Source organism: Podarcis erhardii, assembly GCF_964252035.2.
Source record: "Podarcis erhardii genome assembly, chromosome: 1".
Taxonomy (NCBI): domain Eukaryota; kingdom Metazoa; phylum Chordata; class Lepidosauria; order Squamata; family Lacertidae; genus Podarcis; species Podarcis erhardii.
In genome coordinates, this window is record NC_138497.1 from 83755052 (window position 1) to 83884077 (window position 129026).

General features: G+C 45.8%; 7 protein-coding genes and 1 long non-coding RNA gene across 22 annotated transcripts in view; 4 read left to right on the top strand and 4 right to left on the bottom strand.

Moving 5' to 3' along the window:
• The first annotated feature begins 285 nt into the window (after positions 1-285).
• Positions 286-11289, top strand: LOC309351056 (uncharacterized protein). 2 transcript variants are annotated; one of them, XM_081878379.1, is made up of 5 exons: positions 286-335; positions 3222-3388; positions 5216-5299; positions 7029-7190; positions 8050-11289. In XM_081878379.1, exons 1-5 carry the CDS (start codon positions 326-328, stop codon positions 8191-8193), a joined length of 567 nt encoding a protein of 188 aa, XP_081734505.1. In that variant the 5' UTR covers positions 286-325; the 3' UTR covers positions 8194-11289. The 2 variants fall into 2 exon arrangements, with proteins under 2 accessions (XP_081734505.1, XP_081734504.1); XM_081878378.1 differs by lacking the exon at positions 286-335 and having other exon boundaries at positions 3148-3388.
• Positions 11061-29861, bottom strand: SERPING1 (serpin family G member 1). 7 transcript variants are annotated; one of them, XM_081877480.1, is made up of 11 exons: positions 29634-29861; positions 25932-26036; positions 25708-25812; positions 24781-24885; positions 22244-22351; positions 19796-20282; positions 19032-19169; positions 16827-17030; positions 15402-15544; positions 13349-13568; positions 11061-11763 (listed from the first exon to the last, which is right to left on the bottom strand). In XM_081877480.1, exons 1-11 carry the CDS (start codon positions 29691-29693, stop codon positions 11513-11515), a joined length of 1926 nt encoding a protein of 641 aa, XP_081733606.1. In that variant the 5' UTR covers positions 29694-29861; the 3' UTR covers positions 11061-11512. The 7 variants fall into 7 exon arrangements, with proteins under 7 accessions (XP_081733606.1, XP_081733608.1, XP_081733607.1 ...); XM_081877482.1 differs by lacking the exon at positions 25932-26036 and having other exon boundaries at positions 29634-29860; XM_081877481.1 differs by lacking the exon at positions 25708-25812 and having other exon boundaries at positions 29634-29859.
• A 9647-nt stretch (positions 29862-39508) lies between these two features.
• Positions 39509-42669, top strand: UBE2L6 (ubiquitin conjugating enzyme E2 L6). The gene is made up of 4 exons (XM_081878400.1): positions 39509-39795; positions 41600-41695; positions 42015-42201; positions 42360-42669. Exons 1-4 carry the CDS (start codon positions 39766-39768, stop codon positions 42512-42514), a joined length of 468 nt encoding a protein of 155 aa, XP_081734526.1. The 5' UTR covers positions 39509-39765; the 3' UTR covers positions 42515-42669.
• On the top strand, positions 41459-75385 carry TIMM10 (translocase of inner mitochondrial membrane 10). 4 transcript variants are annotated; one of them, XM_081878442.1, is made up of 3 exons: positions 41459-41462; positions 68986-69086; positions 75055-75385. In XM_081878442.1, the coding sequence occupies exons 2-3, from the start codon at positions 69016-69018 to the stop codon at positions 75254-75256; spliced, it is 273 nt and encodes a 90-aa protein (XP_081734568.1). In that variant the 5' UTR covers positions 41459-41462; positions 68986-69015; the 3' UTR covers positions 75257-75385. The 4 variants fall into 4 exon arrangements, with proteins under 4 accessions (XP_081734568.1, XP_081734565.1, XP_081734567.1 ...); XM_081878439.1 differs by lacking the exon at positions 41459-41462 and adding an exon at positions 68262-68296; XM_081878441.1 differs by lacking the exon at positions 41459-41462 and adding an exon at positions 68262-68296 and having other exon boundaries at positions 68989-69086.
• SMTNL1 (smoothelin like 1) lies at positions 44376-61890 on the bottom strand. The gene is made up of 9 exons (XM_081877625.1): positions 61730-61890; positions 55024-55483; positions 53637-53772; positions 52564-52618; positions 51543-51710; positions 49377-49479; positions 47471-47622; positions 45722-45929; positions 44376-44781 (listed from the first exon to the last, which is right to left on the bottom strand). The coding sequence occupies exons 2-8, from the start codon at positions 55417-55419 to the stop codon at positions 45785-45787; spliced, it is 1155 nt and encodes a 384-aa protein (XP_081733751.1). The 5' UTR covers positions 55420-55483; positions 61730-61890; the 3' UTR covers positions 44376-44781; positions 45722-45784.
• A 7381-nt stretch (positions 75386-82766) lies between the features above and the next one.
• On the top strand, positions 82767-107350 carry SLC43A1 (solute carrier family 43 member 1). Its single transcript, XM_081877528.1, has 16 exons — positions 82767-82990; positions 87078-87205; positions 88788-88965; positions 91107-91299; positions 92084-92139; positions 92569-92645; positions 98042-98134; positions 98941-99074; positions 99859-100028; positions 101149-101295; positions 101543-101578; positions 102892-103030; positions 103155-103296; positions 103419-103492; positions 104435-104558; positions 105957-107350. The coding sequence occupies exons 3-16, from the start codon at positions 88812-88814 to the stop codon at positions 106149-106151; spliced, it is 1734 nt and encodes a 577-aa protein (XP_081733654.1). The 5' UTR covers positions 82767-82990; positions 87078-87205; positions 88788-88811; the 3' UTR covers positions 106152-107350.
• LOC309351105 lies at positions 92659-97232 on the bottom strand. The gene is made up of 3 exons (XR_014160692.1): positions 96411-97232; positions 95221-95395; positions 92659-93245 (listed from the first exon to the last, which is right to left on the bottom strand). It is a non-coding gene; the product is annotated as an uncharacterized lncRNA (long non-coding RNA).
• A 13497-nt stretch (positions 107351-120847) lies between the features above and the next one.
• The window catches only part of LOC309350633 (immunoglobulin lambda-1 light chain-like), a 13474-nt gene continuing 5295 nt past the window's right edge, over positions 120848-129026 (bottom strand). For all 5 annotated transcript variants that reach the window (XM_081877664.1, XM_081877665.1, XM_081877667.1 and 2 more), the window contains 4 exons: positions 126507-126567; positions 123750-124085; positions 122197-122322; positions 120848-121111 (listed from right to left, as the gene is read on the bottom strand). In XM_081877664.1, coding sequence (XP_081733790.1) covers positions 121104-121111; positions 122197-122322; positions 123750-124085; positions 126507-126567 — 531 coding nt within the window. In that variant the 3' untranslated portion in view covers positions 120848-121103. The remainder of the gene's footprint in view (positions 121112-122196; positions 122323-123749; positions 124086-126506; positions 126568-129026) is intronic.

Sequence of the window (129026 nt, forward strand, 5' to 3'; positions counted from 1 at the left end):
TGACACACAGGGTCCCTTCCAACCCTACAATTCTATGATTCCAGATTCTATGATCCTTGCCACCAGACCCAGCTTCTCACGCAGGACACCTCCATAGATTGCCCTGCCCTGCCCTGCTCAGAAGTGTCCAATGAGTTCATTCTACACAGCTGAATTACATTACCCACATCCTGTTCATTCACAGAATTTCACAGCCTGCTTTTCTCTAGAAGTGATGTCAGACTAGGGGTGTGATCAGCAGTAAACAGGTGAGATATAAGGACCCGGGGAAAGCAGTAGGTAGAGGGACAATTAAGGAGTGGAAAGGCATCTAACTTGAAGCAGGATGAGGCAGCGTAAGTAGTAGAGGCTGCTGGAGGGCACTCTGTTGCATGCATGTTTCCTTGGAAGACAGTGTGGAGAGATGGGCTGATTGGCTGAGAAGTTTATCTGGGCTGAGCTAGTGGAGGGAAAGTCTTCTTCAATAAGCTGGTCTGTGGTGTGTGTGTGTGTGTGTTATGAGTGGGACAAAATGTTGAGGCAAGTGTTTGGGGAGATGGGAGGTAGGGCAGGTTCTGGATGTTTCCTAGAGAAAAGCCAGCAAGGTAAAGTTGTACAGTGGATTGTAACTCTTCCAGTGCTGAGTTCTCTCGGTGGTGGGAGCAGAGTTGCCAACACATCTGTGATTTGTCATACTGGGCAGCACTGGCGATGTGGATTCTTGTTTGGGTGCTCGAGTAGAAGCAGAGATGTTTTTATTTTTTAAAAAAATCTACCCAAGGTGAGATGTCATTGCTGGATTCCTGGATTCTTCTGTTGCTATGCAAGATTTTTCTTTGAACCTCTGGGGCATAGTCGACCTGTGTATAAACAAGGGGCAAGGGTGTTTATCATGCTTTGCCCACTGTGATGAGTTAAACAAAAAACAAAAAAAAGGTTGAGAATGCCTGAGGGCCTGCTAGGATGTCAACAAGGCTGTGCATGCTTAGAGCAGGGGAGCCCTGGCTTCCAGCAACAGAAGGCTGAGCATTTAAAGCACATTCCTCTCACCCCCCCAAGGAGTCCTGGGAACTGTAGCTTGTTAAGGGTGCTGGGAATTGTAGCTTGGTAGCCCTGAGCTTTAAATGTGCATTAAATGTGCATGGTTGCAGGGCTTGTGTGACTGTCTGATGAGTAGCAATTAAACAGGTGGTGCTTTCTTGGTGTGGAAATGTAAAAGCAGAGGAACTCTGCCATGGGGGGTGGGGGTGGGGAATGGAAGTGAGGATTTTGTTTTCCTCCTGGCAAGACTCCCATGCTACTACATATTTTTTGTTAGCAGGAGTTCTGGACTTGGGACAGGACTGAGCAGCTCTAGGGAATTTTGGTGTTTGTAATTTAGGGTGTCATTACGGCTTTGGGTCCCCCACCCAAACATGAAGTGCATTACTGTTTTGAAACCCAGGTCTGCACCCCCACCCCATTTCTTGCATTTGTGGTTTTGTAAGCTGATGATCTGACCCACTCACATCTCCCTAGGATGATGAGAGCTGTGGGGATTTTATGGTCGCTTACACAACGTATCTTTAAAGCACGTGGCTCACCCCTCCCCTCAAGATGTAATTTGTTAATGGTGCTGAGAACTGTAACTCTTAGGGGGAAACTACAGTTCTCAGGAATCTTGGGCAAGGGAAGAATATGTTATAAATGTGCTTTAAATGTATGGTGTGTGTATAGCCTTTTGTACATGGTGATAGCTTGCCTAGAATACCAAGGAAATGCAGGCCAGCCCTATCATGAGGCGGCCACCTCAGGCAGCAGGTGCTGAGGGTCAAGGGGCAGTGTTGAAGTGTTGGAGATTGAAGCTGTGTGTGCCACTCAGCCTGTCCTGCGCTCCTTAAGGTAGAGGACACCACCCCATGGACCAGACTGCCCATTTGGCTACTGTACATGAAGTGTATGTCTGTGTGTGCACCATCTTGTCCTTTGCCTCAGGCAGCAAAATGTCTTGGATCAGCCCCAGAGATGCCAAGTTGCTCCCAAGATCGAGGGGGCCCAGCGCATGCCATGTGCACATGACATCACATGTGCAACACGTGTGTGTGTGATGTCACATGCATCACACACATGCATGTGACATCCCGCACGCAGTGCAATGCGACATCACATCATCTGGAGGAGGCCGAGCGCTCTGGAGGAGCCAGCCACCAAAGCTGTGCTATACTTGGCTCCACACTCAGCCTTCTCCAGACTGAGGGGAGCCGAAGGGGCATGAGTTGGTATGATGGGGAGCTCAGTTGATGAAGTATTCAGAGATTTCGGCCAGGAAACTTCATGTGACACTGCATGTGACAAGGTAGGCAGCCTTGACTTGAACTTCACCACAGCTCTGACCTCACTAAGGTATTTGGCCTTAGCTACTCCTAGTAAAAGTTGGTGCTGGAATTCCACTGTTCCTTCTTGCCTGGCGGAGGGGGAAAGTCCCTCTTGACTGTCTCTGCTTCTGGGCACAAATAAGCAAAGTAGCTTCACATGTCTTGTGACAGCTACCCCTCAGGAAGGGAAATGTTGTCACTCTGTTACTCTGCCTGGTCCCATTTGATGCATGGCAGGTTGCAGCCACATTACCTGACTTACATTCCTAGGACTGGTGTGTGTGTGTGTGTGTGTGTGTGTGTGTGTGTGTGTGTGACACCCACCCTTACCTGTTGCTACCAGGAATCTGTCTCTTTGGTTTCTCATGTGAGGGGTGCTGGGGGAGTGTCTGTTGGGTGATTGGAGGGAAAATGGCAGGAAATAACCCATAAGTGCAGCCTCGCAACATATTTATCAATTTTTCTTCTCACAGCTGCATTCTTTTCTCTTTCAAAACAGCCCCCCCTTTAAAACAAATATGTTTTGATAATCTGTCTGTATGGTGCTACTGGCAAAGCGCTATGTACAGTGCATGTGCAGCCTCACTACGTACGGTGCATGCATCGTAAGTAGCAATGCCGCACATGCACCCTACATAGCGACGTCCCGCCCCGGGTGTCACAATGCCTTCATTCGCCCCTGCCTTGGATTCTACCTTTACTATTTCCATGTTGGCCTTCTTGTGTGGAGATTAAGGCCATTAAAGCACCCATCCTATGGATACGCTCTTGAGAGTAAACTCCAGTGAATGCCATGTGACTTCCTTTTGAAGAAGTGTGAAATAGCATTTCACTGCACAATTTGTCTCAATGTAAAGTCTGATGACGCAATCCTTATGTTTATTACAGGACGGCACACATTTGTATCAGTGGTGTCACTGATGACTGTGCTTTGCAGTTTGAGTCAGGGATGCCCCACTGAGGCCGGACCGACATGTGCAGAGGAACTGCCCAATGCCATCTCCATTATCAGTCGCTTGAAGAAATGCCTGAGGGATCTTTACAAGACCTTAGTGGTATGTAAAAGAATGAATCACCTGCTTTCTGTGTCACTTCCTTCCTTTGTCTCTAAAGGACCTTTCCTTCCACTCGGCTAAGAGTAATAATAATAATAATAATAATAATAATAATAATAATTTATTATTTATACCCCGCCCATCTGGCTGGGCCTCCCCAGCCACTCTGGGCGGCTTCCATAGAAACCAAAAATACAGTAAAATCACACGTTAAAAACTTCCCTGAACAGGGCTGCCTTAAGATGTCTTCTGAATGTCAGGTAGTTGTTTATCGCTTTGACATCTGCTGGAAGGGCGTTCCACAGGGCGGGCGCCACTACCGAGAAGGCCCTCTGCCTGGCAATGAGGGAACCGCCAGAAGGCCCTCGGCTATAATTCAGTAGAATTTAGTAGAGCCATTCCAGATGTTGAAAATTGTGGGGCCTGCAAAGAAATGTGCTTTGGTAAACTGGACCAGCTCAGCCATGAGTTACTGGCATTGTTGGCAGATGTTGAGGGCTAGAGTGTCAGCTGAAAGAGATCCAAATATTTTGGTTCGACTGGAATCGCTGACTAAAATTATGTAAAATCTAATATTTAGTTGGCTTAATGCTGCTGGCCATGCACTCCTGTGTTTCCGAGCAGCAGGCAGTATCCTGTGTGGTGCACGTGACTTCCAGGGCAGGATCAGTACCAATTTGTCCTACATTTCAGCAGCAGCAGCAGCATCTAGATACTAAGAATGATCTCAGGTTTTTGAGTCATCATGCATAAGTAGCCAAAACATCCACGCACAAGAGGGAGGTATCAACAGCCCCATGTTTTGCAGAAGCAAAACTAATAATATTTCGGGGAGTAAATTAAGGGGGTTTAACCTTCCTCCAAATTGCTAAGTGAGGACTGAACATGCTCAGTTAGTATGGAATCCTGGCTATTGAGTTGGGGGGGGTACAAAATACTTAGTGGGAATAGGAATGGCTTGGAGTGGTTGGAACCTTGAACAGAAGCATGTCACACAGCAACATTTTGTTGTAGGTCTCCCTTGTACCTGATTTCCAGTATACAAAGTTCTTCTTATTCCCACATTCTGCAGTCATTAGGACATCAGCAATGGAAGGTCAGGCATGATCTGAAGCATGTGGGACTTGCTTTCAAGTGAATGTGTTCAGGATTGGACTGACAGCCTTTAAGCTTTGTACCTCGAACTTCCCACTACAATCTTGTGTGATGGGCCATTATTTTCCCACTCTTACAATTCATAGCCTTGGAAGGAAACAAGAGGTTATTGGGTTCAGTCCTCTTTCACAACTCCCATCTGTTTCCACCTCCAGCCTATCAATCTGTAGAATCTACAGTGAGTTATTTTGGAGAACAAATAGCTCCACTTCAGATGATTCAAAAGAAAAACACAAACCACAAGCTGCAAAGGATGGCAGTTCTGCTACCCTAGTAAACATTCCTTCTTGACTCTACTAGAGATGATGAATCAGATCCTAAATATAAGTAAAGTCCCTTCACCCTTATTGCATTTGTGGGATGGTGACTCCTTTAACACCCTTATTGGTCTACAGGTGAATTGTTGAGTCCAGACCACAGGCAACTCTGCTGACAGGACTGCACTGGCTCTCAACATTTTACTAAAGTTTGTGTGTGGGGGTATAGGAATACTAAGTTGTAATAAAATCTTTCAGCTGTTTCAGCAGAGGAGGGGAAGCACACCAAATTTCATAATAGTAGAAATAGTTTCAAATGCTTGAAAGACAAATAATATATAACTTATTTTTCACAATTAAAATTGGTTTGGCCAGTTCCGGAATCCAAGTTTTGTTTTGTTTTTCAAATTTGCAGGACGATGGTTATGGAGGCAGAGAGCTCAGAGGACCTGTGTGCATCATGAGAAACAATGGCATTATGGCCCAGCCCACCGACCTGGTAAGGAGCAAGTGTGTGTAGGGCAGGAATGGGCAAATCTGTCAATTTTGGTTTTTCCTACTTTTTCATTATATTATTTCAGTATTATGTTCCGTTCTCCACATTTCCACATCAATTTGCAATTTCTTTTTAAACAACTTTGCCTAATATACTTTTTTTTTGCAAAGCAGAACAGTGGTACCTCAGGTTACATATGCTTCAGGTTACATACGCTTCAGGTTACAGACTCCGCTAACCCAGAAATAGTACCTTGGGTTAAGAACTTTGCTTCAGGATAAGAACAAAAATCGTGCTCTGGCGGCGTGGTAGCAGCAGGAGGCTCCATTAGCTAAAGTGGTGCTTCAAGTTAAGAACAGTTTCTGGTTAAGAACAGACCTCTGGAACGAATTAAGTACTTAACCCGAGGTACCACTGTATATATTTCAAAGCAGATGGAGAAAAGTTTTCCTCCCTTTCTCATAGCACTAGAATGCACTGACATCCAAATAAGCTGAATGTTGGAAGATTTAGGAGAGATAAAATAAAGTAATTCTTCATAAAGCATATAGTTAAATTTTGGAACTTCCTCACCCGGGAGGCAGTGATGGCCCCCCAATCTGGATGGTTTTAAGAGAGGATAAGGCAGATTCATGGAGGTTAAGGCTATCAATGATGGCTCTGCTCTGCCTCCTCAGTTGGAGGTAGCAATACTTCTGAATACCGGGGGAAATGCTCTTGCACTCAGAGGCTGCTTGTAGGTTTCCCACAGGCATCTAGTTGGCCACTGTGAGAGCAGGATGCTAGACTAGATGGGCTCAGGACAAAGTTTAGGGATACCAGTTTCAACAGGAGGTAAGAATTTGGTAGTTTCATAGAAAAGAGTATCTGAATGGGTGTTGCATGTTTTGTCCTGTTGTGGAGGCAAAAAACATACAGTCGTACCTTGGATCCCGAACGCCTTGATACTCAGACGTTTTGGCTCCTGAACACCGCAAACCCAGAAGTGACTGTTCTGGTTTGTGAATGTTCTTTGGAACCCAAATGTCTGATGTCCATGGCTTCTGATTGACTGCAGAAGCTTCCTGCAGCCAATCGGAAGCCGTGCTTTGGTTTCCGAACATTTTGGAAGTCGAACGGACTTCCGGAACAGATTGCCTTCAACCTCCAAGGTACGACTCAACTTTCCAAAACTCTGTCTTCTACACCCCGGTTAACAGCACGGTACCTCAGCCCTGTCCTGAATCTGAGAGTTCTAACAAACCATGAACACTGCACTTAACATTTCTGAAATATACTCAGAGTCGCAAAGTGATTTCATGCTCTTTATTCAGCTCATAGTGGTGAGGAGGAATGAATGAAAGTCCCCTCAAAGTATCTGCTTTATATACATTATTTACACAATGGGCTGCACATGATTGGCTAATTCCGGGATTCTACTGTAAGCCAATCAGGTTGTGGATTCACTTCTATCTGGAGCATGATTGGGTGGTTCCTGCCAACCAATCATACTGCTGCATTGTTCTGGGACCAATCAGACTGCTGCGTTCTGAATCCTATTGTTCTAGGACCAATCAGACTGCTGCCTTTTGGATCCTATTGTTCTAGGACCATTCAGACTGCTGTGGTTTGGATCCTATTCGACTCAGTACATAACAATTTCCAGAATGCAATCTGGCCATCTTTGCACGTTTTACACAGAGCTGCTTAAATAGACTACTCAGTAAAGGTGTTTATCTTTCTTGTATGACAGGGCACCATTGACACGAGACTGTGTCAGTACACAAAGTGCTTCCAGCATTATGCAGGCATCATCAGACCAATTGCCGGCAGACTGAGACCCAACATCCATAGGCAAACTGAATATTGCCAGAAGTACCTCAACCAGCTGGAAAACACTGTCAAGAAAATGAAGGTAAAAGAGCCGCTCCTTCGGGGCTTGCTTGTAAAACAAGCATTCCACAGTTGTTATATGATGCTCCCAGGATAACAACCTGTAGTTACATTAAACATCCCATTCCAAGGTGTTTCTTCCACAGATAGATGCGGATGATCAAGAGTTGGGCAGGCTTCCTATGTTTCTCTGTGGGACTGGGAATGCCACCCCGTTGTGTTGCAACTCCCCCCCCCCCCTTTTCCTGGCAAATGTGACAGGAGTATCTTTCCCCAGCAAGAATACAAAGTAATGGACGAAATGCCTACTGAATTTCTGCCTTTTAGCTGTTAATTGGACTAGAGTTCTGCCTGAGAAATGATGGGCACCCCCATTTGCCCATTACCGTCATCCTGAAAAGAGAAACCTTACTTTTGGGTCCTAACTGATTCTTTAAACTTGTAAATGTTACAGGTGCACATAATGGAAATCTTCAATATTCAGATTTTTTATGTTAATTTTTTAAAAAAAGAATCATGTGGGAAGAATCTCAAATAGATTTCCTAGTTTATTAATCTGATTGCGAGACCCAACAGTCCCATATGTGGAGCATAGGAGCCAACTCCTAGCAACTGAGGTCCCTTTGCTCCCCCAATAAAATATTTGAGGGGTTTCCCCCAAAAAGTTAATGAACATTACCATTCAAATGGTGCACCGTGTCTTGTGATCAATTATGCTGGGCGGGGCTTACATGGACCCCCCCCCATTTATTTAAGTTGGCATTCCTGATGTGGAATGCTCTCCTCCTTCAGTTGCATGTGCCATTGCATACTGAACATGCTGCATTTGTATGGTTGTGCTTCAACATTTGACTCAGGTTCTTCATGCCTTTTATTTCCAGCTGCTGCCCACAGCCCCATGTTCTGCTGATTCCTGCAGAATCTCCTGGACTTTCACTGATCAATGGGACGAGCTCACTAAAGGAACCCGCCTCGCCCAGGAGCTGCTGGAGTATTTGGAGCACCTCAAATTTTCCTGCAGCTGAGATGACAAGTGCACATTCATGTGCCTACTCCGAACCATGGACTGAGTAGGTACATCATGATTGCCTCAGCCTCCATATGTATGATTTGACCTTCGCTCAGAAGGTGGGATGTAGAGATGCCGCGAGGCTCTTCGCAAGAAGAGGGAAAGTGCCTACGTGTGTGTGCAGGAGGCGTTCTATGTACAAGCACTACTCTATACAAAACTGGGTCTCAAAGTGCGTGTCTGTGTACGGGAGGCAGCAGTGCAGTCATGCATCTTGAAGTGCAGAAACTCATCATTGCAGCCCCAATATCTATAGCCTGCAAGAAGAGTCCACATACGCACATACCCAAAGGTCATCAGTACCCAACAGTAGTTTAGTGGTCCCTTTTGAAGCACAGTCAGTCTTCATGGTCACTCCCTATAGAACTCCCTAAAGAACAAACATGAATTTTTGACCAGATGTTACAGCTTCAATACAAAGCCAGCTTTTTCCTCATTCCCCCCTCCTCCTGTTTCATTGTGGAATCAAACACTGGCTCACAATTTTGTGACATTTTGATTGGCAATAGCAAAACGACTCTGGAAATATATTTTTTTAGGTTGCAGTTAAAGCCTTAGCCATGCATATTCATTTTGCAACCCACCTCTTCCTTTGCTTATTTGGTGGGTTTCTCCTTGAGAAAAACTTATTTATTTGGAATGTGAGGGACTGGCAAATAGCACCCCAGGAGATATCATCATCTCTGCTGGGGCACCTGTTTTGCTAAGCATTTTCAGAGGGTTAATTAGATTCACTGTTGGTCATTTGTTGTTAATATTCTTAGCTTACCATTTAATGATGCTTTAATGATTTGATTGTATACTACTGTACTATGATTTTTTAATGAGCTGGTGTCATATAATTATATTGCACACCACTATTATAGATATATATGTATATTTATGAGTTATAGATATTTTTATAAATAAAATAAAGTAGAATTTCTTAGTCATAAAGCTGAGATGTTAAATGTTAAAAGCGGTGGAGATTTCAAGCAATGGATTTGAAGTAACCGATTTCAAGCCACAGATTTGCTTAACAGATTTCATGTAACAATCTTCAGCCACCAACTTCTACTGCCAATAGACAATGAGGACATTATACATTTGGTATGTGTCAACAAATGATTGGTTAATTAAGGCCACGGTATGCTGCAATTGGCTATGTTACCCTCATGAATCCGGTGCATGGCCCTATTGGCTACGAACTGGTTAACCTATTTATGTATGATGATAATAAATTAATAATAATAATATTAATAATGTATTATATTTTTATTGTAATATCTTGTATAATATGAAGTTGAACATTGTGTAATATCAGTTTTTTAAAAACAAATAAATAAATAAATCAACTGAAGTATGTTTAAAGAGATATCCAGCTGTGATGTCGGGAGTCTGAAATTTTTTAATAAGCTCAAATGCTTTTCTATGTGTCTGACTCCAGGAATATAACACTTTTTCCATTAGAAAATGATATGTGCTCCCTTCATTCTGGGGTCATTTGTCCACCTTTGGTCTCCACCTTACACTCAGCTCTCACCTGTGGCTCCTAGAAGCTGTCACCATGTGACACTGGCCACACACTGGGAATCCCTTTGACTGGCCGGCTAAACCAGATGAAAGTAGTTGATGGGTTTCAAACCCTTGGTGAGTTAGGGACTTGCCCTGCCTGCAAAGACAAGCTCCAGGTAGATTGAGCGGATGAGACCAATAGCAGGTTCAACAGTCAAGAAGGCAGGTTTTTTGAAGTGAGGGTCAGGTCAGGTCAGGTAGCCAGCCCATCTAGGAGAAGGAAAACTCTAATCCTCAGCCTCAGCTGCCTCGCGGGATATCTTCAGGAGAAGAAAAGGCTTAGGTATAAAGCCTACACAAATCAGGAGCAGAGTCCCTAAGATGGTTGGATGGTGCCTTGTACACTTCTTTCCAGCAACTCCTGCAGCCAAACTGGTGCCAAACGTATTGCTCTGCTTTCCTTTGGATCACATCAGTAAGGCCAAGGCTTGTTGTCTGGGCAGCCAAGGCCCCCCATATACACTGCCCAGGCTTGCTCTTTGTGGAGGTCACTTTGGTGCTGCTAACACTGCAGTTTGACTTCGCCGTTGGAGGCACACTCCATTTTCTCTTGAGATAGATGGATGCCAATGACAACTCATCTAATTCTGAGATGAATTGGGGGGATGCAGGAAGATTTCTAAATTAGCATCCTTAACAAGGGATGGCCTATGAAAGATAGGCTAAAGAAGCCTCCCTGCATTTTCACAACCCTTTCTAGAGCAAGTGGCTCACTAGTCATGCTCTCCACTCCAGGAGTCCTCATCAGAGGAGGAAATAGCAATCGTGGAAGGGAACTATATGGAGCAAGAGGTGGAGTTAGGTAGCAGCAAGGCCAAACCAGGCCAGTCAAGCCTTACAGCATTCCAGCTGCCACCATATCTGATAGACTGATAGCTGAGCCACTTCCAAGCCTGAAAGACCACAGGCACATGAGGCTACAAGACCTGGCAGTGCTCTTGACCATAGACTGTGGACCTTGGACCTTGGTTTCTGGTCCATCCCGTATGTGTGCTCTGACTCCTGACATCCTTGTGTCCTGAAGCAAGGAAAAGTGTAAGGGGCTCTCCCCCCCCCCATTTTTGGCTCTGGGTTGTCCTTTTTTGCCCCAGCTCTGCCCATTATGGGCATGCAGGCCATGACACAATCCGCTGAGGGCATGTAGCTAGTGGTGGTAGGTTCCCTTCCTTGGTCTGGAGAATCATTTAATTGGCTGAGCCTCCACTTGCAGCCTAAGGCAACACAACACAGGCACACTTCTGCCTCAGACATGGCAGTAACACAGTCCCATGAGCCAATATAGTTTCGCTTTATTCCTTATGAAGGCGAAATGGAAGAGGCTGAATGGTTTGTTGTAGTGGTTACATGGGGAAAAGGAGGAGGAGGAGGAGGAGGAGGAGGACCTCTTGACAGAGGAGATCTCTTTTCCAGCCTTCTGCATAAATGGGAACAGGTGGATTGCTCAGTGATGCAAAGGAAGGACAAAAAAACAAAAACAAAACAAAACAAAAAAAAACAACAACAGAAAAATGACAAGGGGGAGGGAAACCAGCTTTTTTTTTTAAAAAAAAGGCATAGGAATGGGAGGATAAAATTATAACGCAAAAGAATAAAACGGGAGGAAATACCAAAGGAACATGTTACAGCCACTTGCACAAGGCTTCATGTGTAAACAGTGAGGGTTGAACCGGGGCAATCCTGTGGGTGTCTGGCAGAAGCTGACAGGAGCAAGGAGGAGAATGTTATGCTGCCTGTGGGTTGTTGATGCGCCCCATGAAGACTGGGAACCCATTATCCCTCATGACTGCAACAAGGAAGGGCTGAGACACTTCAAAGATATTGGCTGTGCGTGCCAGGGAGACAACTGTGGCAGCCGCCGCTTCCACTCCTTCCTCGCTGATTTCCAGCACAGCCCTGTGGTGAGCACTGGACACGGCCACTTCTTTATCCGTGGAGATCTCACACAGATCGGCATCATAGAAAAAGCCAAAATCTGAAAGAGAAGGTTGGATTAAATGCATAAAGATAATATCGGATGAAACCTGAACTCTCTTCTCCTTTGGCTGGAAATGGGCTTCAAAGCAGAGCTAGGTTGGCCTCAGTCCAGTATATCAGAAGGAGCGTCTCCACCCCCATTGTTCTACCCGGACACTGATGTCCAGCACTGAGGGCCTTCTGGTGGTTCCCTCACTGCGAGAAGCCAAGTTACAGGGAACCAGGCAGAGGGCCTTCTCGGTAGTGCCGCCTTCCCTGTGGAACACCCTCCCATCAGATGTCAAAGAGAACAACAACTACCAGACTTTTAGAAGACATCTGAAGGCAGCCCTGTTTAGGGAAGCTTTTAATGTTTGATGTATTATGGTATTTTAATATTTTGTTGGAAGCCGCCCAGAATGGCTGGGGAAGCCCAGCCAGATGGGAGGGTATAAATAAATTGTTGTTGTTGTTGTTGTTGTTGTTGAAGAGATCCCGGTACATGCCTGCAAACATTGTAGTACTTCCAAGGCAACGCTTTCCCACAATTAGCTAGAGGTAGAATTAAAATGGAGGTGCCATATAGCATTCAATAGTGTTATATTAACCATATTAACCAGCAGTGCCCTTCCCCAAGGAAAAGATATTCTTATAATGTTGACTTAGAAGTATTTTCCAGTCAGCAAAAGTCTCCAGCAACATTAATTTAAAGCTTCCCTTTTGCAGGTTTAGCCCAATTTATTTCTTCTTGTTTTAGCATGGGTAGGGAATTAGCCGCTCTGAGCCCGGCCTTGGCTGGGGAGGGCGGGGTATAAATAAAAAATTGTTATTATTATTATAGGGAATTAGTGATGCATGTCTCCTGAATTAGCCAGATTCTGTTCGTGTGTGTGTGTGTGTGTGCATGTGAGAGAGAACTGGTTTCCTTCAGTTATTACTTTCCCCTCTTATTTCTTTATTAGCACCACATCACTATTTCACACACACAAACACAGAACACGCCAAGAGGAAAAGACGTTGGCTAATCTAGAAGCAGACACAAGAATCTTTAAAAGGCATCGTGCTTTGCTTAGCCACACCGGATAGGTTGGCACGGCAATTCTTTTACAGCAAATAAATGGTAGCAAATCAGGCCTGTGGGGAGAAGAAAGGACAGAAGGACAATACTGTTAATACATTGAAGTTGGTAGCTTCCAGCTGAGGCATTTATTGTGCAATAACTATGCCCTGTGAACTCATGTTTAATGGAGGGCTCAAATGACATGGTTATTGTCCTGTAACCACCACCCATGTTTTCCCAGTGCTGCTTCCATCTGTTTTTCTTATCCCAAGAAATCTAGTTTGGGGAGAAGGAATGGAGTAGAAGCACTATCTCTCTGCAGTTGAGGACACTTAAAGCCGTGCAGCCAGTCCTGCTCTGTGAACAATGGTGTGAAATCAGCTTCTTCCTGGGCTTGAGTCAATTAAATATACTGGTGACAGGGTGGTGGAGTGTGGGGGTTAGCGTTTCTTTCTATCACTGACATAACCTATCCTTCATGCTAAGGAGCAATGCTTCTTTGCCTTTAGCTCATTTCTCCTCTCTCCAGCTTTATTTTTCTTACCCATCTCCCCAATTATGTTCATGAGGTTTTGGGAAGTGTCCGCCTTGAATCTGGGTAGGTACACCACGGTAGGCTTGAAATGGGTGCTCTCCAGCTTGGTCATCACTGACTTGAAGACAACTGCACTGAGGCGCTCCTCCACCTCGGTGAGATTTTGAGTTATGGAGCGGGGCATGATGATGACCAGGCTCATGTTGTTAGACAGCTGCAGTCGGCCAACCTAGCAAATTAAACACCATCAGTCTCCTGCCTTTCTCCCATATTCTCATGCACCCTGCTATAGAGGAGCACCCCATTTTTCCAATGCTGTATTGGTCGAAACACAAGATTCCCCACACCGTTCAAACGAGATCTATTTGAAACTATATCTACATACTGTAAGTATCTGGTATGGTCCAGTGCTTTTTACAATCTAAAAAAACCCACACAAAACCAGATGCAGCTTCTGAACTCATCTCACAATGAACAACTCACTGGGCAATCAGCACCACTTGTTGAGAAGGTTGTGAGATCCTTTTACAAAAATGGCTGAATTTAACAGCCAGATGCACTGACCCATTGCACCACCTGGAGAGTAAGCCATCTATGTGGTTTCCATACATATATATATATGGTATATAGTTGTTGTTGCTGTTTAGTCATTTAGTCGTGTCCGACTCTTCGTGACCCCATGGACCCAAGATCCAGGCTTGGGGCAACTCCCCCACAGATATTTAAAATCACAAAATATGAAGCAAAATAAAGCATGGGAATATAGGCTGCTGGACCTTTAAAATATGCCCCTCCAAATGAGTTCCAAAATGTACTCTTAAAAGTTTCTTCCCAAAGTTCCCCCTTTCCCCCCAGCAGAGGAAAAGACCACATGTTTGGCAGGGTAAAAAAATTTCTTTACTTACAAACTCTCCAAAGGTCAGATTCATGAGCTTCAGAAAAGTCGCACAGGCAGTAAAGCTTAGCTTAGTTACAAAGTGGTGAAAGTTCCTAAATTATTGGTATAGAAACTCAAGAGTGGCTTGGCTAGTGAGAGCCATGCAGCTAAGCTGGAGCAACCAGCTCAAACCTCTTCAGATGTGGCAGAGACAATAGACTTGCTTACTGATTTCCTCCCAAGGCAAGGGGAAATGACCTAGAAGAAACATGGTAGGACTCCTTCCACCATGGCATTAAACCCTTCATGCATTGACTTAAGCATGTTGCTTAGGTTTTATACAAACCAGAATTGGGGAGAAACTGTGGCTTATATTCAGACCAATATGGTATAGCTCTAATTTGCTGCTTTCCATTTTTCTTCCTCCTCCCCCCTCTCCCTTTTTATATTTGGAAAAGAAGAAAGGGTTTTGTGTGGGCTCAACAGAGTAAAGTTAGCACACACACAAAAATCATAAAACGGTTAGTTATATAAGGAACACTAAGCCTGTTTGGTGTTCATTCTCCTGTTGGATATGGGGTGCATGTTTTGTGTGGTGGTGGCTTTTTGGATGACTGCAATATATTTGTTCTGTATTGTTTTAATTGTTATTTAATTGAACTGTATTTTTGTGTTTTATTTTCTGTTCTACAAATTGCTATGGGACTTCCACCAGCTGTGAGAAGCAATTGACAAATCAAACTAGCCTACGTCTTTACAGATGCGACCCAGTTCAACAGCAGGAGCAACTGTTCAAGGAGAAACCCAAGACAGGCACAAGATAGTCAATCTCGTGGGACCACCAAAGAACAGGAATGCCTTAGGAGCTGAGGGTATAAGATCATCCCTGCACTGCAAGTTTCAGCAAGTGTGAAACCAGTTTAAGAAACCTGGAAACTGTAGTTTTGCTAGAAACAAAAGCAATTCTTACCACCTTAGAACTGCAGTTCCCAAGGTTCTTGAATGGGAGTGCTAAACATTAAGCCAAGCTGATACTAGTTTTTGCTTCTATAGGTATGTTCATTGCATTAATAATTATTTTTTTAATATATTGCTTTCTTTGTTGCAAGCCATCCTTACTAGAGTGTATCAACCAGGTCTTAGAAATTGAAAATGTAAGCCTCTCCCAATCCTCATAGGCATTACCTTAGCCTGCAGGCTGTGGTCAATGAAGGAGGCCATTGGGTATTTCTTACTCATCATCATTTGAACATTGATGGGAGCTAAGCCTGGGCGGTAGAATTTTGCCTTCTTTGTGTCTTTTACTACAAACATTTCCTTCCACTTGGCTGAAAAGATGAAGAGCTTGGATCAGCTTATTGAGGCATAAACACCAGAAGAGCTCTGCTTGAATCCAACTAAAAAGTACACATTACACATTGGCCAACCATAGGCCTCCAGGAAGCCTTGCAAGCACGACATAAAGACATTATGCCTAGTGGCTATCACCACCACCAGCACCATTTATATGCTGCTTTTCCCCAGACAGAGGTTTACAGTTAAAACTACAAAAACACAAATATTCCATCCCCATGTCTTGTCGCAGTGAGTTCCACAGCTTAACTATGTGCTTTTTGTCTTTCCCAAGTTTCCTGCTAAGAAGTTTTGTTGGATGACCACATGTCTAGTATCATGAGAATCCACCCTATCATCAGGTTGCAGAGTAAGTTATGTATTTTTGAAGACTGAAAGAAAAAGACACCATATCTCATATTTAATTAATCCACAATCTAAACTTGCACCTGTAAGGGTGATGCTAAAGAAAGTCCCTGAAGTTTCCTACTCACTCCTCTTTATATGTTTCGCAACCTGGCATTGATGAAGCACAGTTCTGTCCCTACTAGAGTCACAGCTTGCCTGTCCCAGCCAAATACTGGCTGCTTCCAGAATGGATTTGTGCTCTCCAAGCACCATTGTTACTAATTGTTATGGAGCAGGAAGGATCTACACTACTCCCCCCCATATATATATATATATATATATATATATATATATATATATATATAATTTTATTTTCCTCTCCAGCTAGTATTTTTGTTTGGGTATGCATACAGTGAGGATTCTGGCTGCAGGAGTGTCAAGAGCCCAGCATGTCTACATCCATTGTGTGGGATAAGGGCGAATAAGTCATTTGCCCTGCATCAACCATCATATTCCTGTTGCTGGCTTCACTGCCTTCCACTTGTAGGGAGACCTTTCTACCAGTGGAGGCTCCCTGTGCAGTTAAGAATCATAGAAGATGGGGGCTATATGTAGCCCATCTTCTTTCCCATCAGTCACACTTGTATTGCGTGTGGGCTTTGTATTTCTACATCATATATATCGATTTTTGTTGAGACAAGTCAACCAATGGGAGGTCTCTTGAAATTTAAAGTGATATAAAAGCTCAATAATGGTCGAACCTCGAGACATGCCATGGTGTGGGGAAAGGGGGGCTAACTGGAATCTGCCTGGGGACCAGTGTTTCAGGAATTGAGTGCCAAAGGGTAGGGAAGCCAAACTGGCTTTGGGTGAGCAGTCTCTCTGGATCAGACATTGGGGGACAGAAGGCCCTAGAACCTTCCTACTTACAGTAGAAGTAGACAGCATTAAGGAGTATCATCTTGGCATCAGAATCCAGCTCATTCACAATCTTCTTGATCTTCTTGTTAGTACTTTGGCTCACCCAACTATTGATGTCCGCCACATCCTGGTTGCTGTTATTAGTAAGGTGAGCCAGTTTGGTTTTATAGAACATCCTTGTCAGGTTGCGGAAATCGTTTTCCAAGGGGAGAGCTGCTCATGAAGAAAAAACCAGAGACAGAAAAATACTCCCTTGAGACATACTTCTTGCTCTTGTGGGTTATCTTGAGAGGACTTCTTAACCCATGCTAAACACCAGATGGCTCTCATGGCTGTGGAACACTTGAACATTTTCAGTAGTGGCAGATATGGTGGTATTGCAGAGCTGCCTTCCTGGCATTGCTGCTGCTGCTTATCTGGATGGGGTTTGTGCGCAGGGCAGTGGTGGGGTCAAGGGTGCAAGGTTGCACCTGCAGGACCGCTAATCCAGCAGCTTCGCTGTTGCACCTGCATTGTCACAACCTTCAATGGTCATGCTGGTGCACATGTGTTGCCCCAATCTTGCTACCCTACCTCACCCTGCTAAGTAGCGATCAGGGCTGCCTTAAGCATATGCGGTGCCAGGGTGCAAAAATCTGCCCGGCACCTCCCTGCCTTCTGGACGGAGCTGCTGCGGCCAGAGCTTAGTTGGATGCTGGGTATTGGTGACAGGGAGGGGGTTACAAATCAAATGAAATGGCCAGGGACTCCGCTGAGCCAATTTCTTTGTCGCCTGCATTGCCCTCCCTGCTCATATGTTGCCCTCCGTCTCCAGCAAGGCACCTAAAATTTGGGAGGCAGAGAAAGGGAAGGAGGGAAGTTAAGGCTGGTGGCCACTGGGCACCCAAGTGGCAAGCCTCTGCGGGCGGCTTGCGAAAGCCTGTCCGGGGACCCTGAGTGCCCGCTCACTTTGGTCTTGTGGCACCTTAAGACTTTGATGACGACTCTGCCGTCAGACGCTGGGCAGGAAGGTTGGGGGTTGGGGTGGAGAGCCGCCCGCAGCAGAAGACGGGTGGACTCTTCCCCGGACTCAACTCTCGGGCCCCGGACTCTTGACTTGGCACCCCTGATAGCCTGGCACCCGGGTGCCCCACACCCCTAGCACTTATGGGTAAGATGCCCTGGTAGCGATGCCAGTGCCAGGATAGCAGCTCTTCACTACCACACATGCCCCTCCTGAACATGTTCCCACCATGTTTTCACAGGTCAGTCAGCCATACATTTAAAAGACATAAATTGGTAGTTGACAACCATAACTAATTTAAACATGAAGTTCTATGCTCATGGATTTTTTTTAAAGGTTCGTGTGAGTGGGGGTGTTACATAGGAATTGGCTAGCCATATAATTTCCTGTAGCTAAAATCTGGTCAAGAGCAGCAGGTATTAACTAGGATCCTGCTCACAGATCCATCTGTTACAACCTTCTGGTCTCACGAATGTTCATTATTTCTGCTCTACTGTCACACTTCATATTGCAGGGTTGAGATGTGCACCAGGACAGACTCAAATCAAGCTTATTAGCACTGCAGTAGGGGGATGCTTTAGCCCGGAGACTGGTAACCACAAGAGATTGAATATCTAATGTAAACAGTTTGGGGAATTCAAACTGTTTAAAAAATGGGTAAAGGACCCCTGGACAGTTAAGCCCAGTCAAAGGCGACTATGGGATGCAGCGCTCATCTCTCTTTTCAGGCTGAGGGAGGTGGCGTTTCCAGGTCATGTGGCTAGCTTGACTAAACCACTTCCGGCACAACAGGACACCGTGACAAGTGCCAGAGCCCATGGAAACGCCATTTACCTTCCTGCTGCAGTGGTACCTATTTATCTATTTGCACTGGTGTGCTTTTGAACTGCTAGGTTGGCAGAAGCTGGGACAGAGCAATGGGAGCTAACCACTGTCAAGCAGATTCAAACCACCAACCTTCTGATCAGCAAGTCAAAGAGGCTCAGTGGTTTAGACCACAGCACCACCCGCATCCCTTTAATTCAGCTATAATCCATAAATGGAAATATGGAGAACATTTCAGTTATGTTCCACAGCTATAAAACCAATTTCCACAGATGTTTTCTGTTTTGAGACACACATCCGTTAGTGTGACTAAGATTTTACCTGAAAGAAGATGATGCATGGGAAAAGATGGTGTATGGGAATCTTGAACCTGATAGTTTACTCACCTGGTTGGAAAAACATTGCATTGGCGGAGGTCAAGGCCTCTGATTTCTGGAGACTCTCTAGTGCTCTATGGACACATGTGAATCCTTCAGGATAAAAGAGCAGCCTCTCAAGACGGTCCTTGGTTTGATTGCAGGTGCCTGGATGGCAAAGACAGGGTTGTGAGGAGCAGGTATCTGTCATTGCATAGGCCATGGCTTCCCTTAGTTTGGTGAGGAATTTATTAAGGAGTGAGTGACAACCTGCCCCACAACACCAACAGGACCAGGAAGAGAGCAGGGTGACTCAAGGGAAAGTGGGGTGCTGACCATTGGTTATGTGCCCTCTAGCCCTGACCTATCACTGACCCAAGGAAGCGTTTGCCAAGCTGTGCTGAGCTGAGGCATTCATTGTTGCTTTTTGTAATACACGCTGGCACTTTTGGTTTGAGTGATGGAGCACGTAAGGAGGAAAGTGGGGACAATGAATTGAATAAATAATAATATATGAGGGGCTGGAGGTCCACCAGGTGAAGCTGAGAAGGAAAGGACATGCTGAAGCTCTGGGAACACCATTTAGGGAAATAATAATAATATTAAATCACTTGGCTGGCATGTGCTGCAGTTGCTCCTTGCCAGAGGAGCAATCATGCTGTACTTTATACATCTTGATATATGCCCGTTTTTCTACACGGAGATTATTTCCATGCAGGAAAAAAAATTATCAGATGCAGAGGTCTTAAGACTGAAGTGATGATGTGCACACCTGAAGGTAGGTATGGCCTTACCCAGCAATAGGTTGGAGAGCATCACTGCGACACTGAAGGGTGAAAAGATCAAGTTAGAGCCAGGCTTCTCATGTAGGATTGCTGCTTTATAGAACTCCACAGAAAATTCAGTTAGAGCCTCAAACAACTTCTTTTCATCCTCTGTAGTGGCACGAGCGCACGTGGCCCATGGATTAATGCGTGGCTGGCACTGTTTGGATGTGCAAGGGGTACTTGCCGTTGCCTCTGCTGTTGTTGGTATTCTTGTGGCTGGCTCTGTTGTGTTTGTGGTCCCAGCAGGCATCTCTGGGTCATCCAGACATTCCTTGACACCAACCTCAGAGACTCTTGACTGTTTACATTCATTGCCCTCTGCTCCCCCATCTCTTTTGTTAGATGCAACTTCCAAATGAGTAGCTTCCTTTTGCTCATGGCTCCCTTCGTTTTCTCTCTCGCCTCCTTCTTCCAGCTTCACTGTAGCATTATCTTCATTCTCAACTGGAATCCCCTGTCAAATAGTGTTAGCAATATACCATAATAGATGATGATTTAAAAATGCCATTTCAAATACTGCTTGATATATAAAAATATGTCTAAGAGGTATACAGGAAGCTAAAACAACAACAAATGTGACAAAAATACACAATGCAATATTAATACAAATTACTAATAAATCTATTCTTCCCTTCTTTTGACACAGCTCCCCACCCAATGCCTCTCAGCTTCCTGACTCTTACCCAGGACTCCACCCATCCACCCTCACTCTCACCCAGGGCCCAAACAAACTCACAAATCACCCCCAAAATCTCCCCCCAAAGAGGGTTTATCACCCCCCTAGTTCCACCCTCTAAGGTTGCTTTTACTGGCAGGCACCAGGGTTGATGGAGCTGCCACACGCTGCCCACAGCTGTGTAGCTTGGTTCAACTCTGTACAAAATGTGTTCGAAATCACTATTGTACTGTTACACGCTATCTCAATCTCTGAGCGGAGGGCAATTCTAGGCATTCCAGGGTGGGTGCTTGCCCAGGTTTTGGTTTCCTTGGAATGAAGGCCAGCAGAGCCGAAGATGGGGCAGGAGGAGGGGCTCACAGCATTAACTCCCTAACTGATCTTGCTTCAACATTAGGTTCCCAGGTGAGCCCCAGAGCCCAGCACCAAGCAAACATGTATCTGAAACATGTCTCTGTCTCTCTACCTTCTTGCTCAGCTCACACACAACTACTCTTCCATTGTTCTTCTAACCACCAGCCAGGTGGAAAAGGGAAAGGCCCATCCATTTGCCCTAGGCAGTGAGCAGCTTCTTTGATAATACTAATGAGTGTACTTAAGCTAAGGCTTACAGTTGGCTAATTAGAACAGAACAGCTTGGACTACTGCAATGTGCTCTGTGTGGAGCTACCTTTGAAGGTGACCCGGAAACTGCAATTAATCCAGAATGTGGCAGCTAGACTGGGGAGTGGCATAACACCAGTCCTGAGAGATCTGCATTGGCTCCCAGAACGTATCCAAGCACAATTCAAAGTGTTGGTGCTGACCTTTAAAGCCCTAAACGGCCTTGGTCCTGTATACCTGAAGGAGCGTCTCCATCCCCATCATTCATCCCGGACACTGAGGTCCTGTGCCAAGGGCCTTCTGGCGGTTCCCTCACTGCGAAAAGCCAAGTTACAGGAATCCAGGCAGAAGGCCTTCTCGGTAGTGGCACGCCCTCCCACCAGATGTCAAAGAGAAAAACAACTACCAAACTTTTAGAAGACATATGAAGACAGAGCTGTTTAGGGAAGCTTTTAATGTTTGATGTATTTCTGTATTTTAATATTAGGCTGGAAGCCGCCCAGAGTGGCTGGGGAAGCCCAGCCAGATGGGCGGGTATAAATAATAAATTATTATTATTATTATTATTATTATTATTATTATTATTATTATAATATCAGAGCTAACCCTTAATGGATACAGGTCCCCAGGAGTTGGAAGGGACTAAAGGCATCATACACACACACACACACACACACACACACACACACACACACACACACACCAACTCACAACAGTACTTAGACCATAAATCAATGTTCTTTTGGGTGTTGCAACTAATAAATGTGCTTCGTATTCAAATAGAAATAGAGTCTGGATCAGCTCTAGCAGCCAGGGCACTCTTGTCTTTTGTTGGAGATTGTGGTGGTGGAATTGTATATCAGAGCTACCCCAGAGGTACCTTAATCATGCTCATGGCATTTAGATTAATTACTGAAAAGATATGTAAGAGTACAGCTGAGAGAGACTAGAAAGCTGAGTGTTAAAATTCAATAACTAAGGTACAAATCTCTAATGCAAAGCAAAAAATTAAAAATAAATCCCGATTAGCATTCTCAGACAACAACTAAAATCTAAACTAAACAGGGAGCAAAGGTGAAAGAAGTAATTCCCAGCAAAAGGCCACTTCCAAATATTCATAGGATTAATAGTCACACCTGAGAGTCCTGAAGGTTAAGGATCTTGCTGAGGGGGCGCCATGTTCCGGTTTCCTTGTTGTTGCTGCTTCTCGTGGTCTGGGTTGGCTCTTCCGTAACCTCAGGACCCTGAAACGAAGGACAATGTGCTTGAGGTTGCAGTGGATCACTTGATGAAGATGTCTGCCGAAAGTTCGGCAGCTGTGAAAAAGGGGGAAATTCCATGCTGGGGATCATTAGGAAATGAAATAAAAATAAAAATGTTTATAGCACAATGCCATTATAGAAATCTGTGGTTTGACTTCATTTGGAATACCATGTACAGTTCTGGTCCCCTCTCCTCGAAAAGGATACTGTTGACTTGGAAAAAGTTCAGAAAAGGGCAACTGAAATGATAAAGGAGATGGAGTGACTCCAGTCTGAAGAAACATTGCAGCTTCCAGGACTTTTTAGTTTGGAGAAAAGGTGAGTAAGAGGTAGCATGATAGAAGTTTATAATATTATTATGCATGGTATGGAGAAATATTTCTTTCTCTCTCTGGTAACACTAGAACTTGTAGACATATAACCAAGCTGAATGTTGGCAGATTCAGGGCAGATAAAAGAAAGTACTTTTTCATTACGGAATTTGCTCCTGCAGTGTCCTGGACTTCACTGCTAGATGATGAACTTGAACTTGGACTCAGAATGCATAAAACTGAGTGGAAGGAAAGCAAAGTTTAAAAAAACACAGCAGATGAATTACTTGGCTAAGAATGAGCTGAGATTATCCAAGAAGAGACACCCGTCCCCATCTTCTTTTTGAAAACAGGGTAAGCATAGCCCTTAGGGCGGAAAGCAGCACACATCTCAGGACTAGGCAAGCAAATGGGAATTCCTCCAAGTGAGTTGGACCTGTGAGGTTTGTTCATGCTGGCACTGGTGTCTCCATGTGCTGGGAGATGGAGGTGGAGTCAGTGCTGGCTCAGTATCCAACTTACTGTAAGGACCTCCCCAGAAGGCAGAGTTTTCTAACTGACAGGAGGAGGTGACGGTGGCTACACTTTAGGGAGTTCATGACTAGAGGTGTCTGAAAACACAGGGGTGTAACACCTCTCTGTCAACCTGCTTGGACTCTTCCCAGTATCCAGCTCCTGACTCCATTGATCACTGGCCCCCTCCTCTGGCTCAGATATTTTTTGGAGGCCCAATTTCACTTCCCCCAACCTTCTAGGATCCTCCTCTGAGCCATCAACCTCTCACTCTCTCCTCAGGATCTGACCATCCCTTCCATGACATCTCCATAGGGCTCTTGACACCCAGGAGCCAGTGATGGCCACCAGTTTGAATATTACTTACACCCTGCCTATCTGACTGGGATGCCCCATCCACTCGGGCCAGCTTCCAAAAGAATACAGAGGTACCTCGGGTTACAGACGCTTCAGGTTACAGACTCCGCTAACCCAGAAATAGTACCTCGGGTTAAGAACTTTGCTTCAGGATGAGAACAGAAATTGCACGACAGTGGCATGGTGGCAATGGGAGGCCCCATTAGCTAAAGTGGTACCTGGGGTTCAGAACAGTTTCAGGTTAAGGACGGACCTCCGGAATGAATTAAGTTCTTAACCCGAAGTACCACTGTATAAAAACACAGTGAAATATTGGACATTAAAACTCCCTTATAGAGGGCTACCTTCAAATATCTTCAAGAAAGTTGTATAGTTGTTTAATTCTTTGACATCTGATGGGGGGGGGGGCATTCCACAGAGAAGGCCCTCTGCCTGGTTCCCTGTAACTTCACTTCTTGCAGTGAGGGAACCACCAGAGGGCCCTTGGAGCTGGACCTCAAGCTGGTTCAGGCTAAATGATGGGGGCAGAGATGCCCCTTCAGGTATACAGGACAGGACAGTTTAGGGTATTAATGGTCAGCACCAACAATTTGAATTGTGCTTGGAAACATACTGGGAACCAATGCAGGTTTTTCAGAACCAGTGTTATACGGTCCTAGGGACCATTCCCAGTCACCAGTCTGGCAGCTGCATTCTGGATTGCTGTAGTTTCTGTGTCACCTTCAAAGGTAGCCCCCCACAGAGCACATTGCAGTAGTCAAAGTGGGAGATAACCAGAGCACGTACCACTTTGGCAAGATAGTGCGCAGGCAGGTCTCAGCTAGTGTAACACACGGAGCTCGTAAACAGGTACCTTGGACACAGATTTAACCTGCACTTCCATGAACAACTGTGATTCCAAAATGACTGCACACCAAGGCTGCACACCTGGTCCTTCAGGGGCACAGTTACCCCATTCAGGACCAGGGAGTCCCCCACACCCGCCCCATGTCCCCCCAAAATAATACTTCTGTCCTGTTGGGATTCATCCTCAATCCACTGATCGCCATCTGTCCTCCATCTGCTTCCAGACATTCACACAGGGCATTCACCCCCAAAACTAGTTCCAAGTTAAATGAGAGGTAGAGCATATTAAATGAGAGGTAGAGCATATACCCAGTCCAACCCCCCTGACAAGGGGTTAAAGAAAATGGACCTAATTCCCATTCTAATCCAGATTAACGAGCACACCTGTCTGAAGATATTCCTGAACCAATTCCATCCGCCATTGGTTGTGGGCTGAGTCAACTCAGGTCTGTCATTCTCAGCTTCTCTTATGCTGTCTCCTGGCACCTCCTTGTTGCAAGAAGTCACAGAGAAATAAATCCCCATTAGGAAAGTCTTCATTCTCTGGTTTATCATGACCAACAAATGTGCTTCTTTCTCTTAATCAGAAACTGTGTTGGGTTCTAGATCCCTACTGCAAACTGAGGTAAAGAGAGGTGAGGCAGTGGCAAGGTTAGCACAATCAAACATCCTGGTGGGGACACTGGATTGCCCTGGTGCATTTGCATCACACTGACCTCACCAGCGTCTCATCCCTTCTCCTCTCTGTCCCGTTATCCAGAAACATGACTGGAGCTCCCTCATTCTATTGCCCACAACATAATTTAAAAGGGGTTGGCAGCTAAAATTCAAATATGTCTACTTGGACTAGTAGTAGGATAAAGTAATTTCCATTCTAGTCCGTATTATTAACCACACCTTCTGCTCCTGCATTTTGCTCTCAGTTGTAAGTGCATAAGCCCCTATAGTACTTTGCAGCTCTCATTCTTCATTTTCATAATCCTGGAAGGGAAGAGGGATCCCAGAATCATTTATTCCTGCATTTGCAACCTCTGTGGCCAACACCCCCCCACAACATGGCACCCTCCAGATTCTTTGGAATACAACTTCCTTGTGTTTTTAAAATGTCATGGAGAAACCAATCTCCATTAGAGAAATTGTGGTTCTCCTGATTATCATAACCAATTAAAACACTTCTTTCTTCAACCAGAAACTGTTCAGCTATCAATAGCTTCTCTTTCTAAACGAATAATTCAATATTTACTGCTTTGGGGACACGGGGCTAAGGCTAAAGGACCTAATTCCCATTCTAATCCAGATTAACAAGCACACCTGTCTGAAGATATTCCTGAACCAATTCCATCCGCCATTGGTTGTGGGTTCAGTTGGCTCAGGTCCATCATTCTCAGCTTCTCTTATGCTCTTTTCTGGCACCCCCTTATTGCAAGAAGTCACGGAGAAATAAAACCCCATTAGGAAAGTCTTTGTTCTCTTGGGAACAAGGGGTTAAGGATAAAGGATCTAATTTTTATTCTAATCCATATTAACAAGCACACCTGTCTGAAGATATTCCTGAACCAATTCCATCCGCCATTGTTTGTGGGTTGAGTCGTCTCAGGTCCGTCATTCTCAGCTTCTCTTACGCTCTTTTCTGGCACCCCCTTGTTGCAAGAAGTCACGGAGAAATAAATCCCCATTAGGAAAGTCTTTGTTCTCTGGTTTATCATGACCAACAAATGTGCTTCATTCTTTTAATCAGAAACTGTGTTGGGTTCTAGAGCAGGTGGACAAATAATTGCACTGAAAAGGTGGGAGAAACTGGGTGACTTGAGGAAGGGCTCAGGTAGGGTGAGGAAGGTGAAACTGGAGCCTCAAGACGTGGCTGGGCTGACAGATGGGGGACAGTGATCAAGAGAGCCAGGAGCTGGATCCTGGGTAAGTTTCAAGTGGTTGTCAGAGTGGTGTCCTCCCCCTGAGATATTGGATACGTCTAGTCAGGCACCTCCTAAAGAGCTGCTGCCGCCAGCTTTTCCCGTCATTCCTGTCTGTAAAGACACTCCTCAGGGGAGATGATTGAGAGTACGTCAGATACTGAAACTGCACTCCTGCACCAAGGACATAGAGGTGCTGGTGCCAACATGAACAAATATCACAAGCCCAGCCCACTCACAGAAGTTCTTGTTTGTTTGCCCAGAGCAGAAAGGACTGTCGTTGTCTGTGCTAAGGTTTGGGCCTTCCCCAGTCTTCAAAAGGAAGAAGGAGGAGACACTGAGCTTGTTGGATTGATGGCTCAGCTCACACTTAGGAGCACTGGGCTGCATCTTTGCCATACCAGCCTCGCCACCACCTGCCCCCTTCCACTATCCCTTCTGGCATGTAGCAGTGATGTGGGAGACTGGAGCTCATGTGAGTGCCGCCATCCCATTCTGCTGCCCACAACTGAATTTAACAGAGATTGGCAGCTAAAATTCAAATGTGTTTATTTGGACTAGTAGTCCAAACATGTGGCATCATATATGATGTTGGATGTGGGGCAGGTAAAGACATGGCTGGGCCAAAAGGGGATTGTCACCTATTAACCCCGTGCAAAAGACCTGGATGCAGTGGAGTTTGTGATGTCAGGTGATGGACAGGTAGGCAGGCCCACTGGATAACTTGTTATTGACAAATATGACGAAGGAATTAAATATATTCAACATGTCATTGAACATGTCATTGAAAGCATGCAGCTATCTGAGATGGGGTAAGCCTAGGAGATGACAACCTACACAGCCTTCCTCTCTTTCTCATGTACACAGATGAGGCTCATACCACATCATAACATGCCCCCCCCAATCTTTCTCTCTCTCTTTCAATACTAAATGCAGGAGAATTAACAAGGAAGTAGTACTGCTGTCCTCATGTCCTACTTTTAAGGTTGCCAGATGGCTTTGGCTGTCCACAACCCCCCCCCCCACACACAGAGAGAGAGAGAGAGAGAGAGAGAGAGAGAGAGAGAGAGAGAGAGAGATAACATTGGACTAGACTGAGACAAGTGTCCAAGACTACAAAGCAAATACAAGGCAGAGGTTAGATCTGAGTCCTAAATACCAAACCACATATTTGACCCTGAATTTGATACTGCAACCCAAAAGCACCCATCCTATTTCACAGAAGGCAAACTGATGGTGCTTAGAGACAAATAGCCTGCCCAAGAACCTGAGTGCAAAGCAGAGGTTGGGTCAGAGACCCCAAAACACCCAACCACTCTTGAATCCTACATGTTTCTGCTGCAAGGGGACACCCAGGTCACAGAAGCACTGATGGTGCTTGGAGACAAGTAACCTTCCTGAGAGACTACAATGCAAAAAAAATGAGATCTGAGTACCCAAACACTCCTCTGACCACACATTTTCCTGCCTCAGCATAACACCCACACCACTGAAGGCAGGTCAGCTAACTTCCCATTCATATCAGTGCTACTTTAGTGAATTTACTTACCATCAATTACCCACCCTGATGACCCTTCAGGTGATTAATTTGCAATTAATTTCTGACCCCAATTCTGCCCTAGAGGAGCCCCTCTCTAATTAACCCTCAATGTCCTCCATTCCCCACTGCCTCAAAAGAAAGCAAAATCTGAATCTTGGGCTTATTTTCCTGCCCAGGCAACAGAGCCCAGTTCTCCTTGCCTCCTACTTGAAAGGAGAAACTTGGATGGGAGAAGGATCTTGGGAAGGCAGGTGCTGTCCACTCAGTGTTCCACCAGCCAGGCTGCCTTGTATTTCCTTCACATACGTTCCTCCTCATTGCAGCACTGAGGTTGCCAATGGAGCCTTAAAATAATACGGCTTTAAAAATAACCCCAAACCTGAGCATGTGCATGTTGATTTTTATAGAGTTTGGAGGGCCCTTTCAAGAGGCATAAAGGTGTCAAAACTCTGGGAGCAGGGCGTACCACCGGTTCTCCAGAAGCCACTGAAAGACTCCCATAGCTTTGCTGCTCTCGTTGGCTTCAGCATCCCATGTGTTAAAATAAGCAGGACAAGGAGGAGCCTGCTGGCAGATGGTTCAGCACTGCAGTCTGAATGTGGATCCTAAACTGTCCTGGGGCCCTGCTGGACACACCTGTAGCAGCGACAGATTCCCACAACAGGCTATAGGTTTTGAGAGTTAGTTGTTCCAAATGCAACTTGAAAACCAGGAAGTAACAATGGTAAGGTTAGGCAAGGTGTGAACCAGGAATCTCCCAGTCTGCATCTTGGCATGACTCCAGCTCTCCTTGGGACTGATATGTGTCCAGGTCAGAAGCCGTCTACAACCAGTACAAGGACTATAACCAAAACAAAGTAGTGCAGGCCAGGCAGGTGGGGGAGGCAAGGGCTGGGCAGAGTGCATTTCAAAGGTGCAGCTTTGTCCTGCATGTTAGATTTCTAAATGAGAACTAACAGTACTTCCCATTACCCTCCTCTTCCTGAACATATTTTCTCTAAAGCAAGTCCTCTGCACTCTGAGGGGAGTGAACTTTCAAATAAGCATGCTGTGGATCATTTAGGACAGGGGTGGACAATATTTTGTCAAGGGCCACATTACCTCAGGGAGTAAACTGTCTGGGGTTTCTACATGTCCGTGGTGGGTGGGACTGAAGCTGACAGTGGGCAGGATCAGAGCCCAAAGTGGGCATTCTATACCCTTTTAAAACATGGGGGTTGGGGTTGGGGGGGTTATTGGGCTGTTGTTTTTATTTTGATTATATATTTTGTGGTTTTACATTCTGATTTTGTTCTGTGAATCACCCTGAGACCTCGGGTATAGGGTGGTATATAAATTCAATAAATAAATTAAAATAAATAACACAGCCATTGCCTCTTCCTGGCTTGCTGTTGTCTTTTGTAGGGATCTTTCTGAAGCTGGGGAGGAGTATGTAATAACAGAACAGCAGAGCTGGAAAAAAGGTCAGCTGAAGATATTTGGCTGCTTGAAACCGAACAACGAATGTTGCCTCCTCTCCTCCCCAAGTCAAGCTGCATAAATAACTACCCAAGACTGGGCAAGTTGTTTTGGCACCTGAGGCAGAACATCCCACAAGGAGCCCTCCCTTTCCTGGCATCAAAAATGCACTAATAAGTTGTTAAATAAATAAGCCCTCTTCTGCTTTTCATGGCACTCCAAACCACTCTGCCTAATATTAGGGAGCAGGGCTGGCCCTGACTGGAAGGTAACCTAAGATGTCATCTAGTCTGATCCCTTTCTGTGTTGCTTACACCTCTGCTACTCACCTCTGAGAAGCTTGGTATCAGAGTTGCGGCCAGGCCTAGGAGGATCAGCCAGATCTTCATGGTGGCAGAAATCCTGCCAAAGGAAGACACTTGAATTTAATCCCCAAAGAAGATGAATGCACTTGCTCCCTGCATGGGACTAACACAGTTCCTCACTGGAGAAATTTCTGAAGAATATCTGCTCCAGTCAGCTGCTTCCTCTCCTTGCCCCCCTTCTCTGGCTGCTTGCAGACTCCTCTCTCCCATTTTTCGCAATCTCAGATCACGTGCCTAAAGAAAACATTAGATTCACGGACTTCAGGGGAATTCCAGTTCCCTAGTTTCCCTGGCTTGAGAGGAAATCATTAGAAGATGTGGTGAAATAAGAAAACTGTCAAGGGAGGGGAAGACCGAGGACAGAATTACTTCTCAAGTAGAAAAGAAATAGTTCAAGAAATTACCTTCTCTGTGGGGAATTCTTCAAGCGATATGGCCCAACTGTTGTGACATACCTTATCTACTTTCTGAGTGGATCATGGGGGAGGGAAAAGGGGGTTTATTTATACCTCATTGGTTGGCTGCAGGCAGTAGTTAGTTAAAAATTAAGGATTAATTCTCTAAAAAATGAGAATTCCTGTAAATCATGAGGCAGGAATGGGAGCAGGCCAGCCCGAGGACTAAGAGGATTTTATTCATTTATGGTGGGAGTGAGCTAAGATGAAGGAACAATCGGTCACGGCTGCCACCTGCCAATATTATTAGAGAAATGTTTTAGGACAGGAGTCTTTTTAGATTGCTTCTTGTTTCTGTTCAATTATTGGAAAAACAAAATCTATTCATCAGACCCAGTGTCTGTGTATTTAATAATGGTTAGGATGCTATATGCCAGAAAATGGAAAGATAATCATAAATCTAATGAATTCAATTTGATAAGGAAATTTCAGGAGCAATTAGGTATAAATAAAGTTGGCTGTAATGATAGAAGTATAGAAGTCTTAGATGGTTCAAAGTTGGTTAAATAACATATTAAGAAGATATTAGAAATTTCAGGGAAGGGAGTTGATTTTAGGTATATATGATTAACCAGCTTCCCCAAGATGGTGGTCTAGGTTGTAGTCAGCAAGGCTTGACTCCTGTAGTGTAGCCTTCCTCAAACTGGTATAAACAGGGTAGCTACTTCAAACAGCTCCAAAAAATAGGAACTTCACACCCCAAGTAAAAGGATAATATTTGTTTCAGATTTATATATACTAATTATATGAGGAAGGAAGGTTATTGGTTTGTTTTTGGTTTTGTTTTGTTATGTATTTTGTGTTTTCATTTTGCATTTTTATGTTGGGAACTACCCTGCAGCCTTCAGATGTAGGGCAGTATACAAATTTATAATAATAATAATAATAATAATAATAATAATAATAATAATAACAACAACAACAACAACAACAACAACAACAACAACAACAACAACAACAACAACAACAACTGGTGCCATCCTGACATTTTGTGTTGTCTGGATCTCATAGCAGCTGTAGAACCCAAAATGCCTGGAGAGCACCAAGTTGGAAAAGCTTGCTATACGAGAAAATTAGAGCTCTGCAAGTCACATACCCCACCTTTATGCCCAAGAGTACTTGAGGAAAGTTAGGCCAGTGCAGACTCATGAGAAGACTTTGCTAGAATAAAGATTTATTTGCAATGTTTGTAATAAGTGTATGTTTTGTGGATAGAATAATAGAATTATAGATCTCTGTACGCACAACAAACTTTTGCTTTCCTTGAGCTCTTTCTGTTCATACCTTCATCGATGGGCTTCCATGCACAGCACTATACAAATATGAGCTACCTCACCTCTTTGGTGATGGGAAACAGCTGTAGTTCAGTGGGAGAGCATCTGCTTAACGTGCTCCTCTGCTCCTTAAACACATGCACATCTGGTCTGCTCCTTTGCCTTTACTAGCAGAAACAAAGCAGAAGGTGTGTTGAAACTGAAAGTACATATTCATGCATTGTATAAAGTCCGGTCTCCTGGTTGCTGGAAATAGCATAGGTCTTTAGCTCCTGATTCCCCTGCCTGCCTGGAACACTCTGTGCTACTTACTTTGCCTTGTTGAGACTATGCTTCATGTTGGACCCTGCTCTATTTGGTAAGTATTTTGAGAAAACGGACTGAGATCCTAGCCCCTGAAGTCCCCCAGGAGCAATAGAGTATGTCCCCGCCCCATGGGCTGCAAAAAGAGCAACACTTGTTGCCATTAGCAACAAGATACCTCTGCCCAGGAGGGATGGCAACAACGGGAATACCAGCCTCAGCTGATGAATAGTACTTCATATTACAGGGGCCATTGGGCCTTTTATGGTAAAAACTGGATCTAACAGCAAGTCTGGCCCACCAAGGGGAGAGCAACTCTTTCCAGAAAGACTCTGAGACAGAGAGCAACTCTGTCCAGAAAGACTACATCAGACAAATCATTCACTGACAACACCTCCATCTTTTCTGGATTGAACATGAGTTTACTAGGCCTCATCCAGGCTCTAACTGAACCTAGGCACCAATTCAGCACTTCCACATGACTCCTCTGAATGTGGCAAAAAGGAGAAAAAGAGCTGAGTATCATCAACATACCAGCAACAACAGACAGACTCCAAATCAAGCTTTTAGCTCTTTCACAATATGTGATCTCATCTGTTTTTCTCCCCGCATTTGGCACAGAGGTATCATTTGGGGTGGTCAAAGAAACAGTTGTTGCTCACTCCTCCTCGCAGTGAGATGGCAGCATGGCCCAAGTTTGGTTTCCTTGGGTGGGGAGAGAGCACTGGAAACTGGTGCCATTTTTGCAATATTTGCTTTACCTACAAATAATCAAGTTGAAGAATACATGAAGGCAATTGGCATGTGCAGTGGAAACTACCCTACTTCAGATCCCAAGAGAGAGATCCTGCCCCTCCAAAATATTTCTACTGGTTCCCAGCTTTTTGTCGTTTCACTGTGTCCTCAGGGACTACATTGTTAATGTGAAGTCCCATTTGTCTGGTACTCGGCACATGCCCTGAAATTAAGTATCTATTTTGGCCCTGCTTTGAGAAGTGAGTGCAGCATTGTTGCAAATGAATCAGAGAAAGCAACATCAGAGAAAGTCAAGTCTCTTCTCACAGCAGAATCTGTGTGTGTTGTTTAGTCGTTTAGTCATGTCCGACTCTTCGTGACCCCATGGACCAGAGCATGCCAGGCACTCCTGTCTTCCACTGCCTCCCGCAGTTTGGTCAAACTCATGCTGGTAGCTTTGAGAACACTGTCCAACCATCTCATCCTCTGTCGTCCCCTTCTCCTTGTGCCCTCCATCTTTCCCAACATCAGGGTCTTTTCCAGGGAGTCTTCTCTTCTCATGAGGTGGCCAAAGTATTGGAGCCTCAGCTTCACGATCTGTCCTTCCAGTGAGCACTCAGGGCTGATTTCCTTCAGAATGGATAGGTTTGATCTTCTTGCAGTCTCAAGAAGAGTCCTGCCAAGAGAATCTGTGTAGTGAACTACAATTTAAATGCAAGCTGAATCAATCCCCGCTACCTTTGCCATAGCTAGTACAAGTGACACCCTAATATATCCCTTAGTTTTAATGAAATATGTTCTGTGGGAAGCATCTGCTGTTGGTTAGGCAGCTTGGTCGCTAGATGTGGGCCAGGAGGAGTCACCAGAGCTGAGACATGGCATCTCCTTTTCAGTGTTAGGACTGAACCTTTGCAGGAAGGGCACATGTAAGACACATTTCCCTCGCCAGAACCACAGACACTTCTCACACATCACAGTTTAGAGGAGACAGAGCTAATAAATTCAAGAATTTCCAGATTTCAGCTTCTGCAGAATTTTCTAGAGATTAACCACTTCACCTTCAAAATAATAATGCTAGTATCAAGGATGCTTCTTAAATGTGTGCTTAATATAGTATTAATATTGAGCACTCTTTTTTAAAAAGTATGCTTAACACCACCACTTTTATTTTGAAGGAAAAGCAGCCGTGGGTCCCCTGATCTGGCCTGAACTCTGGATTTGTATCTGGGTTTCCAACTGACTTTCTCCCCTTGTTTGCACACAAACACACACACCCCGCCAAAAAAGTGCTGTTTCAGCACTTTAATGCTAAAAAGGAGACTTCACCTCCTGAATAAGTTATGATGATGCTATGGGCTCACCCAGCTGCCAGCATTCCATCTTGAACTATGCAGGCAACCCAATGCACACTAGATACATAACGCAAGCTATTTCCATGGGCCATGCAAAAGGGGAAGTGACTGAGGTGGGCTCAGTGTGGACTACAAGTACTTGAGACGCTGAATGTAGGAATGCCATTCCTTCTCAGGCCAAGCTCCTTTGCCTTATACAGGTACAGGTTGGGCAAAATTTCAACAGGTCAGGCTCTTTCTTTTAATATTGTGTCAGCTCCATGGCAGGAAAAAAACTGCTTCTCTGGAGCGTGTGTGGGGTGTGTTGGGAGTGTGGGTGGAGGGGTGAGAAACACACACTAAACAGCAAAGGTTTCCATGCAAAATATTCTGCAAGCAAGGCCTCTCTGACTCACCTTGTAGCTCTCTCAGAAACATCTCAAAAATGCAACCCACCCTTTGTCTAGGTGTGCCTTAAAGAAGCAAGCACACTTCCTGCAAAGAGCTTCCTGTGGCTGATGATGGGTGCCATTGTGACATTTCAACTATTAGGATAGTTTGGAGCCCATCACAGCAGGTGATTAAGTTGGACTGGTGGTCAATTTGTCCAGTTTTCAAAACTTTGGCAGAATGTGTGGGATGCAGAACAGGACACTTGCGTTGCAAAGAATTGTTATCAAAAGCAGGCATTTAGTTCGGCGTCACTGTACTAATTGAAATATGAAGACAGAAGCCATTGTCAATGTGGCTGTACATATTTAGCACCAAGGTTGTGGTATTCTCTGCAAGCCCCTTGTTCTAGGTTGCCTTGCATAGGCACTGGGTACCTGGGGCCTTAGGTGTTCCAGCCCCTACAACATTCCCCATGAAGGGGCCAGGCACCCACAAATTTTTGTGCCAGCGCATGCGTGAGCACATGACGTGTGCATGCTGACATCAGGCATGCTGGCAGGCAGGCTGACATCAAATGCCTGCGTGTGTGCAGTGGGAGTACCCCTGGGAACATAGGGCTCCAGGGCCAAGCCAGTGGACCTGTTGCCCTGTACATTTTTTACATCCAGAAGACTGTCCTGCCTGAGTTTTCTGCCATAAAGTAATTGGATTCTATGTGAGGGGCAGCACTGCCCACCGTTCGGTGGACATAAAGGCTGTATACACACTCCTGTTTACTCTGCACTCAGTGAACTCCCTTGTGTGTACATATCTGTATGTGTTTTGTCACCTGAGGCGACAAGGGCATGTGCGTCTGTGGCTGAGGATGACGTATGGCTACTTGCCTCTCTAACAGAAACATCTGACTTATCCTTAGGGCAAATTGGAATGACTTACACAACCAAGAGACAGTATCTTTAGAAGGAACACCAGAGAAGTCCCATGACTTATCTGTAGAAGGAACACCAGAGAAGTCCCATGACTAAGGTCACGGTTGGGGACAGGTGGAGGTGTCTCCGCTGTGATTGTCCTTGCACAAAAGCATCTGGTGGGAAACAGGGATAGGGGCAGACAGACACACCAGTAAAGGAGGAAATGGAAGCACAAAAAGGGGAGAGCTTTTGACATGAGGTAATTGATCAGGTCAACTACAAGGATGGGAATGAAACCAATTTTTTTAGTCCCCGTTTTAGAACAAAATGTCAATGAGCAGAAAGAACATGCCCTTGACTTATAAGAAACTGGGATATCATCAGGCAGTCCCTCTATTCCCAATTAAATAAACTACAGTATAAGCTTACTTGCCCTGTCCTTATTTAACTTTGCTCTGCATTTCTGGGTCCAGGCTTTCCAGGTTTCATATCTGAGCATTTGTTTGTTTGTTTGTTTCCCTGTGAAGTACTGCACTTTACCGCTGAGTTGGAGCAAACATCAATCCATGGACCAAAATTGCCATTTGTTCTGATTCAGTGTTTAATAGCGGGTTTTCCTGGGGAAAGTGGTGGGGCAAAAAAGAAAGTGTTCAGACATGAACCAGGAAAATGAGGGCCTGCGCCTAGAAAGTGCAGGGCAAAATGTAAGTTTAGATGAGTCCTAGGCAGGAGTGGCAGTGACAGTAACAAGGTGGGAAACATATTGTCAGTGGTCTATGCTGCAGGGTGGGATAGTGGCCCCCACTGCCATACTTGTCTCCACTGCTCATGTCACTGCAGCATTTGTCAGTGAAGAAGGAATTGCTGTTCAGGACCGATTGGCTCTAAACAGTGATGTCTCAAGAAATATCAGTGTGACATGAAATATGCCGAGGCCTAGTGATGTTTTCCTTTTATTCTTGAGTGCTTGATAAAGTTGCACTAAAATGCAGAAGAAATTAATTTGCTGTTTGTAGGACTGAGGGGAAAATTGGATTCAGTTTACATTTAAAGGGGAAGCTCCCTGATCTGCACTTTCCAAAGCAATTCCACAGCTATCCTTCAAAGTTCACACTTTTCTGAATTTTGCAATGTAGCTCTCCAGCCAAGTAACATGTGCAAAAATGCATATCCCAGGGCAAAGTGTGCATAAAAATGTGTGTAGTCATGAAAACAACACACAAAAATGCATAATGTAAGGGAACATTGCTTTAGAATAAAGTGTGTATGTTAGGCAACATTGCATACAAATGTGTATGTATGCTGGGGGAAATTAACACTAAAATGCTGAGTAACTTTCCTTAGAACTTTTACACATGAATGTGAAGAACTGAAATTAAGACTGGAAAACGAGAAACTCAAATTGACAGATTCTCCCATCCCTACTTATTTGTCCCTATTCACTTTGGGGGGAAATGTTGCCTAGCCGTTTCCCTCCATTCTTTTTGTTGCGGATATAATCAAAAGCATGTTGAAAATTTCACAGTTATGCAGTGCATCCCTATGAATGCATACTCAGAAGCAAGTCCCTAGCAAGTGTGTTTAGCATTGCAACCGAAGGATCGCTGGACTGCAGTACACAGCTGCCTACTGCTACTAGTGGTTTGAGACTCTTAATCTCAGGGTCGTGGGTTTGAGCCCCATGTTGGGTGAAAGGTTCCTGGATTGAGGAGTTGAACTAGATTACTTTCGGGGTGCATTCCTTTTTTGCCAATTAAATAACTGGAGGGGGGCAATAAAGATTAACAAATCAGAGCAAATGACATCAAATTTAATACAATATTTCCAAAAAGTTGACTTCATCAGGCAAGGCCTTCCTCCACCTGCCTTGCTCCACCCTCTAGTCTCTGCTTCTCAGTTTGTATTGTATTATTTGATGTACTGTGGCTTGCCGTTGTTTTATTTATTGTAGTTTAGAAATTATTTATTGTAACTGTTAAGAGTGAATCTCTGTTTAACTTTTATATGCTGATATTATTATTTTATACTGTTCTAATGATTGTTGAATGTTTCTTTTTTGATGTAAGTTGCTTATTTTAAAATTATGTTTTATTATCACATTGTTGTATTGCATTAGATTGTTATAAGGTGTACATTTTCTGTTTCTTCAGCTTGTAAACAGCCTTGAGTATTGCAAGATAGAAAGATGGTATGCAAATTAAAATGATGATGATGATGATGATCCTAGATGCTGTTTCCCCCACTGCTGCTTGATGTTACATATTTATCTCTGGCTCACAATTCTTTCCTTATATTCAATTCCCTTTAGCCAATAGGTGTTGGTTCACCAATTCCTGCTCATACATTTATAAAACAATATTATATACCTTTAAAGAACAAAAGAAGCCACACACCCCCAGCTATCTATTTTATACCCTTGAGGTCCCTTACAACTCTATGATTCTATGATACACAGAACCTGGGTGACAAAAGCAACTTCTGGCAAGTATTTCAAGAGATACAAGCAGGTGCTGTTTGACTGGAATTGTGCAGCCTGTGAAAATTAGCAGGTCATCCTGCTCTGATGTCTCTAGTCCTGGGAACACTTGAACTGTCTGAAACCTGCCTAACTGGGTCCTTTGCCAGCCGCTGCCAGCCAAGTTATGGAAAAGTTCAAAATGGCTGTTGCCTAATAGTGACAGAGTTGCTTTCATATATAGAAGCCTATTTGAGACCTATGGAAAAGTCCAAAATGGCTGTTGCCTAATCATGACAGAGTTTGAAAATAAATATTTATTTTCAAACTCTGTCATGCTTAGGCAACAGCCATTTTGAACTTTTCCATAGGTCTCAAATAGGCTTCTATATGTGAAAGCAACACGGCTGAGTCCCCCCACCCCACCCCACTTCTGTGAGGTGTGGCATCCCTTTCTTGGAAACAGACACTGCCCATTCATTTCAGCTAAGACCAATTTGGTGGCTGCAGAATGTGGCAAACAGTGACTCAGGAGGCAGAGGCTTCAACCACCAAAATGTTTTGAAAGCAGAGAGGATGGTCCACAATGTTCTGAAGGGTGCCTACCTGAGTTATGTTTAGCACCCCTGCCCTACAGTTTCCCACCCTTCTTCGCCTATTCCCCTCTTTCCTAGTTAACTAGTTATTTTTGGTAGTTTGCTGTGTGAACTGAGGTACTTCAGTCATATTTCAGTCTCCTCTAGGTTGGCTCTGCATCCTATGAAGCAGATGGCAGTGAGGGGCAGATATCCAGCTGCCGTTAAGGATGACTGCTTCAACTGTGCCAGGCCCTGTCTTTTTATTGGGTACGCACTATACACCCAAAGCACATTCAAAGCACATTATTCACCTCAAAGGATTCTGGGTACTGTAGTTCATCCCTCACAGAGTTACAATTCGCAACAACTCTTAATAACACCCATAAGTCTTTGAGGGAACAAGAGTGCTTTAAATATATAGTATGTAAAGGTAAAGGGACCCCTGACCATTAGGTCCAGTCGTGGCCGACTCTGGGGTTGCGGCGATCATCTTGCTTTATTGGCCGAGGGAGCCGGCGTACAGCTTCAGGGTCATGTGGCCAGCATGACTAAGCTGCTTCTGGCGAACCAGAGCAGCGCACGGAAACACCGTTTACCTTCCCACCGGAGCGGTACCTATTGATCTATTTGCACTTTGACGTGCTTTCGAACTGCTAGGTTGGCAGGAACAGGGATCGAGCAATGGGAGCTCACCCCGTTGCGGGGATTCGAACCGCCGACCTCAAATGTAACTGCTTTTACACTCATGCTGCCATGCTGACTTTATTACATATGTTGAAGAGGGGGGAATGTTGTTTGAAGCATGTGTTGTTTGAAGCATCCTCACATTCAGGTAAGCTAAGTTTTGAATCCGCGTGTTACTTCTTCACAGCCATGTCTTTGAGTTTTTCTCCACAGCCATAAGGAGTAGAAACACACACTTTGTATATAAGGAAAGGGGGATGTTCTACGGGTTGGGGTTTTATTTTATTTTTTTAAGCCGCAAGCCGTTTGGTTGGGGATAAAATCCTGAGAGATGGCACCCTTGTATTATAGACAGCCACACAAAATCACCATCCATGCACAAGAGGGAAGTACTAGCAGGCTTGGAGGAGCCCCAAGGTTTGCAGAAGTACGAACTATTTTTAAGAGAAACGAAGAAAAAAACCCAAAGAGGAAAAAACCCTAAAACACCCCAATGAGGACTAAGGACAGTGGCACAGAATGCTGAGTGTCTGGGAGGAGGGGATCTAAGAACGGAGGGGCACCTTGAAAGCTCCAGTTTCCCTCTTTGCCCCTGGAAAGTAGCAACCCCATAGTCTGATGGTAATCTGAAATATAAAAAAAGAAAACAACCTTTTGTGCAACAGGTTGTTGCGGTTTTTTTGCATCCAGTTTGTGCATGTCGTACATGATGCAAATATGGTTCACTTTAGGAAGTGATTCCGATTAGCTGACGGGAGTTTATTTTGGAATCGGTGCTGCTCATGCATGCGGCGGGGAAATCTAGATCCTAACCCGGAGAGAGCTTTTGCCCGCTCTTCCGAAAGTAAAACCCTCTCCTTGCATCTCGCGGCTCTCTCTCCGAGGCGGAGCAATAGCGCAACTTGCAGCCAACCACCCGGCGCACCGAGAAGCAGCAGCAGCCGCAGCAGGAGCCTCGGAAGGCGCTTCAAGCGAAGATGGCGGCGGCGCCCCGCCGAGTGGCGAAGGTAGGCGGCGCGGCAGATCCCCGACCTTCTCGGTCCCGCGCAACTGCTCTTTCGCGGCCTCTGGAGATCCGCTGCTTAGGAAGTGCTGAGAGGCGGGCCAGGCGGGCTTGTGAAGGTGGGATCTTCGAGGGGAGGGAGGGACACTTGCCCCAGTCTTGCCGCCGCTTTATTGTAAGGGGGCGCTTCGATCCAGCCACGGTTCCCGTCTTAGGATCGGGTCGCCTCATTTCTGCCGGGGAAGGTTTCATGGACCCCCCACAGCTGGCCAGATGACGGGCGAAGCGTTTCTCGTCGCGGCACCGCTAGGCTGAGCCAAGGCCTGCCTCTCGGATGCCGGCCTGCCGCGCAGTTGCCCCGAGCACGGAAGACCACACCGGGGTGGGGAAGGTGGTGGTGATGTGCATACTTGAACATATAGAAATGCATGGGTAATAACGTGCTTTTGGGAGGGGGTGCAACTTGCCCATCTCTCAATCAAAATCCAAGTAAAAAATAAATAAATGGTGAGGTGGGCAACAGACAGCAAACCCTTAAGTACAACTTTCTTGGATAACATTCTCCATTAAGGGGCAGTTCTGAATTCACTGTGGAACAGATAAGCATATGTCAAAAACTACTTACAATTTGGTACCTTTAGTGAAGGTGCTGGGAATTGTGTATCTGAAGACTAAACTGTTGTTCCCAGGATGATGGTGATTATTATTATTATTATTATTATTATTATTTTAGCAGGGGGAATGTTGACTACAAATTTCAAACAGACTGAAGCTGAAATACTGGTTTGAAGGGGAAATGTCTGAAGGAGGGAGGCTGCGTAGCTGCCAATTCAGTTGCAATGGAAAAATAGCTTTCAGTTTCTGTTACTGTTAAGCTTGGAAAGAGCAAGGAAATTGCGCAAAAATATAATGCTGTTGGCAGCATGTCAGTTGTCCTGTGGATGAGAAAAGCCATAAAGTTTGAGAAAAGAGATATGCCTGCTGTTATGATCTCAACTTCTTGAGGAAGTTTCTGTCAATGAATTGAAACTTAGAGGCAAGAAAGAGAGGGCAGGCCAGCTGGGACCAAATTAGGAAAGATCTTTCTCACTTTTAGAAATGTACTGATAACCAAGATTAATATTTTGCTATCTTTTTTTGAAGGCAGCTTGTGACTTGTTTGAGTGAGGGGACGAGAGACAAAAATAAAGGTGGTGGATATAACTGATTTACAGGAGGTAAATGGCACAAACACAGATCCTGTGTCAAGCACTTGGGAAACTTGACATGTGGAAATGGAGAGTGAGGGTCTCACTTGTTCTTGCTGCCAAGTCCTCCATGGTATGGCAAGGCTATATTAGTAGACCAAAATGAAGGTGTTCAGTATGCAGACATTGGCAGCATTGAAATGTCACAAACCATGGTTTGCCCAGGAAGGAGAGATGAAAGAAATTGGTGGCAGAGGATCGGAGAGGGGAAAAATACTTTGAGACACATGAGGATGGGATATGAAAAATATAAAAGAAAAAGTTGTCTCCACTTAGTGCCTCTGGATCAGCAAGTTCTTCCTAGAAGTGAGAGGCTGTCAGAATACCTTGTGAGTAAATGTCAAAGATGGATTATATACCTGTAGAAAATGATGTCAGTAAATGCCAGCGGATTATGCTAAACTCTGCCTCCCTTTTGTGGCTGGTGGGCCTCAGTAATTTTCAGGCAAGTGGTCCTTGCTGGAGGTGAAAAGTTTGAGATCCCCTGGTCCAACAGGATGGCCATGCTTTGCTGGGCAATTGTCACCGCTAGGCCTGGAACCATCTTTTTTGCTTTTTCAGGAGCTGGATGGGATTAAGAAGTCCGGGTTCCGCTGCCTTCGGGATGTTGAAGTAGATGTGAACAATGTCCTGCTGTGGAAGGGACTTCTAGTGCCGGTGAGTTTAGGGAAGGCAAGGAAATGGCTGGGCCTGAATAGCCTCAAAGGCAACACCAATGGCTCATAGAGAGATGAACCTGGCCTTTGGGGTAGGGTGAAGTGACTGCCTCAGGCAATGTATTTGGGCATCGTTAAAAGGCAGCACCGTATCATTTTATTTTACAGAGGAGGGTCCAGATTTTCCATTCGCCTTGAGGTGGCAGAAAGGGTCTGCTTGAATCTGGGCTTCTATTCTTTTAGATCCCCACAGCCCGCATACAGGGAAGCACCATTTGCACTGTGAGGTGACTACTGCCTTTTCCTGTCCTTGTGCTCAGGACGACCCCCCGTACAACAAAGGCGCCTTCCGGATTGAGATCAGCTTTCCAAGCGAGTACCCCCTCAAGCCTCCCAAGGTCACTTTCAAGACTCCGATCTACCACCCCAACGTGGATGAGAAGGGCCAGGTGTGCTTGCCGATTGTCAGCAACGAGAACTGGAGACCTTCCACCAAGGCAGACCAAGGTAGGGCCAAGAAAGCTGTGTGTGTCAGTGCACAGGGAGAGCCAACTGGCTGTTGGATGGCCATGGCTCATCTGTCCATTCTGCTGCGCTCTCTCTCCTTGAAGTTATTACATACGTTATGCTCTTTTCTGACCCTCCTACCTTTTCCTGACCCACAGTGATTGCGGAACTGATAGTGCTGGTGAATAAACCTGACCCAGACCACCCATTGCGCGCTGACTTGGCCGACGAGTTTATCCAGGACCACGAGCGCTTTTTGTCCAAAGCTGAAGAGCAGACCAGCAAATTCAGTGAGAAGCGGCCATGCGAGTGACCTGCTGCCCTCCTGAACCACTGCCTGCCTCACTGGCTGGCTGGGGAACCTTCCCCATAGGCACAGTCCCAGTGGGATGAAATGCAAGTGGGACCACAGAAGCTGTCCCCACCATTGCATTCTCAATAAAGGAATGTACACGGTGGGATCCTGCATTGCTCTGGCTCGTGACACTAATTCTGCATCTGAGGGGGAGGAGACTTCAGCCCTGGGGAGGAGAGACTTTGCTTTGGACTCTGCTCTTGGAAGTGAAATGTTGCTCTTAGAATGTTGTGCTTACAGTTTTGCTTTTCACTTTAACACCGCCCCCTGCTCTAAACATTCCTGGGAAGAGGCACAAATGACTTTCTTTAGTTTGTCCAAGGCAGCTTTCTCATTGGGCATTTACCGTAGTACACTTTGTCATCCATTTTTTTTACAGGACATGTACATGCCATTTGTAATCAAAACGTCCTCCTCCCATGTTTTCCCTGTTCATCTTCCTTCCCTGCCTCCTTCTCCAAGCTAAAAAAAATAAATAAATCAACCTTTTTAAAAAACAACAATGATGGAGCAGCTCTACAATTTCCTCAGACGACCTGTTATGCAGGTGTTCTGCTCTGTTGCAGGCTGGTGAAGGGCTGTACAGTCTGTGCTGTAACCACTTCCTTCTTGATGGTTTGGATCTCAGAAATCAACTTGGCATTTTAATTCTTCCCTTTCCAAATAGAACTGCCTTACACATATTTCTTGTCTCTCTCTGACCCCAAATTGGAGGGAGGGGAGAAAACATTGTAATCATGAGTTCAGTGACAAAAGGGAATGAAAATCTCCCCCTACCTGCAACATTTGGGGTTGAGGAAAGGGGGTGGGGACTGCCTCTGTTTCCAGATTTCTAACATTCTCTGAGCAGCTACTCCACTTCCACCTTAAAACATAGCAGTAAGGACGGAGTGCTGCTAATTGTTCACGTCTGGAACTGGAAGCAGAGATGGCAAGTGGCCACTGGGACTCTTGGGACAGAAGGCAGAGGGAGCAGTAAGTGGAGCCAGAGCCTTTGATAGGCGAAGGCAGCTCATTTTAGTTTTGACTACATCCTCCTTCCTGCTGAGTCCTACAAGGGCAACAGTGAGTCTAAGAAGGGGGAAGCTGGCTGCTAGGAGCACTCCCTGGACTGGTTGTAAGAAGGCAGGCAGGTGGGAGAATGGTTGAGGGCAGACTGAAGTTGGTGGGGCAATGCCCCATTCTCCCTAATGGGCAACGTACCACTGCCTAGAAGCACCCTAACTTAGCTTGGAGATTTTGAAATACAGTAGGTAAGTAATGACGTGATAAGTGAGCTGGAAGGCTCTTCTGAGTAGAGCAGGGCAAATGTGGAGCTGGCAAACAATTGGCCTATGTTGCCAAAAATCTGAAGTTAGATTTTATTTTATTTTTAAATCACTTATACTGTTCTGTTCTAAGCAGAACATATTTAGAGGCAAGTTCTTGCTTCAGTGGAATCTTACACCCTAGGAAATGGGAATGCCTCGCACAGATATATGTGAGTAAATGCATTTTCTAATAAAAAAATGTTCTTCCTCCTGTTGTGGCAGCTGGTCTTTCTCATTCTCACTCTGCTGGACCTCTTACTGTTGGGGTTATCTGGCCATATTCCTCCCTGGCCACAGTCTCTCATGGGGCTTCCTTCCTAGTAAGCAGGCATCGGATGAGGTTGTGTTTTCCCTGTACGCTGCACAGCTCTAGTGTGCCTTGTGCTTAATATCTTCAAGGAGAGCTGTTCATACTATCTCCTTGGTAACCTCACCATTGATGGATGGGGCTTGAACTGTAGTTTGCTTTTGGGGAGGCGGGCGGGAATCACAGACACTGCCTAGTTGCCTTGGACTTCAAACAGATGTGCTTTAATGATGCTCGGTAGGGAGAAGTGAGCGAAGTTAAAGAGAAGTGCAGCACAGGTTGGAGGAGGACTTGCCAGCATTTGCAGCCAAGAGAATAGTATATGAAATGGGCAGTGGTAATTTTCTGGAGAGACTTCCTTGTTCCACGCCATGCCTGTTTATGACAGAGGCTTTTGGTTCCTTGGAGGCCAGATTGCTGAAGGTGACTAGAAGCACCTACAGGACAGAGTTAACGATCCCTTTCCCCACACATCTCAAAAGCACACAGGCAGAAAGTTTGTGTATAGCAGACTTAAATGCTAGAGCAAAAGCCACTTTGGTTTGATCCAGTGCAGCGCACAAGAAATGGCAGAATAGAGACCGGGGACATCCCATGTTGCCTTCTCTCTGAAAAGCAAAAGAAGAAAATCCTGAATCCACTTTAGCCTAAGAGAAGGTGTAATTTCCAGCGCAGACGAGGAGAATCCAAAAGGGTTGGAGGGACAGATACAGATGGACCACAGCCATAATCTGCATCATAAACCCCACTGGTTGGTTTGCCCTGGTTGGGTTGGAGAGGGAGACCAGTAGCAGGATTATGGTTAGCAATGTCCCTTGCTTCCACATGTTGCCTGCCACTAGCCTGTCACCAGTGCTGTCCACAATTGCCACTTCACACTCTTATGCTGGGCACCCACTTTCAGCTCATAACCTCCCATTTTAAGCCCTCTTCCCACTAGCCACTGCCAAACCTCCAAAAGCTTCTTACCGCTCTGCAAGCCACCTTGGGTGCTTCAAGTTGAAACTGTAAGGCATGGTATAAATGTTAAAATAAGGTTGCTTCCAGAGATGTGATAATAACTGAGCCAGTGTCCTGTCCCCCATTTCTACTAGCCATTATATATATATATAAAAGCTAAAGGACCCGGATGATTAAGTCCAGTCAAAGGTGATTATGGTGTTGCAGTGCCCATCTCGCTTTCAGGCAGAGAGAGACGGTGTTCATCCACAGACAGCTTTCCTTGTCATTTGGCCAGCACGACTAAACTGCTTCTGGTGCAACAGAACACCATGACAGAAGCCAGAGCACACAGAAATGCCATTTACCTTCCTGCTGCAGTGGTACCTGTTTATCTACTTGCACTTGCATGCTTTCGAACTGCTAGGTTGGCAGGAGTTGGAACAGAGCAACGGGAGCTCACCCTGTCAGGGGATTTGAATCGCCGACCTTCTGATCGGCAAGCCCAAGAGGCTCTGTGGTTTAGACCACAGCACCACCCGCACCCCCTACTGGCCATTATATTACGCTCTCACTTAGTGAAGAGGTCCTCCATGGAGCCCTTCTCACCTGTTCTGCCAAACCTTCCCTCCAGCTTCCAGTAAGCCTCAAACGCAAGCCTGCCTCCCGTTCTCATTTCTTCTTGGTCTTCACAAGCCCTTTCTGCACCAGGCTGCGATAAAGCTCCTGGACGTAGGTGTAGATGCATTTGTTGTCAGGGACACTCATGCGCACCATGTCGGCCACATCCAGAAGCTGGGGACAGTCAGCAAGCTCCCTGGGAAGAGGATGGCAAAGAGCATCCAGATTTAGCTTGACACCTTTTTCACCTTCACAGATGCTACAGGGAAACTCTTGAACATAACTCTTAAAACAAAAAACAGTGAAGCCGCCCCATCCCTTTGACTTTGGAAAGTCGGCACAGGATCAAAGAGAACTGTGATCTAAAGTGTGTGTGTGTGTGTGTGTGTGTGTGTGTGTGTGTGTGTAACGTGCAGTGCTTTGGGTGCTGAATTCCAACTCCCATCATCCTTGGCTGTGCTGGCTGGGGCTGCTGGTAGTGGGAACCTACAGTGGCAACACCTGGAGGGCAGCAGGTTCCCCACTGATGAACAAATCATGGCCCATATAATACATTACATGCTAGGGTACAGATGGCGAGACATCCCTGCTAGTGCTTTTTGACTCTGGCTTGGTTTATGCCATGTTCCTCAGGCAGATGCGGAAGGTGTAAAGAGACCAGAGGTTTTGGACTACAGCTCCCTGAGGCTGGCATGGCATGGGAAAGGCTGTCCTACTCCCAAACAAGCCTATTTGCATGCAGAGATCACCTTCCGAGGCCCTTCTCCAGCTTCCCCTGCTTCCAGAGGTCAAGTGACAGGAGAAATGGCTTCCTTGGGTATAGCACCCTGTTTCTGCCCCCCCATGTTGATATTTCTTTGGTGCAAAGTGAAGACCTGTTTATTTGCCCAAGTGTTCTTGTTGCACTTTGATATTAACCTGTGCTGAAATGTACAAGTATTGCTTTGTTGTTTTTTGTTGCTCAGTTGTTTGAAATGGTTTAGCTATGCTTTGGATTGCTGTTATGCACACACAACTTTTCCTCTGCAGTTTCCAGGCACAAGTCCACACTTTGAAGATCTGTGTCTGAGTGCTGCCCCCCCCTTTTGCTTTGGCGTTTTCCCAGTGAAAGCCAGTTCTTTAAATCTGAATCCGAGCAAACAACAAGCTGTGGAAAACACAAATTGCTGTTTGTTGTGCTTCAGCTTTAAAGAGCGGGCTTTTGCAAGGACACAGAGCTTTAAAAGTGTGGGCCTGTGCCTGGAAAGAGTGGAAGCGGGGGGGGGGGAGAGGTAAGTGTAGATAAGGCCCAAATGTTGTTACATGTACCAGGCAGAGGGCCTTCTTGGTAGTGGCACCCACCCTGTGGAACGCCCTCCCATCAGATGTCAAGGAAATAAGCAACTATCTGACTTTTAGAAGACATCTGAAGTCAGCCCTATTTAGGGAATTTTTAAATATTTGGTACTTTATCGCCTTTTTATTCTGTTGGGAGCCTCTCAGAGTGGCTGGGGAATTATTATTATTATTATTATTATTATTATTAATAATAATAATAATAATAATAACAACAATAACAACAACAACAATAATAATTTGAAACAGGTACAGTATAAATTTGTTTACATGTTCACTGCAGCAAACAGCAATGCACCCACAATCACCAGGATGTGGGTATGTGGAGGTGTGGCCTGGCTCTTCCACCCAGCCCAACCTGCCCTATGGGTGTGGGATCCTGGGGTCTGGGAAGGTGCTCACTCTGCAGTGGAGAAGGCCAGAGTGAAGTTCTCTTTGCGGTTTGCTGGGTCAAGTGCAGCGTAGTCAAAGGCATCCGGGAAGAATTTGTGGATGAGAGCGCAGAAGGCCATGCCACTGCTCCAGCTGGAGGAGAAATTCTGGATGTCCACGTGCTGGGGATGAGAAAGAGAAACATAAACAGGGCCACCTGTCTTCTCTCCTTGGGCATACACTCAGTCTCTATGCCCCACACCCCAGCAGCTGCTACAGGCGTTAATTATGATTAGCAGCATATCTGCACTAGTTTGCTTATTCGTCCATCCCATTTATGCCCCTCCTTCTTCCAATCATTTCAGGGTCATGTGAACGGAGTTCTCATTTAAAAAAAATCTTTATAACAACCCCGGGACGTAGGCCAGGCACCAAATGAGCATCAAGACTGAGTGGGAATGGAAACATCCAAAGCAATATTCTAGCACTGAACCACACTGCCTCTTTCTGCTTTGAGACTCATGAATACGTATCTGTTTGCGCTGAAGATGTCTGGTATAGCTGTGGTCATGGCATTACTATGTATGATACTGAAATGGTTGAGAAAGGCAGGTTTTCATCACAGTTAAAAGACTGCAGTACAAATGTGTAGAAGGAAAACTGCTGAATCTGTAATAAACAAAATTACTTGCCTGCTTAGCAAGTGTCTAAAGTCAGGAAAAAGGCTTGCACGATTGTTAGCGTCTACCAAAGCCCTTTTAAAGCCAAACAGCAGTTCAGACTGCTTTTGCTCCTTGATAATCAGTTGTGGGAATATTGCAATTACTGCTTTGAAACAGAAGTTCGGAAGTGACCAAATGGAACTTGAAAGATGCATTACTATTTGCTTTGATTTTTTTTAAAAAAAACCAACAACCTGTGGGTGGAAATCCCATGAATTTGTCACTGTGGCTGGCACCTCTGTGTAGGGTGAATCTCAGGTTTGGTTTATAGGTACATTTTCTTCAACAGTTTGTTCTTGGCAAGATTGCACTGTTCTGGGGTGTGTATTTGTGTGTGTGTGTGAGAGAGAGAGAGAGAAAGAGAAAGAGTGAGACAAATAGTGCTACTATTTTGAGGAATTACAAAATGTATCTGAGGGTGATAAGCACAGAGTATTAACATAAATCTGAGGTTACATTGTGCCTATTTATAACACACCACAATCTGAAGTGTAGGGAAATGGTAGCAGTTATATAGCCCTTCTAGAATGTTCCAAGTGCTTCATTTTTCATGGACATTTTCTCAATTTACAGTGAGGTTGCCATGTCAGTCTGTTGCAGCAAACACAAAAAAGAGTCTTTGGGCATCTTTAAGGAATTTATCAGGGCAGCAATGTAAAAGCTTGTGCCATAACACATTTGTTAGTCTTTAAAAACGCCACATGACCCGGCTGGATCTGCAGTTTCTCAGCAACACTTCAGACAAGCCTCTATGGTCGGTAATTTTATGTCAAGGAATGCCAACACGCATTGCAGGGATCGCCAGCCTTTTGGATCAATGGGCGCATTTCAAATTTTGAAAGTGCTGTGGGTGCTAGTCATAAAATGACTGGCATGGGGGGCATGGCCTAACACAAAATGAGAGAGACAGCCACCTTTGACAACCTGTTGGGACCGACTGTGGAGATCACACAGTATTGATCACACACTGATGCTGATGTTATATAATAAGAACAGGGAACATTCCTCTGTACCAGGAAAAAAATACACTCATATTTCACAAGAAATAATCTTATTGTCATAGAACAGCTTATCATACAAACAAGTTGCATGACCAACACCATCCTCACAAGGGAAATGAGGGTGCCTGCTGCATTCCTGGGGAACAGTGGGGTCATGAGCTGAAGGTCCACTTAAGGAGGCATTGAGTTTCACAGTTTATACAGACTCATTACCTCATAGCCACGGGTCTTCGCCCGGCACCACTCCAGCAACATAGTCTTCACTGTGTTGGCACCTCCCGTCTTCTTGATATTGGGGGCAGGACCGGTTGCAGCCCTTTGGAAGGGAAGTAGGGAAATGACCAAAAGAGGGAGAAAATAATGAGTGACTAGAGCCAGAATAAAAAAGACAAGTTTCTCAGGAATCCACAGATTATATAGAATTTAACTGATTTGATTTACATTTCCCTATTCTTCTCTACTGGACAGCCTTGGGGGCACAGATCTGCCTCTTTAGGATGAAGTCCTATACTTGAGATGAGTAACCTCAGGCTAGATGAATGAATGCAGGCCTTTGTCTGCTGTCCCCTGGCTACACCCCTCACCATCCCTGCTGCACGCCTCCCTTGAGAGCTTAATAATAAGATTCCTCGTCAGTGGCCTTTTCTCTAGTCAATTGCTTAGATTCTTATCTATTCACTGATCTGCCCAAGAGAAACCTCTCTATCCAGGCCAGTTGTAGGTTTGACGGCCATCCGGGCAACGTGTCTTTTGCTGGGTCCCCTCCTCTCTCTGTGTCCCCTGGCCAGAGGCACCATCTTCTCAAGATGATTGAAGGGGCCCAATGCAACGTCCTGATGCCACATGATGTGTCAAGGAGCCAGTGATGCAGCTGAACACCCTCTGAACATTGAGGGGCCCCAGCCACCTCAAAAACAAAACAAAACAAAACAAGACATTGAAGGGCCCAAAACTGCTTCGGCCCCAGAAAAAGCAGGAACAAGAAACAAAAACTTTCTCTGACTGGCCAGAACATGGGAAGTCTTTTTAAAATTTATAAATTGGAATGTATAATTGGTTTTATTATTTGTATTATGATGTGGCAAGATTTGGCATTGTATCAACTGGAGTATTATTAATGAAAAATTAATAAAAATCATATATATATATATATATATATATGCACACACAGCTTCGGCCCCTAGGAGTTGGTGTGCTTAGCTGGTTGTGGTGGCAGCACTCCAAGCAGTGCTGCATGTCTAGGTCTTCTTACAATGCCCCAGAGCAATGCTTGGATGTGGGGACACTGTGTGAAATGAAGAGAGTGACTAGATCCTGCCAGTTGGGGCAGAGGCAAGGAATAAAAAACTGAGGGTGGTTCAGGGCAGCATACAGCAGCACCAGAATGCTGAGGACCCTGGCAGTTACCTGAGAAGGACAGGCGGTGATGCTGGCCCTGCTCTTTCTCTTTAACATGGAACAATCTATTTTGCAATCTCTTACAAAGCTATCTTTTAAAGCTGCCTTCTCTACCTTGTTCGGCTACCCGTGCACCAGAATAAAGAACATGCTATAGTTCAGGCCTCTTTTTTTAGCTTGCCGTTAACGATTTTAAATATTTTGGCTAATGATTTTAATTATTGCACTGCTTTTATTCTTGTGCTCCTCCTGGAAATGCTTACGTGACAGGTGGTAAATGAACATTTTAAAACAGAGAGATTATAAAATAATATCTGGCTGCATACAAATGTGGTACTGTTTGATGAAAAGTGTAAAACAACTGAAGCTGGCCCCCTGTGTACCTTAACTGAAAGCAAGTTCCCTTGAACCTAGTCAATGTTTGTGGGTTTAGGCTTCGCGCCTGCTCCTAAAATGCATTGCACTATCTAGGAGTTAGGGACGCGGGTGGCGCTGTGGGTAAAACCTCAGCGCCTAGGACTTGCCGATTGTCAGGTCGGCAGTTCGAATCCCTGTGGCGGGGTGCGCTCCAGTTGCTCGGTCCCAGCGCCTGCTAACCTAGCAGTTCGAAAGCACCCCCGGGTGCAAGTAGATAAATAGGGACTGCTTACTAGCAGGAAGGGAAATGGCGTTTCCATGTGCTGCGCTGGCTCGCCAGATGCAGCTTGTCACGCTGGCCACGTGACCTGGAAGTGTCTTCAGACAGCGCTGGCCCCCGGCCTCTTAAGCGAGATGGGCGCGCAACCCCAGAGTCGGACATGACTGGCCCGTACGGGCAGGGGTACCTTTACCTTTACCTTTATCTAGGAGTTGTGGCAGAAGGAAGCATGCATGCGCTACACAGGAAGTACAAAGGCTGTGGGGCAATGAAGAAAGAGAGAGAAAGAGAAAATCAGTGAAGGATTGCAATGGAGGCAACCAGTGGTGCAGTACCAGGCTTACCCTCCAAACTTATCCATGATGGCCTTGCGGGACTGAGCTCTGGGTGGCATACGAGGCCTTGTCATCTCTCTTCTGTCAAAAGTGGGTCTCTTCTTCTTCTCCTGGGCAGCGGCTGCTCCCTCAGCAGCTGGCAGTTGCTTTTCATCCCCCTTTGGGACGGTTTCAGTGCTGAGAACCAAAAGCAAGTAAACAAACAAGCAAACCCAAGAAGGCTGAATGGTATTGGATGAGGGCATGGCAGTAGGTAGACCTGTGATCACCTCTCAGTCCAGAACTTCTCAAAATAGGAGGAAAAGGAGGAGGAGAGGCCAAGATGGCGGCCAGGAGAAGGCCCTTCCCCTCACTACTCATGGAAAAGCATCCCCATCAGTCCTGACGAGTGCCACTCCGAGGGAAGGGGGAAATATTATAATGGTAGTGGTCCTCCATGGCAAGAGCGGGAGACTTAGGGTGCTCCAGATGTGGTTGGACCCCCATCAGCCCCAGCCAGCATGGCCAGTGGTCAGGGGTGATGGAAGTCCAACATCTGGAGGTCTGCAAGTTCCCCATCATTGCTCAGTATAGTTTTTGCTGGCTTAAAATCTCAACTTGGTGCTCTTTGCAGGGCAATGTTTGAATTTCCAGTCCCCAGGCCCAACACACAGGGCTGTGGTGGTGGTCTTTTCCCCTCACGCCCCAAATCTCTTGCCCCTTTCCCCAACCATATATCTATCTTTGCTTACAAGGTGTCTGGGTGCATTGCAAAATGCAGTGCTGGTGAGCCCTTAGCAACCTGGCATCTTAATATTCCCAGAGGCACTCTATGCATTTCATGGACATTTGTGTGTTGTGGGCCTGTGACTGCCTGGAGCCCGTTAAGTACCTAGCAGCACTCCTCCATGAGGCAACAGTTATTGTTCAGGATCTTTGTCATCACCATCATTGCTGAGCTGTGCTTTCTGTGTACGTTGCCCCGTGGTAGCAAGGGGTCACACAATACAGCTCTACTAGGCCAGGGTTGCTCTCAGAGACTCTGTCTCACCTGGTGCTGTTCCCCGTGGCAGCTTCAGGGGCAGCTGGGCCTGAAGGAGCGCTTCCTAGATGGAATTACAGAAAGTTATACCTTTACAAAAATCACACTTGTGTTGAAATGATGTGAGAAATGTCACGAGGAGAGGGGAAACAACACACAGACACCGAACACTTCTCCATCACTGTTCTTGGCATTGCTTTTGCACACATTCCCAACTTGTGAAATGTGACTGAAGACTGTGAGGGATCCCATGCAGTCAGGCAGGAAATTCCCGTATGTAGGAAGTGAAGCTACTGCTTGCTTTCAGTTATGCCTTCAGAATGATGAAGGCTAGAAACATGCTTTAAATAAAATAAAACTGAGTTTCTCAGGATTCTGTGTCTGTTGCCACATTCCATGTAAGGTACCTTTTCAATCAATAAATCAAGAGTGCCACCTAGAGCTTTAATCTCAAGTGTATTTCGTACTTCCTATTAAATGGGGAACCTTCCCCCCCCTTTTTTTTGTTCCACGGCACAGATTCTTCTCAGGATCAGCCTTGCAGGCCCAATCTGAGAACTGAGTGGGGGCCACACATCTGTCAATCCTGTGATGTCACTGTGATAGTATATAATTGACAGGCAGGCAGGGCAGACCACCTGTCAAAATCCGCTCCGTGGCTTTGCTAAGTATCTTTTGATCCTTTAAAGGAGACAGAGGCTGCTTCAAACAGCACTGCTTCGAACAGGTGGATGGCAGCGGTGGAGAACTGTGACCTTGAATAAGTGGGTGTGGCAGCTGTGGCTCACCTCCCATGCCCAATGAAAAGAACAGGCAAAGGGTTTTAATCTCTGCTCATCAGCTCATGAGAGAATATTAAATCCTGCTGCCTAGACTGTGTGATCCTGCTGGGAATAGGGCAGCACAACCTAGGCAGGATTAAACCCTGTCCTCCCGCCCATCAACTGATGTCACTGGTTATGTCAGCCAATGGGTGTGCTTGGCCTGGTGAAAACAGTCAGGCAGGTCAAGACTGGCTCACAGGCTGCAGGTTCCCCACCTCTGGTTTAAATTTTCAGTGCACTGAATCATATTTTTCTTACCCGTCTCCACGTTTTTGAACTCTGTGGGGCTTTGTGGGCTCTCTTCAGGAGAACTTGGAGAGAATTCTGGCCAGAATTCTTCTTCCTCCTCTGGTTCTGGCGAGAGAGGCTCATCTGAAGTGCTGCCAGTTCGGCCCTACATGAATAAGAGAGAAGGGACAAGCCAAAACACATTTTCAGTGCGGTTATTGTAAGCTCCACTGTCTTGTGGGATAAGGAGTGAACCCAACATTAATCTGGAGTCCAACATCTAGGGCTGGGTGATATATCAATACATCGTCCCCAATTGGTTTGAAGTCCACATCGTGATAATGGTTTCATAATATCTGACATAATTTCATTATATTTGACATGGCGATAAACTGTGAATCACAGTGTCTGCATGCTATGTAAAAAGACATCGTGATGTGAGGAAAACTAAGAAGCCGATCGTCACTTCTCTCATGATTCCTGTTGCCCCTGTTGTTCTGTACTATAAAATAACAGTTGTAACAATATGTTAACAGTAAGTAAAAGTATATCAGTTTTAGACCCCCTAATCAGGAGCAGTTGCCAGGACATTACCCCATTCGCTTCTGCATAGTTCCATCCTTATTTCAGACATTGTGATATATCGGTATATTGTGGTGTTTAGTCGATGATATATTACAATGTTGAAAACCAGGTATCACCCAGCACCACCAACAACCAATTGTAAGCTGCCTTGGGGCCATATGTAATAAGACAGAATGAAAACCTTATAAATAAGCCAAGCCCTGTGGATAGTCTCCACGAATTGCAGGATGAGACATTTACCTGTCACCTTGTTCACCATTCCCAGAGCATATCTATGTTCTTTCCTGCACCCTCAGTGTTTCCCAGAAACTATTTTGAAACCTGGTGCCTTAGCTTTGCAAAGGAGCCACTTACACATGGAGACAGAAACGTGTGGCTGACACAATTGTATGTGCATAAATTCCTCCTAAAATAAGTCTCGTTCATCTTCTGTTTTTCTTTCTGGCTCAGACGGCTGGTCCAGCCCCCTGGCAGTTGCTTTTGTGTCTGGCCACTGCCAGGGTAGGGGACCAGCCAGAAATCCCATGGACACCACCTTGAGTTCCAATATGGGGTTCAAGACAGCATATAAAGCTACTAACTAACTATTGGGAGTAATGTGTTAATGGAAATGCAAAAGGTCTCAGGGAACCTTAAAGACAAAGAGGTGCAATAGACCTACACAGAATCGGGGTGCTGGCTGGGGCTGATGGGAGTTGTAGTCCAAAACATCTGGAGCAGTGAAGGCTGCTATAAAGGAAAGAAACTAACATAGAAGCTAAAAGAGAGCAAGAGAAGCCAGCCAGGGGAATGAGATGCACAAGACAGGGAGTGAAACGCACTCTGTTCCCACCTCTGCACTGGAAGTGCTGGTGTTTCTCTCCAAAGCATCAGCTTTTGCTCCTTTCTCTTCCTGCCGTTCTTCTGGTGTTCCAGAAACCTCAGCTTCTTCCTTGGGCTCTGCTCCAGATACACCCACAGCCACTCTATCCTCAGAGGCTGCCTGGTTGGTTTCTCCGGCTTCCTCTGCTTTCTCTTTGGTCTCAGATCCCAGCATCTCCTCGGCCCCCGAAGCCTTTCCTGCAGGCTCATTCTCATCCTTGGTCTCCTTCCCAGCAGCAGCCTCTGTTTTCCCAGCCTCACTCTCTCCATGAGCCTCAACCTGAGCATCTCCTGACTTGCTCTGTTGCTCCAGTCCATTGATTTGCTGGCTCTCCTCCTGCTGCTCCTTAGTGCCTTCGGTCTCCATGGTGTCAAGTTCCTCTGGCTGCTTCAGTGGAGAATGAAGCTGGTGGCCTCTTCCAGCTCCAGTTCTGGAAATTCACAGGGCAAGGGACAAAACGTGAAAGTCAGAGGGCGAAAACGTGTCACTCTTTGATGCCAACTGTTGCAACTATTAGGGCAGGCACACGGTATACATTTAACGCATATCCGGAGCACATTTAAAGTGCATGACTTCCCCCCAAGAATCCTGGGAACTGTAGTTTGTTAAAGGTGCTGGGAATGGTAGTTCTCTACAGTCCCAGGATTCTTGGGGGGTGGGCAGGAGTCAATATGCTTTAAATGTATAGCAAGCCCTTCACATTCCCCCTTGTACATAGTTAACACTTGACTTCTCTTCGCTTGATAACTGGCAGCTACATAAGCGACTCCATTGAAAAGCACTGGATTTTTGAGGCATTGTGACAAATCTATCTATGGTGGCCTATTCACACATGCAAGTCATCCGTGCCTGTGGCAGTCATCCTGTGATCAGCATACATTAAAGTTACCAGACATCCCCGTTTCCCGGGGACAGTCCCTGAATTTACAAATCAGTCCCCATACAAAATCCACTGAAACAGAAAAGTGTTCCTGGACTCATTGAAAAAAATCTGGTAACCTTAGCATACATGTATGAGGTGGCCCATAGAAGAGGGGCGGCCCTCCAGTTGCCATGGGACTCCAATTCCCATCAGCCCTAGCCAGCATAGCAAATGGCTAGGAATGATGGGAGTTGTAATCCAGCAAATACCTGGAAAGCTACGGATTCCCCCATCCCTGCTATACTACACCTTTTGGAATACAAATACTTCCTTCTCAAGTTTCACCAAGAATTCCACCAGCAGTACTCGAGGGGCGGGGGAGAGTAAAAGGGATGCCCTCTGCTGGGTGTATGTTATAAATAGTCTTTAAGAGCTATGGAAATATTAAGCTACACAGCAGGAGCCCAGCCAGGCCAGGGGTCTTGCTGTGTGTGATATAACTATGTGAGAAGGTAATTACACTCAAGGCAGTGAACATAGATTCTTGTTTCACACATGGTGCTGCTTTAAATGTCTCTGTCGCTCAAGGAAATGGTGTGACTGTGCCTTCCCCACAAAGTGGTAGACAATAATTTTCAGCCAGAAGGTAATATAGGATACTAGGGTGTTTTAGAATAGCATCTGGATAAGCTCCTTGCTTCACAAATTCCAGGGAAGGGTGCACTGCATTGATGTGAATCAACCTGTGTCTAAGTAAAGGAAGCAGCCTAGCTTATAGTTCAGGAATCCGGTGGGCTCAGAAGTATGGCTTGGCATAGATCCTGCCCAACATGTGTCCTAATCCAGCTTCTTTCTACGGAGACAGGCAGAGCTACGCAGAAGGCTAAATTAGTCACGAGAATCCCTGGCAAGCCTTGCACCAGGACTGGGCCAATACGTGTTGCTGCCCAAGGTGGAGCAGCAAATGGTGAGCCCTCTCCTCAAGTCAAGGTACATAATAGTCTCAAAAGCTGGATGAGTTATTTTGAGTGGCTGGGGAAACTCAGCCAGATGGGCGGGGTATAAATAATAAATTATTATTATTATTATTATTATTATTATTATTATTATTATTATTATTAAGCATGTGGGGCAGCAAATCCTCTGAGCACCCCTCCCAGGCAGAAAATATATTACAATAAATTAAGTAACTAAAGATGTGCTGCCCGTTCATAATAACACCCCAAATCAGCTGCCTCAGGCAGCCACCTCACACTTTGGTCAGTCCTGCAAAACAGCAGCCACCTATCTGAAGTAGAACTTCATAGATCCTTTAAGGCGAGGAGGCAGGGGTGAGCCCCTACCCACTCCTTCCTTGTCACTTAGTAAATCATCTTTAAATAAAACCTGCTGACAAACGCCAGGAGCAGCCAGTGATTCAGGGATGTAACGTGCAAGAGGCAATTATAGGAAGAAGGGGCAGGTGAGCTGTGCTGTCACCTGCTAAAAATAACCCCCTGACATTTTCAGATACAGTCAAGAGGTCAGGATGCCCAGAACATCTGAGCAAAGAGCGGCTCAGTCTTCCTAAGGCAATGATCCTACATGTTCTTACCCAGGAATAAGTCCCACTGAACTCTGTGGGACTTGGGATTATGTATTTATTCATTACATTCATATCCCATCTCTCCTCCAGGAAGCTCAAGGCGGTCCATATACCCCTCCCCATTTTATCCTCGCAACAACCCTGTGAGGTAGGCAAGGCTGAGATTGAACGAGTGACTGGCCCAAGGTCACCCAGGGAGCTTCACAGCCGAGTGGGGATTTGAACCCTGGCCTCCAAGGTCCTAATCCAACACCATGATACCACTAAGCACTATCCGTTTGTAGGATTGCACTGAAAATTAACGGGCTCTTTCAGTTAAGGAGGCCACACACATTCTTATCCCTCTTCTGTAGCCCTTGTGCCATCTTACAGTGCTGTTAAGGAACCATGTTTGGGGTTTGTGTTTGGAGGGGAGGGGAGAGGAGGGGGTTCGATTGAAATAATGGATGTTAAGGTAAGGGAGCGGGGAGCTGAAGGAAGTACTAAATGGCAGTTGGGGTATGGGTGGGAATATTGACATTAAGTGTGTGTGTGAGTATGGATGGAATTACCTTAGGTGGCTGGGAATGCATTTAGATTGCTGGGTTGAATCACATTCACCCCAGACTTCAGTTTACTGACAATTTGTTTTCCTCACTCATCAAATAAACAGTCTTGTCATTAACGCTGCTTCCTTGTCAGTGCAGCCCACGCTTAAAGGGTTTGAACACCGACCCCAGTTCTTAACACTTCTGCTGTGCTGTTAGCACAGTAAGGCCTGTCAGAGCCCTATGCTAGGAAGCATTATGACACTTTCAGTGAAGGAAGCTCTTATACAGGAAACGAGGACTAGAGGGGAAAGGCAGCTCTGTTGCCAGCTAAGACTGTGCAATTTATCCAATAAAGCTGTATTGGCAGCTGCAGTATCAAGACATCTGAGCAGTTATGCAGAAGCAATCGCCTGCATCCCTCCAGTCCTTCCTGGTCAGCCCCTGCTGTGATCTCATGTCCCTACAAATGTCCCTCAAGCTTATCCTCACCCACCGGTTGCTATTCCATTCTTGCATTTCCTACAGGCACCTATACAACTCATTGGCACCCTAAATTCTCACACTATGGCAGCTTAGGAAGCTGCCTTATACTGAATCAGACCATTGGCCAACCTAGCTTAGTGTTGTTGACACTGACTGTAAGTGACTCTTCGGGATTTCAGACAGGGTTCTGCGAGTCCTGCCAGGTGATGCCAGGGATTGAAGCTGGGACCTTGTGCAGGATCCCAGCAAAACACCTAAGGGGATGGAACAACTCCTCTATGAAGAAAGATGACAACATTTGGAGCTTTTGGGTTTACAGAAAAGGCGAGTAACATGATAGAGGTGTGCAAAATTATGCCCAGTGCAAGAAAGTGGACAGAGAAACGTTTTTCTCTCTCATAACACTAGCACCTGAATGTTGCGAGATTCAGGATAGACAAAAGAAAGTACATCTTCCCACAGTTGATTGTTAAAACTATGGAATTTGCTCCCACAAGAGACAGTGATGGCCACTTTCCATCCTTGCTTTGTCTGAAATTGTTTGGTGTTCTTCAGACATGGAAATCTGCTGAACTAGACCGACTGTGAATACTATACAAGCATTGTTTTCCCCTCAGAGGTGCTCAGTGGTGGCATGACTGAGTGATGGGAGGAACTTTGGGTTCACTGAAGAAAGGAACCCTTCAAACTAGTATGGCTGACCAGTCACAATGCATACGAAGGTTTTCCTAGAATTGGAAGAAATAGGATTGTTAGCTGTTGTTTGAGCTGACTAATGGATAATGGGGTGAGCTCAGGAATTATGGGGCTCTGCATCAATTTTGCCTTGAATTTTGCCTCAGCTGTTTTCCCAATCTGTAAAGCTGAAAAGAAACCAGTCTTCACAGAGACCCTCCTAAAACTTTTTCCATCAAATTAAACTGCTCATTAGGAATAAAGGAAGATCCCTTACACCAGTCAAACCAATGGTCTTCCAAGGTTTTAGACCGAGGTCTTTTCCAGCTCTTCCTGGAGTCAAGTGACTAGATGAAAAAGAAGCCAGGGCCCCTATACCTTGAATAGTAGCATGAAAGAGGAAATTTCTGTAACCATACCTGCTGAATTCCCTCTTTTTCACCTGGGCAGCCTAACCAGGAGATTCTGGGAGTTAAACCTGGGACTTTTCACACATAATACATTTGGCATCCTGTCCTCACAGTGGCCAAATGTGAGCGACAGGCCTTCCCCAATTCACAGACTGCCTTGGATGCTCAGGAAGCAAGGGAGCAAAGTTTGACGTGGCCTTTGACCATTGGCCATATATACAAAAGGAAGCCTCTTTGGTTTTGCCTCATTCACGGTCTGCCTCTGCAATCAGAGGCAGCATCCTTCTGGGTACCAGTGGCTGGAAACCACGGCAGGGGGGGGGCAGTTATGCTTATATCCTGCTTGTAGGCTCCTCACATGCACTCTGGTTGGCCACTGTGAGGACAGGATGGTGGACTAGTTGGGCCATGGGCCTGATCCACTCGGACTCTTCTTATGTTCATAACCAGATTGAGCCTGAGGAGCTTTGGCATCTCTGCTCATCTTTCCCCTGGGAATATAGGTGCACAAAGATGGTGGGTGATTGTACGCCATCCAAGATTTTGAAATGGATTATTGGAGGCATAAGAAAACTAGTTGGCCCATTGAGATTTATTCAAGCTCAGCTCCTTGTACTACCTGATAGTTGGAGGCAGATCATGAAGGCTGAATTACACGCACTTTCCTGAGAGTAAGCCCCAATGAATACAGTGGGAGGGTGTTTCCAGTGGGAGGGTGTTATTGTGGGATCACTGTTCTTCATGCATACAAGGTCTTAGCAGCCAATTCGTTGCCATTAAAACGCCAGCCTATATCTCCCATTTCATCTGAAGTTACCTCTCCCAGGGAAAAGCTGGTAAATAAATAAATAAAAACCCAACAACCCGAAACCCCAGCTCTGTTGCCAATATCCCATTTGCAGTATCTCAGTGTCTCGTTTGCAAATTAAGCCTCTGTCTGGAAGCAGGCTGTCTCCAAGTGCCTTACTTCCCAATACATACAAATAATGATAATGGAATTTTCTTGGCTTGCCAGCATATGTGCATTTGGAATCAAATAATGGTCTAGGGCACTGTGGCCAACATGTTTAAGCCAGAGCCAGTCACCAAAAGCCCTCTCCTGAGAGCCAGCTCCCACCAGCCTCAGCTAACACTGCCAATGGTCAAGGATGATGGGAGTTGAGGGGGGGGGGCAACAATAACTGGCAGGCCCCATATTGGCTACCCCTGCTTGAACCCACTGTGAAACAGCCAGAAATTCAGCAGGTACAGTATTGCACATTACTGCATTTTTCCACCAGAAACCACTTTCAACTGTGACAGGCAAAAATTCAGAAGGTGAAGAAACAGAACCTTTGCCCATAAAATATGAGATAACTCTAATATTCATTTTAGGGAAACCTACCCAGTCTTTCATTGACTCCCAATTTAAGAAAAAGCACTGAAGACAACAGGGTTTAAAAGACCATCATAAAAGCAATCTGCAGAAGTGTCGTAATGTTCAGATTGTGGGACTGTGAACTGGGAGACCAGGGTTCAAATCGCCATTCACCATCTCTTCACCTAACCTGCCTCACAGTGTTGTTGTGAAGGTGAAATGGGGTGTGGGGAGAACCATGTACACCACCTTGAGCTCCTTGGAAGAAGCAGGTGGTGTGGATGTTAAATAAATAAAGAGGAGCAGTAGAGGTAAAAATAGGTTATATTAAAAAGCCTACAGACATAGAAAGGTCTTTGGCAACCAAATAGCATCAGCATAGACACCAGGTAAGACTCTTTTTGGGAGTCTATTCCAGTGAGGGAGTTACCGCTGAAAGGGCCCCTTCCATATTGCAGAGATGCTAAGTAGTCCCACACAGCCTCATCTGTAGCCCTACTTTGTCTCACTTTTTGTGGCTGTTTCTGCTCCTTGGGCCCCGAATGAACAGGAAAGCAATGCACAGGGTGGACTTTCCTTCCACCTCTATCATTCTCTCTTGAGTGTCCAGGAGCTGTACTTGGGACCTGACTATGGCTCCAGAGCTACCATTTGGCCATCCTGGCATGTTTGCAGAATGAACACTTATCTAGACACATGCACACAAACAGTTCTTTTCGAGTACTGAACCCCTACTGGGAAAAGAGGGGGCTTTGGAAATGAGGTTGTACCTACCAAGCAGCTGGTCTTTTGCTCAGTCTCTCCCTTGCTCTCTCCTTCTCCTGCTTCCTCCTCCTGGCCTCCTCTCAGCCTCTCTTCCCCCCTCCACTGTGCATGCTGTGCCTTTTCTCATTGTTTACTACTCTGTTGATACACCCACCCTCCCTACTGTGATGGGTAACTGGATGCTCCTATTTTTATCAGGAGGCCAACAGGTGCCTCTTTCAATCACAGCTCCCACTTCTCAGAAGGGGCAGATGGAGCCGGGGCAAGGTGAAGAGAAATCAGTTCTCCCAGCAGCCTCTGAGCAACTCCGGTCTTGGTGAAGAGAACCACAGGAAACATTTTTCTCCCCTATAGGGGAGAGTGCTGTCTAGCAAAATGTCCGCTAGAGACCCGATGCCTTGAGGCATTGCCCACGTGGAGGCACATTGGGAACGAGATGTATTTCATTGGTGGCAAAAGTCCTGGAGCTCTTAGCAACAGGGCTACTCTTTATGAAGCACGAGGCATTTAGATGAAAGGCGGAAGAGAGGGATTCAGAGACCGCTCAGATGAAAAGAAATGGAGCCAGCAGAAAAGAAGGAAATAATACTTTGAAGAGAGCATGCATGAAACAAATGGGAATCAGGAAGACCAACATTTTTAATAAGGAATGGCGAAAATTTATAACTTATCTTAAAGACAATTGTAAATAGTTAAAATCATTAATAGGATTGGAATATCACTTGTAGTTTAATGGTGAATTCTGGATACAATGGAGTGATAAAAGATTTTGATTATTATAAAAGATGCAGGAACAAATGATTAACAGTAGGAAGTCCAAGAGATTCCTTGGAATCTTGTTTTTATGTTGTATGTTGGATATGTGACTGTAAAATTTTAATCTGAAAAACCAAATAAATATATTTCTAATTTTATAATTCCTAAAAAAAGGGAAAAAAGGTGCAATGCACTGGCTGAAATTAGGATTGAAATTTGTACCCATGCTGTCAAAACCTAAATAAATAAGAACAGAAATCTGGGTTCTGTTTTCATATCTGGGCCTGGAAGAAGGCTGGAACAGGGTGCTTCTTTATGTCTCATTTCCCCACTCTCTGACACTTTATTATATTGTTCCCACAGCAAGGCCCTAGGACTGTCTCTGTCCTGGGAAGGTGAGGAAACTCTACAGGAGCAGAATGTTTGGAGGCAAGCTGAGATATAGCAGCTTCATAAAGGCACATTTCCATTTGGGCCAAGGTGTTTGTTCATCCTTGAGATGGGGTGAGACTTGTATAGGTCCTAAACTGGCTGGGCACAAGACAACAGTATTTTGCTGTGATATGAGAGCAAAGCAGCCATCTGCTGAAATGGCTGTGTAGCATGTGGGATGTTGGAAGCACCCACTCTTCTAAGAAGTAAGGGCAAGCAAGCCTTGTGGTCTGAACCTACCCCCCCCCCAAAAAAGCTGGTCAGAAATGCCACTGAATTCAACAGAATTTAATGACTAGCAAATTTATTTAGGGTTGCAACCTTATTTCCATAAAGGGACAGGTTATATAGCTAGTACTTAACAATATAGAAAATTTACTAATAGCCTAGGGACAAGACCCCAAAGCATGTTAATATTCTGACCTGAGCAGTCCCTAGGAATAGAATCCCAGTCTGTCAGTCCAGCTTCCTCTGGGAAAGATCTTCCTCAATGACAGAGACCTAAATAATATTTCGCTGGCAACACAAGCTACACAAATATTGTCACTGTCCTTTTTTGCATCTTTCACAGCCTGACAGAGCATGTTTCCTATAAACATTGCTATGGGAACTAAACTGCGATAGTTCTCAGTTGAGAGAAACCCATGGTTCGAACGCCGTGTTTGCCAAGGACTTTATCCTTTCTAAGCCTGTTTTAAAATGTCTTCCTAGGGTGACAGTGAAAACCTGGTGAAAACTATGGGATTAACCTCTTCATCACAAAACCCACTCAATCCACTCAAGTAAACACTCTTCCCACCACATCTTTTCATTTCTGAAGCAGCTCTGACCTCTTGTGGCCAAATAGAGACTGAATGGGTCCCTTAACCAGGGTTGTAACAGGACCAGGAAGGGGTGTGTGTATAGTGAGAAGGAATAATTGAACCGGGCTTCAAAGAGCAGACAGTCCTACATTTAAATATCACATGGCCCTTTGTAACCTGCAATAGGACTGGCAGATTTGGTAGTGTATTATGAAGCTTTTTGTTTTATCCTGGTTCACAAACCGTGTTTGTGAGTGTATGATATGTCTGGGAAATCTGTCAGGGCAGAAGAAGACTCACTTGTGACCAGTGCTATATATCCAATAGCTAATAAAGGCACAGGAGAATCGTACAAGACAGATTGTGGACACACCGAGGTGGTCCTGACCATCTTCCACCCAATCATGTTCTTTTTACTGGTCTTTCTGACGCCTTGCGGCTTTCCACTGCTGATTTATCCAAGTTACCACCCTAGTGGTAAAATGACCCAGTGGTTAGAAAAGTTGTTCATGTTTTGTCTGACTGATTTGCTGTGTGATCTATGTTAGGCCTCCTCCCTTTTCCACCATGCCTGTTTGTTTTCCTAAGTACTGTAAATGGAGAGTAACCAAAGTGATCCAGAAGGAGCGTCCCATCAAGGCAGGAAACATTGTTGGCTCATGGCAGAAGTTGCTTTATTCACTGCTTGCATAACAAGGCTACACAAGGGTGGGTTCAAATTTGTTTCCAAACATAAAAAGAAGCAAACTGCTGCATGGCTAAATATAACCATGTAGCAAAGAGTTGACTCCTGCCAAATTGTTGAAAAATGCCTCAAGAAACATCACCGCTTGCACTGCTTTGGCCCCCAAGCAGACAAGATTCCAAGGAGCTGGAAAGAAAACCGAGCCAATTTGTCACTTGGGTGTCAAAATTCAGCCTTGATGAAAATAGCTCTAGTGACACACTTCATACAATTCACCTAAAAGCTTGGCAGCTGTCGGAGCTCAAATCTCACTGCAAGCCATGAATGGAAATAAATGACTGCAATTTGCCCAATCTAGATTTCCCAGCTCAGTGGAGCAGGCTTCCATGTTACAACTGTGTCATCTGAAAATGGCCAGAAATCATTTGAAAGCAAGTGTGAATTCAACCCACAAATGCAAAGAATGTCATTAGAGTTCCACACCACTTTCACTATTAATGGCTGTCTTGTTTAAGTCAGTTAATCCAATGATGTAAATATGTCCTCAGGTGAGCAACCAAGTTCAGTACAGGTCTTTTTCTAAATACATAGTGTTCAGGTCTTTGGCAATGGTATACTTATGATGAGATAAATATGAACCCTGGGATCACATCATTGTTTCCTTCTTTGGCATTGTGGCACCATGTATTGTGGTGAATGTCAAGGGGTGGGTGGAAATCTAAGGACTACAATGTGTTTCAGGTTTGTCTTGCATTGTATGGTCTCTAAGGTTTGCATCACTTATGCATCTGATTCTCGAAACTGCTACTGAATTAGAAATGAATATTAGCTTATCCTGTAACAAAAATGGCTGTCTTGTTGCATTACCACAGTGCTTTATTTTCTTCAAACCTTGTCAACAGAGTTTTTGCCAGGCTTGTGTGGTCACAGAGTGCGCTGCACATAAATACTTTCAACGCAAAAGGGAAAGGCAAAAAAGAAATGAGTCATGTAGCATCTAAAACACTAGCAAGTATATTATGGCATAAGGTTTCAGGAACCTAGATCCACTTCATCAAATGCATGAAATTATATCCTCTGTTAGCAGATTACATACAGTGTATATGTACACATGTGGGTGCAAAAGAAAATATTCGTTTTATTTATTTAATTTTTTCTAACTTATTACAGTGGTACCTCGGGTTACATACGCTTCAGGTTACAGACTCCGCTAACCCAGAAATAGTACCTCAGGTTAAGAACTTTGCTTCAGGATGAGAACAGAAATCATGCTCCAGTGGCACGGCAGCAGCAGAAGGCCCCATTAGCTAAAGTGGTGCTTCAGGTTAAGAACAGACCTCCGGAATGAATTAAGTACTTAACCCAAGGTACCACTGTACTTTTATATACCACCTTTTTTCTTCCAAGTTGCTCAAGGTGGCGTACATGGTTCTCCTCCTCCCCATTTCATCCTCACCCTGTGAGGTAGGTTAGGCTAAGAGATGGTGACTGGCCCAAGGTCACCCTGTGAGCTTCAGTTACACACAAAGCAACAAAGCTAGACTTTAGCTGCAACTCATATAAACAAGGTGAACTGCCTTGTACCAAGTCAGACTATTTGTCCACCTACTTCTGTATAGTCTACTAGGATTGGCTGCTACACCATCTGCTACTACAGAGCCTTTTAACAGGATCCAGGGACTGAACCTGGGACGTTTTGTGTGTAAAGGAAGTGCTGTACCATGGAGAATTGGTTCCATCCCAAATCATCTTGTTGGTATGATATCAGTTTTGTTTCAGCCAGAATATGAACAGCAAGATGCAGGAGCAATCTAGCTGAGTCCACACATAACAACCTTGGTGGTTAAATATGGAACTAACACACCATTTTTGTCCCCAGACTGTTTTTGTGTCATTTTCTGTTTTACAGGGGTCATTTGCCCATTTCAGGGCAGTGCATCAAGAACTGGGCATCGAGACAGCTTCTGTCTGTGCCCACCTCATTTCCCATTGCAAAAATAAATCAGCCACAAGCCAAATCACATTTCATCTAGCACTGACCGACAGCAAACTCGGAATGCGGAGAAGCATCTAGCCTCAGAAAGTAATTGTGCAGACAGTCTGTCCTCTCTAGGCTGTCTTGTTACAGGTTCAGAAAAGCACAGCGAGGGCTCTTCATAAAAGGATGACTCTGCAGAGGGCTCCAGCTCAGTTAAGCAGCAGGGCATGCTACATCAGAGCCAGGAGTCCAGGGTAAAGTTTTAAAGTCTCAAAATTAATAGCATTTCCCCAGACATTATGACTCATATTTTCAGATTTCAAAGCCCTGGATTCATTTTTCATGCAGACAAGTCATTAGGTTTGCCCTAGGCCTGAGATGGCAGTGTCCAACCAGAACTTTGAGGTATAGGTGGTACATTAGAGTTGGAATATAGATTTTCCTGTTTTTCTTCAAAGTCATATATTCTGTTTCTACTTTAATATGACTGCTGATCTTTTTCTTCCTTCTAACACCATCAGGACAGAATACTGCACATAAAAGGCTGATAAACAAATAACCTTTTCTGACTGTACTGGCTTGGTCCTTTTTGGGCCAGTATCACCAAGTATCTGAGCATTTTCTTGTCGTGCCTTCAGTGACTTAATACCTGCCACACTCCTTCTGTCCTTTTTCAGGGGACTGTCACACAGATGCCCCCAGGGATTTTTTGTTAGGCAATCATAAATTTTGGGCATGCTTCCAGAAATCTGTAGGAGAGTAAGAACATCTACTTGCACTTGATAAAAGAAACTGAAAGGTTTAGGATGGTTATGTTTCCAAAGGTGTCAGCTTATGAATATAGCTTTTTCTTTAAGCCTGCATATAAGATCAGTGAAACTATGTGACTGATTCCTTAATTGTCCAGGTCAGATATTAAAAGCTTGCTTCAGGAGCTGACCAAACAAAAAACAAACAAAAGCACATCTAACTGTTACATGTTATATAACCTATTATAAATGTTTGCTTTCTGAGAAGTCTTGTTGTTCAGTGTAGTAGGCAGCACACAGCACAAGCCTGTGCATATTTACTCAGAAGTAAGACTACTAAATCTAAAGGGCCATAATCAAATAAATATTCATACAATCACAGCCTTTAAAGCTCCTGGAATATGAAAAGATAGAAATAATGCAATTCCTTTTTAGAAAGTAATCTGTTGAAAATCCATTTGTACTCACAACTGCCCAAGAGTCTATTATTATTTTCCAGCTAGGTAAACAACAGCAAGTTCGGTGGGTCTACTCTAAGTAAAACTGAGTACCACCCATGGAGTATTTAAATATGCAAATCAAACTGTTTCCCCTCTCCTTTGGATCAGTTATCAAACAAATGTTTGAAAGGCAGCATATTTAATTCAGCTTATAATTCGTTGCTGTAATGAATTATGAAATAGTGTGTGTGTGTGTGTGTGTGTGTGTGTGTGTGTGTGTGTGTTTTGCACCTTTCAGCTTTTGCTGGATTTCATAAAAATAAACACATAAGAAGTGGAGGGAAAAGCCCTCCTGTGAACTGCTGCGTCTTTGTGTTGCTTTGCAATCCTCCATGCATTTTTGTTTACAACCCCTCTCCCCTTCGGCCTGCGTTTGCAGACAAAGGCAGACAAGAAACGCACTAAATAATACACAAGGTAAATAATGCAGGCATGAGGCAAGAAGCCCCTCCGCGGTGGGCGATGACGTAGCCGCTTCTCATCCCTTGACAGCGCAACTGAGGAAATCCCGCCTCCTTCCCAACGTCCATCACCCCCTCCTGAACTCTATGGCAACACGGGCCATGGTCCCTCGCTGGGGAAAAGGAAAAACAGGCCGCCTAGAAAGGCATTATACATGCCAGGAAGTCTCTATGGTTTTCCTCGTGCTTCCGGTTGATATTTGCGGCTGGAGGTGAGCGTTGCTCGCGGTGAGGTAGACATGCTGTCCAACTGGCGGGAGTTGATGGGCAGAGCAGCCCAGGCGGGGGGACGAGGGGAGAGGACGGGAGCTGCCGCCTGGGGGCTCCCCGCTCCCTCCGTGTGCGTGTACGAGAGGAGGGGGGTTCACACGGGCTGTGAGGAATGAGGGCGGTGCGGGGGTCAGGCTGGGAAGCAGTGAGCCGGCGGGATGGACGTTGCCAGTTTTACTTTTGAAAAGCAAACAGAACAGCAGCAGCTCCTGTGCTGTCCTTTTGGGTCCACATTCCCACATTCCCTCACCCCAAGCAGTGGTCTTCTGCATCCAGGTCAGACATCCCCTAATGCAGGGAAACCTCTGGCCTTCCAGGTGTTGCTGCACAGTAGCTTCCATCATCTCTGGCTATGGGCTGACTATCTGAAGGGCTCCCTGTCCCTGCTTTAGTGGGTCAGCAGAGGGTCAGCGTCTGCTCTTGTCACAGCACTGATCTGTTAGGTGGGGCGCAAACCAGCTCACACTTATCTGCCCTTTTACTGCCAGGACTGCAGATGGACCTGACCACTGAAAAACTGAGCAGCGATGTAAAATACAGACTAAGTGGCAACCTTGTTGATTGTGTGTGTGTGTGTGTGTGTGTGTACTATAGGTAGAGTCATTGGGTTCTGATCCTTTGTGTTCTCCAGCAGTGTCAAGGACAAATACTTGAATGTGTGATGGATCCTGTGAGGGCTCAGCAGCTGGCGGCTGAATTGGAAGTGGAGATGATGGCAGATATGTACAACAGGTACCGACTAACCACAAGCATGAGGGCACTCCTCAGTGGTGCTTATTTGAAATGTGCAGCATAAGAGCTATGAAAACAATACAGGCACTGTATGCTGTGACTTGTGTTTTGCTTCTCTCTAAGTACCCCAGACTTTCCAAGATTATTCTCCCACCAAAATGTACTATTTTAGGACCTATACCTTACTAGACATTGTACAGAACATATTATTAATGTATACCACCCTTCATCCACAGATCACAGGGTGGTTCACAAAATAGAAACATAGGATAACATCATAGAATTGCCTTTTTAAAAAATCTGATCAAGGCTTCATGTGGTTGAATTGGGAAGCTTACAGGTAGGACATACAGGCAAACCATCCTTCCCTGTTGTCAGTCTAGCATATGGTGTTCGCAGGAGTACTGTATTTGAACATAGAAGTTTTATCTAACCATAGTCGTTGACAGATCTAGGTGTCATAACCTGGTGTCCATCATTGCATCTTGTGTCTGAGAATTCCTTATTGGGTAAAATATTTACTTTTGTCCATCCTGAACCTACTGTATGTTAGTTTCATTGGGTAACACTGAATTTCAGTATAATTAGAGATGGCAAAAGATTCCTCTGTTCATTCAAAATTTGATAAGTCTCTACCATGTTCCGCTTAGCTAAATTTAAAAACCCCAAATGCTCTAGTTGCTGCTTGCTAAGTGATCTAGCTGGCCCTGCGCAGGGGAAATTATATCAAAAATTATGTTTTTATTGTGTTTTTATTATTATTCTCCATAAAATGTGTTCTTAATGTTGTATACTACCTGGGATCTTTTGATAAAGGGTAGTATTTAAATTGAATTAATAGTAATAATAATAGATAGACAAACATGGCAGGGATTTCAACAATTGGTTTAAAATATGCTTTGCCACCTTTTTGTTTTTAAGTGCCAACAATCGGGCCTAAATGGAATCGATTCCTTTTATACAGGCCCAGCTTATCCAATGACATTCCCCAGTGCCTGTCAAATCCAAAGCCCTCCTCCAGATGCCACCATTTCATGCATGCATTGAGACCACACAGCTGTTCCTGTCTAGCTGGCCCTGTGCACATCAGAGAAAGCTACCTTGAAGTTCTTGACTCTAAGCCTCCTAGCTAGCAACCTAAATTTCTCTTTTAGGATCACACAAGTACTTTTCTCTGTGTTACTAGTGCCAACATGCACCATGGCCATTGACTCCTCCCCAGCAGTGTCTGCCAGTTCACTCTACAATCTACATAACAGTCACATACCCAGTTATCTATATCTCTAATGATTGAAACATTCACGACCAGGATACCCCTGTCTCCGCCTGGAGGTGTATCCTTGGCATGAGAGGATAACAGCTCATACCCCAATGACTGGGTCATTCTAAGAGTTCATTTTCCTCTCAGAGTGGTGCACTCCTTCCCCTAGAGCAGGCATGTCCAAAGCCTGTTTCGGGGGCCTAATCTGGCCTGCCAGTCAATTTAATCCGGCCCCCGTGACAGTATATGTCATGGGGTAAAATTGTAAAAAAGCTCAACAACTTTGGTCGGCCCTCATGCATGTTCACTTCAAATCTGACCCTCTTTGAAAATTGTTTGGGCACTCCTGCATAGAGAGTCATTCTGTGTGTCAGCAGAGGAGTTGTCGCCTTGGGACACAGCATGTCCCCAGAGACCTTGTCCACCAACCTCTCTTGGCTTTATTTCAGGTCATCCACCTTGCCCTCAAGGGAACAAACTGAGGGCCAGGAGCTCATTTTACTAAGCACACATGTATTAATTTTATCCAAAAGGAAGATAGCTGTACACGTGGCATTCTGTACAATTTATTGTTTGTTTACTTGGGAGCTTGGGACATGTTAGGTCACTAAGGGGCAGGCCAAAGTATTTTGCCCTGACCTCATCCTGCTGCTGAACTCACTCCTTGACGAGGCATCCACAGGGGCTCTCCTCTTGCTTATGGACCAGGCTCCCTGGCTAGGTTTTTCCAGATTTATGTCCCTGGCTAGCTTTCCCCACTTGCCAATGCAACTAGTTAGATCAGGAAGTCCTCATTTGAAAAACACCAAGTTGTAACACAACTGCTGGGCTTGTTCAAATTCCGGTGAGTAGGAATTTGGAAGGGGTGTGTGAATTTAGGTCATTTTAACACCCTGGGTATGGAGATCTTTTTTTTATCGGGGTGGGCAGTGATTAAGTGGGGATTAACTTGCTGTGAAAGATTGCTTTTAAAACTGAAAATAGCTTTTAACTGGTATATATGGAGCTGAAGCCAATTCTTTGACTTTAGCTTGTATTCTGCACTTAATAACCTTAAAGCAGTCCTACACTGCACTTGTACTGTGGCTTTTTAAAGTGCAAATTACTATTTAGTTTTTAACTTGTAAGTTACACTCTAGCTTTGAAAACCTGAACTAGTTTTACTTAAACTGAACTGAAACTTTCAGCTGAATCTTGCCCTTGTGCATTAGCTTCTATACCAGGGGTAGGCAACCTAAGGCCCGGGGGCCAGATGCGGCCCAATCGTCTTCTCAATCCGGCCCGCAGGCGGTCCGGGAATCAGCATGTTTTTACATGAATAGAATGTGTCCTTTTATTTAAAATGCATGTCTGGGTTATTTGTGGGGCAGAGGAATTCGTTCATCCCCCCCCCCCAAAAAAAATATAGTCTGGCCCACCACATGGTTTGAGGGGTGGTGGACCGGCCCACGGCTGAAAAAGGTTGCTGACCCCTGTTCTATACTTTCCTTTTCTACCGTCCTTTTTAACTGAAGTCTGTACTATACCGAACTTGATCTAAAAGCTAAGCCTGCTTTTTAAAATCTAGGCTTACTCTGTCACTAGTTTATTTTTGTTATTTATTTATGTATTATTTGTTTAAACAATTTGTATACTGCTTACCTACAATACTCTCTAAGCAGTTTTAAAAGAGGCAATCCAAAAATAAGTATAAATTAGAACTATACAATCAAACTACAATTAAAATGCCTGCTGGATTTTTTTTTTTAGTCCTCAGAGGTTCAGTTGGGAAGGGGCCTGTCTGATCTCAAGTGGAAGAAGTTCCATAAGACTGGGCCCACAATACTAATGGCAATACTGGTGGATACAAGCCTTGCACCTGAGCCTTAGGGAACCATTAACAGTGACTTCCGCAATGACTTCCTCAGTGATTGGACAGGAATCTAAGCCATTAGATGGTCCTTAAGGTGTTCTGGACCAAAATTGTTAAGGGTTACTCTGTTGCATGGGGAATCATAAATCTGAGGTTGATTTAATGTTGTTGTTTAATACCACCTCTCTAAAATTGAAATTTTATATACGTTTCTGGTATACTGTGGCCCTGCTTGAGTAGAGATGAAAGCTAGGTTTCTACAGACTTACTACCACTAGAATTTATAGCTCCTGAGTTCTAAGTTTTACAGGATTAAGCTCTTAGCACAAAGTGGTCTTACTGTGTTGTTTAAACCGATGATTTATATAAAAGGATCGTACTTACCCTCTAGTTGCTCAGCTGTTTAATTCGCTTGTTGCCTTGACACTGGAGCAGAGACACTTTGTTGCAGGGAATCTTTTTCAGACACCAAATAAGGCAAAGGAGTCAAGCAGACACTGACTGCCACAGTCTTCGGCTGGAGGAAAAACATTTATTGAGATTTTTCTAGCCTGGAAGGCATGCAGTCTGGTCCTATGCACATTTATTTGAATGTTCGCTGGGGGCTTACACACAAGTAAGTGTGGAGGGACTGTAGCCATGCAAACTGATTCCATGCATGTTTATTTGGATGTAGCAGCTTAGATGTTCCTGAAGCTGGTTGGCTACTCAAAAACACTCCTTGTCTGCCTTAATGTATGTCTTAATCATTTCACTGTGAAGTGGACTGTGTGTCCCTGACAGAATGATTGCCTAGGGCTCAGTCGGTTAGTTTTTAAATGGGTATGACAATTTCGTGTGTGTTTGTACAATTGGTTAGAATTGTAAACTGATATATTATGTTTGGGAAATAACTTGCAGCACATTCCTAACCATGTCTACTCAGAAACTAAACCCTATTGAATTTAATGGGTCTTACTCTCAGGTAAACAGGGTTAGAATTATAGCTTTAGAATCTTACACCTGACCTGCTGAAGAAATAGTCTAATTGACAGAAATTCCCTGCAGTATGTGAAGAGACAGTGGGAGAGACAGTTGAAGGATGATGAGGGTTGTAAGAGAGACAGAGGAGGAGGAGGAAGTTAGAGCGGTGATCAGGGGTTTATAGGGGAAAGTTGCCTGAGTGGAATTGTTTACAGGTAAGATTATGCAGACAGAAGATTTGAACCTGCTGCAGTAGAGAAATAGAGGTGTTTTAATAAGTTTCTTTAATCCCAAAGTTCATGATGCTGATTGACATTCGGTAGTGGTTATTCTGTGAACCACCCTGAAACTTTGTGATGAAGGGCAGTATATGAATTTAGTAGATAATACAAAAAATAATAATAGAGTTTTGCATTTGAATGCTTTGTGGGGTTTTTTGTGGGGGGGTTTTACTAATAAGGTACTGTCCTTTATCCCTATATCCTGGGGCAAAATTGGCAGCAGGTGAGTGAAGTGGTGCTGCCCATTTTTGCCAGAGTGTCAGGCAGATTAGGAAGTCCGGAACTGAGTAACGCCAGTAAAACTACATAAAATGTATAGAACGGGCGATAAACTGTGTTGGAAATGTAAGAGCAAGGAGGGCGATTTCATCCATATGTGGTGGACGTGCGAGATTCTCAAAAAATTTTGGGAATCCATCTATAATGAATTAATGAATTAAAAAAAATTCTTAAATATACGTTTGTTAAAAAACCCGAAGCCTTCTTGCTGGGGAGATAGAACCTTTTTTCAATATGCAACGGTGGCCGCCAGAACCCTCATAGCACAGTACTGGAAAACACCAAAAATCCCAACACTAAAGGAGTGGCAACTTAAACTATCTGATTATTTGGAGTTGGCTAAATTGACACAGAAAATAAGAAATCAAAGAAGTGCAAAATTTAACAATGAATGGAATAAATTTAGGATATATATGGAAATAGAGACAAGGGGAAAATCAAAATGTTGATCAGAAACACATATGTACTTACAGAAATCACAGTAGGCATGAGATAACGCTTACTGCGTGAAGAGTTTTGTTGAGGAGTGGACACAGCAGATAGATAAACAGGGCAATATTTTCCGAGATCGAGATAAAGGGAAGTCGATCAATGTTTATTTAAAGTTGTATGTATTTTGTGTTTTTCTCTTTTTTTCTTTTTTTCTCTTTTTCTTTTCTTCTTTTTCTTCTTCTCTTTTTCTGTTTTTTCTTTTTCATTTTGTCTTTTGTGCGTTTGTGGGATATATTTATGTCAAAATTTAGTGAAAAGAAAAAAAAAAAAGGAAGTCCGGAACTGAGATAAACCAGGTTACTCTGTTCTGTGGAGTTACATACAGTTCCTAAGGGACACCAGGCAGCTGCTGGGTGACCTTGGGCTAGTCACACTTCTTTGAAGTCTCTCAGCCCCACTCACCTCACAGAGTGTTTGTTGTGGGGGAGGAAGGGAAAGGAGAATCTTAGTCGCTTTGAGACTCCTTCGGGTAGTGATAAGGCGGGATATCAAATCCAAACTCTTCTTCTCTTCTTCTGCTTTGCACGTGTTCAGAGCAGCAGAGGCAAGGCCATTGGTAGCCCCAAAAGTGGCATCTCCTGCTTGAAGTGGCAGGTTGCAGAACTTTGGCACTGATGAAAACACAGATAGATTTCTTTAGGATGACTGTGTTGGTGATCATTAGAATTCGGGTGGTGATAGGGGAGAAACATCATGGCTTTTTAGGCATTGATCGAGATCTTTTAGGCAAGAACTGTGATGTGCTTGTTTTAGCTGAATATAAATAAAGTCGGTTTGGAACAGCCAAAAGATGGCCACTTCCTTCCGCTCACGCTCTGTTCTTTCCTTGCTGTGCCCCAGAATGACCAATGCCTGCCATCGCAAATGCGTCCCTCCACATTACAAGGAGGCTGAGCTGTCCAAGGGAGAGTCTGTGTGCCTGGATCGCTGCGTCTCCAAGTATTTGGACATCCATGAGCGCATGGGCAAGAAGCTGACGGAGCTCTCAATGCAGGATGAGGAGCTGATGAAGAGGATGCAGCAGGGGGCTGGGCCAGCGTAACACAAACAAATACACGCACACACTTTTGATAATGGACAACATGCCCATGTGCTTACCACCCGCTTTCCCCTACTTTGTGCCTGGACTCTGTGTTGATCCCTCCTTTTGCCAATAAAATGTTGAACATTATATTATCTGTTAACAACCAGGTATGCTGGAGTTTTCGTCCTTCCTTGCTAGGCCTGATGGAAGATGGGGGCAGTCTGCGATTCTCTTGCCAAGGGAGATCCTCTTCACCTGTGGGATCCTATAAGAGCTTTCTTGTGCCAGCACATAAATCTGAAGGCTGCAGAGAGACTGAATGCCTTTTGGCACATCCCGTTCTTCTGGGTGGATTCACTTTCCTAAAAGCCGGTTTCACAGGTGGTTTTGGTGACTTCTTGCTGCTCTCTTGCAATGGCAGAACAGTGGTAGAAGCAGAGTTTATAATCTTTCTTATTTAGGCAATGCTTCAATTACAAGACGTGCTATTTAGACTAAAAGAGTTGAAATGTAGTCCAGTGTTTCCGACCATGGCCCCCTTCTGACCTGGTTTCCTTCCTATGGCCTCCCCATGGCCGGGGACGGGGAGATGGGGCAGCAGCACCCAAATAAGTCAAAATCAATATAAATCTGAGGTTCTGCCCCCCCCAACAAAAATCCTGGCTATGCTCATGCCCTCCTCATGCCTCTTCGGTCGTACTGGTAGAAAGGGCCTATTTAAATGTTTTGTTTGTAAATAGAACATGTTTTATTTATAATTTTTTATAATTTAAACAAAATACAATTACATAAAATGATAGGAAGATAATGAAATGATATTGAAGCAGGAAAACAGAATCATAGTGCTGGAAGGGACACCAATGGTTATCTTTTTATTGCAACCCCCTGCAATGCAAGAAACTCAGCTAAAGCATCCATGGCAGATGGCCAGCCAACCTCTGCTTAGAAACCTCCAAGGAAGGAGAGTTCACCACCTCCTGAGGAAGATCCACCTTCCATGTATTATTAAAAGTTAACAACACTTATTTGATCCCAGTTATTTGACACAGAGGGGGAAACCTACAGATACAGTCCAAAAGGTGCACATGGAGTTCTGTATATATGGGAGAGTTTTAAAATGCAAGTGGTCCTCACCGACCTGGTGCAAAAAGATCTTGTCATCCGGAGGAGCCCTGGCTGCCTAGATAAAACACTATAGCCCTCCCTCCACTTACCTGGGAGTAAGGCCCACTGAACTCAGTGCAGCTTTCTTCTGAGTAGACACTTAGTTATTTACTAGACGCCAGTCAGCAGCACCAGACGACCCCAATCAGCTAGGCCCTGTGGTGGATTTCATTCCACATCTTGCAGAGCTGAACTGACATTGCCAACGGACCCTGCAACCGTCGGCAACATCCGAAGGCCCTGATCCACTAGGCGCTGGGATGGATTGGACTCTGCGCCTTGCAGAGTTAGGCCCAGCACGCGGCAGCAACAAGCAGCTCTGGCTCGCCAAGCCCTACCCATTGCCACCCCACCACTGCACTTAACTGACCTCTAGGGCTTGCCGACCAGAAGGTCGGCGGTCCGAATCCCTGCGATGAGGTGAGCTCCCGTTGCTCAGTCCCTGCTCCTGCCAACCTAGCAGTTCAAAAGCACGTCAAAGTGCAAGTACATAAATAGGTACCGCTCTGGTGGGAAGGTAAATGGTGTTTCCAGTGTCCTGAGTCTTCTTCAAAAGAAGTTTTGAGTTGAGTGTGATACACACATTACCTGGCAGGCTATGCATGTTAGCACAGTTAATTTATGAAAAATTTGAAATGAAATGAGCATTAGTGGTCACACTGCTGTTGGCAAGGCACCAAAAAGAAAGGGAAGCTGTCTGCAATTGCAGAAGCCAACCGCTAGAGGGAACTAAAGCCTGTAAGATTGTGATTTTGTTCATATTTATTTCCTTTTCTGTGCCTGCAGCAGTAAGGCACAGGGTTTCGCAGAAGTTCCAAGGGTGATGCTGGTGAGGGGATAAGCGTGGGCGGCATCTGTGTCTCTGCCAAGAGCAGAATGTATGTCAATCTTAATAGCTGCACTCGGAGGAGAAGGCCACGCGGAAATTCTGACACACTGGAAAACTGGATATGTGAGAAAAGAATAATAAATGGGTAAACTTCCAGCAGCCCTCACCATATTTGCTAAAACTTAGTTCTTCCGATGTGCTTGTTAAGCCACCTCCATTCTGGTGCTTTTCGTTGGGAGCCCTCAAGCCATTTCTCTGTACGATTTGAACTGGAGATCCGACTCCCTTCCCTTTGATCCTCTGCAAAGGAGGAGGCACGCTGCTGTTTTTCATTAAACTCTCGCCCCTCCCTCGTCTAGCATGATTGTAACCAAATGGCCCATGAAGAAGTGTTTTGTTTCTGGATTTAAACATTTGCTGTGCTTTTCATTGTGGCCAGCAGGGGGCATTGCAAAACACGTGCCTTTTCTTTCTTTCTTTCTTTCTTTTTTTTACCGACAGTGTGTGAGTAACAACTTTCAGGCAATCTTACTGTTATTTTTTTATGAGTATACCTCATAATTGGGCCCCTTTGATTTCTTACAGCCTCATTCTGCATTTTCTAATTAAATACCAGCTGTGTTTAGCCAAAGGGTGACTTATTCAATTAGAGCTGCTTAAAGCAATTAGAAGTTATTTAAAACCACATGCTGGAAGTTATTTGGCAAGCCTTCCTTGTGGTTTGATGCCTGCACAGGGCCAGGCCATTGTGCTGCGGCTGCTTTGGCAGGGCTCTCAAGTCCACCCCGTGGTGGCTGGAAAGGGCAAGGGGGAGCTAGAGGCGCAGTGGCGGGAGCAATTAAGGGAGCTAGTAAAAAAATCAAGACCTCTCGCATCCTGCTAGAAAAGTTCACAGCCTCAGCAGGGCTCAGGGTGTATTGGATGTTAATCTGTTGCTTATTCCTCCTCGTGATTTTCTGCAGCGGTGAACTTCAAACGTTATACTTCCAGGTGCTGCTTCCTACATGGATGCGAATGCTGAGGAGTTCCTGCTTGTTTTCCCTGAAGAGCCAATGTGGTGTAGTGGTTAGACTAGACCGTGTTGGACTAGGACCTGGGATACCAGGGTTCAAATCTCCACTTGGCCAGGAAGCTCCTACCGCACTTGGGCAGGTCATGGTCTCTGGGAGAGTTAAATGAGGAGGGGGAGAATCACGTATGCCACCATGAGATCTTTGGCGGAAGGTAGGACACACATGCAATCAATAACAAATATTCTGAGCCATGGTCTAGGGCAGACTTGTGTGGGGGGGTGTACTTTGGTTCTTATTAGAACACTGATACAGAAGCAAAAAAGTGGCTAAAAGCTGCAGTCCTGCTTACCAGGGCTTGGGAACCTGTGGCCTTCCAGATATTGAACTCCCAACTCATCCCTGACTTGGTCACAAGAGCTGGAATGCTTGCTACATGCATTTACCTGGGAACAAGTCCCTATGAACTCAGTGGAGCTTCCTGTCATGTAGTATTTCAGAAGACGCTGCTCTAAAGTGGGATGCAGAGAATACAGTTAGAAATAAGGAACAAGGAGGCCTTTAACACACTGAGCTGAGCCCAGGGATGGGATTTGTGCACCAGATTTGAGCTTGCTGTTCTTTTCTCCAAAACCCCACTTCTGCACTCCCCCTTATACACTCTTCCTTAACCAGCTGAATTTGGGGCCAGAATGAATATCTTTAAGAGGTTAGGTAAGAACTTGCTGAATTAATTTTGGAATTGGGATGTAAGAGGAGGGGGTGGGGGGAAGTCAATGAAAGTGGGTAAAGAAACTTAGGGTACGTAATTGTATTTGTGTGTTTGTTTGTCTTTGTCTTTGTGTGTGTGTCTGTTGTTATAAAATGTAAAAACCCAATAAAAATTATTAAAAAAAAAAAAAAAAAAGAATTTGGGGCCAGAAAACCAGACTTTTGCATCCAGTGGAAGTCCAATTGCTTATTATTGCAACTGATCCAGAGGTTGTCTGGGAAATCTTCATCTATTATTACTTTCACACTTTTGTTTAAAGAATGTAAGTCACACTTCAATTTAAAAAAGAATAATTCTCGGCATCTTACAAATAAAACAGTAAAATACATAGTAATCTACCTTCCCTCCCTGCCTATGTTCAGTTCATACAGGTACTTGCCTGGGATGGAGAACATCAAACCATGAGGCCCTCCAGGCTACTCCCCCCATTGGCCTTGCTTTGCATCCCAGCCAGAATGTGACTTTGAACTCTGATAATGCCTCTTGCTTGGCTGGAGGGAGGATAGAAAGTAGAAACAAGCCTACTGTTAAAAGGATAACATTCATATTCATGACTGCCCACCATTGACGTGCGGCCCTCAGAAGGTTGTGCAGAAGAGAAGGTGGCCCTTGAGCTGGGAAAAGTTCCCTTCCCTTTGTCCTAGACTCTGGGCCTCACCATCCTCTCTTGCACCCACCCGCTGTGTGAACTGGGAATGTGGTGTAGCACAAACTGAACAGTCTTGGCAGGTTTCAGAAGCTTATCTGTGGTTACATATCTTCTCATTGGAGGAACCCTCCCAAGTTTTCTAAAGAACATTGTCCTGTGGGCTATTCTTGGAATCTGCTGTCATGTATGTTTTGGCAGAAGTGTACCAAAAAGGAAGGGGCTTTGCAGAGTTCGTTTGGAAGCCTCCACCTGCAGCCACCGATGCTTGCAATTTGCTTTTAATTGGCCCAACTGGTTTTATTTCCTATAAAGGTAAAGGTAAAGGTGAAGGTACCCCTGACCATTAGGTCCAGTTGTGACCGACTCTGGGGTTGCGGTGTTCATCTCGCTTTATTGGCCGAGGGAGCCGGTTTCCTCAATCAAGTTGTTTTCCTGGCATTTCTCCACTCCAAGGATATGCCTTACAGCTGGGGTGACGGCAGCCCAGCTGATCCCGTTGCTGGAACCAACATGTAAGTCTGCCATGGGACAGTCCCCATCACCTTCTGACATGTCACCCTGCCCAATGCCAGACGTGTGTCTGACTGGGCCCATTTATGCAGGTCTATCTTTCCACTGTAGGGGTTTCAGTAGCTCACAGGGTAGAGCTTTTTGTGTCAGCTATACTTTCCACATGTACTATGCTGCAGGAAAGCAAAGCTACGTTTGTTCCTCTGACATGGACGCTGCCCCATAAGCTCCAGGCTGACTTGCATGATACACATCCAATTAGGCCTGGAGCCACTTCCCTCGGGCTCCTTTGCCTTCCTTGGCATTCATATGGTACATAAGCGACTCACTGCTGGTTATAACCTTTAAAACCCTCGTCTGCATATGGGGGCATGTAGTTCCATTGCCCAGCTCACCTCCCTCATTAACCAGCTACCTTGATTTCTCCAGACCTGCCCTTTCCAGAATCCTTCATTGCATTTCCAGCTCCGTTTGCCCTTCCAATTAAATTGGACAGGACTAACTCATCATTGCTTGCTTCAAGGTTATTCTGAGCGGCTATTTTATGCATTCTGTCCTCATTACCTACTGGTGCTGCATCCGGCAGCAGTTTTCTCCTATGGGCCGAAGGCATTTAACATCTTCACTGCATACCCAGGAACCCTTGGAGGGGGGTTGGACAAAGGAGCTTATATGTGTTCAAGATGTTGAAATGGCCTGGAATAGGCTGTGTTTCTTAATTACAGGAGGAGCTTTGAGCTATTTCTCTTCTGGCATGGTTCCACATCACATTGTCATAAATAAAATGGAAAGAAGAATGGATTGGAAAGCTGCCTCCTGTAAGGTGGGGGGATGTGTCGGGTTGCGGAAAAAGTGCACTTAAAATGTAGCCAAGAATGAATCGCAGCGAATGAAGGAGCAAGGGGTTTTCCAAAGGAACAGCTGTGGGTCTTCCTGCTCTATTTGCTGTTTTAATAACATGCACAGAGGAGTGTGGAGGATGCTCATCTAGTTTGCTAGGAATACAAATCCACAACTCCAGGTTCAGCAGTCCAGGGGTTGCCAATGTGATGTCCTCAATACAAGGCTGGAAAACAATTTCCACTGTTCCTGACCATTGGCAATGCTAACTGGGATCGATGAGAATCAAACAACATCTGGAAGGCACTGCACTAGCTGTGTCTGGACTAGACAATGACATGGATAAACTAGAACACGGGGCTGAAAACAAAAAAATAAGTCCTCCAGCTAGCAACGTAAGAAGAGCCCTCCTGGAGCAAAACAAAAGACCTGCCTGGTTCAGCATCCTGTTTTCTGCCATGGCCAGCTGGACAATACAAATCTTATGGTGCGCCCACATTTGAAATACTGAGTACAGTTCTGGTTGTCTCTCCTCAAAAAGGATATTGTAGAGCTGGAAGTTTCAGAAAAAGGCAACCAAAACAATCAAGGGGAGGGAACGGCTCCTCAACGAGGAGAGGACATTTGGGGCTTTGTAGTTTAGAGAAAAGGTGACATGATGGAAGGGCATAAATTTATGCATGGTGCAGAGCAAGCGGATAGGGAAAAGTTTTTATCCTTTCCTGCATTAACACTAGAACTCATGGGTATCCAATGAAGATGAACGTTGGAAGGTTCAGGACAGACAAAAGAAAGTTTTTCTATACACAGCACATAGTTAAACTATAGAAACTGTTTATTTCAAACCAAAGCGCGGCTCCTGCACTTCAGTCCAATAGGGTTGAATGTGTGCAGAGAAGAGAAAGGGGAAGCACAAGGGTGTTCTGAGTTGGATTTTTTAAAAAAACAAAATAACCAATGACTCAGTTACACAGAGGAATGGTTAACTTAGAAACATGCGGTCTTGCAACATTCCCTGCACGCTATGCATTTAATCCAGCTGCATTGGTATACAGATAGACAAGGGTTGAATTTCTAAGCAAGCTTGTTCTGAAAAGCTTTTCAGTATTTACCTCTTTTATTTTTACTTTGAAAATACTTATTTCATATTCGCACACAGCACCAAGGGATGCGTATCTGCACCTGCAATATGAAAAGTACGGTAATAGGCGTTAGTACAAATTCTACTCCGCTGCTGCGCATAATAAAGAGCGGCAGGAGCAAAAGCGAGGTGGGTCAATTTTATTTCCCCCATAGGGGAGAAAAGCGAGGACACACACACACATGCACATACATGGAGTCCCGACTCCGTAGCCTGGGGTAGCGGTGAATTCGAATCCTGCGCTTCTGCCCCTGGCGACAAAGCCAGTCCTCTAGCGCCAACAATATCCCAGCTGCTTATTGCTCCAAAGCGAGAGGCGGGCGAGAAGCGCTTAGAACAAGAGGCTCTGTGCGTGCGCGCAGGCTGGGGCGACGATGCCCCACGGGGAAAGTGTTGCGCTCCTTCTTTTCCTGGCCTCGGGCTCTTTTGCTCCACTTTCCCCGAGTCCCATGTTCTTTCCCCCCTCTTGACTGATTGACACAGAAACACAGAAACACACACACTCCGATGGCCTTATAAAGTAACACGCGCCTCCGTCTCCCTCCCCGCGCCCTCCCCCGAAGGCCAACACTTCCTGCGCGGGCCGCCCGCTGCGCGCCTGGAGGGTCGCTTGTTTCTCCGGGGCGGGCGGGACCAGCCACTCCGCGGCCGCCGCTGGCAAGACCCGCCAGCGCGGCGTGGCGCGTAATCTTCGCCGAGGTGGAGGGCAGGGCCAGGAGGAGATCCCCCCCCCCTCCAGCTCTCCCTCCCCCCCTCCCGAGCGCAGCGCCGGCAACACCTCGCCAAGGAGGAGCAGGAGCGACTCCATTGCCGCCCGCCGGAGATCCGGCGCCCAGTGTGAGTTGCTCGACGGGCGGGAAAGGGGCGCGGGGCGGCGGGAAAGGGGCGCGGGCGGGGCTCGCCCTGAAAGCCTCCTTTGTGGACTGCGCTCCGCTCTCCAAGCCGCTCGCCTGCCCGGCAGGGCTCTCCTTTCCACGTGGCAGCCGCTTCCTCTAGCCTGGGCTGGGAAAAACAAATAACTTCGGCCATGTGTTGATTTTGCCAGCCATAGATATTTTGGGTGTGCGGGAGGAGGGGGAAGCAGGGCCGGCCCGGGCCTGGCCGAAAACTAGAAGAAGGAGGGGGGTGGGGGGAGAGAAGCGAAGGGATCGCTTCAAGGGGGGATCGAGTCGCTGGAAAGTGCTGGGAGGGGGTCGTACTAAATCCAATGATCTCCCCCCTCACCTTCCTGATAGCTACCAAAACGGGGTGGCTCCTTCTGCATGGAGATAAGGATATTCCGATCGCTCCCCCTCCACCGCCCCCATTTCCAAGTCGACGGGCGTCCTGGAAGGGAATAAAGCGGCAGGATCTCCGGAGGGAACAGGGTACTCCTAGGGTATCTTCGGGCCCCCAATAGAATATTTGAAGGTGCTGGGACCCCCCAAATTTATGAGCATTTGCATTCAAATGGTGTTTGAGCACCGCATCTTGTGATCGATTGTGCGAGGCGGGGTTTACAGACCCCCCCCAAATTTTTATTCAAGTTGGCCCCCCATACCGGAGGGCTTTGCGGGGTTCATAAATGGGGGTAGGCGAGTTCACGGAGGAAATGGGACAATCCCTGCAGTGCTTGAAACATATGTGGGTTTGCTTAGGATCATCTCCTTCCTACCTGATGCGATGCCCCACTTTGCCCCTTTCCTTGTGGGTGGAGAGGCGACGGGGAGCATGGTTTGGCTTCAGTGGGGCAGTGGCGGCGTGGGGGGCGGGCGGGAGGGTCGGCCAGGGTTCTGTGGGGAACTTAAGGACCCCCTTCCCCCAATCCGAGCACTGCCCTTTAGCAACAACTGAATTCCCTCTACTTAAATCCTAACAGATGTTCTTCCCTCTGCTCTTCTTCACACCTCCGGAGACTCCACAGTTTCCTGGAGCAACTTTTTTCTCCTTTTCCCCCGTTAGGGCGCTCTGTCTGATATTCCTCCCCGGAAATCGCATCTTCCTTGAAACTGTTGCCTTTTGTTCTCCTCCCCCAAACTTCAGCCCCTGGCACATGGGAACTTGCAGCTTTTCTTGTGCTGCTTGCCGCCCCCCCCCCCCCGAATGCAGATAGGACAGGCCCTCAGCTACAGAGAGGGGCCCATTCCCAAGGGGGCTCTGCTAGGCTGTTTGGTGCCCATTGGGCTGAAAGCCCAGTTGTGTTCCCACCGCAATAGTCATAATAACTGACAATCTGCTGGTGTGCAGTGCTGCCCAAATGCCCTAGCCTGCCTCTTCTCAGACGCTCAGATCCTTGTGATGTCTGGAGAAGATGAAAACATTTCCATGCCAGGGCCAATGCTGGGTTGATGATGCCCAGCTAGAACCTGCCCCTCCCCAAAAAACCCCACAATATGTTCCACAGATTTCCCACCATAATCTTCAACCCTTCCGTAGGGGAGAATGGGGTCCATTGGACATCTTGCCCTCCTCTTCCTAATGGTCTTTCTTAAGGCCAAGTCACATTATTCCTTCTATCTTGGTGGTGGAGGGTTTCTCATGCCCCCTCCCACCTTACCACTATCAGAGCCAAGAAATGGTTGTTTGAAGGTTTGTGCAGACATCTGAAGCAGCCACTACGGGGCATGTCAAACCCATTCACCACGTACATGCTGTCATCCAGGTAGTGAGAGTGAGAGAGTGACAGCATGCATTGTGGTGATGCATCCTTGTTTTTAATACACCTGGATGTCTGACAGATTGGTGCCTGCCAGGCCAACATTTTAAATTGCAAGTTCCTTGGTGCAGTGACTTGTCTTTCGTTTCCCCTTTTGCTTATGTTGAAGTGTCGTGCACACAGATGTCACTTTCAAATATGTGTGTGTGTGTGTGTGTGTGTGTGTGTGTGTATGCCTAAATATAGACTTCTGGAGAAGGTCGCTTCCAGGGTTTGAAATGAATGATGCAACTTTGTTTCGATGTTCTTACACCTCACTATTTGTTGTTATTGTAACCGTGTGATGGTCAAATAACTTGTGGAACTTCTTTCCCCCTTCTGAAGTTTTTTCGGCTAGAGTGGCTTTGTGTAAAGGAGGACAGCAGCAGAACTTTGGCAGGACACACAGTGTTCAGAAAAGCTGAATCTATTGAACTCCCCTCTTCTGTTAGACATCTAGGAGCTTTGCCTTCCTTTGCAATTTGATCACCTTACTTTAAGGGGTGTGTGGAGCACAGGAAAGCAGGGAAACATAGATGGACAGCAGGATATACAGGCACACTAAACCGTGGGGAACTGTGCAGAGTTCAATAACATCTTTCTCTCTCCAATGTTTATTTCAGCTCCCATCTTAGTTAATAAACACTGGTTCCCAGATGTCTTCCAGGTTTTCCTTTGCCTCCATAAGAACAGAAGCTTGCTTTCTTGTAAAATGAAATTTCAGAATCTCTAGGATGGATTCAGCTGAGTTGTTGCATTTGCAGGAGCCAGCAGAACAAGTCACACTAGGGCAATGGGGCTGCCTCCCTCTGCAATGGGGCTCTGGGTGGTCTGGAGAAGAGGGGAAGATCATTCTGCCTGGCAAGCAGAATGGCTTGTGCTAACAGAACAATTGCCTCCCCGCAACTTTGAATTGAACAATAACATGCAACCCTATAGCAGATCAGCATATTTCACAGCAATTTTTCTCTAACGCTGCTGGAAGAGACAGGGGGGAAATATTTATTTATGTATTCTTTAGTTCTATAATTCATACCCTTTCCTTCTATAACAGGATGTACTCAGAGGAAATAAGAGAATAAAGACATGGAAACGTACTTCCAGTAAAACGGCTCAGCCTTCTCACCTGTCTTTGTAAGCCAATTGCCTGAGGAAAAATTACGGGGCAGCAATAGGAACATTCCACCCTTGGAATTCATTTCTCTTTAGGGCAGGAGTGGGGAATCTTTTCCTGACCAAGGGCCTGGAGTGGTTGGGGCCAGATCGCACAGGAGGTGATGCCAGCCACGTACATGATCACACATCCTTAATGCACACATACATTGCTCCTCTGTTCCCTCTCCTTGGCTGACGTGTGCAGGTCAGCTGAGGAGCCGGGAGTGATGTTTTCTTCTCCTAACATGCGCACACACAGCCACTTGTAACCAGACAGTCACACACATACAACACACTTCATACACACACAGACCCCTTCTTTTTCCTGCTTAGCTTCCCTCTTCCTCAGTTGATCTGTGTGGAGTTTGTGTGCATGTCTTTGTGGAGTTACTTTTCCTGTGAAACTAATGTGCACAGTGACAGACACCAACTTGGATGGCTTTAAAAGTAAGTTAAGTAGGTTCATGAATGACAACCCTACCCATGCCTACTATCCATGGTTCTATGTTCTCTCACCACTGTCTGGGGCCTATGCCTCTGAGCAGCTGCCAGTTGCTAGGAAGGGCACTGTATGAAGAGAATGTTTAACAAAATGGCCCTTGGGCTTGATTCTGTAGGGCTTTTCTGACATCTTTAGCAACATCATGGTGCTTGGATGGGGATGAATCCTAAAGTTTAGAGTTTAGCTACACTCACCTGGAACGTTCAAAATGTCTCAAAAAGACCACCTGTCCTCACCTTGTCTCCTCTCATTTCTGTTGAATGGGACACCTTTAGAAAAATAAATAAATTCCACCATGTTCCCTGTGTTCGACAGCCCATTCCCGTAACAGTGGCTTCCTAAGCACTTCAAGAAGCAGCTGCTTTCTGGTATTGTTTCCCAAAGGCAACACCTGTGTTTACGGCTCCTCTTTCTTTTGCTTCCATGTGAAATCTTGTGGTGGCCACATTTCCTTGGTCTTCTTTCTTCTTTTGGATCTATCAACACCCCGCCTCCATCCCCCTGATGTTGCTTGTTTACAAATGCTGCTGGGTTGAGTGTCTTTTCTGAATTCCATTGCCAAGCTGTTTGCTTCCCTTTCTACCTTGCCACAGGAAGCGTTAAGTCTTCTGGGAGCTCCACTGTATCTGTCAAGCTTCAGAAGTCTCAGCCCCAAATGCTCAGAAGCAAAAGGCTGCCTTCAGGACTCGGGAGCCCAGCATAACACTTGGAGCCCTTACAAGTAAGGATAAGGTTCTGCGGTTGGGCAATTTGGCTGGGGCACTTGTAGTTAAGTCTCATGAGGGAGTCATGTTTTCAAGCTTTCCTTTGCAGCTCCTAACACTTGAGCTTTCTGCTCACTCATACAACATTTTGCCTGCATTTTACAGCAGTGCTTTATGGCAGGACAACATTAGTATAATCCCATTGTTTTAGATGGGGACTAAGATATAGCAAGTTGCTTATGGCTGCTTTGGGAGTTCATGGCAGAGGGGAGGTCTTAGTCACACTCACATCATATATCTAAAGTACATGGCTTTCCCCCAAAGAATCCTGGGATCTGTAGCTTACTCCTCATAGAGCCCAGCATCCTTAACGAATGACAGTAGTTGGGATCCTTTGGGAAAAGCTATGCATTTTAAATGTATGGTGTTGTCATCCTGAAATAGAGGCCTCTTTGGTTCACAGCTAAAATATCACACAGATGTTCAAACTATGCCCAGTTCACATGTGTAGCTGGATTGCTGCCTATCCTTGATGTACATATAATTAATTTAATATCTGCATGGAACCCATGAGCATCTATACATATGTTGCTGTTTGCAGACATCCAACTGAACATGTGGAAGTCCTCTCCTTTTGGGTTTTAATTCTGTGTAGTACAACTACACAAGCCACCATGCTATTTTGTTTGCTCAGGTTCTGGATAGCTATATGTAAATCTTTTCAATTTCACATTTTTTTCCTTTCTAAAAGGGAAGGGGGATTTCTCTTTCCCCAGGGAATTCTGGGAATTGTTACTCTCGGGGGGGGGGGTTCCTAAGAACTCTCAGCACCCTTAATAAACAGCACTCCCCAGGAATTTTAGGGGGAAGCCATGACTGTGGTATGATACAGCTTTAAATGTAGAGCATATATAGGCTCTTAGAGCAGTTAGTGCTCTGCAGCAGAGAGTGGCTGGCAGGTCTGCTATGTGCTCTTGCAGGGAGGGTGGGCTTGCAACTTTCTTTGCAGTTCTTACCCCTCTGAATGGCTGCTGCTGCCAGGCTCTCCTTCCCTCACATGAAGAGCCACAATGCAGCTGAGTCGTCTGTGGGAGAGCTGGGAGAGCAGCCATTGGTCCTCTGGCTGATGGCTGGGCCAGGAAATGCACTTGTGACTTGGTGGGAATTGTATGCTCTCCCTCTCCAGTGCCTTAGCCCTTCCTTATCTTAACCCTGCTAGCAGTCCCCATCCACTTTTTTAATAATAATAATAATAATAATAATAATAATAATAATAATAATAATACAACCCCACCATGTAGTATTAACATGCAGACAGGATGTTGCATCAGGATTAATGCTAATATAGTGTGAAGAATTGTTTGGATTTTTCAGTCCCTTCCTTTCTCCCTTTCTGAATCAGGACACAGCAGCTGTTGTTCTGCTTTGCACCTGTTTACTTTCCTGCATCAAGATACATCCCTGGTCATAGTTGTCAGTGGGGTGGCAAGCTGCACACCACTCCCCCATCTCTGCTTTGCTTCAGCGATGGCTGTTTTCCATGCCTCTGATAAGACTGCCGGGTGCGAGGAGTGACGTCCACCTTCCTTTTCTTTTCAGCCTGGTCTCCAAGTCCAAGGGAAGATGGCGCCAAGCCTGCAGCAGGCGTACCAGCGGCGCTGGTGGATGGCCTGCACCGCAGTGGTGGAGAACCTCTTCTTCTCTGCCGTTCTGCTGGGCTGGGGCTCCTTGCTGATCATGCTCAAGCACGAAGGGTTCTACTCCCATATATGCCTAGGTGAGACAGGGGAAAGCCCAGGGCGCTGCTTGCACATTTATGGTGAGGGAGAGAGTGGGGTAAGGCAGTTGAAGAACATGGTAGGGGCTGGGCAGGGTGAATTTCAGAAAAGATCCTGAGCAGAGCCCTTGACCGATGGTTTCCAAAAAACTCTGCAGAACCCCTTCCTCACACTCTGCTCTTTTGAGATCCCTAATCAACACAAGGATGTTTCTAACCAGGTCAGACTTCTTCTGGCCATGGGTCTTGGTTGGAGCAGAGTTTTTATGAACTAGCCTGATAGAGAAGGTTGTACTGTGTGCAGTAGAAACTCTGGTGTGGATATGAGACCAAGCAAAAGGACACATCCACTTCGGCCTTGGTAGGGCTGGCATTCAACTGCCTCTGGTTCTACCCTGACCTTTTGACACTGCACATAGTTTTCTTTTATTACTATTTTTTTGTAATTTTTTTGTAAATTGTAAATTTTTTGTAAATTAGTTTTCAATTACTAAAATCCAATATAAATCACATTTTATCAATACCAAATTGCAATTCAAATTCAAATATCATTATAATTATTAAATTAAAAAGCCAATTGTACATTTTGTGTGACCCGCTGAGCGTGCCGGATTTCAAGGTAAAATAATTTTATTTCATCCTGCTTCCAAAATCTTATTTAATCCAATTACATTCAGTCTTGATCTTAATCCCTTATCAACAGCCACAGAGTTTTTGACTTCCATTTGTATTAACACTTCTAATGAATTTTATTTCTGCAAAAGGAGTTCTGTATCCTTGCACACAATTTTCTTGATTGTAATCTGTTTCTGATACTGTATTTTTATATCATAAGCCACCCTGGGACCTCTTGGAAAAAGGTGGGTAAGAAATCAAATATGTACTGGTACTACCACTACTACAAGGACACCTAATTCATGTGTCTTCCCCACCCCACCCCACCCCACTCCCCGCATCAAACATGTAGGGTTTGTGTGACTGACTGAAAGTCAAAGCAAAGTGGCATGTTAGACTTATCACACGGAGGCTGTTTGAGAGCTTCTAGACAATGCCATACTACTGATGCCATCATAGCACACAAAGTAGGACACCACATACATCCACATCATACTTTTTATCCTTATTTATTTAATCTATATCCTGTTCCTCTCAAAGGCGCCCAGGATATCAGACATGGGAATGATAATTTATTATTACTATTATTATTAAGAACAATGAAAAACTGTTAAGAAACATTCTAAAAACAGTCAAAAACTTTCACAACCTGTGATCTCTGGGTTGCTGGGCACAGTATCTTACTGCCATCAAATACCAGGGTAAACAAGAATGTTCTTAAATTCCTCCTGAAAGTCAGACACGCCTCACTAGGGAGGTTTCTCCACCAATGGGGAACCACCTCTGTAAAGGCCTTGTCATGGGTCACCACAAACTTGGCAGCCCTCTGGGGTTTCCCCATGCTGAGGTCAAGAGTGGGTAGGGTTGGTGGGAGACATTTCACACATTGTGGAAGTGCAATGTGGCAACTATGGCTACTCATTAGGGCAGTAGTAGGCATAAGCAATCACACAGAGGCTGTTTCAAACATTCTCCACATGATAAACATAGCCTATGGGCCTGTCTTGAAGTGAGAGTGCCTGGTTCCCTCCTACGGGCCTCAGGGCAAGACACTTGTTCCCCTCCCAGGATGCTAATTTGCAAGCCACAGATGGCCATCTTATCTTACTGTGGGGCAAAACTTTAGAAACACCCATTATAAATCAAAGTGATACCCTCCCTTCTCCAAGCCCTTGCCCCAGGGACCCACTTTGCCCTCACACTGATGCTTCCCGTGATTGCATATCTCAGGTAGATTCCTTCCCTTGACCACAATGTAAACGAGGCAACCATTCTATAGCTTTACAGGTCCAAGACAGCACTGATGCTGGATCCCCAACCTTATTCCACCCCAGGCTCTGTTGCTCAACCTGCTGTGGAGCAACACAGATTCTGCATTTCATCCAGCACATCAGGGAGGGGAAAGGGTGAGAAATGGGACCTCGGGGGTAGAGAGCAGCCTGCTTGCCCTAGGACACTGGGGGTGTGAAAGCGAGAAATAAATCAGAAATAAGTCTCTGACCCAAGCTGCCTCTTTCTCTTCCTAGGTGCGAATGACACCAATGCCACTAATGGCTCAGCTGCGACTACCTCGTCTCACCCTTGGCCCAGCTGCGTGGAGCAGGAGGAGATGCTCAACCTGGGCTTCACCATCGGCTCCTTTTTACTGAGCGCGGCCACCTTGCCTCTGGGGATCCTCATGGACCGGCTTGGGCCCAGGCCACTGCGCCTGGTCGGCAGGTATGGATCAGAGACTGAGAGGAAGGAATGGGGAACCTTTCTTCAACTGAAGGGCCTTTCTGGACAATGTTCCGAGGGCCACTTTCCAGGGGTGCGCAGAGCCAGTAATGTACATTTTGCTGTTGTATGGTAGGCAAGTTTCTAGACATGCCCCTTTCTCTTCTCTATCCGGACAAGCAAGAGGCATTAGCAGAGTTCAAGGACACATTCCAGCCAGGCACTTGGGGGTGAAGCAGGCCCAGGGAGGGCTGTGGCCTAGGGAAAATTTTGAAGGCCAGATAGAAAGACCTAGAAAGCCAGATTTAGCCTGTGGGCCTGAAGTTCCCCACCCCTGGTCTAGGGAAAGTGACAAATTTGCCCTGAGAGTGCTGGCAAGTGGGTTCTTGTTTCAAAGGGGTCTGGAATAGTAATAGTAATAGTAATTTATTTATTTTTACCCAGCCACTCTGGGCGGCTCCCAATAGAATAATAATATTAATAGCGATCAAACATTAAAAACTTCCCTAAACAAGGCTGCCTTCAGATATCTTCTAAAAGTCAGATAGTTGTTTATTTCCTTGACATCTGATGGGAGGGTGTTCTACAGGGTGGGTGCCACCACTGAGAAGGCCCTCTGTCTGGTTCCCTGGAATGGCAGGGTGGGGTCCACTGGATAGGCCGTGGAGAAACTGAGAATGGGTTGTGGTTTGGGGGGATGACTTCCTGACATGGTTGTGGGGCATCTCATTGAAGGCATGACTTAGCTTTGCATTGTTTTCATGCGTCTATCTTAATTTCTCTGCAGTGCCAGCTTTGCTGTTTCCTGCGCTCTCATGGCCCTGGCAGCCTACAAACCACCGGGTAAGACTGCCATGTGGCACTTTACTTTCAGTAGCAGTGTGGAGAATTCCCGCTCCCTCCCTCCCTCCCTCCCACCAGCAAGGAGGATGGTTCTGCAGCGTCACCCCTCTTGACCAACTCCCATAGTCCACCCTCCCCCTCCTGTTGTGCCTCCACAGTAGGCAGCATGTGGGCCTGAGCATTGGGGCTTGCAAAGGAGAGTTGCTGCAGAAGCTATGGCTGGATCCCCCTTTCTGGCTGCAGAAACCTAAAGACGATGGGATGGTTCTTTAGGTTGCAGTCTGCTCCACCCCCTTCCCTTAGCAAACTCACATGGTACTCTCAAGCCCTGTGGACAATGCCACCCCACTATTTTTTATGCCCCCATTCTTTGCAGCACCCCACTATCTCCTTTGTGCTCACCCCACATTTCTGTTCTCTTCCCGCTAGTTCTTTCCCCGCTGATTTTTCTCGGCCTTTCCTTGAATGGCTTTGGTGGGATCTGCCTGACCTTCACCTCCTTAACTGTAAGTATGGGGGAAACCGACATATTGGCCCTATCACTGCATAATGAGATGGGTGGCGATAGTAGGAGATACCAGAACAAGATTCTTCACCCATATTCATTCCAAGGACGTTGGAGAGCTTTCCATGTGGCTTGAGTTCAAGATGAGTTTTAAGTCAGGGGTGGGGGACCTGTAGCCCCCTGGGTGTTGCTGGGCTCCATCAGCCCCACCCAGCAGGACCAATGGACAGGAACGATGGGAGCTGTAGCTGAGCGATCTCTGAAAGGTCACAGATTCCTCACCCCTCCTTTAGGGTCTGTCTTGTACTGGTCGCCTCTCTCCCATTTTCACAGGAGCTGAGAGGGGTGGGTTACATTGCCAGAACTGTACAGCATTTCCCTCCTTCCCTGCCCTCCTTCAATAATACCGCCCCAAAAGCCAGATCTCATAAAACCTGCAGCGAAAAATAAATTGCGCAGAATGACGTTGCAAATACATACAGTTTACAGTTTAAATATGTTTTTATTGAAAGATTTTTCATAGGTAACAAAAGTACATTCAGTGTTGCTGTTTTCAAATGGTAGAATCCTTCATACAGGTCAGTTGCAGTCAGTCTGAGGCCTTTTTTGTAGACAATGTGGGTTGAGGGAGAGAGAGAGAGAGAGAGAAATAAGGGGAAGGTGAGGGACACATTCAACTTTCATTCTTTACATAGTATATGAGTGGACCTTTTTTGTCCCCGTCGTGGGGGTAGGCAGTATGCAAACACATACGCACATTTATTGATCTGTATGATTTGGTTTAGGCTGGGATTTGGCTTCATCAATTGAAGAACACTCTTTTGAACCCAGACAACCCCCTTCCTCAATTTGATGCCCTCCAAATATTGCTGGACAACAATTCCCATCATCCCTGATCACTGGCCATGCTGGCTGGGGCTGATGGAAATTGCAGCCCAACAACATCCAGAGGGCACCGGGTTGGGGAAACTGTAGATGATAATGACGTAATTCCCCTGCCAGGGAGATCAATGAGGGCAGGGCTTCTGTCTCTTTAACCCTGGTGGAGAAGTGCAGCTTTGGGCACCTGTGGCTTTCCAAGCAGGGTGTGGCGTGCAAAAGTTGAACCTGCCAAAGGCTCCCTCTTTTGTACGGCTATTAAGCATACAGAAGCCCTGTCCTTGTTTATAATTGGTTGTCCCAGGCGGTAGCTGCTACTTGTTTCCCAAGGAACAGGGTAACCAGCAGCAAGAAACGGGGACGCACACAATGATTGGCTCAGAGGCAAGGTGTGGCAGGGGCAGGGCACTGCACAGGACTGGCAGGGTGCCTATCTATACTTTGCAACAAGTATTGCTGCAGTCCTGTGTCAAGGCTGAGGATGTGGCTGCAGGAGTACTTAAGAGAGGGCAGAACCGGCCTCCTTGTCATTTGCATTTCTCACTGAGCTGCTTTGCATTGCTCAGGAGTTATGTTTTTCTTCTTTGATAGCACCTGAGACCATTTTGATTTCTTTCATAATTTCTGATAACTTGAGGCAAGAACCTGGGTAACTGAAGTGCTGGGTCCCTCTCTCATTTCAAACACAGCTGCATACTTGCTCGTATCTGAGCTTAGGCATCATCTTTTATTCTGAGCTAAATATACTGCGTTCTGTGTATAAACACCTACTGGGAATCTCAGCCCTGCTCCTGTAGTTGAGGCTGCAAGGAACCCAGAAGGTGTGATTTTTACATGGGGACATCCTATATCCACTCTCAACCGTCAGTTTACATCTGTGTCCACAGTCTGTTCTGTGAACACCATAGACCCCACACTTCATGACACTGCCATGGTGCAAAAAACTAGACCAGATGCATGAATCCTCATGATATCTAAGAGGAGATACCAGAGATCTGCTGCTGTTGTTAATGTGTCAGGTTTCTGAGATCTGCATGTAAAAGCCATGATGATCCATGAAATCATAGAATGGAAATTTGGAGGTTAGCCTCTTTTGCTCAGAACTTTAAATTTTATATTAGTAATTATTTGTCAAATTTGTATACCGCCCTGCATCCAAAGATCACAGGGCTGAGTGACAGATGAGACTCCTAAGAGCATAAGAAGAGTCAGCTGGATCAGACCAGTGGCCCATCTTGTCCAGCAACCTGTTCTCAAATCTTGTTGCCTGGATTTGAGCCCAAGAATCTTCTCCTCTCCTGTGGTTTCCAGCAACTGGTATTCTGAAGCTTTTTTACCTCCAACTGGAGGCAGAGGAGAGCCGTCAGGGCTAATAGCCATTGATAGTCCTCTTGCCTTTGTATAGTAAGCTGTGTTCCAGCTATGCACAAGTCAGGGGTTGCTCTGCACACACAAACACATCTCCCCAACCCCCATTCAGGCCACTGAGATGCATGCGCATTGTTCAAGGACATGTTCCAACCAAGCAAAAGAACTCAAGGGGTTGAAGAGAAGGACCAATGACAAGTTTGGCCTGGGAAGAGTCCCAGGGGTCAGATAGAGAAGTTTCATCTGGCCCCTGGGCCCGAGGGAGACTCATGTGACTGAGCACTTTCCCATGGAATTAAATCTTTGTACACAGAAGACAAATGACTCACATCGTCTTCACTCTCCTCTTTGTGTGGAGGACCATTAAGTCATGCCAGCTTCCATCTGCATTTTGAGGTTGTACTGTCCAGAAACAGGCTTTTTTCTTCCTTCGCTGTATTTAAAAACAAGTGGGGAAAGCAAAGCTCGGCTGCTGTATGGGTGGGTTGGTGCAGGGAAGGACACCTACGCAGGATAAAAGCATGAAGAAATAAGTAGTCTCCCTTTGAGACCATAATTAAAAGCCCATGTGTTTGTTTTCTACTAAATCTCTCCGTCCTGCTAGCTCTCTCATGCCTTGTTTCTCTACGCTGTGGTATAATTTGTGTGATTTATGATGGAAGTATTGGCAACAAGTTAATTTGAGAAAAATCCGCCCTCGTAAAGCTCAGCAATTAAAGTGATGCAAATCTGTGTGGTGGAACTCAGCCCTGCAGGTTGAGACATCTCTCTGCTCTGCATGCGTGTCTTCTTTCCAAGCGCAGAGAGTGTTCGTGTAAATTGTGAAGCCCCTTTTACTGGTTGCAAGAGCACCTCTCTGTGCGCATGCACATGTGCAAGTCCACAACTTGTCTGTTTTGGCATAGGGTGTGCGTATTTCATTGTGTAATCCGTCTCCTGTTCAGGTATTGGGAGGGACATGTGTGCCTTCTCATTCCTGTTGTGTAAGATTCCAGGGAGTGCAAAGTTTTGAGGACAGAGCTCTGTGGTGACATGACCTGGGAGAGGTGACCAAAGACACCCTGTGCCTTTTAGAGCCATGTCAAAGAGGGCATGTTGTAGGCATCTCATCATCTGCGACTGAGAAGAGCTGCACTTACTGGAATTCCCTCTTCTTATACTTTTTTTTAAAGGCACATGAACCCTTTCCTTCTGTACAGTCACCCTAGCACAAGGTTTCCCAAACTTGAGTCTCCAGCTGTTTTGGGACTACAACTCCCATCATCCCTAGCTAGCAGGGCCAGTAGTTGGGAGATGATGGGAGTTTTAGTCCAAAAAACAGCTGGAGACCCAAGTCTGGGAAACCCTGTTTAGAAAAACCCATGTTGCAAGGCCCATGTCATGGGTGGTGATCATGGTAGGAAGAGTGGCAGTCGTCTCCCACAGTTTGTTTGTCCCTGTTGTGCCAAACCAATCTGTGCTGGCAGAAAGAAAGGGAATATGATATTGAGGACGGGGGGGGGGGGGAGAGATATCTTACCTGGTGCTTACCTCATTCCCTTTGTGGTGGTGTATGTGTGCATGCTCTGATTATTTCCAGTTCTTCCCAGAACACATAAGGAACGGTGCTTGCCTCACTATTAGATCACAGTGCCTTTTTGTGCCTTCTTGTACCCACAGGGTACATATACATAAGCCAGGAAAGGGTAGTATCTGGCCAATCAGAAGGCTGGGTCGAGTGCCCCACCCGCTTCCCCCTTGCCTTTGGCAAGGGCATATGTTGAAGAGCTGGAGTGTGGCAGAGTCTCCCTGTGTGCCACTGTTTACCCAAGCAAAGTGCTTGGTTGGCAGCACGCCACAACCCCGGGGCTGTTGCAAAGGAAAAACAGGTGGATAACTAGAAGGTTCTCCCTCCAAGTATAAGCATATTTTCTTGGGAGTGGAGTACAAATAGCTCAGTGGATGTAAATATTTGGCACTTGGAAGGTCCTAGGTCCAGCCTCGGACATCTCCAGTTGAAACGGTTCTAGTCATAGGGCTGGGAATTTTATCCCTGCCTGAGATATTGGATGGTCTCTGGTGGGTCAACATATGGTATCATAAGGCGACACCATATGTTCAGTTATCTCTCTCTGATGCAGCTTACATCTTACTAAGGACTCTGAGGGCCACAGCTGTTCTATACCCAACCTTGCATTTTTAAGATGCTGCAATCAATCTAGAAATTGGAGTTTCCCTTCCGGAACAGTAAACTAAATGGAAGCCAGGTTATTATTTCTCCTGCTCCCCACTGATTTATACACATTCCTACCTGGAGGTTTCTTAACTCTTCACAACACCTGAACTCCCCTCCTGATAAACATTTGGCCTCCCCGCTGTCCCCGGAGCTTGTGGGGCTGGCCAATGTCTGCCCGGCGCGAAAACCTGCGCGAAGCATGGGGCGTCCTCCGGAGGGCGCCCCGTGCCCCACGCTGCAGGCTGCTGCCTGCAAGCCTTGCGCTCCCGGGGGTAGATCCCCCGGGCGCGCAAGGCTTGCCAACACCTGCGCGAAGCACGGGGCATCCTCCGGAGGGCGCCCCATGCTCCGCGCTGCAGGCTACCGCCTGCAAGCCTTGCGCGCCCGGGGGAACTTCCCCCGGGCGCGCAAGGCTTGCGGATAGCTTCCTGGAGCCTGGAGAGCGAGAGGTGTCGGTGCGCACCGACGCCTCTCGCTCTCCAGGCTTCAGCAAAAGCCTGCATTCGCCCCATAGGACGCACACACATTCCCCCTTCATTTTTGGAGGGGGGAAAATGTGCGTCCTATAGGGCGAAAAATACGGTAAGCCCCCTTGAACTCTGTGAGAAATACTTCTAAGTAGGCATATGTAAGTTGGGCTATAACACATGTTGGATAATTAAGCTGTGATACATTTATGTAGAATGTGCCTCATCTGTAGTAAATGAAAGCTCAGAATGAGAGATGCAATGAGAATTTGGAAAATAAACAAGATTCCAGCCGTTTGGTGCCTGGAGTGTGATAATCCTCCAGCACAGCCTTTGGAGCTTCCATGGTGTTCTGTGAAGTTCTTGAATAAGGCAGAAGGACTCTAGCAGCCCTACAGAAGAAGCCCTTGAACTGGAGTGGAAGCAGGACATTTCTGCTAATTGTTTTCTCCTTTTGTTTCTCCTTAGCTGCCCAACATGTTTGGACACCTGCGGTCCACCTTCATGGCCCTGATGATTGGCTCGTATGCTTCCTCTGCTGTTACATTTCCTGGGGTCAAGGTATGTAGCAAACCTGAATCACCCCAGCTGCCTAGTGTGGCGTGTCCCATTATTACTTAGGGCTTGAGGCAGCTCCCAGATCTATGCCTGTGTGCTTCTCTCCTGGCTGACGGAGCCTTACAGTTGATTCAGAGATAATATTTCCTCCATTAGACCTGTTAGGGGTATTGAAAGGAGGCATAAGGCGAGGCAGGGTAGAATCCAGGAGGCATTGGTTGAGTTCATACATAACACTAAACCATAGCTTGCTTTAGCCATGGTTTGTTCAACAATCCACAGGGTGTCTCTAACATGAGCAAACAAACCATGGTTTTCTTCTCTGATGCTTGGTTTCCCCCCTTCCCCAGCTGTTCTTGCCCTGTGCCTCTGTCTGTAGCTTGGCAAGTGTCTAGGGTGGGGTGGCCAAACAAACCATGGTTAAACAAAGGCTGTTGGGTTCAGACAGAATGCCACACTTAGTTAAAGCAAGCAATGGTTTCTAAACCAACAACAAACCATGGTTAGTGCTAGACTGGGTTTGATGCTCAAAGAAAGGACACTTTGGCTAAAACTAATCGTGGCTTAGTGTAGGGTAGCCAACGTGGTGCCCTCTAGATATTGCAGGCTGCAGCTCCAGTCTTCTCTGACTATCAGCCATGCTGGTTGGGGCTGATGGGAACTCTGTGTTCTCCAGGTGTTCTGGACTACCTGTTGGCTTCCCCCTTGATTCTACTTTGGGAGACTGCCCAAGCCCACCTGAGGCCTCCTCTGCCGCCCTCTCTCTTCTCCCACCCCTTCATTTCTGTCTCCTGTCCCGTTGCTGTTAGCTGATCTACGACAGCGGAGTTTCCTTCATCACCATTATGCTCGTCTGGTCAGGCCTGGCTTGCCTCATCTTCCTCAACTGCGTGATCAACTGGCCCCGTGAATCCTTCCCGGCTCCCGAAGAAGTCAGCTACATGTAAGCAGCAGCTGGTTCAGCCTTAATTGAGGAAGGTTGCTCCTGTTCCCGTCACCTGGGGCAGGTTGTCCCGTGGACAGAGAGAGCTGCTTTCTGTGAGGGAGTGGGGAGGTGGCTATCCTAAGAGCAGCAGCACTTTGGGTACGCTGAGTGGCCTTCTCTGTTTGGGCAAACTGGGCAGCTGGGTCTGGCAACCCTTTCTGATTTCCTAGGAAATGAGCACTGTGGGAAATTTAAAGGGTGGCTAAAACCAGCTGTCTGGTGCTGCTTGGAGTGCCAAGCCAGGAAAAAACAACCAAAACAGGCAGGGCAGCAGCAGCAGCAGTGGCCCCTACCAGTCATGGCACATGGCCAAAGACGCCAGGTCTGCTGCTGAACCCTGACCCTGAGGCACTTCTACCACATATGCCTGTATCCACTCTAAGCAGTCCACAATATCTGAGACTCAGTTTTATCGCCCCCCTTCAGCCCAATGCAGCTCAAATTTGGACTTGGGTCCATTGGGCTCTCTCACTACTCAGAGCTGGGCAGGCTTTAGGCTTGCGGGGTCCACTTCATTTTCCACTAGAGCTGTGGCAGTGCATCCCATTTTGCCGCTTGAGGCGAAACCGGAAATGCCGCCTTTGCCTCTGCTGGTGGTGTAGAACTGGCACTGGCATTGGCAACAATTTCCCGTGAGACAAGATGGCGTCTATCATAGCACAACATTGAATTTCTCCCATAGGCTTTGCCCAATGTGGGGGGACAGCAAGCATGTAACGCTCCCTCCATGTCCTTGAGATAGGAAGAAGATCAAACTGAGCAGCTTAGCCCTCGACCACAAGGTGACGGGCGACCGGTTCTATGTGCACGTGACGGCCGTGGGGCAGCGGCTGAGCCAGAGAGCGCCACATCTCGATGGCTTCTATCCATCTGTGGAGGACCTGCACCGAAAGCCCGTGAAATCCTCTGATCGTGAGTGCCCCCTTATCACATCACCACAGCTCCCCAAGAAGGAAGGAAATCCCGGCTCCCCCGGCTTGTCAAACAAAGCCTGCGATTTGGTTCAGCGCCCGTCTAGTGTTCCATGGCTTTCACACAAACACACACAGGTCTCTTGCAGGTCAAGGAGCTTCCTCGAGGCTTCCTGAGGGATGGGAAGTGCTATAGATTTATTCCTGCAAGGCCTTGGGCCTCTTGCGTCAGGCTCCGTTCCTGGCTGCAAGAGCTGAGAACAGGCCCTGGCATCTGGCTCCATCTATCGGCAGGAGCAAGCCATTGCCATTTCCTTTTGACATCTGTCTTGCTCTTGTGAGGAAAAACAACTTCTAGGGAGTGGCTGGGCTTTCTCTGCCTGCATAATGCGAAGGAATTAAACTCGAGGAGGAGGTTACTCTAGTTCATAGCAGAAAACAGGGCTGAAGCCCATTCCTGAGTCCATCCTTTTTTAAAAATAAAAAAACCCTTTCCTGTATTCAGGCATGATACACTAAGTACACACTGTCCCCTTAAAGAGTCTCACCTCCCGTCCCATAAACCAGATGAATCCCCTGCTGCAGGCTGGAGTTAAGAGTCCTGCTGGGGAGATGTATATAGCCTTGTAAATAATCCAATGGAAGTTGCCAGCAACTGTGTTGAGCCTGAATTCAAAAGGTAAAGGTTTTACCAAGGCCTTTCCGTGCGCTCTGGTTTCCGTCATGCTGTTCTGTTGCACCAGAAGTGGTTTAGTCATGCTGTCCACATGACCCAGAAAACTGTCTGTGGACAAACGCTGGCTCCTTCAGCCTGAAGCGAGATGAACGCCACACCACCGCCTTTGACTGGACTTAACCGTCCAGGGGCTATTTACCTTTTTAACTTTACCTTAAGTGAACACAAGATTTTGCTCTGCTTTGTCTATCTGCACAGCCTTATTAGTCCTTCTGGCTGCTGTGCCACATCAATCCTCTAAATTAGGAAGGGGAACCTACAAATGATTGGCCCCTTAGGCCACAGCCCAGCATAGCCAGTGGCAGGGCTTGTTGGTGTTGCAGTCCAGGGAAACTTGAAGTTTTCTCCATTCCTGATCTGTATTCCGTGCTCTGTTTGGCTCCAGGTGCCACCCCCTTCCGCCGCAGTGTCTGCTCCCCCATCTTTCTGTGGAGTCTCTTCACCATGGGCATGACCCAGCTGCGTGTCATCTTCTACATGGCTGCCATGAACAAGATGCTGGAGTTCCAAGTGACAGGCGGCCAGGACCCTGGTGAGGACTGATAGGGGAACGATTTCCCAGCAGCCAAAGGAGACCAGGAAGCAAAGGAGAGAAAGATGGGAGTTGGGGGAGAATAAACAACATAGGAGACTGGGAGAAGTATTGCTTGCAGGGTGGCCTGCAGAATAATTGTGTAGAGTTGCTAGGGGAGTGAATCTGGGTCTGTTGGGACAAGGTCCTGGTCCAATTACTGTGATGCAGTCTTGTTCTTTCCTTCTTCTTTTCTTGGGCATTCCAGTTCCAGAAGAGTTGGCGGATGAAGCTGAGGAAACAGGTAGGAACCCTCATGTGAGATGAGCCTAGTGCAGACCTCTCCATGTATGTATGCGGTAAACAAGCCCTCTGTTCATCGCTCTGCCTGCCCAGGCTTTGAGTTGGTTAGGAACTTCCATTTCCTAGGAAACAAAGCCTAGACAAGGGATCCCAAGTATCCTTTTAAAATCTCAAAGCCACCTCCCTGCAGCCATAAAATGGTTCTCAGCCTGCTTTGGAAAATTTAATAAGTCCAAGTAGCAATTTTTCACAGTGGCAAGTTATGAGTGCTGATGGAGCAGAACTGGCCCATCTTGACTGATAGCCAGGGCTTCTTCTGCAGCTGCTGTTATTAATAAATGAATTACCTTTTACGTGTGTCTCAAAGCAACTTACAAACAAACCATAAGAACAGCTAAAAATAATTTTGAAAATGGTAGGAAACAACAACTGGAGCAATACAAAATGAACACCTAAGGCAAGAAACCTTTTCTTCTAGCCGGAAAAGCTTGTCAGAGCAAAAATGTCTTCAGTTGTTTCTGGAAAGTACAGATAGTGCTGTATCTCCACAGGGATGCTCTTCCACAAAACAAGGGATAGCCACACTGAAAGCCCTGCTCTGAGTTACTTTACTATGGGGCAAGCTTCTGATATTTTTGGCACTTTAAGGAGAAATTCTCCGGCTGAAGGCACTGCCCTTCTGGGTATATAAGGGATAAGACACTTTCTCAAGTAACCTGGTGCTGAGCTGTATACAAAATGGAGAGACTGGAAATGGGGGGAAAGCAAGTTTTATCCCATGGGAGGAATACTGGCTTTCTGGTCCTTTTTCTAACATGGCAGGTGATGTTAGGAGCTGTAGGAGCTGCTGAGTGGTAGTTTATTGGTTTACAATTTTGTTTTGTTCTTTTTACCTTTTGATTGTTAGCTGCTTAGGATGGGCCCTTTGCCCCGCGAAGTGGCCTAGAAACATATTTAAATAAAAAAAGCTTACCTGGGGAAAGTGAGGGCCAGACTGGATTAGCTGAGAGAAATAGAATGGGAAGCAGGGACAAAGGGGAAAGGATGAAATGTGGAGTGGTGAATTCATGCTGTGTGGACAGGCCTAGACCAAAGCATTTCCCCATGGCAATTGGTAAATACTTCCCACACCATCTGCACTGGGTGCAAAGGATTATTATTTATCCTGTGTTTGTTCCACCCTGCCTCCAGCGAGTTCAGAGTGGTGTGCATAGGGCCTCTCAGATGGCAGTCTAAAAACTGCTGGTTAGCTTCAGGTGAGGAAGTCTTTCGGACTGTTCTCTCATTCCTACCCCCTTTCTTTTTGCTGGGCAGTTAGCTTCTACTCCTCCATCTTTGGTGTCATGCAGTTACTGTGCCTTCTCACCTGTCCCTTCATTGGCTATGTGATGGACTGGCGCATGAAGGACTGTGTGGATGCACCAGGGAACATCAACAGTGCTGGGTCGGCAAGGTGAGAGTCACAATTCTCCTAATTTCAAAAGTGGAATCGGTGCGAAGACCAAACCTGAATGCTCTCAGTGGGATGATGTTAATGCAGTCACAGGGGGCTGACCATTGTCCTTTTTTCTCCTTAGGACCGAGACAAAAGGAAAGCCAGCCAAAGTTCGCTACTGTAAAATCCAGAAGCTCACCAATGCTATTCGTGCCTTTGTCATCACCAACCTACTGCTGGTGGGATTTGGTACCACTTGCCTGATCAACAACCTCCCTCTCCAGGTAACTTCTGCCCCACTTCTCATTTCACCCACGATGCCCCTTGGCATATGGCCTCCCTCTGATCCTGCCCTTCATCGAATCAGCCCTGTGTGGCTTCCTTCATTTTGTTTCTTTCTCCACAGTATGTGACCTTCATCTTTCACACCATGGTGCGTGGTTTTTTCCATTCTGCCTGCGGAGGTCTCTATGCCGCTGTGTGAGTTATGCCACTGTGTGGAGCGCCCTTGCCCTCCCAGCTTCAGAGTGGGAGCAAGATTATGGTCAGCACCAGCTTCCCCCCAGCCTGGTGCCCTGCCCTCCTGATGTAGTTGAACTCCCAACTCCCATCAGCCCCAGCTAGCATGGTCAGGAGAGAGGAGAACTTGCATTGTGCTTCTTACGCTACACCAGGGATATGGAAATCTCAGGCCAAATAAGGCCTCTTATCAAATGCTTTCAAATGTGGATATGCCCTGATTTGGGTCTAGTTTTAGTTCCCCCTCCCAAAGCTATGTGGCTAAAGCACAAGGCATGGGGAGAGTTCCAGAGGAGGTGGATGAAGCAGGAGAGACAGCCAAGTGTGCTCCTTTCCCCTTCCTAGTAGCAGCGAGGAGGAGGAGATGCCCTATCGGCTGGCTTTCCCCTTCTCTTTATCTCTAGTTATCTTTTTTCTAAAGGCAGCATATCTTCCCTAACAGTTGAGAGTTTGAGCAGGGGGAAAGGAGCAGCAATAAAGAGGCAGTTTATATTTGCATTTCTGTTGCCAAACCTTAAAGCGGTTCCTGCTTTTCAGTAGCAGCTGTTGTTCATGTCACTACTAACTTTGTCCATTCGCACATTCTTTTCCTTTTCCTGTTCATAGATAGACATCCTTATGTGTTTCACATGTCCTTGCTCGGCCTCTGCCAATCTGGTGCCCTCCAGTTGTTTTGTACCACAATACTTTTGGGGGGATTTAAAACCCAAAGCAATCTGGAGGGAACCAGGTTGGCAAAGGCTGCTTTAAAATATGGATAGATTTTTATATCTTTTGAGCAGCTGATCCACTTCCCAGATATCTGGAAGGTGCGTGCAATGGGCCTTGGGAGTGGGGGAGGGTTGTTACCAGCTTCTGCGGCATTTTGAGTCTCACCCTCTGTACTCAATTTCTGGTTGCCAGGTATCCGTCCAATCACTTTGGTACATTGACCGGTCTACAGTCCTTGATCAGTGCTGTATTTGCTCTCCTCCAGCAGCCACTCTTCATGGCTATGGTGGGACCACTACATGGTGATCCCTTTTGGGTGAGTTATGGCTTCTCGGGGTGAAGACTGAGGTTGCTTTTTAAGAGGGATCGCAGTGAACTTTTCACTTGCAGTGTGGATCCGGTCAGGGCCGGATTTAGGTTTGATGAGGCCCTAAGAGCTACTGAAGGTAATGGGGCCCTTTATATGTCCAGCTGTCCTTTGTCAGCAACAAATTGTCACTGTTTTTTGTGTTGAATATATGCTATATGGTAATTTATGGACCTAACAGGTATCTCAAGCCATTTGCACATAACAAATAGGAGCCTACACAACACAAAACACTGTTGCTGTATGTAGGTTTTATTTTATTTGTTTTTTGTTTTATATTTTGGAAATGTACATTCAGTTTTTCTCCCCTTTAAAATTTTTTGGGGCCCCCAACCCAAGAGTGGGGCCCTAAGCTATAGCTTGTTTAGCTTATACGTATATCCAGCACTAGATCTGTTTTATACTTGTGCACTACTTTTAACAAAGAAACAAACATCAGCATTTGTTCATTCACCCCACATCTTGCAAAAAAAGAAAAGAGATTTGCTAACATTTTAAAAACAGTTACAAACCTACCCTGCCAGTGTGGAGAGGTTGGTAACGTCACATGTGCTGAGCAATAGGTGCCTGTTGCAGCCAGCTTTGTGCTCTAGCATGCTGGTGCAGTGCGGGAAAAGGAGCAATCACAGGATGGTGGCTGAGTGGGCATGTGCCTGCGCATCATTACATTGGCTTCCAGTAGGTTTCTGAGCTCAATTCAAAGTGTTGGTGCTGACCTTTAAAGCCCTAAACGGCCTCAGCCCAGTATACCTGAAGGAGTGTCTCCACCCCCATTGTTCAGCCCGGACACTGAGGTCCAGCTCCGAGGGCTTTCTGGAGGTTCCCTCACTGCAAGAAGCGAAGTTACAGGGAACCAGGCAGAGGGCCTTCTCGGTAGTGGTGCCCACCCTGTGGAATGCCCTCCCATCAGATGTCAAGGAAATAAACAACTATCTGATTTTTAGAAGACATCTAAATCTAAATACAGCCCTGCTTAGGGCAAGTTTTCAATGTTTGATGTTTTATTGCATCATCATCATCATCATCATCATCATCATCATCATTATTATTTGTGAGCTGCCCAGAGTGGCTGGGGAAACCCAGCCAGATGGGCAGGGTATAATATTATTTTACATGTGGAAACAGCAGGATGCATCCTTTTAATTCATTAAAGGGAGGATATTAAAAGTTTCTGTTCACCTGACTTCCTTTTCTGAGTTGGGACTTTACAGCGAAGACAGTATCCCACTTTAAGGGCAGGCCAGGTGGAGGAGCCAGCATTTTCCCTGCCCCTCATCAGCATTTAGCATAAGTGTACATCACTGGGTCTGCACTCCCGTTGCTGATTCTCCTTGCCCTTCTCCCCAGGTGAACCTTCCCCTCCTCATCTTCTCTTTTGTGGGCTTCCTGCTTCCCAGCTACCTCTACTTCTACCGCCGCAGGCTCCTCCAGGAACAGGCAGCCAAGGAAGGGATTCCAGATCAGGCGAACGGTGCCCAGATGAAACTCCAGGACAATGCAGCCACCAATGGCTTGTTGAGCAACGATGCCACCACTGTATAAGCCAGGGACAGGGAAGGTGGGGAACTGGTGGGTGACAGAGAACAGAATGTGGAATCCGAGTGCTGAGCAGATGGAGCGAGACACTATTAGAGAGGGGAGGGGGAAATACTGTGACAATTTTATATTTGGGAACTATGAAAATAACCGAGGTGCTTTTAAATATCAACGAATGCCTATCTATATTTATGTCTATATTTTATATATATATCTATATACAGAAAGAGAACTCTATTTTTTTTGCAGAGTATTTTAAACGGCCCTAAAACTTTTTAAATAGATGCTAGGGCAGTGAGCATTAGAGGACTAGAATAGTTTCTAGAAAGGTCTCTCTCTTGCTGGCAGGTGCCAGGTCATGGTGTCTATGTCTAGTTCACACCACTTAGCCAGCACTTTCCAATCATAGTCTCAACGTTCTGAGGCTGTGCTGCCAAATTACCCTTTTCGGTTCCCTCCTCTCTGCCATGGTGGTTATTGCAGATGCAATCAAGGGATGAATGAAGCCAGCCTTCCCCAGCTTGGCGCCCCCCAGATGTTTTGGATTTCAACCCTAATTGACCTCATTTGTGGACCTGGAGGGCGTTAAACTGAGGAAGGCTGAATTAACGCACACAGATGTCTGTCAAATTTTAATGCTCTTTTCTCTCTCATGAGTCAAAGATGTTTCCTCAGCTTCCTTGTATTCTGGCAGCTGCTGTTGGGGATTCAATATTGGGGCATCATTTTACAGCTGACACTGCAAGTCCTCTCTCCTATCTCCTAATCCCACACCAAGCTTTATGAAAACAAGCTTATCTTGTCCCGAGACTAAACTCTGCTGGCCTCTTGAATGCTATGTGTCTCTCTAGGGTTTGGACCTTCTCTTGACAGCAGTTATGACAAGATGTGCAAATTACAGAACTGGTTCTGGATTACTCTGGGGAGGATGTTAATGTAACAGGATTTGTAATAGAGGAGAACAAGAATGTAATTTTTAATGACTTTCAGCTGAATTATATCCTAGCAAGAGCGACTGTAGCAGTGCTTTCTAGAGGCTGGATTTCAGGTATTATACCAGGTATATTGCCAGACTCCAACAAAAAGTCTTATTTATTTATATTTAAATTTCTAGTGTTGCCTTTCTACCAAAAATTGTCCTCAACGTGGCTTACAGCAAGACAATCAATCAACAATAAAACGAAACCGGTTTTGGTTCGACTTTATTACTAGCAATATTTAAGCTTCTTAAGCTGCTTTGTACAAGTCACTCAAAGCAACATACAGTAAAATACACAATGCAATATATGAAACACAAAGTAATTTAAACCAAAGCACAACACGAGGTAATCATATCATAAAAGCAATACCTCCATCCCTTAACATAAGTCTGAACCACTACAGACCGCCGCCAGAGGAAAATGGAGAGTGAGAGAGTATGCATGCTACAAACTGTTGGAAAGGAAAAAAAAATATAATGCTAAAATTCCTAGGAGGAGAAAAGCAGCTTTGGCAGACAAGCCTCTCCTGTAACAGCATTCTGCTGGGGGCACTAAACAGGGGTGGGTGGGGAGATGGATTTGGTCGTGGTACTCAAGAGATTAAAAGCAAGACTAAAACACGTAAAGGTAAACTCTGGGGTTGCGGCACTCATCTTGCTTTATTGGCCGAGGGAGCTGGTGTTTGTCCGCAGACAGCTTCCGGGTCATGTGGCCAGCATGACTAAGCCGCTTCTGACAAACCAGAGCAGTGCACAGAAACACCGTTTACCTTCCTGCTGGAGCGGTACCTATTTATCTACTTGCACTTTTGTGCTTTTGAACTGCTAGGTTGGCAGGAGCAGGGACCGAGCAACGGGAATCCCTGTCACGGGGATTCAAACTGTCAACCTTCTACAAAAACCTGGTAGTTTTTACTAGTCACCTAAAATAACAACTGGTTTTCTGGGACTAGCAGGTCTCGCTTGTGGATGAGTTCCATAATGCCACAGCTAGCACTGAAAATACAGCTGATATTTTCCTGGCCAAGGAAAATGTTGCTGGTATCTGGAAAAGTTATTTTGCAGCAGCTCTCAATCCACTGGTTGTGATTGGGGAGGGAGGGGTCAGGTTAAGGACAGAAGTGCACATAGGAGAAGGTGCTACTGAGGTATCCCAGACTCAGACCATTCACAGCTCTAAACAGAGATGGGGAACCAGATGCTCTTGGGACAACAACTCCCACCAGCCCTGTCTATTAGCCATGCTAGCTTGGGCTGATAGAAGTCCAGCAGCATCTGGAGAGCCACATGTTCTCCACATCAAACCCAGCATGTTGAACTTTGCCTAGACACAATGTGGTAGTTTTTGTGTATGGAAAGGATTAAGTTCTATGTACCCTGTGGCCTATGCCAGCTAAAAGCAAATCTGTCATCTTTTGAACCACTTTCTGAACAGTTTCCAGGGACAGCCTTACATTTAGCACATTGCAGTTGTCACTTAGGGAAGTTGCCAGAATGTGCACAACAGTGGCCAAGTCTCCAGAAAGGAGCACAACTAGTGAATCAGCCAACGTGGAAATAACCCAAAAGCCAAACCCCACACTCCTGGCAATGGCTATCGGCTCTCTGTGTTAAGGTAACACTAAACCCAGGATCGTTCCCAAGCTGCGAATCTTGATGGGAGAAGGAACAGGTAATTCCCCTGACATCTGGATCAGCAGATCTTCCCATCATCAGCAACTTCATTTTGCCTGCATTGAATTTCAGTTTATTCACTCTCGCCCAGTCTATTACTGATTCGGGCAGTCATTCATCAAGCGCGTGCACACCTGATGCAGAGGGAAAAGTGAAACATAATGGGACATCAGAAGCATACTGATGACACCGTGCCTGAGTCCTGTGAATTGCTTATCCTAGCAGTTTTGTGTCGATGCTAAAAGGAGACAAGTTGGGAGCTTGAGGGAAAATTCTCATAGGGAAGAGCACTTTCTGGAACATGGCTGTGAGGGAGGGTAGAACTCTTTAAAAGTCACTCCTGCTGCTCCCAACATGTGCAAGTATTTCAGGAGGACATTATGATCCCAGAGATCCTGCAGAATCAAGAAGGTCCTGCTGGCACCCTTTACGGCAGGGGTGGGGAACGTAGCCCTACACACATTGTTTGGACTCTCAAAATCAAGTCTAGAGATTAAAAGGTGGCAAAAGGCTATGGAAAACGACCTGATGAACTGAGTATGAAATGATGGTGGCCAGAAACGGGTGGAGGGTCCATGTTTTAGCACCGTGAAGCCTTGAACATGCCAAAAATGTTCAGATCCAATTAGGTAAAGGTACCCCTGACCGTTAGGTCCAGTCGTGGATGACTTTGGGGTTGCAGCGCTCATCTCGCTTTACTGGCCGAGGGAGCTGACGTTTGTCCGCAGTTTTTCCGGGTCATGTGGCCAGCATGACTAAGCCGCTTCTGGCGAAACCAGAGCAGCGCACCGAAATGCCATTTACCTTCCCGCTGGAGCGGTACCTATTTACCTACTTGCACTTTGATGTGCTTTTGAACTGCTAGGTGGGCAGGAGCTGGGACTGAACAACGGGAGCTCACCCTGTTGCGGGGACCTTCCGATCTGTAAGCCCTAGGCTTTGTGGTTTAGACCACAGCGCCACTTGTGTCCAATTATGGAGGTCCAATTTAGAGGTTCTAAATGGAAGGTCCATGTTGGTAAATAATGTTAATTTAAATAATGTTAATTTCAGAAACAGGTTATGGTTTGTAAGGGCTCCTGCGGATTCCCAGACCATAGTATCATCCGAATCCCTTTTACACCTGAAAAACGGTGTCTAGAAATGGAAACCACCATAGTAGCCATTATAAAATAGAAGAAAGAAGACACTGTGATGCTGTGAAGAGCTTTTAAACACACACACACAGACACAAAAATGTGCTAACGTTGAGGATAGGGCATATCCACGCAGGAACACTTTTCAACAATCTGTCTTTGCAGCCTTTTAGCTGTTGTGACTTGGGAGATAAAATGGGCCTTGTACCAGCTTCTAATGAAGTAGGCATTACTCTTCAACTGCCAGAATAAATCAACCACTAAGGCATCACAGCACTTGTCATTGTCGTCTTTGTCTTATTCAACTAGAGAAGGCTTCTGTTTGACACACACCATCAGCTAGAAAAGCTAATGCATGATAAGCAGTGCCCGACAGTGCAATCCTAGGCTTGCCTGACTCTGAGGTCTCTCATATGGAGTTCAATGGGACGTTTTCCCAAGCTAAGTGTGCATAGGATAGCAGTCTCCGGTGCATTAACGATTCCAGCAAGCTAGTGGTCTAGTCACTGCACTGCCGGCCTAACTGCCTTGGTAGGAGGAGTGACAAAACGAGAGGGAGCAGGGGAGCAAAATGAACTTCAGTGACAAAATTTGCAGCTCTGGGAATGTTAATGTCTGATTGGACTACAATATTCAAGCATTTCCTTTTGTTATTTTTGCATCCTTGAGCTTTGGAGCAGACTTGCTGTAGAGCAGCAGGAGCAGGGGTGGTGCAAGGCTTTTTGCTGCTTTAGGGAAAAAAGTACCCCCCCCCCAATTTCATGTATAGAAACTGACTGGACTGGCAATTTTAATCTTGCTTCAGCACTAGCAACAGGACAGCATTCTCCTCTCCACCTGAGGGCAGCAGACTCATTAAAAAGGTGTATGGCAGGCTGTGTGGAGCCCAGCTCTGATGTCCCAACAGAGGAATGATGAAGGAACTCGGGAGAAATGGCTGTGGTGCAGGGGGGCTTCTGTCTCACCACCAGGGACAATTGTCCCACTCTGCCCAACGGTAGGGTCGGCCCTGAGCAGAAGCAGAGAGAATGAGTGGGAATGCATTATTTTTGGAGCTCTTTGAGGCAGCTATTCAAGGGGAAACACAGCCTTTTCTCCAGATGGCGCTCCCATTGCTACCGCGACTGCAGCCTGAGAAGGAGAGGTCGTGGCTCAGTGTCAGAGACCATGCTCTGCATGTATAAAGCCCCATATTCAGTTCCTGGCACATCCAGTTAAAGGTTTTCAAATAGCAAGGCTGAAAAGAGCTCTGTGGGTGACCCTGGAGAGCTACTGCCAGTCAGCATAGACAGATCTGGGTTATGTGAATAATTGCTCTGACTCTGTATAAGGCAGCACCTTCCGCTTAATTAATTACTATCCCATCTTTCGGATCCAAAGATCCCCCAAGGCAGCTCTCTCACACACAAAACCCCAGTATAGCTGTAGTTAACGAGGAGTCTACAGGTGTCATAAGCTCCAACTGGATATTCCCTGTGACACATACATTGACTGGCAAAGCAAGTTCCTCTAACCTGTCCCTACCCTTTTTGGGTCCTTCTGTTTAAATATAGAAAATCCACCTTGTTACTGTCCTCCCTCTCTTCTTCACCATCCAAGTGTTTTGCAAAACCCCTTTTCTTTGTTGGATCTTGCTCGTTTGTTGTCGTCTTCTTCTTCAGTTATTTAAACAAGGGTGATGATAGCCTGGCTAACCGTGGGCCCCTCCACTACGTAGAGATAGCAGGTCTTATCATTTCTTGGGACTGAGGCTTGTGGGATTATCATATAGATTAAAAATACAGTTGGGGGATGCTTCATCTGAGCAGGCTGCTAAACAAAAATAGGCCATTGGGGAATGAAATCTGCTTCATTAAAAGTTTGGAAATGCAAAAATATACTTGCCACTCCCCTGCCCCCGCAATTGACAGAGGCTCTGTGCCTTTTTTTTTTAACAGCTGAATGACAGGCAGATTATCCAACAGTTGAAGATGCAGTGAAGGAACTCAACAAGTGTAGCTTTCCATATCTCTCATGCAGCCGTTAATGCAGTATCAGTACTTCTGACCTTTTGTTTAACCACAATGAAAGGGCAAGTAGCTAAGATTAAATACTTGATATTTTGCTGCCTAAGGAGCAGCGGAAATCTCACCCACTCCCCACCGCCCTCGAGTCAAGGTATATAATATATTATCCAATGTTTGTTTTGGCAACTCAGAAAATCTCCCAAGCACCTCTCTCCTTCCCTGGCAATAAAAATACAACCCCCATTGTTCAGCCCGGACACTGAGATCCAGGGCCGAGGGCCTTCTGGCGGTTCCCTCATTGCGAGAAGTGAGGTTACAGGGAACCAGACAGAGGGCCTTCTCGGTAGTGGCGCCTGCCCTGTGGAACGTCCTCCCACCAGATGTCAAGGAAACAAACAACTATTTTACTTTTAAAAGACAACTGAAGGCAGCCCTCTTTAGGGAAGTTTTTAAAGTCTGATGCTGTACTGTTTTTAATATTCAGTTGGAAGCCGCCCAGAGTGGCTGGGGAAACCCAGCCAGATGGGCGGGGTATAAATAAATTATTATTATTATTATTATTATTATTATTATTATTATTATTATTACCATTTAAATAACTAACAATCTGCTGCCCTTTCATGACACCTCGAATGAGGAGCCTGATGGCATTTCATGCTTTCAGGGACCCATCTTGCCCTCAGGATCGTGGGTGCTCACCGCTGCAAAGCAGACATGAGACGTCACATGCACATCACGCGCACTATGACATCACATGACATCATGCACACTATGTGTAGGCATGTGCATCATGTGATGTAGCATGTCCACACTGCAACAGCCAGCGGTGGCAGCTGGCTGGCTGCGGAGGATGGAGCTGAACTGCTTTTCTCTCGGAGGCAGCCCCGCTGCTGCCTGCTGGCTTTTTTCCTTGACTTTGTGGGTGCCTGGCCCCCACAATTATATTATTGTGGGAGCCCAAACACCCATGGCCCCCTGAAGTTGGCTCCTATGATTGGGAAGCGAATTGAGAAGACAGGGATGAGAAGGTGAGACAGGAATGTGAGACAGGAATGCTCAGGCTCCATGTAAAACAAAACATAGGAATGCAGGAAGCTGTTTTACACTGAGTAAGACCATTGGTCCTTCTAGGCCAGTATGGCTTACACTGATTGGCATCAAATGTCTTGGGTTCTAGGCAGGGGGCTAGCCTGACCTGGAAGGATTGGCAGAGATTGGTGCCTTCTGCATGCAAAGCAGATGTGGTGCTATTGAGTTATGGCCCTTCCCCAACAGACCACTTCACTGATTTACTTCTACAATTTGTACTCAGCACCTTCATTGCGACAGCTAACACACTCCATTCATCTGCTCTTGGTGAATGAGATAAAGAGGAAATAGATTAGCAGCCTCTCTAGCATGTGTAGGCTCTTGAAAAAAGAGAAGATAAATATTTTCCCTCCAAGGTGCTTGAAACAGACAAGCTAGGTTTTGTTTTTCTTCTTTAAACTATAAACCCCCATGATGAATGAAAACCTTGGTTTCAGGAACATTTGACAGCATCTTTCAAAAGCTGTCTCTCTCTCTCCCCCACAGTCACACACCCTTGTTTTCTATGAGAAGCAATGCTTGGAAAATGTCAAGCGGCTCTGCTCTGGTTTCCATTATTCATAATAAAAGAGGGAATAGCTCAATTGAACCGAAAGGCAAAGTGTCAGAAGAAAAATTATCTCAACAGAGGGCACAATGAATTTGGGAAACTTCTGGCCACAAAAGACAAGAGACTTAGAACAGGAGGATTTAGAAGAGAGTAGGGATAAGACTTTCATTGGGACAGAAAGCTTTATCAGAGCTTACAACAATAAACATTCAGTGTTAATTACACAACTGGGGCATCTATATTCCAAAAAGGAAAGCACTTTTTTCCCATTGGAAGGGTCTAAAACATATTCTGCAGATATGGCTTTCCTTACTGTTCCAAACAGGAAAGGCTGTGTCTGTGGAAATTATAGCTTCTTCAGAAGTCCTACCCATTTTGGAATGTGGTTACATCATCATCATCATCATCATTATTATTCCCCATCCATCTGGCTGGGTTGCCCCCTACCCCAGAACCATTTGGGGACCCTGAGACCTAGGGAGCTGAATACACTGCAGGGGGTTGGTCTAGATGACCCCTGCTGCTTAGTGTTAAACAAATCCACTTATTGTAAAGCTGGCTTGCATCTTATATGGGGGTTCAGTTCCAACTGTAATGCGTGAATGCGAAAAGCACATATAGCCAAAACCACACTACCCTTACTTTCTGTAAGGAGGCAGGTGACAGGGAGAGAGGCAGTATCTCTAACAGTCTCAGTGGTAGAGGAGGCCTTGTCTGGGAAGCAAGGCCGAGAGCTTAAAAGCTTTTTTCATGCCATGGCAGCTTGGGGTTACCCAGCATGAAAAGAGCTTTTAAACTTTGCACACCAGCTCTGGGACTGGTAGGGATGCTCTCACGAGATCTCATGGGACAATCTGACTTCTCGTGAGATCTTGCAAGAGGATCTCCATCGTGCCCACATATTGCTGAAATGGCACAAGTTAAATGTGTGTAAGATTCGAGTGTACTGTTTATCCAACTCATATAATGTTTTTAAAAATAGGCTGCATAGAAATATATAAATCAAGTGATTCCATGGAAGCTCACTGTGTTTTGGTCAAAAGTACCATTTTCTCTTCAGGGTCAATTTCAGTCAATACCAGATTTTTTTTTTCATTTTCCAGAAGAACTGGCTGTGTGCAGTGTTCGTTCTTTTGTTAAATTTATATACTGCCCTTCATCCAAGGATCACAGGGTGGATTACAGTACAAAAACACAGAAATACAAAACATAATTGTAGCACCCTGCTTGTGGTTAACGCTTAGCTGGAATGAAATATTCAACGCAGCAATAGAGAAATTAAAATAGTAATTTATTTGTCAGACAAATAAATAAGAGGCACGGTGGTACATGGTTACCAAGCTCTGGCCTGGCCTCCTGCCATTCTGGCCAGCACTTATATTCCCTTAATCCAGCCCCCTTTGCTCCTCCTGTGGCTGCCTCTGTCCAATCAGCCTGGTTGAAATTCCTATTGGCTGTTTGGTAGAACCAATCACAAAAGATACACCCACAAAAGATACACCCATTTCCTTGCCCTTATAAGGGAGACAAAGAGCTATATATATGACATATAAGTAATAATATATCTTACATGGAATCTTAATTACCAGCTCACCTCTTGCCCTTCTTGCCCTATTGCCTTCTAAAACAAATGTTTAATCTTACATTTTTTATGTTCAACAGATGTCAAGGATCTTGAGTTTCACATCAACATTGAAAGATTTCCTTCATTTAATGTTTCTAAACAAAATGCCTGACAACTATATATCAAGACTGCTTGGATGGCGTCTTCTGTCTGGCAGGGGGGGGGGCTGGTGGCTGACTTAATTTCAGGATAAATACAACTCTTACAACCATATGAAATAAGAATCTAGCATTCCTTAAATCCTTTGCATAATTACATTTAAGCCAATATATTTAAGCTAATATATTTCATACATTTATCATAGGTAGCCTCTTAAAAGAATAAAGCTTTTCAAAGTAAAAAGGAAGAAACTCAGTAAAACAGCTTTTAAAAGAAGCCTCTTCAGTTTAAGAAAGAATGGCTTTAGAAAAAGACTTCCCCAAAAATGCTCTCTTTCTTCTAGCTAAATGTTTTTCCCCATTTGCTCCTGGCCTTTGAACCTTAGAAAGAAGATCTGGCTCATTTTACTGGGAGGCACATTAGTATTATCTTACCCAGTGTTTTTTCAGCCTTGGGGCAGCATATGTAATTCTCCCTTTTTATGACTTTGAGAATTGTTTTTCTACTATAAATCAATGGGGCCCTCTTGTCTTAGGAGAATGGCCAAGGTTTTCTCTGCCTGGCATGAAACATTTGAAAATCCTTTTTTTAAGCTCATTTTTAAATACAAGCCTTGATTGAAATATATAGAAGCTTTGATAAAAATGCAGGCTTATGGTTAGGTGCCTCATAATAACAAACAAAACAATACCCCATCCACCCAGTTTAAAAGGTCATAGATTGTTTAATAGCCAAAGACCTGAGTGAAGAGGAATGTTTTTGCCTGGTGCCTAAAGATATGTAATGAAGGCGCCAGGTGAGCCTCCCTGGGGAGAGCATTTCATAAACAGAGAGCCACTGCAGAAAATGCTTGTTCTTGTGTTGCCACCCTCTGGACCCCTCATGGAGGGAGCACACAAAGAAGGGCCTCAGATGGTGATTGCAGGGTCCAGGTCAGTTTATATGGGAAGAGGTGGTCTTTGTTGTACGGTGGTGAGCTGTTGGTTGATTGACTAGTGCCTGTGATATGAAGCCACCTGCCCCCCCTCAACTGAAAAAAGCTGATTGTGTCTGGGTGTGCAGGTGTGTGTGTTTAAGTGCTGGAATGGAAAGACATGAAAGTACTCCTTTTAAGAAAAAGAGGCAGAAAGCCAGGGTAGGGTAGGTCTGTGTGGTAGAACAGCATTCAAAATGGAGACAAGTACAGTGGTACCTCGAGTTACAAATGCCTCAGGTTACAAACGCTTCAGGTTACAAACTCCGCTAACCTGGAAGAGTTACCTCGAGTTGAGAACTTTGCCCCAGGATGAGAATGGAAATCATGTGCAGTGGCAGCAAGAGGCCCCATTAGCAAAAGCACGCCTCTAGTTAAGTACAGTTTCAGGTTAAAAACAGACCTCCGGAACGAATTAAGTTCGTAACTAGAGGTACCACTGTACTGTTATTGTTTGCATTGTGGAAGGTGGAGACCAGGGCTCAAAGTCCAAGAGAGAGAGAAAGTGCTGATCCCTGCTTTCAGATGTGATCTGTGTACAGATTAGACAGGGCTATTGCATGAAGCCACTGCAGTAAGGGGTCGGGGCAGTGAGACTGACACTGTGGTACAAGCAACAGATGAAATTACACTTTCCTAAATGCATGCTGCATTTGGCCAGGCAGACCTTTTTCTCAAGATCTCTCAAGGTCTCCTTTCAGTTTGGTAAGGTGGTGCTATAAGGGGGAAGTTGTGGGGCCTGGGGCATCCTCTCCTTTGAGCCAAAGTAGACTCCAGAGCTTACTGGAGACGGTTGGTGGAGATGTTTCAGACCAGTACACTGATAGAGATGACTGTAGGAACCTGTCCATTGTGAGGCTGGAATTAATCTCATTATAGACAGCTCTGCAAGATGCACTACTTTCGTCTGAGTTGATGTTAGCATTCCTAGCCCAATCTGTGGCCACTATGCAGAGGGAATCAAGATTTTACCGCAAAACCATCTGGATCTCAACTGCATCAGATTACAATGCTTCACCTTGTTAATGCAAAAAGGTGTTAGAGAAACAGTTCAACAGTAAGTTAAGAATTAGCTTAACAGGCTTTGTTAAGGACTGGAAGGCACAGATGAAACCTCACTGAGCTCAAAAGGACTTGCAACCATTGTCTCTCTGGTTTTTCTTATGTTGCAGCTGAGCAGCAGCCCTGACCTAGCAAGTGTCATCAAAGTGCAGGCAGGTTTTTTGTGATCAGGGTTGAAGCTGCACTGTTCTCAAAAAACAAAAGAGGTTCTTGTTTGAAAGGAAGCGGCTCCTGCAGCTGTAGATCAGGCAGATAACAGAAGCCGGAAACTATTGAGGTTTACTTTGACACGAAAAGAGAAAAAGAAGTGGGGCTGCAGGTGAAGTGGAAGGAGAGCACAGCTTCTTCTTGCCCTATAACAGAGCCAGATTAAAGATGATAGGAGCCCCAAGGCTATTTGGGTTTGCACACAGTGGGGAGCTGACTCAGATTAAAAGACCCCTAGTTTGGCTTGTGTGGCTTCCTCTATGTATTTTTAACATCTGCTTAAATTGCCACCTGGTAGACTTCCACACTCCACAGTATGTTACAGTTAACCCAAGACCTGTAAAGCATGCTGGTATGTTTTGCCTAGTTATTTCTTTCAGCTGTCAGCAAGGCAGAGCTGTTGCTTAGCACTTAGCACTGCTGCACGGAACATTCTGGCACACCGGTAGAGCATTGTGGGTAAAAAGTCCCCTCTTGTCATGTCTGCCAGATGAGCTATGCCAGAAGGATTTGGGGGACCCTTGGCATTTTAGTGGCAGCTGGGCAGCAGTTGCCCACCGTTTTAATTTACTCAATCATACATTTTTTAGATCTATAAGCTGGGGCATTGCATTTTGGATACATTAAAAGGACAGGGGGCCACTACAAATGGGTGCTAAGCTTCAATCTCATTCAAAAGTGGCACTGCCCATCTCTAAAAGAGCCGTTCAGGTCAGTGAGAGGCAGTACAGCTGGGGCTGGCTGCTGAGGGGCTCTTCTGAGCGCCTGGAGCCATTAGCTAGTGCCTGACTTGGTACTGGGCCTGTAGGCTGGTCATGCAATGAGGTGTTACCATCAGCTTGATGACACCATGCTTTCCTTTCTCTCTTTCCCCATAGGCAGAAGTGAAATTCCAAGGGAATTGGGGTATTTTTTTGGGTGGTGGTGGGAGCATCCAGCTTTCACCCCTCTTCTTCATCAGAGAGCAAGGCTGCTTGCTTTTCTCTCAAAATCTTCCCCTACTCACACAAAAGCCTGACACAAAATAGATGCACAAACTCCAGCAGAAAATATTAGGAGGGTTTATTAAGAATACGTCTAAAGAGAATAAAGGGAAAAGGCAAAGAAGGTGCTTAAAGAAAATAGCTTAAACTTTAATGCAAGAAACAAGCTTATTTTCTGGAGTCATATACTCACACAATACAAGGGTCACCTCAATAGTAAACCCATGCAGCAACATCGATGGTGAGGAATGAGGGACCACACCATAGTTATGTTCTTCTATGTTGATGGGGTTCAGGGCTTTGTGACTTTGAGTGATAGAGGCTGCATGGAGGGACAACCTGTGAGATGGAGTTGCAGTTAAGCAAGCAAGTAGGGTTATGACCTTTTTGTAGGGCTAGAAGATGACATGATCAAGGTGTCAATGGCAAAGAGATGCAGCTACCAAAATATCAACTATTGCTGGAGCGATTTAGCTTCTCCGCTTGATAGCAGGGTTTTTCAGCTTCAGAGGAGGAGGGAAAGATGTGGTCTGCCTCCCTCTATGAAATGGAGGTTGAAGGAATGGTATGTTTTTAAAGAGACAGATGTGGGTAGGGTAGGTTTCCATGACAACCCTCCAGTTCAAATGTCATTTCAGCCACAAACTCACTTGGCAAAACTGGTCTTGTCTCAGACTCATCTCCATTTTGTAGCCAAGGAACCCAGTTGTGCCACTCCCTCCAAAAGCAGGTTGGGCTAGTGCCTTCTCTGTTGGCCTTGAGATGGGCAGGCAAACCATTTCATTTATATTCTACCCTCCTCAAGGTTGCCCCCCCCCAATTTTATCCTTACAACTTTTTGAAGCTGAAAGGTGGTGACAGGCCTGATGTCACCTAGTGCGCTTCACGGTAGAGTGAGGATTTGAACCTAGATTTTCCTAGCCCTAGTCCAGCACTCGAACCACACCACCAAAATGGCTTCCACTAGGACCATTTGTCCCACCACCACTTGCCTCTTCCCTACTCCAGTTCTAATGCTAGTATCCATTTGTAGTCTCATCCCCGTTGACTATGGTGATGGTGTTTCTGTGCATGTCTAGATATCTATCTATATCTATAAAATATTCCAGTATGTTTGGGAGAATCTGCTCATCCACCTGCCACGCTCTTCTTTCCCTTGCCACTTCTACTGAGAACATGGAATGCAATGTGCTGCAGGCCCATTTTACATTGGCTCCCAGCACAATTCAAAGTGTTGGTGCTGACCTTTAAAGCCCTAAACGGCCTCGTCCCAGTATACCTGAAGGAGCATCTCCACCCCCATTGTTCTGCCTGGATGCTGAGGTCCAGTGCCGAGGGCCTTCTGGCGGTTCCCTCACTGCGAGAAGTGAGGTTACAGGGAACCAGGCAGAGGGCCTCTGTGGTAGTGGCGCCTGCCCTGGGGAACACCCTCCCATCAAGGAAATAAACAACTATCTGGCTTTTAGAAGACATCTGAAGGCAGCCCTGTTCAGGGAAGTTTTTAATGTTTGATGTTTTATTGTGTTTCTAATATTCAGTTGGGATGCGGGTGGCACTGTGGGTTAAACCACAATGTCTAGGACTTGGCGATCAGAAGGTTGGCGGTTCGAATCCCCGCGATGGGGTAAGCTCCTGTTGCTCGGTCCCTGCTCCTGCCCACCTAGCAGTTTGAAAGCACGAAGTGCAAGTAGATAAATAGGTACCGCTCTGGCGGGAAGGTAAACGGCTTTTCCGTGCGCTGCTCTGGTTCGCCAGAAGCGGCTTAGTCATGCTGGCCACATGACCAGGAAGCTGTACGCCAGCTCCCTTGGCCAATAAAGCGAGATGAGCACTGCAACCTCAGAGTCGGCCACGACTGGACCTAATGGTCAGGGGTCCCTTTACCTTTACCTTTAATATTCAGTTGGAACAGCCCAGAGTGGCTGGGGAAATCCAGCCAGATGGGTGGGGTATAAATAAATAATAATTATTATTGCTGTTATTATTATTATTATTAAACTGATTAATGAATACAGGAGCATAGGGAGGCTGCCTCATGGTGAACAGTCTAGACAGCAGTTCTCCATGGGTTTCTGGCAGGGGGCATACTCAGCCCCACCTGGATATTGGACATCCATCTAAATACAAAGCAGGTGCTCTACCACTGAACTACTACAGCCCACATCCAACATTTGAAGTGCATACAATCCCATAATTAATTAGATATGGGTGGGATTTAATGGATGGATGAACATTTGAGAGAGGTTGTGTGCCTTTAACAGGAGCTGCTTATGTGTCTTCCCCCCAAACAAAGATGCAGCAATAATTCCCAACACAGTCATGCGGAGATAATAAAATCTAGTTCTGTTTATTGTTACACAGGAAATTTGCTCAAGGAAAGGAAGAATTAAAGTGACCAGTGTAGGTCCTCAAGATTGAAGAGCAGATGAGAAGGAAGATGGGAAAACGTCAGAGAAGAAACATTGAGGATCCACACTGAGAATGGCCTCCAGCTGCAAGAGGATAAGTTTCTTGACTGGAGGAAGAGCTAATGCTTCAATATCAGCAGGAAGACACAGAGCCTCTCCACAGCTCCATCAGAGACCTATAAAAGAAAGGGATTCAGAGGTAGTAACCCAGCAAGGCGAAGATCATCAGGGCAGGATGCACCATCAACTCTGTGTGTACAGTGATATATGAAGCAAAGCAGAGCGATGGGCGGAAGGTTCTCAAATTTCCGAGTTAGATGGCACCATTAACAAGGCATCTCGAGCAAAAACAGATCCTGAAGCATTCTGTGGCTTGGGAAATGCTCCGGGTTCAAGAGGGGAGGGAATGCAGAGCTGGCAGAGGGATCTTTTGTTTTGATGGATAGGTTTTGGGGAGGGATTAAAAACAGTATTTGTTTTGTTCCCATGGATCTACTCATTCTTCAATGCGAAGTTAATAGAGAAATCTCCATTACACCCTAAAAAATTGGGGAGGGGAGTGCACCTCACATCAATGACCCTGGGGTAATTAATGGGATCCTTATTGGGGTGACATTTTCTTGCTCCAATATTTCCTGTAAATTCATGTTCTTTTCCCCACTGCAGCTATAGTTCTGAAATTTGGCAGGCTATTTACCCCCTTAGAAACTTTTGCCACGCTTGCAAATTCCATCTAATTCTGGTAGAATCTGAAAATTTAATATACTTTTCCTTTGTCCCCCCCTTTAAAAATCAAAATGTACAGATGCCCTGCATGAAAACACCTGGATTTTTCCTGCCTACAATTTGGTAGGCTTAATCGATTCTGGAGGGGTCCCTATGCCTGAAAACTTTATCCATTTCTACAAAAAGGAAAACAAGCTATAGCTGTTTTTAACTTCCCCATTGTATTGGATGGGGAGTGGGAAACAAATTTAACATATCTATTTGGGCCCCAAATAATTAATAAATTGGAATGACACAGAGTGGCTCCAAAACAGAACAGGCAGCTTCCCAAACCTACAGATACAAGCTGAATCTTGTGACCGATACACACTCCTACTGTTTACATATATCCTGCCAAATTGTTCCAAATAAGTGGGCAGGGGCTTTTATTCTATACTTTGGATGTCACCAGGGCCTCTGGATACATGAACAATGGTTCCCTGTGGCCAAGGAAGTTGTACCCTTCAGATTTCAGTAAGTAAAATGGGTTTCATACCTGTTTTCTTCTTACAGGCTGTGTAGACTCCCAGAGCAGTACCATAGGCAAAGCTCTTAACCACCAGGAGCAGGAAAATGAGCTGCCCTGTATGAAGGCTGCTCTGAAACTCCAAGACAGTTGAGGCTGATGTGAGAGAAAATAGAGAGAGTCAGAGGCCCACTCACCTTCACCAAGACGGACATTTCAGACTGGCATTTTTAGAGCACACACTCCACAACAACAACAACAACAACAACAACAATTTATTATTTATACTCCGCCCATCTGGCTGGGCTTCCCCAGCCACTCTGGGCAGCTCCCAACAGAATATTGAAAACACGATAAAACATCAAACATTAAAAGCTTCCCTAAACAGGACTGCCTTCAGATGTCTTCTAAAAGTCTGATAGTTGTATATTTCCTTGACATCTGATGGGAGGGTGTTCCACAGGACGGACGCCACAACCAAGAAGGCCATCTGCCTGGTTCCCTGTAACTTCACTTCTTGCAGGGAGGGAACCGCCAGAAGGCCCTCGGCGCTGGACCTCAGTGTCTGGACTAAACAATGGGGGTGGAGATGCTCCTTCAGGTATACTGGGCTGAGGCTGTTTAGGGCTTTAAAGGTGAGCACCAACACTTTGAATTGTGCTTGGAAACCTACTGGGAGCCAATGTAGGTCTTTCAAGACCATGTTATATGGTCTTGGTGGCCACTCCCAGTCACCAGTCTGGCTGCCGCATTCTGGATTAGTGGTAGTTTCCGGTTCACCTTCAAAGGTAGCCCCACATAGAGCACATTGCAGTAGTCCAAGTGGGAGATAACTAGAGCCTGCACCACTCTGGCTGCAGTTTCAAAAATGAAGTCTAGAACCTTGTGGATACTTCATTTGTATTTGTAAACTGTCCTGAAGGCTCTATTGAATTACATGGTATATATTTTAGATAAATAAATAGGCTATATTAGGGCTGCCTGGCCCTGCCATTAGACAGAGTAGAACAGCTGCCTCAGACTGCTAATTGTGGATGTCATGAAAGGGCAGCAAACTGTTCATTTTTTAATTTATTATTGTTATGTTTGTACTTCAGGGAGAGTTGTTTGTAGGATTTTCTGCCTCAGCTTCCAGAACTAACCTTGGGCACTATGCCTTTTGTGGGAAGGTATTTTTTTTTTTTCAACACCTAGCATACATTAAAGTTAACAACCATTTAGGAGCACTTCAAATTATATTTGGGAGAGGCATAAATGCTGAACCCTTAGGGAAATCAGCCTCCAGTTGTGATAAAACTTTATCTCCCCATCTTTGTTTGCTTGTTTATCAGGGTGACCATACACAAATCCAAATTAATCATAAAATTAATAAAAAATAAATCAGAAAACTAAAACAGCAAAGAAAAACACCCCTGTTTTGACCATCTGCTCCTGAAGAAACCTTTGCTGCTTTCCCTTTAATCAGCCCTGTATTCCCAACCTTTGACCACCAAGAGGAAGAGGGCACCTTCTGGCTACGTCCCCCATTATGTAGGATCTCCAGCCTGGTACATGTAATTGCCTCCACCCTAATCCTTGCCTACCTGGCTGCTGGCTCGGCTCCCTCTCCATCGACTCTTCAGCTTCAGCTATGTTCCCTTGTCTCACGTGGCATGAGTACACATGCCTCTCCTGCCACTCTGCAGCTGTCATGCTCAGGCGACTGGAAACCCCAAAGTTGCATGTGCCATTATTCAGGGTGCGGACGGGGTCGGTGGCGAAAGAGAGACGAGTCACCTCTTGCGCATCACGCTTCCAACTCACATCAATGGGCCACTCATAGGGAAAGCCCTGGGCCACACACACGAGTGTGACGTGGTCCTTGTGGCACACGGGACCCAGAAGATGGACAGTCGGCTGTGAGCGTTGACAATTTTCATCTGCAAAGGGAGAAGTTTTCTTTGTTGCATGAGGGCATGTAATAAACAGAAGGCCCAAGCTGATCAGCCCCGTGATGAGTGTGGGTGGCTGGGGAATGAGTGTGCCTGATCACAGTGAGGCCACCCTTGGTGCCTTAAAAGTCTCTATAATAAACCCACAGATAAATACTTACTCCACATGACTTGATGCTGATTAATTATACAATTTTAATCAACTTGGGAAACAAAACCAAAAAAGGTGGTTTAAAAAGGAGATTTAAAAGATGCAATGACAATCTTAATTCAAGTGCATTAGGCTTCAATGCTATGCATGGAGGTCTATGAAGTACACGAGAAACAGGATTTTTGAAGCTAAGGTTAGTTAGCCCAGATATGTGATTTTCTGAAGGTGGCACCTCTCTGCTTCAGTTGTGATATTATCTATTTCTTTCTGCTTTTCCTGCCTTTGAACACACATATACACTGTCTTACTCTAATTTAAAGACAATCAGACTTTTTAGCCTGGGTATGCACCATGCATTGGAAGCCCCCCCCCCCCAAAGATCCTGGAAACTGTAGTTTACCCCTCAAGGAAGTATAATTCCCAGTACCCTTAAATTACAGTTCCCAGGATTGTTTGGGGTGGTTTTTTTTGGGTACTTTAAGTATATGGTCCACCTTCCTATGGTCTATGGTCTGGTTCGCCAGAAGCGGCTTAGTCATGCTAGCCACATGACCCGGAAGCTGTACGCCGGCTCCCTCAGCCAATAAAGCAAGATGAGCGCCGCAACCCTAGAGTTGGCCACGACTGGACCTAATGGTCAGGAGTCCTTTTACTTTTACCTTTTAGTGTATGGTATGTACATAACCTAAGTCACAGGGTTGCTTCCCAAGGATGTGCATATAGATCAGGGGTCAGCAACCTTTTTCAGCCATGGGCTGGTCCACCGTCCCTCAGACCTTGTGGGGGGCCGGACTATATTTTTTTTGGGGGGGGGGGAAATGAACGAATTCCTATGCCCCACAAATAACTAAGAGATGCATTTTAAATAAAAGGACACATTCTACTCCTGTAAAAACAGGCTGATTCCTGGACTGTCTGCGGGCCAGATTGAGAAGGTGAATGTGCCGGATCCGGCCCACGGGCCTTAGGTTGCCTACCCCTGATATAGATACACAATTATTGTTACTGCATAATCACTTTCTACGAGAAAATGGTACTTATTGCCAGCTGTGCAGCAGCAACAAAACCTACTTTATTCCTGTAATGTTGGTGGTGCTATACAGGCAAGTTTAAAATGTGAAACTGCACATGGTCTGAGTAGTTCTATCTTAACCAGAGTATTTTCTTTTTCTTTGGGTTTCACTCTAACCTATCAGGAATGTTGTAAATCATGGACCACTGAAGGGAAGTGTACATTGTGTGCATCACAACAGCAGCACATGGCTGTGGGGAGCCCATAAGGCCAAATTAAGTCTAAAATAATAAAGCATTCCTGGTTTGAAACCATTTGCTCAGCTGACTCTCAATGTCCCCGCTCTCAGGAAACCTCACCATGCTAACAGAAACCAGCAGGTATACCTCCCACCTGGCTTCTCTTCCCCGTTCCAGCTAATGGATCTCTTTCTGAAGATTCTAGTTCTCGTGGATGCCGAGAAAGAGCTTCTTTGTTCTAGAGCGCAGGCTTTCATTGGCTCCCATGACGAAGGTAGTAAATTTTGGTTTTGTTAGTGGACGGGAAGTGGTTGTAGTGCTCAGGGAACTTTCTTGTATCCGGGCAATTTCTCTCTCTACTGGATGCACTTTTTGTGCCCAGAGCATTTGGACTCTGACCTGGCTAAACACTCCCTGATGGGCTGTGGCATAAAATGACGCTGTTTGGGAATGGTTAGGATCTCCACCCCCAGCCCCGAGCCCCAAATATTTATTTAGAACCGTTGCAAGGCAGAAAATGCAAACATCCATTCCTCCACTCCAGCCATTTGGAGCGAATTGGAAACTCTTTTCGATATTTTAACCCCCACCCCACGTGCCTTTTTTTTTTTTTTTTTTAAGGAGAGCTGGGACTTGAGACAGTGGCTGGATCTGGGCTCCCTCGCTGGTGATCTGTGGTTTGTTTGTTAGCAGGATTGAGAAAGGAGGCAAGAGCAGAGTGACTAGGGCGGGGGGAGGGTTAGATTTTGTGCCTTGGGTGGGAGAAAAGCCGATCTGGCTCGAAGGGACTGTGATGACTCCCCCCCCCCATCTAAATAAACTTCCCACCCCAATTGCTGCCCATCTGGATCCTCTGCCGCCGCCCCACCCGTCGAAGAGACCGAATCAGCCTTGCTCTAATGGGAAATAATGAAAACGAGGTGGCCGGTGGGGTGGCCGTGGAGGTGAGAGCCCCCTCCCCGCTTTCCCCCCACCCCGAAGGTGGACGCGAGCGCTTTCCGACTGACCTTCGACTATGAGCTGCGTCCCAGTATCCGCGAAGTAAGCTTGCTCACACAGCACTGCCGCCTCACGGGCCCCCTTTGCAAAATCTTCCCGGCTGCTCCCGGCCCTCCGGGACGGCTCCTTCCTCGCCCTCCGGCCCTCCTTGCTCTCCGACGGCGAAGCGTCCTTTGGGGCGGCGCTTCAAGCCAAAGGCGGCCAGGGAGCAGCCGGACAAGGGCTGCCCAAGCCCCTCGGGGCCGTCCAGTGCAGTGGAGGGCTGGGAACGCATCTCGCTCGAGAGGGAGACCCTCTAGACCTCTCAGGAGCACCTCGATCTGTCACGATGGCCCCACAGCAGGCTTTTCCTCTGGGGGCAGCCGCTTGGGTTTGCTGCCCATTCCCTGACCCCTCCATCGCCTCCTCCAGGCTCCCGTCGAGTATTGGGCGCGGCGTGTATCATCGTGGCGCTGTTGACACAGCGGGACGCGATCGCACAAAAACTCTCTCCCAGCTCTCCCGGCAGCGCCTACCAATCCCAGCAGCAGCCTGCTCCCTCGCGCCGGGTCCCTCGATCACCAGAGGCACTTGAGGCGGCTCACTCTAGTGTCCTGCTGGACCAGACCAGCCGATGATCCCCACTTGCGCCCCCGCCACCTCCTTCTCGTTTCTCCACTCGTCTGTCAGTCGGGAACGCTCCGGATTGAACAGTCGCCCCTCGCCTCGGCGTTCCTGATCCCAGACTGATACCGATCTCCATTTCTGCTAGGAGGTCAGTCAAGTCCCGCTCCGTCCAGCCGAGTAGCCAGCCGCCCTTCTTTCCGCAGCCCTGAAGGCGCCGTGCAGCAACTGCTCCTTCGCTCGTGGCTGCAGAACACCGCTCTCTTGCAGGCAGGGGAGAGGGAGTCTCTTCTCAACTTACTTCTCCAGCAAGAATCTGCTCCCTGCTCAAACCTTTCTTCCTCCCATTCGAAAGATCGCTCTACTGAGTGTCCACATCTGCACTTAAGGTTGCGTCTTAGGACCTCTTTATAGCTGGGAGCGAGCCCTACTGAACACAACCTACTTCTGAGTAAATGTGTGCAGAAATGCATATATTCGGGAAGCACTTTTGAAGCCCCAAGTAGAGTTGCCAACTTTACTTTTACTGATCTTACTCTTGTGTCTTTAGCCGCTGCAGCTGACTTGACACTCAAAAGCATTAAGAGGACGGCGCTTTCCTCAGTCCCATCCTCTGTTTGCGTCCTACTGGCTCCGATTTCAATAGGACTTGCTCGGCAGCTTGATTCCGTGTGGAGTTAAGTACATCTGGACTCCCTGGTTACACCCTTTTGGAACCAAACAAAGGATATGCGTAGTGAAACAGCTGGCAAAGAAAGAGTTAAGTGTCTATAACCCTCTTTTAATAAGCAATAAAACACAAACTCAGATTATTTCAGGGAGGAAAGGGTTAATTATCTTCTTCCTTGTGTCGACCCCCCTTTTTCTTGTTTTTGTTTTGCTAGACCCTTCAAGGAACCCAAGTTTTCATTTTTCTTAGGGCAGAAGGTTTTTGTAAAGGCACTCCCTGAGATTGCATCACAGTGACCCCCTGTATAGCACAGTGGTAGAATACTTTGCAGAAACTCTAGAATCCGGTCATGTTCCCTCTGAAGGTAGTTCCCTTAGATTCAGTGGACCTCACTCCTATAAGTAAGCACAGAGGTACCCCTTCCTTTTTGCAGTTCTCCATGGCAGGACTCCTGTACCTCAAACAGATTCACAACAGACAGGGATTTATCAGCCGCCTCTTTAAAAGGCAGTGTGTCTCAAGAGAGAGAACTGGCAAAACTTAGTGCAGTCTTTCTTAATCGGGTGCCTTCCAGATATTTTGAATTACAATTCCCATTAGCCCTCGTCAGCCTTAATAAATTTCCAAACGTAGATATTTGGGCTGGGCAGCATGAATGAGACTGAAGAGCTGCAAAGAGAGTCCTGCCAATTCATGGGATCCTCTAGTTAACTGAGCTGTAATTTCTGTGAGCCACCCTGAGATCTACAAATGAAGGATGGTATTCACATTTTATAATAAATAATTTCCTTGACCCCCCCCCTTAAACATTTTGCTGTTAAAGTTCCGTTTGTGAACTGCTGAGAGTATTCTTATGAAATGTGAAGTGGTGGCAAACACACCAGAGATAAAACATCTGGATGCAATTCCAATACAGATGGAAACTGGGAAATCTCTCTAATTAAAAGGCTTGCTGAAAAAGGAAGTTCATTAGAAGGTGCCAAAAAGACAACAGAGGTGGCACCTGCCTGATATCAAACAGGAGAGAGCTTCCATCACAAGGAAAGTCTGATCCCTCTGTGGTGTGGAATGGACCTCCCGCCAACATGGGATCTGCAAGAGGCCTTTACCTTCTGAGCGCAGGGATCAATTGGATAGATAAGGGCTGAGAAAATTAGCAGCATTATAAAAGAACAATGTGTGTGAGGCAGGAGAGGGTTTGTTAGGGTGGCAGAACCAAAAGGATTCTTCATTGTAACAGTCAGCCATATGAAGA

Excerpts from the sequence above, each read along its gene's own strand:
- SLC43A1 (XM_081877528.1), top strand. The coding sequence starts at position 88,812 with ATGGCGCCAAGCCTGCAGCAGGCGTACCAGCGGCGCTGGTGGATGGCC. Across the intron at positions 92,140-92,568 it reads GGCAGCCTACAAACCACCGG|TTCTTTCCCCGCTGATTTTT; the intron begins GTAAGACTGCCA and ends TCTTCCCGCTAG. Across the intron at positions 101,296-101,542 it reads GACAGGCGGCCAGGACCCTG|TTCCAGAAGAGTTGGCGGAT; the intron begins GTGAGGACTGAT and ends TGGGCATTCCAG.
- SMTNL1 (XM_081877625.1), bottom strand. The coding sequence starts at position 55,419 with ATGGAGACCGAAGGCACTAAGGAGCAGCAGGAGGAGAGCCAGCAAATC. Across the intron at positions 51,711-52,563 it reads GCCACGGGGAACAGCACCAG|CACTGAAACCGTCCCAAAGG; the intron begins GTGAGACAGAGT and ends TTTGGTTCTCAG. Across the intron at positions 49,480-51,542 it reads ATCATGGATAAGTTTGGAGG|GGCTGCAACCGGTCCTGCCC; the intron begins GTAAGCCTGGTA and ends TCCCTTCCAAAG.
- UBE2L6 (XM_081878400.1), top strand. The coding sequence starts at position 39,766 with ATGGCGGCGGCGCCCCGCCGAGTGGCGAAG. Across the intron at positions 39,796-41,599 it reads CGCCCCGCCGAGTGGCGAAG|GAGCTGGATGGGATTAAGAA; the intron begins GTAGGCGGCGCG and ends TTGCTTTTTCAG. Across the intron at positions 42,202-42,359 it reads TTCCACCAAGGCAGACCAAG|TGATTGCGGAACTGATAGTG; the intron begins GTAGGGCCAAGA and ends CCTGACCCACAG.
- SERPING1 (XM_081877480.1), bottom strand. The coding sequence starts at position 29,693 with ATGAAGATCTGGCTGATCCTCCTAGGCCTGGCCGCAACTCTGATACCA. Across the intron at positions 26,037-29,633 it reads TGATACCAAGCTTCTCAGAG|GGGGTGCCAGAAAAGAGCGT; the intron begins GTGAGTAGCAGA and ends TCTTGCAACAAG. Across the intron at positions 19,170-19,795 it reads GCTCTCCAACCTATTGCTGG|GCACCTGCAATCAAACCAAG; the intron begins GTAAGGCCATAC and ends TTTGCCATCCAG.
- TIMM10 (XM_081878442.1), top strand. The coding sequence starts at position 69,016 with ATGGATCCTGTGAGGGCTCAGCAGCTGGCGGCTGAATTGGAAGTGGAG. Across the intron at positions 69,087-75,054 it reads ATGGCAGATATGTACAACAG|AATGACCAATGCCTGCCATC; the intron begins GTACCGACTAAC and ends GCTGTGCCCCAG.
- LOC309351056 (XM_081878378.1), top strand. The coding sequence starts at position 3,209 with ATGTTTATTACAGGACGGCACACATTTGTATCAGTGGTGTCACTGATG. Across the intron at positions 5,300-7,028 it reads TGGCCCAGCCCACCGACCTG|GGCACCATTGACACGAGACT; the intron begins GTAAGGAGCAAG and ends CTTGTATGACAG. Across the intron at positions 7,191-8,049 it reads ACACTGTCAAGAAAATGAAG|CTGCTGCCCACAGCCCCATG; the intron begins GTAAAAGAGCCG and ends TTTTATTTCCAG.